This window comes from Acartia tonsa, chromosome 1 (genome assembly GCF_053477335.1).
Source record: "Acartia tonsa isolate MP-2025a chromosome 1, ASM5347733v1, whole genome shotgun sequence".
NCBI lineage: Eukaryota > Metazoa > Arthropoda > Copepoda > Calanoida > Acartiidae > Acartia > Acartia tonsa.
In genome coordinates this window covers 43,380,569-43,491,678 of record NC_137260.1, presented here as the reverse complement: position 1 = coordinate 43,491,678, position 111,110 = coordinate 43,380,569, and the positions used below count along the sequence as shown (strand labels likewise).

General features: G+C 33.1%; 1 protein-coding gene across 1 annotated transcript; it reads right to left on the bottom strand.

Annotated features, from left to right (window-relative positions):
• Nucleotides 1–5,922: 5,922 nt before the first annotated feature.
• Dora (zinc finger SWIM domain-containing dorado) lies at nt 5,923–110,658 on the bottom strand. The gene is made up of 8 exons (XM_080171175.1): nt 110,633–110,658; nt 109,257–109,633; nt 37,560–37,653; nt 22,847–22,988; nt 22,326–22,426; nt 21,827–22,004; nt 16,699–16,849; nt 5,923–11,441 (listed from the first exon to the last, which is right to left on the bottom strand). Exons 1-8 carry the CDS (start codon nt 110,656–110,658, stop codon nt 8,983–8,985), a joined length of 3,528 nt encoding a protein of 1,175 aa, XP_080027301.1. The 3' UTR covers nt 5,923–8,982.
• Between the last annotated feature and the right edge of the window lie 452 nt (nt 110,659–111,110).

Sequence of the window (111,110 nt, the reverse complement as noted above, 5' to 3'; positions counted from 1 at the left end):
TTTAACCCACGAGAATAAAAACTTTGAACTTAATTTTATTATTTCACAAATAAAAAAATATGGGTTCATATATACCATTAGAATCAGAAAAATATTACGAATCCATTGTAAGCAAAATTGAAAAAAAAAGTTTACAATATAGTATATAAACTACAATAAAAGGAATTATATGAAAATATCATATTATGTTGTACAGGCAACGTCTTAATTCTTCAATTGAGTATAAAAATGGGAAGGGGGTAAAGAGGGGGTAAAAAAGGGAAGACAATAGTGTTGTCTGAACAAAAAAAATAATTGGCCATTTCTGTAATTTTTTAATTTTTTAATTTTTTTCAATTTTGCTTACAATGGATTCGTAATATTTTTCTGATTCTAATGGTATATATGAACCCATGTTTTTTATGTCTGTTTGAGAAAATATTTAGGTCTAAAGTTTTTATTATACCGAGGTTAAAAAAATAGATTTTTTCAATAATTACTCAACAGAATTTTAAAAGTAAGGTGTCAAATTAAAGATCTTACTATTTTTGTTCTTACTGACCATTTTCTTCTTTTATTTTGTTGCGTTTTAGTACCTTAAAACCGACTTAATTATTTTTTTTAAAAACTTAAATTACTTAAAAAATAAGAGGTCTACAAAAAAACCGATTGCATATTTGAATTCTATGAAAAATTTTACATCTACTACTTACTAAAAGCACCGGCTAGCTATAAAAAAAAAAGTTGATACAACTTCTTTGTAACTTTTATAGTGCTTAAAAGAAAAATTTAAAATTGTGAAAATAAATTAATGTACATCTGCAAAGATGATAAACAAAATTATCCCTTTTGTAGAATTAGATATTCGTTGAAATGCTTGGATACTCAATTAATGAACCAAACAATTAAAATTAATAAAAGTCCCCATTGAAAAGCCAACGAATAAGAAAACGTTACTATAAAACTTTGGGGACCAGTGTAAAAAAAAACAAGGTCACCTCCCTCCTTGGGCTCTATTTGTTAGATTTATTTTGCTGGTACCAAAGGGGCAGAACTTTTCTACTTTTGAATAAAATATTACTGCAAAAAGTGCAAGGCGTTGTGACGTGATAAACTCACTAATTACGCGTAGAAATAATGATTCCCTAGCTATCTCAATCAATCTTGGCCTCTCATGTTTCACCTATTATATCCCAAAGTGAACAAAATTAATTCTAAAAATTTGAGTAAAATGTTCAAAAACACAGTTGAAACTATCCTCAAAATCTAACCCAAAATTTTAATTTTGATAGACATTGTGTCCATTTTATTTTATTATTTATTGACATCAATTTACATGTATTGTATTTTCCATCTCTTTATCTTTCTTAACGAAGTTCTATTTATATATACTAGCGGCTACGCCCCTAGAGGCCTCTAGTGGCACTTTAAATGTTTTTGTTTGTTAAATTTAATTTTTTATGTTCGATACCACCTTATTTGACGTTGAAGTCTCCTCTAAGGGGGGGATTTTTTTGTTTTTGGGGGGGTTAGGGGTGTCCCACCCCTCAAGAAAATATCTTAAAACCACCACAGGTTCAGTAGGTATAATCCCTGAAGAGTAGAGCCCAATCAGTTCAGCGGTTACCGAGATCTTAAGCTTCAGACGGACAGACAGACGGACAGACGGACAGACGGACAGACAGACATCGTTCTACTTTATATTATAGATATCTTTGAATAAATATCTTAATGTGAAACTTGTGTTAGTTTTTGTAATAGACAAAGTAGATCTATAATCTAGATGGTTCATCTGACCCCAAAAATTTTTTTACCAGCGACGAAAATTTTCGATTTAATAATTTCTCGAAAGCTTGCTCTACTCCTATAAATTCATCTTTCATAGCTGACTTACTAACATGTATTGTCATATGCTTAACATTACACGAGCGGAGAAATTTTTACACAAAGCCTCATCCTAAGTAATGCAACTATTTTAAATTTATAGCTGACTCATTATTAGAATGAAATGAAAGAAATTCCACCCTTCATCGCTTGATTGGGTTTAAAATGCCGCGGTCATGCGTTATATTGGAAGGGTGACGCAAATTTCAGTTTTCGCCGTTTGATTTACTATTTATCTCTTTAAGATAAAAGCGATACTTGCTAGATTATCTAATTCGCTATAATATAAAGATAATTTTTTCTCAAATCGCCAAATCTGGGGTCTGAAATTTGCGTCACTCTTTCAACCTGTAAGTGGGGAATAGAATAAGGGATGGGGTAGAACCGGTTATCATAATGTTTTATCTTCTTGACTTTAAAGGGACTGTGAACGTAAATTTTTCTAATCTTAATATCAAATCTTAACATTATCTCATTCATAATATCTCACAGATAGAGCAAAACGCGCTTTTGTTTGCTTAAAAAACGGCTTTTTCCGACGATTTTTATAAGGTAAAGGGAAAGGAAGAAATTTTCCGTATTATATAAAATGTGCATTAAATTGTTTTTTTCTCCCATTATAGCTAAAATTAAACTTTTTCACATAGTTCTTGACTTTTCCTAACGGTTAAGCTGACTTTTAACATAATCCTTGCTTTAAACCAATGTATAGTTACTTAGAAATTGATAAAATAAGCAATATTTTTTATTGAAAACCAAATACAATAACAAAGTTAGAAACAGGTTTTTTTATTAGTATCCGATTAACTTTAGATGGCCCATCTCTCACCCACCTTTAATTACAAATTTGTAAATAATAAAGACGCAATATTTCTTTATAAACAGTCTGATAAAAGTGTAAACTAATTATCCAAAGTGGGTTATTTATTGTCCAACACAATAAAAAAGGATATTATTATTTTAAATAACCTATGAGATTCAACCCTTTGTAGACAGTGAGGTATTTTTTGTCAATAATACGAATTTAAAATAGGTCTTTATTACCTAATTACTACGTTATAAAAAAACTAATTGGCAATTTTATATCATAAAATAAATCCTTAACAGTAAGTAAAATGTTTCAACTATATATGACAAGTTAAATATCCCTACAAACATTATAAGAAACAAAAATGTTCAGATTTTCCCTGTTTTTTCCTTTTTCCCTCCCAAAATACCGTAAAATCAAGGCATTATTCCTGGATATTTTTGTTAATAGGACGTTTTTGGTTGATCAGTATAGTGAAATGTGCTTAGAAAATGTGAAGATTTGATAATCAGATGAGAAATTTTTACGTTCACACTCCCTTTAAGTAAAACTCTATCCGTCGCTTATGACCAATGACCGGGTTGTTCTTCCATTTTATTCCTATTGGCTAAATTAGTGTTTCTATATTATCTCTACTAGCGACTTCGCCTCTAGCCTCTTGGGGCTTTGCCCGAAAAAGTAATTAATAAAAAATGTAGTACATGTGGTGCAGCATCAAATTGTTGGTATCATCTGTACCAAAAAAAAAGTTGATGGGGATTTTTTTTTTTGGGTGGCGGGTTGGGTAGATATACCACACTTTTCTGGGATCTTGCTGAGTCAAGTATCAACTGTTGGGAATATCAAAGGATGACTCCATGCAAAATTTGAGCCGGATCCGGCCAAAACCGGCCGTGAATTTTATGAAAAACCGGTTTTTTCCGGTTTTTAGGGGGTATCTGTAAATCGATTCAGCTGGAGCAAAACCGGTTAGAGGTACAAAAAATTTTACTTCACATGAAATTTAGCCAATGCAATTGCCTACAAAAATGTACTTCATCATCAACTTGATTGGACAACTCTTTCCCCTCCTAAATGTCCATTAAAACCTCGGAAACGGCAAAAATCGCCAAAAATCACGCCTTCGGCGGCAAATAACGGCTAAACGGTCAGCCGGAGGCGAATGAAACATAAATAAAGAAATGTCTGCCTCAAAAAGTTGTTCAACATCAAAGAGATGCTTGAAGTCTCTAAAACGACTCCTTCCCCTCCTTTAAGGGGAAAAACTGAAAAAACGTGATTTTCAAAAGTATGCCCACTTCGTGGGTGTGGGGGGCACTGAACCCGTCACCCCAGGGTCACCAAATATAAAGTCTAGGCGGCCCACAATGCTGAATTTTCACCAAGTGAAAGTCTTGTGTCATTATCTCTTATGAGAAAAAAGTTATTAATTAATTAAAATTTCAAATTGTGATTTTTTGATGGATTTCTTTGATGAAATGACAGGCCGGTCAATTTTTAGGCCATTTTTTGCGGTTTTTGGGCCGTCACGCCCAAACGGTTTGAGATAATCTCACGGGACCTTTTGCCCAACCTAAGTCTGGTTATTTGTGAGGTCTAGGAAAAAAAACAGACTTACGCAAAAGATTATAATTATAATCTTTACACAGAAAAATGGCACGAGGTGAGGGTTTGAGGGGGCAAAATGAGCCGACCAGCGATTTTTGACGGCACGCAGCGACGTCGTGCTTCATCCAATCCGGGATTTTTTTTTTCTTAGACCTTACAAATAACCAGGCTTAGGTCGGGCAAAAGGTCCCGTGAGATTATCTCAAACCGTATGGGCGTGACGGCCCAAAAACCGCAAAAAATGGCCTAAAAATTGACCAGCCTGTCATTTCATCAAAGAAATCCATCAAAAAATCACAATTTAAAATTTTAATTAATTAATAACTTTTTTCTCATAAAAGATAATGACACAAGACTTTCACTTGGTGAAAATTCAGCATTGTGGGCCGCCTAGACTTTATATTTGGTGACCCTGGGGTGACGGGTTCAGTGCCCCCCACACCCACGAAGTGGGCATACTTTTGAAAATCACGTTTTTTCAGTTTTTCCCCTTAAAGGAGGGGAAGGAGTCGTTTTAGAGACTTCAAGCATCTCTTTGATGTTGAACAACTTTTTGAGGCAGACATTTCTTTATTTATGTTTCATTCGCCTCCGGCTGACCGTTTAGCCGTTATTTGCCGCCGAAGGCGTGATTTTTGGCGATTTTTGCCGTTTCCGAGGTTTTAATGGACATTTAGGAGGGGAAAGAGTTGTCCAATCAAGTTGATGATGAAGTACATTTTTGTAGGCAATTGCATTGGCTAAATTTCATGTGAAGTAAAATTTTTTGTACCTCTAACCGGTTTTGCTCCAGCTGAATCGATTTACAGATACCCCCTAAAAACCGGAAAAAAACCGGTTTTTCATAAAATTCACGGCCGGTTTTGGCCGGATCCGGCTCAAATTTTGCATGGAGTCATCCTTTGATATTCCCAACAGTTGATACTTGACTCAGCAAGATCCCAGAAAAGTGTGATATATCTAGGGTTGGGGTGTCCCACCCTCCAAGAAAATAGCATAAAACCACCACAGGACCAGTAGGTATATTCCCTGAAGAGTAGAATCCAATCGGTTCAGTGGTTACCGAGATCTTAAGGGACAGACAGACATCATTCTACTTTGTATTATAGATTATTTTGGTGATCATTTGATTCGATTGCTCAAAATATGTCAAATATAGGTGGCAACAAAGTAGGCATTTTGTGAAATTTCAGTATTATTCTATCCTTATTAAAAGTAACAGGATATCTGTGCCGTAGGACCTCACTAACCTCCGAGCTGACAACAACGAAGCTTTACTAGAAATGTGTTTCTTAATTTATCGTTTAAAAACCGGAATTTAAAAAGTAACAAAGATTTTTTTGAGTTTGTATGTATGTAGCGACGTATATGATATGATACTTCTTTACAGATAAGTTTTCGATAGGTCTTTAACTGTATTGAGGGGAGGTTAAATATCTTCACCCTCCAAGAAGAAAAATACAATCTCATCACTAATTTTTTAGTAAGTGGATGCGAATTAGGTGCTTACAAATCCTGTAAAGCATTATAGACAAATCTGACATTTAAAGAATCCGCACAAATCACGTTTCTCCTAGCCGTAAAGACTGACAGACAACGCCTGCTATAGAGTAGCTTCGCTACTACATAAAAGAAGATAATACTTTCGTTCAATTGTTTATTTTTAACTAATTGACATAAAGATGAAAAAATGAACATAATCTGTTTCTACATAATGAACTGGAAAAAGTTTCAATAATATTAACACATAGTTACTTTAATAGTCCTAAGTATACATAATAATAATAACATAACACAAAATATAATAAATTCTAACTGAATGAAAATATACGAAAAACGATGCAATGAAAAACTAAATAAAGAGAGAGAGAACTAACAAAAAATAACAAAACTATTATTCAATGTTAAAGCAATTTTTATGTGAAAATTGTTGAAAAATAATGCTTTTTTTGCTTTTAACAATTGAGTTTGTTTTGTATTAACTAAAAGTGAAGCTGTATGTATTAACTAATGTATTTAAAAATTTATGTCTTGCCGCTTAGCAAAACTACATAGATTTTTATATTTTTAATAACACTTATTAATTGGCTTGTAATGTGACTATTATGAAAATGCTTTTTTTGAAGAAAATAATTTTTGTGTGAATTATGATTTTTAAAATTTATCCTGCTATTCTTTTTCTATAAAGACAAATTGACAATCATTATGAACTGAGTTAAACAATAATTGGGTCTAGAAACAAACTACAATGAAAATTAAAGCAACACCATTAATATGAAGCTCAAAAATATTATACTATTTTTGTCTAATTTAAATCAAACAAACTTACAACTATATTAATATGGCCAGTTTTTGGGAAAGATAAGTATGATCACTTCAAATCTGCATAGATGGATTAAAAAGGCATAAAATCAAATAAAAACTTTAGTTTTTCAATGCCAATTTGGTAATTTTTAAATGAAAGGCCAGGTAATGTACATAAAAAAAAATTTTCTCTAACAAAAAGATTGAAAAGAAAGGTTTTGTCAAGCTTAAATGTTTTTTTTTGTGTAAAAATAAAACAAAGTGTTGGAAAAGTAAAACAAAAGAGTTCATTTAAGTAATTTAGAAACATTTCCATTAAAAGAAATTCAAATTAAAGGGATATAAGAAGCTTTGCTTGATAGCAATGAAAGCTTTTAATTTTCTAATTACTGCCTTAATGTAAAAACTTCATTCTTCAAGGTGTTCTCTTGTTTTAAAACCTACACAAAGTATAATTTTCTATTAATTTTTGTAATTACTAATAAATATATCAAAACAAATAAGATAAACTAGAAAAAAAACCTAAAATATTTTTTTAAAAAGCCTAATAATAATGATATTATGGTAACTAAAGTAATGAAAAAAAATACTACATTTCAGAATCATTTCTAGAAAAAACTTGCCTTAATTTTTGGTCATACAGATAACAAATAATACTAAAAAATGAAAATATTAAAAAAAATTACATTATTTTACATGATATTACAATAAGTTGATGGCTGATGAGCTTGTAACATATACATAATGAATTGTCATGAAAAGTGAGACCTAGGTTTACATTCCTAACTGCATCAACTTGGCACGCTGTGCTCCACGGTTGAAGAAAGTTGAAAGGTGTCAGCTATACATAACGAAAACAACATTCTCCTAGGGTGTAGAATCGTGATCTATTAACACGATTCTTCCCCAAAAATATAATATAAGGCTTTCCTTTCGGATAAGTGACATATTCAACTTTTAACATTTAGTAGCACACCGTGTTGAAACATGAATACCATTTATTTACATCACATTATAACAATGAAAACATAAAATTTTAAACTTTTCAAATAGCTGCAAATGAAATAAAATCGCATAGGACAAAACTTAAAGCTCTTGTAAAATAAAGTAACATATTACATTAAATATGATTAATTTAAGTATAAAATTTTATATTTTCATTAGGTATTTACTTTACATAATCATTACCTATAAATAACTAAATGTGTCAAAATTTTCGGGGTTTTAAAATAAAATTAGATACCTACATAAATGTGACTGGTTTTGACTGGAAGATGGTTGTTAAAAGATTTGTTTTTAGCTGCAGCCTAATTTAACTTACTCTATAAAAAATGTATTCTTATGTTTGAAATTTTTATTACAATTCTTTATAGGTATTTAAAGTCACCTGTTTTCGATAATTTATGAAATATAGATGGAACTTTTAATTTAAAATAAACTTCATTAAATAAAAACGTTATTTATAGCATCGTATTATAGACACCTTTACGCGGATATTAAAATGAATTTTTGACATTAAAACCAGATTTGTTAATAAAACTGGTATTCATTTTATGATTTTTATTTTGATATTCGTAGAAAATTGTCTATAATACGATGCTATACATGATTGTTCAGTATGACTGAAAACCGGTTCCAATACTTTGGATAATAATCGGTTTTGAAGCCATTCCTACTGTAATAAAAACTCCAAGTATGAATATACATTTTTTACAATGTAAATTTTTAATATTGTGATAAATAAAACTGTTGACAAACTGAGAAAAGGAGGAATACTATTACTGAGGTGTTTTGTTCTTTTTCTTCAACAATGTTGTTTGTATATTATATACATGATGATAATAATAAAATACTTGAGATTGGAAATCTGCTTTGTGTAGAGTTAATTAAAAACAGTCTGAGGTTTCTCTTCTGAGATCTGTACAATAAGCAAATTAATAGGAAAGGAGTGGGGCAGGTTTTTGGCCATTTTCAGACCTTTATTATATATTAAAAGCGTTGCATTATGGATTTTTGGATTATTGTGTAAAGGTGAAGGCACAATTTTAAGCTGAAATAGTATATCAACACAAAGCTTTCGCTTTTAGATTACAAAGGAAAGGAATAAGGTTTGTGTGTATTATTGTAAATAACTGACTTAACTGTCTATTAATATTATAATTAAACAAAAAAACTAACGTTATCACATTCAAATTGATCAGATTTTTTTACATATATCAAGCACGGACGTTTTCTTTCTCTACTCGTCAGTGATTTTGACCGTTTTGATCAATAACAGTCCTAATAATAGCTGTATATTTTTCTATGGTAGTATGTCACACTTAAATATACAGCAAATGTCCATTTTCATAACTAGATATGCTTTAAAGAAAAGAATATTAACCAGCAAAAAACAACTTTTAACCAAACCTATCCTTGACCAGAGCAATCAACTTCTTTTTGCCCTTGTAGGTCGTCTTGATATTCTCGATCAGCTGTTGGAATTGGATGTGGCCGTCGGCCGCAAGTAAAAAGGTTTCCCGCGCCTTCAGGAGGAAATCTATGAACTCAGCATAGTGCCGGGGCGAGATTGAGGTAAGTCTGGAGTGGGTGGTGGTCACAAAGGCGGCCAAGGCACTCTCCAGCAGCTGGCGCAGTGGGGACCGGTCGTAGGACAACGGCCGGGATGGTTTTGATTTGCCGGGCGCCGACATGGAACACCGTCGCAGGATGTCGGACAAAACGGTGGCACATTTCACGTTTTCAACAACTAAGGGCAACAAGCCCGACAGTTCTGTCTTGCCCAGCGAGTGTGCCAAGGCACATGCCCAATGGATGTCGGTGATTGCTGGATGCGTGTCTTGGTTGTAGGTGAGACTGACGTTCTTCATGGCAAGGATGGCGAGCTTGTGGGCGCGGTGCGGGTACCCACGATGCTCCATGTACCTGGCTATGGTAAATAACTGGGATGAGGTCATTCCATTGGCTGCAGCGTCTGTGACAATTTGGTAGGCTGTCTCAAAGGCAATCGGGTCTGTTTCACACAGGGTAAGGGCATTTAAAGCACAGTTAGGTGGATCTTCATGGGCGCACTGCAAGGCTAGCGTTCTGGCACAGTTAGACAGCTCCTCTTGCTTTCTATAGTCGAGATTCAGTCTGACAACAGTGGCGTGAGACATAAGGCTGGTGGCCACGGGACCTGTGGCTTCGGTGGGTGTAAATAGCTGGCTCCACATGGTCATAATGGACAGCAGAGCCTCGAGGCCGACTTCAATGGCACAGGTGACCAACCAACGAACCATCTCGCGTCTGCGCCAGTTCATGGTGCTCTTGGTCAGGCGCATGACTTGCAGACCAAGCTGGAAGGCAACATTGAGCAGGCCATGATGGCGTTGTCCCTCTGGAGGCACGGCGTATCTGAAGGCGTCCTGTGCAAGCTTGAACAGATGTGAGGATGAATGCACGTGACGTTGGACAGACTCCATAATGCCGGTCAACTGGTTGGGGTTGTCTTTGGCTGCTATGATAAGCGTTGACGCAAGGGAGCATTGCTGGTTCTCAATATGGCCGAGTGTGAACCAGCGCGGGAATCTGCTCATAACCATCACCGCGGCATTGCGCTCTTTGTCCTCTGGGTCCTTATTGTCGTCTAGGATGGGCAGACGCAGGGCTTTCTTGCCCAAGGTGAACGCGAGATCAGGGGCGTGCGGTAATATGGCCAAGAACATAAATTTTGAGAAGGCGTGTACAGGCGATGATTCTGGATGAATGCCACAGCCCAGGGAGGAGGACGGACCCATTTCCAGGAGTAGCTCCGCTTGTTTGCATAATACTGATATGAGGGTGGGGTCTAGTTGTAGTTCACTTAATCTTTGGATAATTCTCTCCTCCTGACGTATCACTTTTTCCTGGCTGTAGAGCCCGGCCGGCATGATGCTCTGCTGGCCCATGCCGAGGACGGCCGCCTCCACGGCCAGACTGAGGTAGGTTTCGTCACGGTCCTTGGTCCCCGACACACGGATGTGACGGTAGCGCAGGGGGTGGGGTGGTACTGCTCCTTCTTCGGGGACATTGTCGTCTAAATGGAAGCCCATACGACCTCTGTCTTCTGGGATTAAGGAAGCCTCTGCTAAAGCTTCGAACAATGCTCCTATAGGATCCATCGGGTGGCCAATCCAACCTTCCCAGGAAGCATAGCCAGGCCGTCGGGAAACGCCAGATTTTGTACAATTTTTCAGAATTTTGTGGCACTGTTTTCTCCAATGGGCAATGGCTAGTTGCTGATTACGCTTCATTGTTCTCACTATGGAAACAGCCAGGCGCAGAGCTTCTGCATGATAGCCATGAGATCTTAAAGCGTCGACACGGGCACAAGCAGTTGGTACGTGTTCATGCCACAAAAAGTTATCAATGTCATTTTCATCCGCCGACTTTTCTCCCGACTTTTCGCCTTTGTCAGCCTTCTCTCTGTCCGCCTTCTTGATATAATATTCCGCGCTGCTGCGGCCCCGGATGATTTTCTTCAGATGTGGATCTTGCCAGGACATTTGTAGCGCGTCTAATGCCTTGTGGAACACGGTGCGCGGCTTCCTCCGACTGCTCTGGCTGCCAGCAGCCGTCGGGTCGGGGCCGAGAATGGCCGGCCGCGACGAAGAACACGAGGGAGAGCAGTTGTTTGAAGGAGGCGAGTTTTCTGTCGCATCGTCTTCACTATTGTTGCTGAGACCGGAGACATGGCGGCGGCGGACGGTCGGCTTGTGATCCGGGTCCTCCAGCGGACACACGTCCACCTTGGTCCACTTGGTCAACATCTCCTTCCAGGCTTTCCTCTCTTGGGAACCGGCCATCGGGTTCAACACAACACACACCCACAGAGCACCTGAAAAGAAAATCTAGGGTGAATCACTAAAAATATAAATTTTCGTCACAAGACAAACATAAAAATATTCAGCCAACAAACAAATATATTATTAAGATCCTTAAGGCGTACTAGACTAAAATTTCAAGAAGGAAAATTTGAATACTTATGTAAGCAATGGATGTATTAATAATTGGATGTTACACCAGATTTTCATGTTCTATAATAAAGCGAAACTCGCAGCGGACTAAAGTAAGGATACCCCCATCAACCCCTTTACCCATCACCTCCCCTTTTACTGGATAAATTATTGAGTAACATTTTAGCAACATAAATTGACGACAATTTTCCCCTGTCATAATTTCCATGTATATTCTACATCCATAATGTAGTTAACAAAAAAGCAAAAAATGTTACAAGTGGATTTAAATTGTAAAATTTGATTCTACTTCTCAATGCTTAAATTTTTATTCTACTTAAAAACAAGATTTAAAAGAAATTGATGTTATATTTTTAATTTCGTTCATTTACAAAATAAAGTATTTTTTACTTTATTTAGGTACTGAATCAAAAAATATTTCTATGGATGTTTTTTTAGCGAGAAATATTTTTTACTGCTATATCCCTAACCCTGTGTAGAACCTGTTGAGTAAATGAACTTGTTGACTTGCTTCAACAAAGTCAGAGAGGGAGATGACATTGGACTGTAAATTACACTGGTACCCAAAGTTTTGTTATAACACATTTCTTATTCGTTCACTTAAAAACTTTGAAGACAAAAAATAGAACTAATTTTAATCGGTGATTGGGGGGTAATTTTGTTAATTATCAATCGTCCATTGCCTTATCTCTAAAGAACAAGCAAAACATTATAAACATTATAGTTATTATTTCATTTTGAGGAAGGGGGAGTTCTTTCACATCACCTTTGTCAATATTGATCCTATAATATTTTAAACTAGCGGCTTCGCCCTTAGCCTCTAGGGGCTTGGGCCCCAAGAGGTTTGATCAAACCAAATTTTTGTATTTTAGATTTAAAATAAGAATATAAAAAAAATAATCTTTAGGGGGGGGGGGATTTTTTTTTGGGGGGGAGGGGGAGTAGTCCACCCCACTATTTTAATTTTATTTTTAAAAAGAAAAAAAAATTTTGGGAGGAATTTTCATTTTTTAGGGGGGTTGGGGGTGTCCCACCCCCCAAGAAAATAGTTATAAACCTTCCCGGGACCTATGCGAAGCTACCCTGTAAAGTAGAACCCGATCGGTTCAGCGGTTAGCGAGATCCTTCGCTACAAACAAACATACAGACAAATAGACATACAGACATCGTTCTAATTTGTATTATAGATAAGATTTTTATAGGGTGTATTTCATTGAGAAAAAAGCTATTTTGCCTCTTGTAATAAAAGAGCAGATTCATTCACAATAAAAATTCTAAGAAATGATTTTGTTTTGTGAGAACCTATCCATATGAAAGACAAATTTACTAAAAATAATTCAAGTATAGTTTTGTAAAATTATTTAAAATACTAAAAATCACTCTTAGCACCACTTTAAAAAGATACATTTACAATTTCAAATTTTTAAAGTTAAATTATGTAAAATGGTATCCGGGAAATTTTAAAACAATCAAAAATTTAAGATTTAGATTACAATTAAGGGGGGGGGGGCGTAATGACATTTATTCGTAATCCGTGAGCAAAATGGTCTTAAAATTTAGCTAGACCCTTCAAACTTGGTATATAAGCCTAGTCCTATAGGTATTACATCTAAATGGCAAAAAAATCCAAAATTTTTTATTTTAAGGTTAGGTTAGGTAAGAAAAACCCTGCGGAAATGGGGTTTTTAGGCTTTTTTTGGTCTATTTTGATGTGGAAACTTACCTTAAATTGTTTTTTCTTAGGTTTTTAACTTAAATACACTGTATCTATTCATATGGACTTTAATTAAGATGATTCAGCAAGTCGGGGACCGACCCCAGGGGGCTAAGTGGGTGGCCCGCAGGGGTTAAGTGCCTTTTTCCCAATACATATGTTGTGATACATCTAATTATAGGTTTTTTAGGTCAAGGAACTCAAATTCAGAGCTAATATAAGCATTAGATTAATCTGAAGCTAGCCCCATCGGGCTAGGTTGGTGGCCCGCAGGGGTTAAGTTCATTTTTTCCAATATATATCTTGTTATATATCAGAATATAGGTTTTTTAAGTCAAGAAACTCAAATTCTGAGCGAAAATTAACATTAGACTAACCTGAAGCTAACCCCCCCGGGCTAGGTTGGTTTTCTGCAGGGCTTAAGAGCATTTACATAACCTAACCTATAAACTTACTTATATTTTTACATGTTTTTTCTTGAATAAAATTTGTCTATTAATGAGGACTTTTTTTAAGATAATGCAGCAAGTTGGGAACCGACCCCAGCGGGTTAGGTTGGTGGCCCGCAGGGGTTAAGTGCATTTTTCCCAATATATATGTTGTGATACATCTAATTATAAGTTTTTTAGGTCAGTTAACTCAAATTTAGAGCTAGAATTAGCATAAGACTAATCTGAAGCTAGCCCCAGCGGGCTAGGTCGGTGGCCCGCAGGGGTTAAATGCATTATTTTCCAATATATATCTTGTTACATATATCAAAATATAGGTTTTTAAGGTCAAGAAACTCAAATTCAGAGCTAAAATAAGCATAAGTCTTACCTGAAGCTAACCCCCGCAGGCTAGGTAGATCTTCTGCAGGGCTTAAGTGCATTTTACCTAACCTAACCTAGAAACTTACTTATTTTTTGGTTTTTTCCTTGAATGAACTGTGTCTATGAATGAGGACTCCTTGGGTCAGCCTCCTGTATGAAGAATCTTTTAAATGATGGCTTTAGGACTGAACACTGTGTATCTAAGTAAAACCTAGCCCGCCTGGGTCAGTCCCCGACTTTCTAGATCATCTTAAATAATGTTCTCATGAACAGTTTATTCAATTAAAAATCTTCAAAAAAGTAAGATTCTAGGTTAGGTTTGGTAAAATGCATTTAAGGCTTGCAGGCAATCCACCTAGCCCGCAGGGGCTAGCTTCAGATTAGTCTGATTCAATTACTAGCTCTAAATTTGAATTTCTGGACCTAAAAAACCTGTAATTTTATGTATGACAGCACATACTTTTTAAATATGCACTTAACCCCTGCGGGCCACCCACCTAGCCTGATGGGGTCAGTCCCCGACTTGCTTGATCATCTTAAATAATGTTCTCATAAATAGACACAGTTTATTCCAGAAAAAAAACCCTAAAAAAACAAGTAAGGTTCCAGGTTAGGTTAGGTAAAATGCACTTAAGACTTGCAGGCAACCCACCTAGTAGCCCGCTGGGGCTAGCTTCAGATTAGTCTGATACTTTTATTAGCTGTAAATTTGAGTTTCTTGACCTAAAAAACCTATAATTTGATGTATTATAACACATACTTTTTTTAAAAAATGCATTTAACCCCTACGGGCCACCCACCTAGCCCGCTGAGGTCAGTCTTCGACTTGCTTGAACATCTGAAATAAGATCCTCATGAATGGACAGTTTATATGAGAAACAAAACCTAAAAAAATTATATTAAATGTAAGTTTCTAGGTTAGGTTAGGTAAAATGCACTTAAGCCCTGTTGGCAACCCACCTAGCCCGCTGGGGTTAGCTTCAGATTAGTCTAATGCTTATTTCAGCTCTGAATTTGAGTTCTTTGACCTAAAAAAAACCTATAATTGGATGTATCTCAACAAAAATATTGGGAAAATGCACTTAACCCCTGCAGGCCAACCACCTAGCCCGCTGGGGTTAGCTTCAGATTATTCTAATGCTTAGTTTAGCTCTGAATTTGAGTTCTTCTAAAAAACCTGCTATATTTTGATATATCACAAGATGTATTTTGGAAAATAATGCACTTAACCCCTGCAGGCCACCGACCTAGCCCGCTGGGGCTAACTTCAGATTAGTCGGTCCTCGACTTGCTGGATCATTTTAAATAAAGTCTTATTAATAGATACAGTTTATTAAAGAAAAAAACCTGTAAAAATATAAGTAAGTTTCTAGGTTAGGTTAGGTAAATGCTCTTAAGCCCTGCAGAAAACCAACCGAGCCCGGGGGGGTTAGCATCAGGTTAGTCTAATGGTAATTTTCGCTCAGAATTTGAGTTTCTTGACCTAAAAAACCTATATTTTTATATATAACAAGATATATATTGGAAAAAATGCACTTAACCCCTGCGGGCCACCAACCTAGCCCGCTGGGGTCGGTTCCCGACTTGCTGGATTATCTTAGATAAAGTCATCATTAATAGACAAAAATTATAAAAAAAAACATGTTAAAATATAAATAAGTTTCTAGGTTAGGTTAGGTAAATGCTCTTAAGCCCTGCAGAAAACCAACCTAGTCCGGGGGGTTAGCTTCAGGTTAGTCTAATGCTAATTTTCGCTTAGAATTTGAGTTTCTTAACCTAAAAAACCTATATTTTGATACATAACATGATATATATTGGAAAAAATGCACTTAACCCCTGCGGGCCACCAACCTAGCCCGCTGGGGCTAGCTTCAGATTAGTCTAAAGCTTATTTTAGTTTTAAATTTGAGTTCCTTGACCTAAAAAACCTATAATTAGATGTATCACAACATATGTATTGGGAAAAAGGCACTTAACCCCTGCGGGCCACCCACCTAGCCCCCTGGGGTCGGTCCCCGACTTGCTGAATCATCTTAAATAAAGTCCATATGAATAGATACAGCGTATTTAAGTTAAAACCCTAAGAAAAAACAATTTAAGTTAAGTGTCCACATCAAAATAGACCAAAAATAGCCTAAAAACCCCATTTCCGCAGGGTTTTTCATACCTAACCTAACCTTAAAATAAAAAATTTTAGATTTTTTTGCCATTTAGATGTAATACCTATAGGACTAGGCTTATATACCAAGTTTGAAGGGTCTAGCTAAATTTTAAGACCATTTTGCTCACGGATTACGAATAAATGTCATTACGCCCCCCCCCCTTTCTTAAAATACTTTAAAAGTTTTGATGTAAAAAGAAACAGTAAACTGTTATCTAATAAAAATAGGAAGATATTAGATCGTATTATCGACAGCTTTCCGAGGATATTAAAATGAAAAATTATAAGATTATTTATGATTTTTATTTTGATATTCGTGAAAAATTGTCTGTAAGACGGTGCTATACATTATTTTTCAGTAAAATTTAAAAACTGGTTCTAATCCAACGGGTAATAATCGGTTTCGAAGCCATATTGGAAAGTGAGCTTACCTAATTGATCCCATAGCTGCCTGCACTTGTCTGTCATGGGAGTGCCCTGCGAGTGCCAGAGGACCAGGCGGGGGTCTGCCAGGAACTGCTCGGTCATCAGGGCCAACATCCGGGACCCGTTGCTGTCCTGCGCCCGTAGCATCTCTCTCACCTGAATAATAATAGCTTTGATTAAAGAAGGATTGGCGGTTACTATAAACAAGCGTATTTTTTATGCTCATTTAAGGTTAGGTTTAGTAAAGGTTAAGAGATCCCCGCAAGTTTAATACTCCCCGCAGAAGGTAGAATTTTTTTTTTTGAGGGTTCAGTGTTTCATAAATAGGTTTGAGTGAAAGCGCCAAAAGTTTTCTATTAGTCTGTACATCAATAAGGCAGGGATAAAAAGTATACCAATTGAAATTATTGATATGAAAGAGTTGTCTGGTTGATATCAAACTAGGCTTCATTTTTTTTATAAACGAAGAAATTTAGGCATCTTTTAAAAAAATATAAAATACCTATCATTTTCATAATTGGATATCAAAATTAATCCTTCTTAAATGATTTTTTTGTGAGAATCTAATTGCTTTATCTATAATTTTTGGCAGAATATCTATGTATTGTGTATATTAGTAAGAATTTTTATTGTGCTTTAAATGTAAGCTTGTCATGAATCTTAAGGCTATTGACCACACTCCCCTATTGATGAAGCCCCTAGAGACTATGGGCGTAGCCTCTAATTTCCTAAGAAAGGAAAGGTATAGAAATGTGTAGTACTAAGCACTCTTGTTGTAAGACAAAATACTTGATAAGCATTGCAAACATAACATTATTTACCCATAACAAACACACACACACGCACACACACATATATACACACACACATATATACACACACTCACACACAAATGTCAGTCAGTAGAGTAGAGTAGAGAGGTGTTTAGTGAGTCAAATCAACCCCTCGCAAATTTCTCTCCCATTTATCTGATTATATCTTTGTGTTAGGGGGTTGGGGAGACTAGGGAGGAGATACGGTGGAGTGCAGATAAGTATATTGGGGGGAGGGGGGTATCTTTAAATTACTATTCCTCTCCACGTCCCTTTTGTGTCTTTCACCCCAGTCCCCTACTTGATCCCTACCTCCCCCCCAATTTACAATCCCCCCCAATTTCCCTTAAACACACCCTTATAAGCCCATTGAGTTCAGACTAAGATCAATATGGACGGAAGACTTACACACACACACACTTCACCCATGCCGGCTCCGTCACCCTCTATCGGAGAAAAAAATCGCGCACAGAATATCGAAGAAATAACGGAGAGTTTCAAACACGGAGAGTGGGGGGGGGATTTTCAACACTAAAATTGTGTGAAAAGGGGGGGGGTGGATGTTTGAAGTTGTAAAGTATCAGGATGTAGATAGATTAAACAATGTTCAGAGAAGAACATTTAGCAGGGATTAGGGGATAAGATAATGCGTTAATCTTTGCAAAAATTAGTAAAATTCTGCTTTTATAAGCTGGGGGAAATGGGGGAAGCAAGAGCTGTTGAAAATTATCTCATGTTGTCTTCACCCTGAATATTTTCCCCACTCTCCAATCTTTCCCGTTCTATAGTTTATGTGCATTTTTGCCAACTTTCAATTTTACACTCTGTGTAATATGTGTGTGTGTGTGTTGGTCTGTCTGTGTGTAAGAATCCTATGGCCCAATGGATAAATGAGACTAAGAGAGAGATGAGAGAGAAAAGTTTATAAGAAGGGAATATTATATAGGAGCAAGATTTGTTCAATATTTTATTCAATAAAAATAACCATTTCAATTTAAACTTAATCAATAGGAGTATTTCAGAGTTTAATTCAATTGTTAGAAACAATGAAAACTGAGGTATTTTGAAATGAAAAAGAAATATCTTAAAATGAAATATCATCAAACTAAATTGGAGAACTCAATCGGCTGTATAGGTTAAATTGAAAATGTAAATTGCTAATATACACAAAATTTCATAAAGACAGACACAAATACATCTTACTATTTTGTCAGATAGATTATTAGATATCCACTTACTGCATAGAAGAAGAAAAAATCATCATAGGCGGAAACGTTACAAAAGATATAAAATAAAAGATGACATGAACTTATTCAAAAAAAGATTTAAGTAATATGAAATTCATTGAATTTAATAGGTCAAATCCTTAAAGAAATATAAAAACTAACGTCTATTATACTTAGAACTTAAACTTTGTACGTATATCATATTATTTTATAGAGAAAATAAGGATGACAACATCCATAAGTAGCAAAGCACTAAAAAAACATGAATGAAAAAACGAACAAAGTGTCTTTTGTAGCATTACCAACAGATCAACTTAATCATACTCACTAGTATAAGGAATCCTCACAAAAATTTCAGTTGACTATCTTAGATAGAAGCCGAGAAAATCATGTTTCACCAAATATATTCGAGAAAGACAAACAGACGGACATTTTAAATGAGAAACATAGAGTCGTTTCTCTACTAAAAAAAATCTTTGAAAAGGATCTTATACTGCTTCTAAATGGTATCGAGACAAAAGCTTTATTATGTCAGAAGTTAAAGAAATATTTTTATTCACTACTAATATATTTTATAGGCAGTTAATGAGATCTTCAACATTTGAAATGAAGACAGAAAGAGAGAGATCTTTCAATAATACAAAAATCTCATAATATAAAAAAGTAACAGAATATTTATCAGTCTAATCAACTGAACTATACCGAAAGATCTTCCTAACTGGAAGGTTTTATATCATTTTTGTAGGGTAAAACCCCTAAAAAAGAATAAAAAATACAACAAAAAAAAAAGAAAATTAAATAAAAGAAGGGGATGTGTAAGAGGATCCAAATCAAATAATTGTTTTATACGACTTTCAGAAAGAAAGTAGTGTCATCTCGGGGTAAAGGAAACTTTAATATGAAAATAAAAATATAAATGATATCTATAATATAAAGTAGAACCATGTCTGTCTATCCGTCTGTCTAAAGCTTAAGATCTCGGTAACCACTGAACCGAATTGGTTCTTTTCTTCAGTGCATATACTGGTCCTTTGGTGGTTATAGGCTATTTTCTTGGGGGGGGGGGGGGGGTTCTCAGAAATTACTTTCATTGAAATATATTGTACTAGCAGATTCGCCCCTAGCCTCTAGGGCCTTCGCCTTAAGGTTGCAGTGGGGGTTCTCCCACTCCCGCATCTTTGATTTAGTTTAGAAAAAGAACCCCTCCCCCCAAAGAAATTTATATCATTTAACTTCTAATAAATGACATAACACTTTTGTTATTTTCTTATTATAAGATTTATTTATTTTTCAGTTACCTATTCTTACATCTGCAGCATATGAGTATGTTTATTTGTTCCTAGGACATATGTGGTTTTCACAAGACATACAATTCTTTACTTCTAAGGACTTCATACTTTTTACTTACATCTTAAAGTTACTACGGTAAAAATTAGGTCTTTCTTTACACTTTTTACCCTTTCGTGGTAGGAAGAGAGGAATGTAGATTAATTCAAGAGCAATTACCCTATCCATCCATAAAAAAAAGTTAGCTTTAGCCTTTTAATAACTACTCTTTTTAAAAAGTAAATAAAACCATATCCTTGAATTGGACCTTTGAAGAAAATAGCAAATGTAGTATATTTTTCTTTTCTTCTAACTGACAAGCCATCCAATATAATTTTGAATGTTGGTGAAATAACAAGGAGAACTATGTCATAAGTAGCACAGTACAAGTTTGCATAAAAAACAGTCAAAAAGCAGTCCTTCTACCTATTAATGTTATTGTATGCTTCATTATGCCATATAGTTGTGAGAATCTACAATTTAAACTTTCAGCCGCGCATCTTATACAGTAGCAAAGTAAATAGCATTTTATGTAACATCCTTGTATGTACATACAGACATTGAATATAGTTATAGAGTAGCGTTGCTGCCAAATAATGTTATTGATGTGGAGTTAGAGAGAAAGAGGCGCATAAGAAAACAATATCTTTGTTTGTGTAAAGCTAGATATAACAGGGATGTATACAACCATTAAATCACAGCAAAAGTATAATAAGGAAGGGATGGGTACTACTAGAATAAATGTAGGGGAGGTTGGCTACAGGGTTATTATAGACCAGTAAGACTATATTTCTTACATAAACAATTTTGTTCCAAAGTTATTTTTAATGAGAAAAATAATACAAACGTTCGGCCACATTGAATTATTGAGTAGCTGCGCCATTGACGACAAGGCTGAGCCAGCACGGGATCTAATTTCTTGTTTTTTTTTCAGGGATCATAAGGGATAAGAAAATGGGTGATAAATTCATAACTGATGACAAAACTACCACTTATTATTGGTTAAAAAGTTTTGACAAATATAGTTAGAAACACCCAATAAAATAAGTACAGTTTTATGAGCCAACAAATAAGATAACGTGGATATAAAACTTTGGGTACTAGTGTAATTTCCAGTCCATTGTCCCCTCCCTTCCTGGATTTCAACATCAATAATGTTGAAAACAATAAAAAAAAATTCGGATGAAAATATCATCCTACTGTCAAATCTTAGAATAATATAGACAGGAAGCTGAAAAATGTGTTCGACATGAATTTTTTTCATATTATTCCGTGGACATTTTGAAATATTCTAGAAAGCTAAAAATTCATTCTAAAAATAGCCTATAGGTAAAAATAGTCAAAATTAACCTATAGCTTTTTAGTTTAAGGCTATCAAGGGCAAAATAAGCTACTCTACCTAAAGCTTTCTATGAGCACTGAGCAGAGAGTCCATAGAAAAGTTGTAAAAGTAACTTTTTCATTATTTCAAATTGGTTAAATGGAATTGGAAGTATAAATGTAAGTATAAAGACAAAATGGAATTATTTTTTGCACAAAATATCTATATACTTTTTTGCAAGAATTGTAAGTAAATCATCAAAATTGATGTTTACGTTATATACCTAGCTCATTTAATTTTTATGCAATGCCAGATATTTCATCAACAATGACAAAATTACCAGATAACAGTTTCATAACATACTTTAGTTTAGACTGTCTGTTTTGAACTTTTCCTCCAATAATTTTAATCTCCGTGTGCACTGCACAAACAACATTAAACCTCTTACCTTGGCAAACATTTGTGTGAGATGCTTGGAGGCGGAGTAGTATCCACCCTGCTCCAGGTACGCCTTCACTTGGTCCTGCACCTGGGCCTCGTCCAGGTGCCACGTGTTCTCCTCCTCCGCATCCTGGCCCGCCGTTGGGTCCGGGGCTCCAGGTATTTGGTTGATGGCTGAAGATTTCCTGGAAAATATGTTTAAATATAAAATGCAGGCGTGTTTTGTAGGACCAGATTGTTACATGAATTTATTAAGGATTTAAATCTATTTATATCATGTAATGTTGATGAAAACATATAAACCCCCTTCCCCCTTAAAATTATTTCTACTAACGGAAAAATTGGTTTGAAACAAAAGTAAGTGCCTTTTAGACCTGATATTCATTCATACTTACAGGATAAATAAGATGTCAAATGCCTAATACCTAATATTTTTATAACAAATTGGATTCATTTGGAGAATGCGCAAAACTATTCTGTAATCAAATTTGTCTGTTTGTTGTTACCTAAGAATTTCATCTGATAGTTTCTGTGCAGTTGGTAGAACTTCTGTGTGGTGGGAAGAGATCAAGTATTGGACAAACTTCTGCAACTGCTCACGGTTCATCTAAAAAAACATTCATTAGCAGAAGTTATGGTTTCAGCCCCTTGAAGTCTATCTAAGTTTGATTATTTAAATGGAACATCTGGCATACATATAGATATTAGATAAAAGATTACCAAACCTATTGTTTAATTATTTTAACCAGGGATTTTAATGGTAAAGTCAACAGCCGATAAATTGATATAAATCCCCAATGATAATAAACAAATTCACCTTTTTTATAATAATATCCCTACAATAAAATTATTTGTTTAAAAGTTTGAAACCCAGTAATCAATTTTCAAGGATCCAAATTTTTCATGGCAACAATTATAATAAAACTTTGGGAACTATTGTAATATACAGTTTATTGCCCTATCCCTCCCTGTTGTTATTTCCACATATTTCAATCCTGACACAAATCCCTAATAATATTAATTTTACCTGTAATAAAGTTTCTGAGATGGGTACCCTCACTGGAACCTTGTCTGTATTCCTTATTCTATAGACAGTGAGGGCAACCACGTGCTGGCACCAGAATATATCCCGAGAGTTGCAGCTACACGTCACAGAGGTAATTTTACATCTGAAAAAAAACATTATATTAGTTTGTGATTGAGTTACAATATCTGCCAAATTATTAAAAAGGCGGTTTCCCTTAAAGTGACTTCTGTGGCACAAAATCCACCCACTTTATTTATAAATGAATTAAAAATAAGGTGAGTGGGTGAGATATTTTTTTGTTTGGTGGTTTATTACTTTGGGTCAACTTAGGTTTGGTTAATTTGAGTACTGGATAGCCCCGCAATTTATTTTAAAATTAGGGGGGAGGGGGTGAGTGCTCTCTAGGCGCTTTAAGAGAAACTTTAAGATGACTAATACATCTGTATAATAAAACTTAATTGTTCCAATAAATTAATAGAAAAATGACTCATAATAATAGGTAGAATATGTTGTATTTTCTCTAATAATCTATTCTAAGTAACTTAATTTAACACATTTATCCCAAAGTAAAAAATCACATTGCTATAACTAAAGTATAGGCTATAAAAAGCTGTGATAATACTGTCCTACTTAAGAATTTAGCACCTCAGGACAAAGTTTCTTATCATAGAGCAAAAAATTTGAGCTCTTCGCCTTGACAAACAATTTTGCAAACATTATCTGCTGAACAAGAATGAAATATATTTAAATCTGGCGCAGCCACATAATTACAAGTGCCTACGTCCCCCCTACATGGACAATTCTAATATGTATTAGGTAACCAGTTAAAAGGATTCAAAATATAAGAAACTAAAAGCATAAAAAAATCACAAAACTAGTTGTCTGAATAAATAATATCTTTAATTAAAAAACTAGTCCAATTAGTTACATCTGATACAACAAGTGAAGTTTTATCATTTTATGTTCCTATTATATTGAAACAAGGATGACAACATCCATAAGTAGCGAAGCACAAAAAATCGTAGATGGGAATACGTACAGGTAGATTTAAAAGGTTTTTAGTAAAATCAAGAATAGATTTATTGGATAAAATAAATATGAAACCTTGTTTTATTTTGTATGATGACGATGGTCAAAGTAAATTATATTAAAGATGCTCATAACAATGGGAAAAATTATTTTGATACTGATATCCCATAAAAGTTTGAAAATTGGATCAAAATAAACAAAGATCTTGGGAAATATGTAAAACATATAAAAATAGCCAAAAACCTGATAAAAGGCAGTCTGGCCGCCATGGTTGTTTTCTTAAAACGACAAAAAATTTAATTTTTAAATCCTTAAAAACTTTAAAAATTTGGAAAATCGGACCATATACACTGAAGATATGGAAAAAAGTGTTAAATATATTTATAAATAGCCTAAAACCTGCCAAAAAGGCAGTCTGGCCGTCATGGTATTTCCTTTAAAGACGGGAAATTTAATTTTGATATCTACAACTGAAAAAATTTTGAAAATCGGACTATAAACACTGAAGATATGGAGAAAAATGGTAAAAATATAAAAAAAACAGCCTAAAACCTGCTGAAAAGGCAGTCTGGCCGTCATGTTTGTCTTCTTTAAAAGACGGGAAATTAAATTTTGATATCTATAACTAAAAAAAAATTTTGAAAATCGGACCATACACTGAAGATATGGAGAAAAATGTGAAAAATATAAAAATAGCCTAAAACCTGCTAAAAAGGCAGTCTGGCCTTCATGATTGTTTCTTTAAACGACAGGAAATCTAATTTTGATATCTGTAACTGAAAATTTTTTGAAAATCGGACCATAAACACTGAAGATATGGAGAAAAATGTGAAAAATATAAAAATAGCCTAAAACCTGCTAAAAATCGGTCCGACCGCAAATGATGTTTTAAAGTCAATTGTGCTCCTTAATAATGGGAATGTTGTCGAAAAATTTCAGCATTCTATCTTTTATAGGAGCTGAGTAAATCCCATTTCCCCCATAGCGTTACGGACTGACTGACGGACGGACGGACGGACAAAGTGAATTATAGAGTAGCTTTGCTACTAAAAAGTGAATTATAGAGTAGCTTCGCTACTAAAAAAGGTGTTCAGATTGTTCACAGCAAAATTAGGTCGACAGACCTTGATTTTTTACGCCTTTTTATAGTTAATTATAGCATTGTATTATAGACAGCTTCACGCGGATATTAAAATGAAAAATTATAAGATTAAAACCAGTTTTGACTAAAATATTCATGGAAAATTGTCTGTAATACGATGCTTTAATTGATTTTTCATTGATCGGTCTGGAAGCCATACTGGAAAATATTACCTATTACACATCGATTATTAAAAATTGTGCATAATTTTCTTATAGAAGAGCTGTAAATATTATGAAGTTTATAAAAATTGTTGTGAATATTTTCACAGATGTTTGCTACAGACTTGTTTCTTACAATACATTTTTATATGCAAGCAACATTAGTTTTTTTTCTGCATTTTTAGTAGCGTGGCTACTTTATAAATAGGGGTTTTCCGTAGGTTATAACCATGTTCAAGACTGCCTAGGGTAGAAAAGCTGTATAAATTGATATTGTAAGATTATGTAACATCTACTTTTAGATTTAAAGTTATTGTCAATTGGTAAAGTTATTCTATATAAGGTCTTAAGGTCCTTAAAAGCCTGCCTTAATCTATGACAATTTAAAGTGGTGTTCTCATTTTCAGAATGGTGCCATCCTTGTTTCCATTTTTATGCGGTTTAAGGTGATATACAACAACAAAAATTTGCATTTTTTGGTAATTATGTAGGTATCTGCTTTTCACAACTTTGAAAAAAATTCTAGATTGTTACCCTAAAAAGGTTGGAAGTTTAACAAATTGAGATAGATGAATGGTTTTAACAATACTTGGATCTTACATCATATTATAAAGTTCTCTAATAAAGTGAAACTCGTAGCAGGCTAAAATAGCAAAACCCCTAATCCACATTCTTCACCCCCTCCTACTGGATGAATGAACTGACCAATAAATGATGTCCATGTTAGCAAGCTAAACTGACGACGTATAATCTTGTATACTCTACATCCATTGATAAATGAATATTACATAATCTTTATCTAAATAATGCACAAGTGGGAGAATTTTGACTAAACAAGGACAATTATGTCCAACAGTAGTAGGGCATAAACATTGTTTTGTAAGATAACAACAGTAAACCAAAATAAAGTAATTCTATTTTGACTAAACATAGACAACAACAAACTAGCATTATGTTATAATTGAAAGAAGACAGTGAACCGATATATTGTAATATATGTATAAAATCTTATTAAAGGAACGGATCTAGTGCAGTTCACGGTGAAATGTTCCTGGAATCCTTTAAAGTTCATTGATTTTTGTACATAATCGATACCAGGAACCTTTTAACGTGAAATGCACTAGAACCAATAAAACTTCTGAATGACTAATTGACGAACATACCCTAATTATAAAATACCTTCGCTGCGAAAAAACGTGAATTTTTTTTAACACAGGAAACATTGAATTATTTAGACATTTGTAAATTATTTTGGGTGTGTTCATTTTCTCTATACATATTGATGTTTTTTTTTTCAAGTGGCGAACATATTCTATAACTCAAATTGTCTGTACGTCTGTTTGTATTTGGGAGAAAATGTGATTTATACAGCTACTATGTAAGATAGACTTATGATTTTTTTATGAAGATATCTTTTAAATTTTTATCTGTCTTTATCTTATTACTAGCGGCTTCGCCCCTAGCCTCTAGGGGCTTTGCCCCAAGAGGTGATCAAAAAAAAATTTAGGCGAAATTCGTAAAAGGACCAAGGAAACCTTCTGCATAAAAAAAGGAGCTAGGAAATCTTCTGCAAAAATAAAAGGAGCTAGGAAATCTTCTGCAAGAATAAAAGGAGCTAGGAAATCTTCTGCAAAAAAAAAGGACTAAGGAAATCTTCTGCAAAAAAAAAAAAAAAAATTGGGGGGGGGGGAATTTTCATTTTTTGGGGGGTTGGGGGTGTCCCACCCCCCAAGAAAATAGCTTAAAACCACCACAGGACCAATTGGTAGATACCCTGAAGAGTAGAATCCGATAGGTTCAGAGGTTACCGAGATCTTAAGGGACGGACGGACAGACGGACAGACATCAAGCTACTTTGTATTATAGATATAAAGTAAAGGTTTTTGTCTGACGCTTCATGAACATGAGGCGGTTTTAGGCTATCTTTCTGCCCCCTTTTTACTTACACCTTTGAATACAGAGCCCAAATATGCTAAGAGCGCAACCACTAGCTAAGTACATTTGCCTAATAATTAGATACAATTCAATCTGTTATTACCTGCTCTGCTACTTTTGTAGTTGATACTCCTTGTTGCAGTATGTACTTATGAATATATTTTCTTTAGTTTATTGAAATTGGACTGTAAAGAAAAAATTCTGTTTAGAGAATGTAAAACATCTATTTCAATATTGTAATTTTTGGCAGGGAGGACATTGGTACCAAAAGTTTGATATGCACGCATTCTCATTATCCGGCTTAAAACATTGGGTACAAAACTTAATTGGTTCAATCTATAGAAGGGGTATTTTCGTTTATCATTATTGAGGATGCACTGCACATTAATATAGCATCCATTGACTTTTCCCTTACGATCCCTGATTTTTTTGCCTTATATTTTTACTTTAAACTAGAATTACCTAATTCATGCCACGAAGCACAGAATCATTGTTTTTAGAACAACCAAACAGACGGACAGACATACAAAGAAGAATGGATGTTCAAATTCATTGATATGTGGAGTTTTCACAAGAATACACAGGGATCTTGACACTGGACTTGTGGATTAAAATTATTGGTTTGGACACTTCAAGTTTGAAACCAAACCAAACTTTATAGCTAGAGGACAATTAAATATTATTAGATAGATGGACGTTGAATATTTGAAGATATAGAGTAGTTTCGCTACTAAAAACTGCTGTACTAAATTTAGGGGAGGGGCTTAGATAAACATTCTGGTATTTTTCAACATACAAAAAAAAGTTATTAAGCCACTACAGACTGGCGAAACTTGTATTTCTAGAAAACTAATATCTTTCTAAAAAAAAGCTACACGTCTTATACAAAGCGTATGATGATAAAAATCTAGTATGCCCACTTTTAAATTAGCAAGAAATGTGTTTTAAAGGCTACATAAATTATTAGTAGGGCAGCTACTCTATAAATAGTATATGATTGTCTACTTTCTTTTAGCTCACAGATACTATTAGCAACAAATTTAGATTTTGAAACCTCCATTGAAAATTCAATTAAGTGGTGGCGTGCACAGCAATTTTCTAGGGGGTATGAACCTAGAGAGGTATATAAAATAGAAAATTCTTCCCAATTTGTCTGAAAGGGTGTTGACCTTCTCCTACCCCCCTCCATATTTAGCGATCTTTTTAAAATCTTGCTGCTCTACTTATGGACATAACTATCTAAGTTGTACTTATTTCTAGTTATAATTAACTAACTTAAAACATAAAGAGTTAAATAGAAAAGAAACAAGGATGACAACATCCATAAAAGCGAAGCACTGAAACGGTAGGACAAACGGACATTAACACCTGTATAGTGTCTGAACTGAATAATCAGAATATAAAAGTATAAGAGTCGACGCAAAATTGTATGTAAATTTGTTGAAAAACTGCTTGATACAGGATAATGTTTATGGACATACTTACATTTTTAGGACTTGATTATAGAGTTGCTTCGCTTATAATATTGTTCTTTGTTGTCACAGGAATCAACATACCAAAAATCAGATCAAACGGATAATTAGTTCACATAAAAATTTGCTTTTAAAAAAGTAGAAAAATCAACATGTTTAAAATGGACGTACGGACATTCTGGTAATGATTATAGAGTTGCTACGCTTTCTAAATCGTACCTAACTACTACAGGAATCATCATGCAAAGTTTGAAATCGATAGGACAATTTTAACATGCCTAAATTAACGAATAAAAGCTATCTATCTCGGACGGACGGACGGACGGACGTACGGACGGACGGACGGACCGACCCTAATTATAGAAAAGCTTCGCTTTTAAAAAATATTTTTTTGTACAAGAAATTGCGAGGGGTGCAAGGATATAAATAGATAAATTGTCCACATGAATATACTTTTCTATTGGACATTACTTAATCTTTTAGAAACCTATCCTTGAATTCCTGATTTGTACTCAGTTTACTTTAATGTATAATCTTTTAAAGAAACCTATAAACATTAAATTTTCTTGCTTGCTACAAATATTAATGATAATTTGAAAAGTAATGCGTTGAATTGAAACATAAATCATTTAACTGCTCTGCAATATCCCTCAAACTGAACGTGGTTTATAAACATTTCTGAAAATTGTTGGGGGGGGGGGGGGGGGGGGAGGTTAACATCATCCTAAGAATAGAAATATAGAACTGCCTTCCCCTTTTATCCATTTTATGCAGACTTACCCCTTGCAAAAACCCTGGGCACACCAATGTATTTAATGCTTTTTTGGATTAGGTTAGATTTGACAAGAGTCGGGACCCCAGAAATGGAAAATAAGTTGGAAGGGGGGTTTTCTGTGGTCAACATACCGTTTCTGGGGAAATGCCAACTGCTTTAGCAATAATTTCTAGGATATCATATTTCTAGACAATGGAAGCTTCATTACAGTTCAAAAATTAAATATTCATCAAAATATTTAACAAGGATAATTTGTGTATCCAGTTACGCAACAATAACTAGGAAAAAATATATATCAGATTCGTCATAAATTGATGTATATGACCAATGATGTTGATCAAAATTACCTCTTCTTTAGATTAACATTATTCGTTAAAAACGTTTGGACGCTGATATAGTTTATGAATCAACCAATCAAAATAAAAGTAGAAAATATGATTATAATACTTTAAGTACTAGTGTAATTAATGGTCCATTTCTTTAAAACGTTAAATTTAGATTTAGCCAAACTATTGAAAACGTCAATGTACATATTTAATTTGCTAATTTGCCATCCAAATTTAAAAGGGGAAAATAAAATAAAACCTTTTAGTTTCGAAATGGCAAAATATCCAAAGGGGGGGGGCGAAAGTGACACTTTTTGAAACCAAAACTAAAAGTCAACAAAGGAACTCAACTAAAAAAAGAGTTACAGGTCTGAGATTTTGCATGGCAGTTGCTTTATAGGGGTACAATATGGAACTGTGAAGAAACGGCGGCACAACCGCCGAAAACCGCCGTTTCCCGCCGAATTTTTTTTTTGCCTTTTCTCGGCGGTTTTCGGCGGTTGCGCCGCCGTTTCTTCACAGTTCCATATTGTACCCCTTTAAAGCAACTGCCATGCAAAATGTCAGACCTGTAACTCTTTTTTTTAGTTGAGTTCCTTTAACTTTTAGTTTTGGTTTCAAAAAGTGTCACTTTCGCCCCCCCCCCCTTTCAACCCAATGAAAATATTTTTAATCAATTAGAACCAAATATAAAATTCAGAAAATATTCCGAAAACAATCAAAAACTCCAAATTCATCATAAAAATTTTCATTTGATAACAGCCAGCAGTTTATATTAATTGGTTATATGTAAAACAAAAAAGCAAAGCTCCTTAATAAACACTGGAAACTGACCCAAAGCATCTAGGAGCTCTGCTTAAAAGGGGAAAGCATAAGAATAGCCTTATACCATTTAATGACTTAAAACTATAAATCAAATAGCCCATAACCATATCGGGACTTTATGTAAAGCCATCATAATATTAATCGGTTCAGAAGTTATCGAAATCTTAAGCTACATAGAACGTACATATCTTCTTGGTTGCAATTATAGAATAGTTTCACCCCACAATCAATGGTTTTAATACTATACGACTATTCCTTCATTCCCAAATAGTCCATAGGAGTGAATGTACATCGGTTTTGTGACACACAAACAGTTATTGTAGAGAAGTTTCGCTTTTAATATTATTTATCTATTTGTTAAGTATATAAATATGTAGATAAGGCTACATACCATAATACCACCACCACTAACCCAAAAACAAAATTATAAATTCATGGAAAAGTTATCCTGCCTGGCTGCCACAGGCTGACCAGTAGAGATTTCTAGAGGGCTCGAAACACATCAATTTAAGCACCTGTTCCTAAGTTTTAATTTAAAGGGGGTGTGGGTGGTGTTACTTTTTTAGCTTTACACCTACTTTGGCTGGTTAAGAGGGCTGTAAAGTTAAACCCTTATCAATAGGGATGTAGAGGGTAAACGCCTAATAGGTGGATAGACACACCTTTGCACGCCTCTGAAAACCACAAAAAATACGCAGTATGACTACAGATTTTTTGTTGTAAATTCTGAATTATTTAAAAATGATATATCTAAATGTGTCTTAAGATTTTTATTGTTGTAATAAAATGTATTTTATTGTAATTATTAAAATAACTTTTCTATTGTACATAGACATTTCAACCCCTGCACAAAGGATCGTCATTCTATGTATATCAACTCTATAATCATTAAAGTGTATACATATATAAGTGAATCTATCTACTCTATACCTAGCTAGCTATGTTTAATGTTTATGATAGTTATGGAATGTTTATTGCTAGCCTAAATTATTTCATTTTTAACTATCCATACGAAAGTAGATTGGATAAATATACTAAAAGCAATTTATTTTGCACTGCTTTTCCTTAGCAAAAAATTCCGTTTGACATTTATACACAAATATATAAAAAAGGAAAAATGGTTGTAAGTTGATCTAATTCCTATTGTCCCTTCCCTCCCTGACATTTTGTGTTCTTTTTAGGCATTTGCCTATTCCTTTTTTCAAGATTAAGTCATATATAATAATTTTAATCTGTGTTAAAAATATAACGAGAAAGGTGTTTAAAATAGCTTATAAACATAAAAATGTTGTTCCCCTTCTTAATATTAAATCTTTTAATATGATAAAACTTGTGTAGAAGTTACAGCTCTTATAATTTATTTACTATAATATCAAGTTTTGTTTATTAATAAGAATTATATCAAATATTTATCTGAAAAGTGACTCAACAAACTGAAAACTACGTATTAATAATTCATTTATTTATTTGTTTTTAAGGTTTTAACTTTATTAATAATTTTTTTTTTTTTTGGGGGGGGGAGTTGGGGTTCCAAAAGAAAATAGCTTAAAACCAACGAAACCATATACATATATTCCATGAGAAGCAAAACCTTGTCGATCCAGTGGTTACTGAGATCTTAAACTTCGAACTACTTTGTATTATAGATAGGTATAGTTTTATTTCAAAATAGTTTTCCCAAAATGTATATGCATAAGAATACCTATGGTCTATTGAAAATAATATATTGAATCTGTTTTGAAAATATGGTAATTATAATGGTTCAACTATGTATATGCGTCCAAATCTACCCTTTATATCTTTTGGCGGAATTTTGGGGGATTAATTTCAAAACAATCACAATACAATAACAAGCCATTTTCAGTCTAAAACGTAGTGAACTTCTATAATTTTTATGACGTCAGAAACCGCAATGTGTGTACGTTAGCTCAGGTCAATTGTTTACTCATTTCATAGATCTAGATAACCCTTACTTAAATTATATACCCCCTCCCCAACTCCCCTTTACCACGAAACCAAAATTATTTACCCCCACCCCCCTTGTGGAATCTCTGCATGAAGCATCTAAGTATTATTCACCTTTATTCAGGGAGGGAAGGGATAAATTGAGAGAAAAAATTGAACAATATCAAAACATTTAAATAGAAGTGTTCAGCGTTTTCCTGTTGGCTTTTTGCTGTTATCATATCAATATAAGCCTTAAGTCACAATATCATTATTAGAATATCGTTTTAACAAATACTAGTTAATAATATTTTTGTTAATAGTTGGCCTTTATATCGATAAAAATGTTAAGAAAAATTCGCTTATATTAAGTCAACGAAAAATATCAGTCCTAGCCATTTAGAAGTCGAAATAATGTCCAAAATTAAAACAAATGAAAAATCTACAAACCCTACATCTCTGATTTTATGATAATTGTTATGATTTGCTTTATCAATAATAATAACTTTTGTTGCAATACAACTAGACACCTAAGGATTAGAAATTTATATTATACAAAAATTTTAAAATTGTAAAATCAATTAAAATAATTATGAATTATAACATTTATTTAACCTAAATTGTGGATTAATAAGGTAAATATTAGCTGTGAATATTTCATAATTTTTAAACAATAATTTTTGTTATCACTATAACACTAACATTAATTTTCAAAAGCAAAACTTTTCTACGCTGTAAAATAATATATAGGTATTGTTATTTCGTTTGTCCATTAAGATCTTGTTAACGACTGAACCGATCGAGTCCTCAATTTAGGGACGGTTTTCTATCCTTGGAATGGTTTTAGGACATTAATATCCCTTATATTACCCCTTACAATACATTTATGAATGTTGTCATCCTTGTTTTAGAGAAAACTTATGCAACTTTCATTTTTATGAATTAATTTTTTAATATGACTTCGTTTCAACGGTCTAATTCCTTAATTCATGATATTAAGAATTTAAGATGTGTAGCATCTCTATAGGTAAACAAAATCAGTAATCCCTCTAAAAATGATTTATGAATGAATTCAAAGAATAGAAAGCCTATAAAACCAGGGATAAAACAATGGACGAAAATTTTTTTTTGCCTACCAATTAGTAATTATAACGTTGGTTGGTTATAAATACGGGGGGATGAAAGAAATGTATATTAATTTAATCCTCCATTTTCCTATCCAATCCCCCTGTCATAAAACCAATTGCCGGGCGCCGCAAAGAAAGGATGGAAAGGTGTGATGAAGCCACTAAATGTGGTATCTTGTCTTGTGTGTGTGTGTGTATGTGGATGCAATTTTCAAACCAACCTGACCCATGACCCCAGACCTAGCAAATTTCTTTTAATGCAAAAAAAATGTTTGACAAGGCAATTTCCTAGCACACATTCAACCAAAGTCTAACTGAGAAATTTTTATTTCCCATAGAAAATTAATTCTAGTATGGAAGTAATAGGATGTGTGTCTGTCTGTATGTTTTTCTTAAATTTTTGCCTACTAAGGACAACTTTAGTTAACCTTTTAAGTGAAGCTATTTATAGGCCCATTGAATGTTAATAAATATTTTTGATGGAGGATAACTCCACTACCCAAAGAGAACTTCCCCCCCCCCCCTTAAAAAAATAAAACCGAACTTAATTTTTTATTTTGAAAACTAAAACTCAAAGTGGATGGTGTTCTCCCCAACCCCTTCCTCCAAGAAGGTCTCTAGGAGCGTAGCCGCTAGTTTAAATATTTTATTGAAACTTTCAGTAGGTCATAGGCAAGTTTTAGTCTCATTGAGAGGGATTACCCATTTCCCCTTTAAAGTGTTCCTCATTTTAAAATCAAACTTACATGAAGTGAATCGATTTTCAAAAATGTAACGTCATTTTTTACGGAAGCCCCATAAAAAAAATGTTTTCATAATTTGAAAAGAATGAATAGAAATAAAAGAAATCTTTTCCCCTTAACATATATATTCAACTAAAATTATATGAAAGCAAAATTGTTTTAAAATTCCCTCCCAGCAAAAAAGTAGCATCTAGCAAAAAAGCTTAGGCAAGCATTATTAGATCTAAAAGAGACAGAATAATTATTATCCTGTTGATTTTTGGCTACACTTTTTGTTATTATTTTTAACAGCTTCTCTTATTTCTAAACAACCACCCCCCCCTCCCTTCCCCTCCTAAATTTTTAATCTTTTAACTGTCCAGATCCTCCCCCCCCCCCCCTCCTTTATGAAAACCCAATTAGTTCCCATGGAGAGAATTGCCCCCCTAACTGAAGTTACTTTTATATGAATGGTGGTGCTTTATAATAATTTTTTTCAGTAGATCCTGTATAACTAAAGGATGTAAAAATGTCCATCTGTATGGACTAAAATTTGAGTACTATGTAAGATGGGTGTCTGTCTTTTCTTCTATTTACTTTAATCTGGACATTTTAAAATGGACGGTAACCCATTTTATATTCCTAATTACAGAAGAAACAAAATTATTGGTTAAAAAGTTTTGACCTTGCAGGTTTAATAGAACCAATTATAAAAAAAGTTTTAAAGGAAACAAATGTAAGAACTTAATTAAGAAACTTTGGAAACAATGTTAATTTTAAATCCTAAGCTTATTTTTTCATATTTTTAAGCACCCCTCCACCCCCATAAGTAAAAAAACAAAGCTGCAACGAGGTGGGAATGGGAAAATAATTTAGAAAAGTAAGGGGAGAGGGGGGGAGTCTTTAAATTCCCACGCTTTAAATATAAATCTCACAAAGAAAAATTTTAGGCAGCTCATTGCAATATACAATAAGGTAACTTAATTTGGGACTATTTATAAAAAAAATTCGCAGCATTGCACAACAAGACATGTTTAAAGCTATTAAAAGTAAGAGGAAGTAAAAAAAAAGTAATATTAGATCAACCGAAAAAAAAGTATTGTTAATAATTTTTGATAAATTGTTGAAAACATGTTTTTTATCCATTTTGTTATTAATTGTAACATGTAAAATTGTAATTAACATGGAAGCAAGTAGACTCATGTATGGATCCATTAATTCAGTACGTTTTTTATATTATTTTTATCATTAAAGTTGAATATTTGGGTTGGTTGTCAAAGTTCGTTAGATAATTCTACGATGTTTCGCCCTCTAAAACAGCCCAAAACAATTTTTTTTTGTTTTTAAGCAACTTTGCTTTTTTGGAATCATATCGTCCTAGAAATGCCCCAAATTTGATAAAACTCTAGTATGAAGCACACATCAGCTGTTCAATGCTTTTAAAGTTAAAAAAGCCTTTTCAGAAAAATCCTCCACCCCCTCCCCCCTTTTTCCCAATTATACACATTCAACACATTGGTTACTGCCAGGGGAAGGGATGCGTGTTCTTGTACATAGATTATTGGTTGAACAGGGCAGCCAAATTTTTAGGTAAATTCTTGTCCAAAATTAACATTAAGCATAGGTAGGTAAAAGAAGAAATAAAAAAAATCAACTTATTACACCTTAATAACTATCATATATTCCGATATATATTCATCAAGTACCCAATGTTTTGTAAGGGTTAATTTTGTTTCTAATTAATGGGGTTATGAAAATTATCATCCATTGTCTTATACCTTGAAATCCCTGGTAGTATAGAAGTTTTGAAGTAAATTTTTTTTGTTGTCATATTGTCAACGTAAAATCTAGCAAAGAAGCTCTTGTAATTGTAGGTTGATAACATGCCAGAAGACATTACTTTTATTTAACGCATAAAAAACTTCCATATGCCAATTTTAAAAACATTTAATCTTTGTTATTCCTAAGACATAATATACCATGTTCTACGTACTATTTTTCAGAAAACTTATCTATGTTTAAAGCATAAGAAATAAGGGGATTGAGGAAGGGAAAATTTCGGCGGGGGTGTGTGTGTAGTATTTTAAACTCAAACGCGGGAAAATATAAAAACAGCTGTTGAATAGAATTATTTCATGTTGCTTCAATACATGGATTTAGATTGCCCCAATTAATGAAGTTCTATACAATTTTATCTTTATGCCGACAAAATTTAAGGGCTCTAGAAAGTCTTATTCATAAAGCAAAGCTTTTCGACAATGAGGTATTACTTTTTATGAAGGGTTGATTTTGTGATTTACTACGTTTTTTCAACACATTGATTAAATGCTTGGAATAAAAAAAAAACTATTTCGTCTAATATTCCTCATAGAACTTAAATCATATTTATATCTTCTATGAATTTCCCTTGGATTTCTCTTAAGTAGGTATTATTATTTAAGGAGGTACTAAGGCTTCGCTTTAACAAATAATGTCTTGCTTGTAATGTAAATGTCCTTGCCTACACCTTTAATAGCCCCCTTATAAATAATACAACCAACCCTAAAGGGGTTAAGGGTACTTCAACTAATGTAACCCCAAGGTCTTAAGATATTTGTTAAATTATTATATTAACAACATGTTATAAGTTTACAGCAGAATAATAGTTATTTAGAATCGTATTATAGACAGCTTTCCGCGAATATTAATATAAAAAAAAATGAGATTAAAACGAATTTGGTTAGTCACGAGGGGCCACAGGCCCGGGCGGACAAAACTGGTAATAAGGGGGGGGGCGAAAGTGACACTTTTTGAAACCAAAACTAAGAGTCAACAAAGGAACTCGACTAAAAAAAGGGTTACAGGTCTGAGATTTTGCATGGCAGTTGCTTTATAGGGGTACAATATGGAACTGTGAAGAAATGGCGGCGCAACCGCCGAAAACCGCCGTTTCCCGCCGTAATTTTTGTTGCCTTTTCTCGGCGGTTTTCGGCGGTTGCGCCGCCGTTTCTTCACAGTTCCATATTGTACCCCTATAAAGCAACTGCCATGCAAAATGTCAGACCTGTAACTCTTTTTTTAGTTGAGTTCCTTTGACTTTTAGTTTTGGTTTCAAAAAGTGTCACTTTCGCCCCCCCCCTTTATGATTTTATTTGAATATTCGTAAAAAAATTGTCTTTTATGATATTTTAATATGGCTGAGAACTTAACCGATTCTAATCCAACGAATATTATTCGGTTTCGAAGCCATACTGGAAAAATATTGATGGTGACTTACCTATCAAAACTGACGGACACCTTGTATTGTGTCTCAGGTTCGACAGTTGTCTGGGTTGACCGGCCAGGAACAACCTCGCCAGACAGGTGAAAACCTGAAATAAGAAAAAATAATTAAAGTGAGTTTGGACAATATTCGTTTTATTTTTAGATTCAAGCATTGGAACGGTAATTGGAATGGTTTTGCCTATTTTTCTGCCCTTTAGAGTATATATTCCCTAGATGCTAGGGGCTCATTCACTAGTAAATCAAAAAACTAGTTTAGGAGATTACAAATAGCATAAATTCTAAAATAAAATTTCATAACCAACTCTACCAAACCATTTTAAAAAACGAAATATTGAGTCACGGGAAGAAAATGTAATGTGTTGTTAAAAAATTTATTTTGTTGTATTTGTTTACCGACAGAGAGAAGCGTAGCATGCCCTACAGGCTTGTGGTCAAACTAAGTAAATATTTTATTACGCTCAGGGATAAACAGTTAAGTATAAAACAGTAACAATTGTGTTCTTTAAATAGATATAGAATATACGTGGATATTGTGACAAAAATTGTCGTCAATTATAATAATAATAATTAAGGTTGCTATCATTGACATCATTTATTGGTCAGCTCGTCGCATCAAGTAGGAGGGGAGGTTATGGGGAAAGAGTGTACATGGGAAATATCGTTATATTAGCCTGCTGGAAGGACAATTTTACTAGAGTATCGAAAATTGGTACAATTATCTGTCGCTGTATCCAAGAATAGGCATGAGATATCTTAAGTGTTGCGGCTTTAGTAGAAGAATTAAATATTACATATATCTATCCTGTATCCATGAATAGGCATGAGATATCTTAAGTTTTGCGGCTTTAGCAGAGGAATTAAATATTACATATACCTATTCTGTATCCATGAATAGGCATGAGATATCTTAAGTTTTGTGGCTTTAGACATTTCATCAATATATACAGGGAAGAAGGGATGCAGTTCATTCAAAAACGATTAGGTACTTGTTCACTAATTCAAAAATATTAATATTTTTTTTGCAACTAATGTTTAAAGTGAAAACTCAAGTTCTATATTTTCAGGGAGGTAGAAAAAACAACTATAAATTGCAGTCAATAAAAGTCTACAGCTATTTTTCTTCTTATAATATTTACCAGCTACTACAGGATTTTCAAAAAGAATTGAGAAAGATTAATTTCCCAACCATAGCACTATCCCTTTATCCCTGATATATTTACCCAGGTAATTGGATAATTCTGGTAGGATGGAAAAGAATTGAGTCAGATTAATTTATCACCTGTTGCACTATCCCTTTATCCCTGATATTTTTACCCAAGTAACTGGATAGTTCTAGTAGTATGGAAAAGTGCATAGTAGCTTATTATTGTCAACACATTGAGTTGCACATGTGCTCCCAAGAAAGGCACATCTTATTTTGAAGTGTGTAATTAGATCTATGTCAAAGTATATAATGATCTAATAGCTCCTAACATAGTATATTTTCAATATTGCATAACCCTCATCTAACTAAGTGATACAAATAAAAATAGTGCAACCAAGCATTTGACCATCAATGCATAGATAAAAGACAATTTTCTATATTTTTTCATCATATTTTATAATATTATTAAAAATTATCCTCAGCAAGAATGTTTAATAAGATCACAAGAAATATTCTTGAAAAAAATAATATGTCTAATGATGTTGACATAGAGTCACTAACTACAGAGTCTAAAGATACCAAAACTGCCCCTAAAAATGACTCTATCAAATCAGTAAGAGCAAGTCTCCAAGAAGCTCTGAAGGTAATATCTTTACTCCAAGACAGAATTACTGCCCTAGAAAAGGTCAACAACAACACATCTACAGATAAGTGTTCTACTTGTCACTCAGACATAAAAAGAATAAAAGATATCCTAGGTATCAACGACGCCCCCAAACCCAACTGCACACTCAACTCTCACAATTCTGAACCAGAACTTGCTAAGATCCACAAAGCCAGACACATTGTGAACATAGGTGACCTCATTCATGTCGACAAAATCACGTGGAAATATGGAGGAAGCCACAGTGAACAGATTATGGCATTGTTTGGTAATAGCCAGGCTATAGTGAAAATATATCAATTAAAGCCTAAAGTTGTGAATGGGAAATCCCTTTATCCAGTGAATATATACTTCAGTTCTGAAGTTGCAAGTGATAAAGCTATCTCAATACTGAAATCTGTTTGTGACAAGGCTGGTAAGAGAATGCCAACTGTTCAATACGCCCTAACAGGCTTCCCAACACTACAGAAACGTGTCAGAGATGTTTCTTCTATTCTCAGCTTGGCAAAACAGAACAAAGAAATTACTGCCTATTCTATTATGAATTTCTCTATGGCAAAAGACAAATCCATAATCCCACTATATTTTGTTAAAGTTACTGAGAATGGACCATGGAGCAAGTATATAGAGAGTCGAACTATCAACCCAGACAGCGCAAGCAACGGACATATATTTCAGGAAAGCACTAACACAGAGGAAGCGCAGATCCACATTCAAACATTGACTGGAAAGATTATGGAACACATTCAGTCATTAGACCGCACAAACACTTCTATCAACCCTAAAAGGAACATCCAACAGAAAACTAACAAACACAACACTCCCTCAGATTCTGTGGACGGCATCAACAATTATCAAAACTCTAACCCTTTTATCAACAGTACTCATCAAAGTAAACGCGGACGCTCTTCCTCTTCTAGCCCATTTCTCCATGCCACAAAAAAACAGTTTTACAATATTCCCTCCAACGATCATCACAATACCTCCCCCTTTCTATACTCTCCACCACAGCAAACCCACATCTCCACATCCCCCCCTCCCCTCCAACAATTATATCCTATCACAAGCGTTCCTACAGTAACACAGCACCCCAGTCTAGCACCAGTCCACCTACACACTGGCATAGCCCCGCAGGGATACAACCACAGCAACTTCCAGACACACCAACAAACCTACAACCAACAGCAAAATCCAGGCCTAACTTATAATAGCTACAATGTGTAATATGATGATTTAAAATGTAGAATATGTTTTTACATAAGTTGCATTTTTAGGAGAATCTTTCATTGATTTGCCTTTAAATTTTTGGCTGTTGTCCAAAGCCAATTCTCATATTTAAAGGGGGGAGGCGAATGTGCCACTTTTTGAAACCAAAAGTAAACATGCATGATCTCAGCCCATAAAAGAGTTATAACTCTAAAATTCGGCACAGCAGTTGCTTTTTTGGAGAACAATATGGAACTGTGAAGAAATGGAAGCGGACCCGCCGCTCCCGCCGCAAACCGCCGAATTTTTTTTTGCCTTTTTTCGCCGAATTTATTTTAATTGTCTATTATGACGAGAAAAGGCAAAAGAATTCGGCGGGAGACGGCGGGAGCGGCGGTTTCGCCGCCGTTTCTTCACAGTTCCATATTATTCAAATCAAAAGCAACTGCTGTGCAGAATTTTAGAGCTGTAACTCTTTTATGGACTGAGATCATGCACGTTTTACTTTTGGTTTCAAAAAGTGGCACATCCGCCTCCCCCCTTTGGACTAAGAATTTCAAAAGTTTGGCTTTTGATTCCCTTTTTTATAGGAACACTCATTGTTTGTTTCTTCCCCCCCCCCCCTTCTTCTTATTATTATATAGTTATATTATTAGTTTTAAGTTAAGATTAGAATGCAATTTGACTCCTCTTTTAACATAAGATTTGTTAACTGTCGTGGTCTAGGGCTCCTCTCAAGTAACAGCAAAAGGCATAGACTAAATAGGATTTCACACAAAATCAAAGAACTGGAATACTCCAATAATGGCATACCTTCCTTATATGCTCTCTTAGAAACAAAATTAAAACCTAGCAAAAATACCCCAAATCTCCCAAATAATTGTAGTTACATCGGGGAAACGTCAGGAGGAAAAGGAGGGATACTATTATATTCTCATAATAGCTTGGAAACTGAAAATTTTAAAGTAATTTCATCAAAACATGCATGTTACATTAGACTGAAGATAAAAGAAAAATATATTGAGAACATTATAGTGTATCTCCCATGCGACATATTGGAGTGTTTTACTGTTCTTTCTGAAATCGAAAAATTCATTGTAAACAATAATATAAGCAATTTTTGCATATATGGTGATTTCAATATATCATTTGATTCACCTCACCATTCTTGTAAAGCTAAGCGGTTACAAAAATTTCTAAGCAAATTTAACTTGTTTGATCTAGCAGACAAATTAGGCAGTAATCATGCATATACTTGGTCCACTATTCGAAATAAAAAATTACATACTAGCAATATAGATCATTTTTTTGTCAATTTCGATGGTTTTACTTCCATAAGATTTGAGCACAATAGCTTTAGTGACCACATGCATGCGACAGTTAGCTTTAAAAAACCATATGTATATACATCTCCTAAATGGAAAAATTATTTATTTCGAAATAAGGACTTTACCTCTATGCTAGAAAAAAAAGCTACTGAATTTTTGTTCGATTACGCAGATCCCGGCATTTTGTTAAAGTCTAAAGAATTTTATGTTGAAAACCCAACTTGCTTAGATAATGAAATGTCATTTAATAGCCTCGAGTATAAAGATACAACTGCTTTTTTTAAACTTCTGACGCATCTTAAAAATGAACATGATCGTTTTTTCTCTAAATATAAACTGAAAAATTTTCATAAAACACAAGAATTTAACAAGCAAGTTAACATGTTGTATGAAAATTTAAGTAGATTTAATTCCAGAGATACATTAAATCAAATCCAAAATCTAGTAAAAACCCAACAAGATTATTTCAAAGGTCTAGTTTTTACACAAGCGGAATTTAAATATATGCAAAGATTAAAAGTTGATGGGGCAAACAATAGCTATACATTTAAACATATACCAAATCTTAAGAAGCAGAATTACAAATTAAAAATTGATGGTAATACAGTAACATGTCCCCATAAACTAGCAAATATATTTGCAGAAAATCATGCCAAAATTGTGTCCCCTGAAAACATCCCCCCCTCTGAATTAAAGGGTTTACTAGAGGACTATGATTTGACATTAGATGAAATATTTCCGCAAATTAAAAGTCTTACTTCTCCTTATTCTACATCTATTGAGTTTAAGAATATAATTAAGTCTATGAAAAACTGTTCTGCCCCAGGAATTACTTCAGAAACAAAAATTCTATTTGAGTTCTTAATTAATATTTTTCCAAATTTTATAACAAGAGCTTTGAATAACTTATACAATATCGAAATTGATCAAAGCCCCTTTAAATTCATAAAAGATAGAAATATAATTTTCATTGCCAAGAAAAATAGTGACCTTTTGTCACCTGACGACTATCGTGGCATAGCGTTATTGGAAACTGTGTATAAAATTCTGTCTAAGGCACTGAATAAAAAACTTAATGTCCATCTTCATAAAATTATTCATAGTCAACAATTTGGCTTTGTTCCTAACAGAACAATGTCCAATGCATCAATTAACATTACAGCCGCCATAAACCACATTGTTAAAAAGAAGGACAATGCTCAAATCATTGCACTTGATTGGTCACGTGCCTTTGACACAATTTTACCCTCAGTTATTGACTCAATCTTATTGCATATATTTCCCAATGGTAGTTTTGCAAAAACGTTTAATCAACTTACAAATAACGGTAGATTTAGAGTAGCTATAAAAGGAACATTCTCCAAATTCTACAAGTTAAAAAGGGGGTCAGCTCAAGGTGACCCACCCAGTGGAAGTAAATTTATAATTACAAACCATATATTTATAAGATGCTTAATCAGCGAAAAATTAAAGCATATTTTCTATAAGATTGGAAAGAAACATACCAAACCTAAAAGTTTTGCTGATGATTCTATTTTAATTTCTCAATTGAAGACAAATAAGGATGTTAATGATTTAAAACAGTTATTGCACAAACTTGAGAAAGGTATCGGGCTTCATATAAACTTTAGTAAGACAAAAATTTTAACCCATGGCACCTTCCCCCCCGATCTTGCTTCTATAGGGAAAATTGTCGACAAACTTAAACATCTTGGAATTTACCTCTCCTTTAATCAAAATTTAGCAAGAATTCATACTTATGATGAATTATGTAGTAAACTTGAAAAAAAAGCAAAGTCAATTCCTCTAAAAAGCAGTTATAATTTGATTAAAAGACGCAATCTTTGTAGCCATTTATTATCAGCCTGTGCTTACCATGTATACAGAATTTATCCCCCTGACGAGAAATATTGTAAATCAATTTGGAAAATTATTTCAAAGTTTTTATGGTCTAGTAGAAATCCTGATGGAAAAATATCATACAGATATAAAATTTCACAAAATCGTATAGAACAAGATTTCACTCAGGGTGGTTTGAACTTTCTAAAACCTGACACCCAAGCATTTTCAATATGGTTAAATAGTTTTATGAATTGTCTAAGATTTTCTTCCCAACATAATGATACTACCATTAGCTTAATTTTAGAACATAAACATCTAAACATTCAAGCAATGTTACCTACATTTAGTTATAAAACAATAATTGAGCATCAAAATTTCTTTAAGAGTCTTTATCCATGTGCAGGTGGTAATTATTTTCATAAGCTAAGTGAGTTTTTTTATGATTTAGAACATGAACCATCCACGTTTTTCCAATCCCCCATTATTTCATCCAATTTTGCTAATATTTCAACACCTTTTAATAAACACGATGAAAATATATTACTTAAAACTAAGAAGCTAACCATCGCTTCCATATTTGAAACAAGAAAAATTGATGAAAATGTATTGTTTTTGCCATGCATAAAATCTGATCTATCGAATATAATTAGAGATGTTTCTTTAATAAATAAATTGAGTAAACTAGTAGAGTCAACAAAAACAGCTTTTCCTAGAGATTGTGTGTTTAGCATGAAGAGAGCAAAGCAACTTTTGATTCCAATTGGAACAGTTTTTTTAAAGAACAAATCTGTATTTTCTCTCCATTTTAAACTAATTCATAGAAATAAAAACTCATGTGAGCTACCTGCACTAAAAACTAGAGTGAGTGATAAGTTATATATTCCAGACAAAGAAATGCTTTCTATGTCGTTAAAAAAAATATTTAGCATGCCAATTATTTTATATTATAAAAATTTTATCCTTGAACAAATGAACAGAACATTAAATAGTAAAAATAAACTATATAAATTTAAATTAACTGATTCAAATTTATGTTCAAAATGTAATATAATAAGTTCAACAGAACATGCCCTCTATTTCTGTGTGTTTCCTACCTATTTTATACATAAACTTGCATTATTTCTAGATTATGTTCTAAATGATAGTAAGCCAGAATTCATCTTTTTAAAAGAAAACTTTTACTTATACAATATGTTTTATGAAGGCTTTTCAAACGATTTCTATCTACAATTATCCCATTTAATTTTAGTTGCAAAAGATAGATCTTTAAAAATAAGCATAGAGGACGATTTCATTAAGTGGGATGACAACAATTTCTATGCACACTCTATTCTTTTATCTCAATTTACTTGTAAACTCCTTCATAATGCTGGCTTGAATAACAATATAATATATGATTTTATTAATTTCATATCAAACTAAGCCTAACATACACATTGTTTCTTTTATTCGTTCTATGTGGATCGATTTATGTCTTAATTTTATCTTTTTATTATTATTATGTTTTAACTATGTTTGTATATTATTTCGTATTGGAATAAATATTTAAATGTTAAATGTCAACACATTAGAAAACAGGTAAATAAGGCAAGGAAAAAAGCTGTTAAAATAAAAATATTTCTTCTAGTTGTTTTATCTTCACTCACCCCTTTCATACAAGGTAATTGAGGGATAATACAAAGGACGATAAATTAATGTACCGTTGAAATGTAAATAAACAAAGTTACCCTTTTTGTGTATTGAAACTATAGGTTGAAGAAAAGTTTGGACACTGCTAGCAACTCATTAAGATTTAATAGAAGTAACCTATGTTTTTAAGCCAACGATTAAAAAAACATATGATATTCAATGTACCCTCTGACTATATAGGAGCTTGAAACCTAAAGGAAGATTCCTTTACACACCAACAAAGATAGCCTAGATTCACCCCTGCCGCCTAAAAAGCACAGACCCACAAACATATTCAAACTTTTTTCCAGAAATCCGAAACAATTTAGCTTGATAATACTTTGTACTCTTATCTTTATAATAATTTTGTGGACATGATTAAGGAAAGAAAAGACAAGACTACCTCAAATATTATCTACACTAGTGCATTTAAGGAGTTGTACAATATGTACGTTGATGAAAAAGTACAAAAAGTACAAATTCTTAAGTCGTATGCCACGAATAGCCAAAAGAGAGACAATTAAAACGAGTTATGGAGTACATATATCTTCTTAAAACATAGACAAAGTGGGATAAAAGGCTTAAATGCTTAATGGCAAGGGAAATGAAGGGAAAGTACATTTTCTCAACATAAATATAGTCAGACCAAGGGTCACCTTCTTGAACAAATACACACACACACACACATATTAGGTAAACCAAAATTAGACGTGAAATTGATGTACAATCATCAATGAAAATTTCTATAATCATTTAAGTAAAAATATTGTGAATCATACATAAATAACAAAGCAGTTGCATAAATGAATCTTTGATGCGTTTTTTATTAGTTTTTTTATGAGTTTAATTTAATTTAGGCCAGGTTAGTTTATATTTGGTACTGGGTAGCCCCTTAAGGTGTAGGAAGAGAAAAAAAAACTACCACCCTCCCTTTTCTACAATTAATCTATAAGAATAAGGGGTGGGGGTTTCTGGGCACGACAGTAACATTGCATGAAGCATTCTACAATGAATTCATATAACTGAGCTATTAAAGCATTGGGGAAAAAAATTGGTTGGCACTAAAGATTTAGTTTTAAGGCCTCCATATACACTGATTTTCACTCCGCAGTAATAGTAATAATATTAGTGTTGTTATACATAGAGTAGCTTTATTAAAATTAAGGGCTATAAAAAATAGGTATTAGAAAATAAAGGCACATCCAAAAAGGGCATTTTCCGATATTTTTTTACTTCTTAAGATTATGTTAGGTTATAGGTAATGGGTAGCCCGCTAGATTAAGACACTGCGGGTATAGGTCCCGCAAGGTGAGGGCTCAACATGCACTTTATGTGGAAGTACCATTTTACTATTTCTACTTCGGTAATCTAATCCAAGCAAAATATCTTAAATCCATTCTTAGAGAGAGTTGGTCGAAGCACAGATATTATATGGTTGAACCATAACCATCATAAGTTTGGGTCTATGGTCTTTCACAGGTTGTATAACAGTAATAAAACAGTAAAAGTGAGTTACAAAACCAACTGTGATTGCGCAATCAGAAAGAACCTCAAACCCGGCCAATAATTTCTTACCCCCAAACCAGAGAAGCGCTGTCATTGGTTGAGAGACATGAACAAAAATGTTTTATCTTGTCTCTGGTTGGCCATACAGGGGTCACCCTTGCAAAAATATTGCACAAATTTAGGACAGGTAAATCATGTCAAATTATTCTGACAAAATGTTTTGTTTTTCTGCCTGTTTGTGTACAATATCATATTATTACTGTAGTTCGGTTATTTTGACAGAAAGGGGAAAAATTGTTTTTATTTAGATGTATTATCCTACCCTTTTTGACGCTATACATATTTTTGGGCATAATTAGAAACTTTTAAACCTCACATCAGCTCCTTCTTTACTAAAAAGAAAATCATATTTTAAGCATTTTGCATATTCCTTTATTCTATAATTTTATTTGACGATCCTCATACCATACTCTACTCTATACTGGCTTCTTCATACAGAGAAAGTGATAACAGATCTTTGGGCAACATCTTTTAATTCATATAAGGACCAAATACTCCCCCAGTCTTACTATAAAGAGGTTAGTTTTGTTTACAGGTGGCCTCTAGGAGCGTAGCCGCTAGTGGATATTTATCGCATCGTCCATACCCTTAAAATTCATGTGTTCCCCCCTTACCTATTTCTTCAGATTTTTGATGTAATGGGATGATGGGGGTTGGTATGGTCCAATTGCAAAATAAGGAATCCTACGGATCTTTGCATTTGATTTCATACAAATTTCCTACACGACATTTAATCCACAATTTTTATCAGATTCATTCTTCCATAAAATCAAAACATTTTGCAGCTATACAGTTTTTTAAAAGAAGTTGTATCAACTTTTTTTTTTATAGCTAGCCGGTTCTTTTAGTAAGTAGTAGATGTAAAATTTTTCATAGAATTCAAATATGCAATCGGTTTTTTTGTAGACCTCTTATTTTATAAGTAATTTAAGTTTTTTAAAAAAATAATTAAGTCGGTTTTAAGGTACTAAAACGCAACAAAATAAAAGAAGAAAATGGTCAGTAAGAACAAAAATAGTAAGATCTTTAATTTGACACCTTACTTTTAAAATTCTGTTGAGTAATTATTGAAAAAATCTATTTTTTTAACCTCGGTATAATAAAAACTTTAGACCTAAATATTTTCTCAAACAGACATAAAAAACATGGGTTCATATATACCATTAGAATCAGAAAAATATTACGAATCCATTGTAAGCAAAATTGAAAAAAATTAAAAAATTAAAAAATTACAGAAATGGCCAATTATTTTTTTTGTTCAGACAACACTATTGTTTTCCCTTTTTTACCCCCTCTTTACCCCCTCTTTACCCCCTCTTTACCCCCTTCCCATTTTTATACTCAATTGAAGAATTAAGACGTTGCCTGTACAACATAATATGATATTTTCATATAATTCCTTTTATTGTAGTTTATATACTATATTGTAAACTTTTTTTTTCAATTTTGCTTACAATGGATTCGTAATATTTTTCTGATTCTAATGGTATATATGAACCCATATTTTTTTATTTGTGAAATAATAAAATTAAGTTCAAAGTTTTTATTCTCGTGGGTTTAAAAAAATCGATTTTTTCAATAATTACCTAACAGAATTGAAAAAGTAAGGTGTCAAATTAAAGATCTTACTATTTTTGTTCATAATGACCATTTTCTTTCTTTTTTTTGTTGCATTTTAGTACCTTAAAATCGACTTAATTTTTTTTTTTTAAAACTTAAATTACTTAAAAAATAAGAGGTCTACAAAAAAACCGATTGCATATCTGAATTCTATGAAAAATTTTACATCTACTACTTACTAAAAGAACCGGCTAGCTATAAAAAAAATAGTTGATACACCTTCTTTAAAAAAAAAACTATAAAGTACAGAGGCCAATATTTAAAGAATAATAGTATTGCCTCAAGGAACGGAGGAGACATTGGACTGGAAATTATACTGATACACAAATTTAATAAACACGTTATCTTATTCGCTTACTTTTCTATTCCTCTGCTAAAACTTAATGGTTATTTACACTACCAGTGTCTAAATTTTCCAACCAATAACCTTAATCTTAACTTTGCTTATTGGAAATGAAAATTAAGGGGGGGGGGAAGTTCTGACACTTTCGCGTAAACGGTGAGTATAGGCTTTATCTTTGGACTGAGAGGATAGGTTATTAGGGATAAAATCATTCTTATGTGATGAATTTCCCCCAGATTTAAGATTTTTTGGATAGGCCTCCAGGTTCCGGAGCTCCAGGCCTCCAGGTGGTCTCTGGACAGGTAAAAAAATAAAAATTTCTTATTTGAACAGTTAGAGGTAAGTTTATTAAACAACATAAGCTTCTTTTTATATATTATTTATATATTTGAAGAAAAAATTACAATCGGCCTCCAGGTTCAGGTGCTGCAGGCCTCCAGGTGGCCTCTGGACAGGTAAAAAATCAAAATTTCTTATTTGAACAGTTAGAGGTAAGTTTATAAAACAACATAAGCTTCTTTTTATATATTATTCACAAATTTGAAGAAAAAATTACAATCGGCCTCCAGGTTCAGGTGCTGCAGGCCTCCAGGTGGCCTCTGGACAGGTAAAAAATCAAAATTTTTTATTTAAACAGTTAGAGGTAAGTTTATTAAACAACATAAGCTTCTTTATATATATTATTCATATATTTGAAGAAGAAATTACAATCGGCCTCCAGGTTCAGGTGCTGCAGGCCTCCAGGTGGCCTCTGGACAGGTAAAAAATCAAAATTTCTTATTTGAACAGTTAGAGGTAAGTTTATAAAACAACATAAGCTTCTTTTTATATATTATTCACATATTTGAAGAAAAAATTACAATCGGCCTCCAGGTTCAGGTGCTGCAGGCCTCCAGGTGGCGTCTGGACAGGTAAAAAATCTAAATTTCTTATTTGAACAGTTAGAGGTAAGTTTATAAAACAACATAAGCTTCTTTTTATATATTATTCATATATTTGAAGAAAAAATTACAATCGGCCTCCAGGTTCAGGTGCTGCAGGCCTCCAGGTGGCCTCTGGACAGGTAAAAAATCTAAATATCTTATTTGAACAGTTAGAGGTAAGTTTATAAAACAACATAAGCTTCTTTATATATATTATTCATATATTTGAAGAAAAAATTACAATCGGCCTCCAGGTTCAGGTGCTGCAGGCCTCCAGGTGGCCTCTGGACAGGTAAAAAATCAAAATTTCTTATTTGAACAGTTAGAGGTAAGTTTATAAAACAACATAAGCTTCTTTATATATATTATTCATATATTTGAAGAAAAAATTACAATCGGCCTCCAGGTTCAGGTGCTGCAGGCCTCCAGGTGGCCTCTGGACAGGTAAAAAATCTAAATTTCTTATTTGAACAGTTAGAGGTAAGTTTATAAAACAACATAAGCTTCTTTTTATATATTTTTACATATCTAAAGAAAAAATTACAATTGGCCTCCAGGTTCAGGTGCTGCAGGCCTCCAGGTGGCCTCTGGACAGCTAAAATTTTTTTTTAAAAATCTTATTTAACAGTTAGAGGTCAAGTTTACTTAAAAAACAAAATGAGCTTATTTTTAGATGCTTTAAAGATATTTGAAGAATAATTTACAATTAGCTTCCAGGTTTAGGTGATGCAGGCCTCCAAGTGTACTCTGGACAGGTAAAATATCAATATTTCTTATTACAACAGATATATAAAAAAAAATTAGTTATTTATATATTTGAAGACAATATTACAAATGGCCTTTAAAATAATATTATAATAAGTACAATTTTAAATTACAATTGGCCTCCAGGCTCAGGAGCTTCGGGCTTTGAACAGGTAAAAATAAAAAAAAGAGAATATCATTAACTCCTACAATTTAAACCTTTGAAGTCTCAATGTGTAGGACCTAATAATATTATATGTTGGCGTTATCCTCTTAAATTTTTTTTTCAATTTTGAAAATTTTGCTATCCCCCAACTAAACTATAAAACCTGGTAGCGGCACTTTTTTACAATTAGGTTTGGTTAGATTATAGGCTAGTGGGCTGAGTACCCGTGGCTAGGCAGGCCAGAAGGCCGAGAGACGCGGCCAGGTTCTATTGTACTCAAAATTTTAAATTGAAGAAAAATAAATCATAAGAGGATAATACCTATATGTTTAATTTCAGATAATCTAGGATGGGGTGCAAATTTTTTTTTTACATAATTTTCATATAAACATTTACTGGCAGTTTAGACTACTTAACAAGATCTGAAATAATGGACACATCATTAATAGATTCATCTTCTAGGCAAGTAGTTTTTAATTTTTATAATTTTTATTGGAGGCCAATTGTAATTTTTTCTTCAGATTTATGAATAATATATAAAAAGAAGCTTATGTTGTTTTATAAACTTACCTCTAACTGTTCAAATAAGAAATTTTGATTTTTTACCTGTCCAGAGGCCACCTGGAGGCCTGCAGCACCTGAACCTGGAGGCCGATTGTAATTTTTTCTTCAAATATATGAATAATATATATAAAGAAGCTTATGTTGTTTTATAAACTTACCTCTAACTGTTCAAATAAGAAATTTTGATTTTTTACCTGTCCAGAGGCCACCTGGAGGCCTGCAGCACCTGAACCTGGAGGCCGATTGTAATTTTTTCTTCAAATATATGAATAATATATATAAAGAAGCTTATGTTGTTTTATAAACTTACCTCTAACTGTTCAAATAAGAAATTTTGATTTTTTACCTGTCCAGAGGCCACCTGGAGGCCTGCAGCACCTGAACCTGGAGGCCGATTGTAATTTTTTCTTCAAATATATGAATAATATATAAAAAGAAGCTTATGTTGTTTTATAAACTTACCTCTAACTGTTCAAATAAGAAATTTAGATTTTTTACCTGTCCAGAGGCCACCTGGAGGCCTGCAGCACCTGAACCTGGAGGCCGATTGTAAATTTTTCTTCAAATATGTGAATAATATATAAAAAGAAGCTTATGTTGTTTTATAAACTTACCTCTAACTGTTCAAATAAGAAATTTTGATTTTTTACCTGTCCAGAGGCCACCTGGAGGCCTGCAGCACCTGAACCTGGAGGCCGATTGTAATTTTTTCTTCAAATTTGTGAATAATATATAAAAAGAAGCTTATGTTGTTTTATAAACTTACCTCTAACTGTTCAAATAAGAAATTTTGATTTTTTACCTGTCCAGAGGCCACCTGGAGGCCTGCAGCACCTGAACCTGGAGGCCGATTGTAATTTTTTCTTCAAATATATAAATAATATATAAAAAGAAGCTTATGTTGTTTAATAAACTTACCTCTAACTGTTCAAATAAGAAATTTTTTATTTTTTTACCTGTCCAGAGACCACCTGGAGGCCTGGAGCTCCGGAACCTGGAGGCCTATCCAAAAAATCTTAAATCTGGGGGAAATTCATCATATAAGAATGATTTTATCCCTAATAACCTATCCTCTCAGTCCAAAGATAAAGCCTATACTCACCGTTTACGCGAAAGTGTCAGAACTTCCCCCCCCCTTTATCGTTCTTTGTTTACTAAATAATAATATATTAAAAGAAAAAAAAATATGTTTATGTATAAATATTTGTTTTATACATTTATATAAAAGTATAATTGAGCTACTTTGAACTATTAAAAATATGACCTTTTTAAAAACTATGCTGAAAGGATAAAATTCTAAAAACGTAACCTTTTCTATGATGCTTTAAAATATATTTCACGTTAAGCAGTTACCATTATTAATAAAATGAAATAATAAAAATGTTATAATACACTCTGGAGAGATAGTAGGTTTGAAAATATTTCTTTTAAAGCAAAAAATTTTGTCTTTGTCCTATTGTACATGTATTTCAGTGGGAATTACAGCTGTTAGTATCACTTTTTTAAAGTAAATAAAAATCTGGTGCAACATCCAAGTAATAATATGTCGATTATAACAAATATTAAACTATAAAACTGATGAATCATGTGGCAATTACTTAATCAAACAACTATCATTATTACTAATTTAGCAGGAGACTAGGTCATTACTACGTTTTTATAAGTAAACTTTAATACAAGAAAAGCAAGAACAATTTTATCCATAAGTATCGCAGCAACAAGAAATAAACTGAACAGTCAAGTATTATTAAATAGGAGAGTAAGCAAAAAGGGAATCACAATGGAGATTTTTTTGGCAGGTATTGTAAATAAATCCCAGCTCATAACAAAGGCATTGGACAGCTTATTAATTTTTCAACTTTCTTTGAATTGTAAACACAAAGTAATTGAGAAGCTACGCTACTTATAAATAACAAAAAAATTCTTTGTTTTGTTATGATTTATTTTACATATACTATCTATCATTATTCTCAACTTTTTTTTGGTTATTTATGTACAAACATAAGAAATTAAGTAGTGCAGCTACTCTGTAACAAAGACTGTCTCTATGATTGTCAAATATGACCGTAGTTTCATATTTTATTAGTGAATTGAATTTAAGAAGATATAATACGCTTGTAATTGATAGTACCTTCCAAAAATAACCTATTTTTTCTTAATTGACAAAATTTTCTTTATTTCATACAGAATTAAATTTTTTAAGTATCAAACAAATGTATAGATATTTTGCACATAAAAACTGGTTTTATATGATAATTTGATTTAAATTCTAACTAAACCCAAAAAATTTGTGTTTTTATTTAAAGTTTTTACTCTCTCTGACTCTCTGCTAGTGGAGTATAAAAACATTTCTTATGGAGTAGTAGAAATGGATATAGAAAAAACGTGGATATTATGACAGGGGAAAATTGTCGTCAATTTAGCTTGCTAACTTGGACATCATTTATTGATCAGTTTGTTCATCCAGTTGCAAGGGATGAAAAGAGGTAAAGGAGTGGATATTATTATTTAAGCCCTCTGCGAGTTTTAGTACACATGAAAATCTGGTGTTACATCCAAGTAATAATATATCCATTGAAGTAGAGTTGTTTTTGTTAATTTCATATCTAGAATAAATATTGACAAAAGGGCTGGACGGACTATGTACATTACAAGTACATGGAGGGTACACAGTCACACGGACAGCAGTAAAGATTCTTATTAAAAGATTAAAGGATGGGTATAGCAGCCAATCTATTTAACTATTTTATAGGACGTTATATTTATTTTGTTGTGTTTATGAATTCGTTAACATTATTTTAAAAAGTTTTATAGTCCTTAACTATCTTGTATTTTGATGGCCATCGAGTCTGGGGGCGCTTCCGCTATTTTCTAAAAATTACCTTATATCATTCTTTTTAAAATTTAGAGTAATTAATTCTATCCTAAAATATTAAGGGAACAAAACCTTTTAGTATGAGGTTATATCAATAATAATGCTTTCTTTTATAAAAATCAATGACTACTATATAGATTTATTTAATAGGTATTTCATAAGTTGCACCAGATTTCCATGAACTCTTAATTTCTCGCAGCTGGCTAGAATAACGATACACCTCATCCACCCCTTTACCCTATCACTTCCCCTTCTAAAAGATGAACGAACTGACCAATAAATTATGTCCACGTTAGCAACCTAATGTGACGACAAACTTTTCCCTGTCAATATATCCACGTCTATTCTATATGCATTTTTTAAAAAGATTTTTCAGACATTAGAACAGGAAATTAATAAATCAATCTTCTACCAATAGTCTATTTTTTAAGCTTAAAGCTGAAATTTATAAATTCCAATTAAGTTTTTTTTTTCATAACAAAACTAAAAAAACACTTGAAAAAGATCTGTAACACCTAATTAATTCTCCAGATGAAAAAAGTATCTACACTTAGAAGTGATGATATATAGCATACAATAATAATCATCATAATAAAATATGTGTATTCATTTCTTTTAGAACTAAGGAAAAAATAAATAACCAAAAGTTTTAGAAAGTCAGGAAAATCAACTTTTCCATCGTCCAAACAATTCAGATTAATGCAAAATCATTATAAAGAAAAATAGTTGTTCTCATTTGTTCTCTAATAAAGTGAAACTTGCAGCGGGCTACAATAAAGATGTCTCTCCAACCCCCTTTACCCTATACCCTCCCCTACTACTTAATGAATGAACTGACCAATACACGAGTTCCATGTTAGCAAAATAAATTGACGTTATTTTTTAATAATATCCACGTAAACCCATTATTGTCAAATGTTTATCCGTTTATCCCTGGTAAATATAAGGCAGCAAACTGACTTTTCCGCTTACTGACTTTACTTTTGTCGTCTCCTCACATTTACACAAACAATATTAGGGATGGGGGGACAACTATTCTGTAATTTTAATCTGTTTCAATCACTTGATATTAGTGTTTATTAAAGTTCTAAAAAACATTGATATAATAGCTTTCATCCATAAATTTTTATTTTTAGGTAAAATCAAGGTTAAAGAAGGGATATTGGTACATATTCGTCAGTTCAGGTGTCTTTTAGGTTATACATACCTTCTATGTCCAAACTTTTCTGACAATAATTATAATCTATTAAAATGGTATTCATGATTAGGATGGTACATCAATTCATCATCCATTGTCTTTATCTTATGATCCCTGGGTAAAACAAAAACATTGCATGATTTAAATTTCAGAATATCTGTCCCTGCACACATATCTTTCTCTTCATTTATGCTGAAGACAAAGCAAAATGAAAATTAGTTTATATGTGCTTGTGTGTGTGTGTGTGTGTGTGTGTGTGTGTGTGTGTGTGTGTGTGTATGTGTAAGTGTATGTGTGAGCAAAGAAGAAAAAAAACCATCTCATGTCATTCACACATGAAGGAAGATCATCTCACCAACTTTTATGCTAAAAACTTTCTTTTCCTTTCTATCTCGACAAAAAAATATGATTTTGATAACAAGAATGATTTTTGACAAAGATTAAGAAATAAATGACAAATCAATCAATAAAAAAGGAGTAATTAAATCTAATAAAGTTTAAATTATTCTGTCAATCAAAATCCAGAGATACTTTTTCTCCATTTATAACAGAATAAATATGCAGCAGGAAAACAATACATTTTAGCATTAATGTTATAATAACGATTGTTTCTATAGTCATTTGCTTTTGAGTTTGTTCAGAAAAAGGTAGCAAAACCCTTTATTAATCAAAGGTATAGTCATTAAAATTACATTTCCAATTCCTTTTTTTAATGAATCCTTGTTATATAATTTTTTAGCAGAAATATAACTTGTATTGTGTCATAATAGGTTTTGTTTTGATTATTTAGAAGAAAGCCTCTGATACATAACATAATAAAGGCCTTTGTCAGCCAATATACAGGGAGGTGGGGGAGTCAACAATAGCAGTAAAATTAATATACTTCCCTTCCTTCATCCAAATGTTTACAATACCCCAAGCATTGTATGGGGAAGATGTGATTTATCACCCATTGTCCACTCCCTCCATCCCTGTATCCTGTATCCAATTGAACATTTCTATTGTGGCACAATAAATTATTTATCCTCTCTGTCATTACAAACTTAATGACAGAGACTAAAATTCAGGGTTCTTAAGGGATAAGACAATGGATCTATACCCAATGATGATAAACAAAGTTACCACTTTAGTATAATAGACACTTAGTCAGAACCAATCAATTAAAATTCAATAAAATTACCCCAAAATTAAATTCAACTTAGTTATAAATTTTTTGTTACCCGTGTAAATCAGAGTTTAATGTCCCCTCCCTCCCTGCTTAAAATGACGGCAGCCCCGTAAATGATATAAAAATATTTGTTTAAAGCCACATAAACTGCCAAATTACCCGTTGGAAATGAATCTTAAACTATAAAGAATCCCACGAAGAGATCAGAAATTATCTTCATTTTCCTCAGGGCTGGTCCTTAACCCCAGGACCCCCCCTCCTTCCCCCATGAAATTTAAAAACCGCAGCAGCTATTCAATATCTTTAGTGATACACACACACACACACACACACACACACACACACACACACACACACACACACACACATACACACTCACACACGTACTTCAATAAAGACCATAATGATTGCCTTCTAGCCCATCATCTACTATACTTTATATATCATCCTCTAGCTATGCCATACCATAAAACTATCCGATTCCTCTCTCAACCATTATTTCCCCCTTTTTAAAAGCGAAGCTTTTCTATAATTAGGGTCGGTCCGTCCGTCCGTACGTCCGTCCGTCCGTACGTCCGTCCGTACGTCCGTCCGTCCGTCACGGATAGCTTTTTTCGTTAATTTAGACATGTTAGAATTGTCTTATCGATTTCAAATTTTGCATGGTGATTCCTTTAGTAGTTAGGTACGATTTAGAAAGCGTAGCAACTCTATAATCATTACCAAAATGTCCGTACGTCCATTTTAAACATGTTGAATTTTTTACTTTTTTAAATAGCTTTTTTCGTTAATTTAGGCATGTTAGAATTGTCCTATCAATTTTAAATTTTGCATGGTGATTCCTGTAATAGTTAGGTACGAGTTAGAAAGCGTAGCAACTCTATAATCATTACCAGAATGTCCGTACGTCCATTTTAAACATGTTGATTTTTTTTACATTTTTAACAACAAATTTGTATATGACCTAATTATCCGATTGGTCTGATTTTTGGTATACTGATTCCTGGGACAATAAAGTACAATATGATAAGCGAAGCAACTCTATAATCAAGTCCTAAAAATGTAAGTATGTCCATAATTATTATCCTGTATCAAGCAGTTTTTCAACAAATTTACTTACAATTTTGCTTTGACTCTTATACATTCGCATTCTGATTATTCAGTTCTGACATTATACAAGTGTTAATGTCCGTTTGTCCTACCGTTTCAGAGCTTCGCTTTTATGGATGTTGTCATCCTTGTTATATATATATGTGTGTACTGTGCGTTTGTCCGTCCGTGCGGTGTTCGGGCGGCGAGTGCTTAGTCAATTCTAAGATCTGTGACTTTCTGTGTGTGTGCTAACGCGCGTACAAAGAGCGGTTCAGTTCAACGCACCCCACAAAATATTCTTGAAAACCAACCATAAAAAAAGTCGGACAATAATGATTATATAGGGGGAAGATAAAAGGGATGGGGGGGGGGACTAAAAATGGTTGAAAAATGTCCGATCAAAGGGGGGCATTTGCATATCTTTAGCCTTAACCCAATCAATAAATTTAAATTTACTCAATGTTTAGGGGTTTTGTTAAGTAGATTTAGGGCAATCAGCTTAATTTAGATTTTTTCTGTACACAATTTATGTATCTAAAGAAAATGTTCTAAAATATCATGCAGAGCTAAGGGTTTCAAATAGATGAGCTCAATTGAAAAGGAGAGATGAAACCTAAAAGAGATGGAGAGAAAAGTCTTTCTTAGCCGACAAATGGAGTTCAAAATGTCAACAAAATTCCTTTTCAGACACGACTAAATCCTCCCCCCCCCCCCCCCTCAACCCTTTAATTTAAATAGAAAGGGATGAAAGGATAGAAGGGGCACACACACACACACATACACACACACACACACACACACACACACACACACAGCAAGATTACTTTTTTCCAGAGTGTGAATAGGACTTGATTTTGTTCTGCGAAATAGTTTTCTCTCTCCTCCTCCCTCCTATTTCTGCACCAAACATTTTCATTTGAAATAAGTGTGTCTCTGTGCTCAGGGAGGGAGGGGACAAAGGGCTGTTTATTACACTAGTCCCCAAAGTTTTATTAAAACAGTGGCTCAACAACTTTGGGGACTTATTGAATTTTGATTGATTTTTTACGTTTCAACCATTAATTGTCATCTACATACGGAATAACTTTGTGTATAATCATTGAGGATGTACTTCGAATTCATCGGCCATTGTCTTATCCATTTTGATACCTGGTATGTACTGGCTGTCCAACATGAAATTTAGTTTTTTTTAGAAAAATGTCATTCAAGTACAATGCACATAGGGGCAACAAGGGGCAACAATTCACCACCCCCAAATCAAGTTTTAAACATTCTATGAGTATTATCATACCCAATGTACATCAGATTTCAAAGGAATCGTGAAAATACGCTTTTTAAGTAAGCATTCTAATGCATGGAAGTCAAGAAATGCAAAAATTTTCTTACAGAAAAAGGCATACTTTTTGTGTTTCACCACCAATTTTAAAAGTATTATAAAATCTCTTAGAATTAACGTAATTAGACAAAATAACTTCTGATGAGTCATGCATTACATATATTTTGACAGTATTAAAGAAAGAAACACAAATTGAAGAAATTAGTCTTAAATAATTCTAGTTGAAGTCAAGATTTTAGTTTTTATATGTTTGTTTTTCAATCAACATTTAAGAAGACAGTTAAAGGAAACATGTTTTCGCCGGGTGTCGCCGGCTAAAAAAACGATATTTGATTACCCAAAGACATATTTTAATCGCCAGTACTGGTTTCATTTACCCCCCCGCGCCCCCGTAGGGGTTTTTAGCCCGTTTTCTGAACGTGGGTGCACGAAAAGCTTGTAAGAAAAGGCGTTTAAATGCGCTTTTAAAGTCAAAACGTAAGATATAATTCAAATAAATAAAAGACACAAAAACATAGACATATTGGGAAATATTTATTCTGACTTAGAATTAAAGTTAATAATAAATATTTACATAAATAAATATATTGCACTAAATGATGGGGAGGAGGGGGGGGGGGCTAAACCTAAATCTAAACCTCTTTATGTTTGATGTTTTAATGTAACTAAATAATCGTTTCTATAGATTATTACAAATATCAGGGATCTAAAGGGATAAGACAAAGGTCAATAAATTGTTGTACATCCCCAATGATAATACACAAAATTACCCCTTGTGTAGATTAAAGTTAGTAGTTAAAACGTTTGAACACACAACTATAAAACTTTGGGGACTAGTGTTATAAACAGCCCAATGTCCCCTACCTCACTGCGGAAAGGTAAAGTTAATATGCAAATAACGTGAGGTTCTTATAATCATTCTAAATTGGAATTAGCAAGTAGTCTTCTGTCTGTCTATTGGTAATGCTTTGTTTTTAAATTATGTAGTTACAGGGTATTCATGTTTAAAGTCAGCAGTTTTATTTAGAAAGGGAGGGGACTGTTAATTACACTAGTCCCCAAACTTCAAAGTTTTATAATAACGTTTTTATATTTGTTAGCATAAGAACTTCAGGAAATTAAATTGATTTTTTATTGGTTGGTTCATTAAGATGAGTGTCAAAACTTTTCAACCACTAATTGTCATCTACAGACAAATAATTTTGTAATATATTTTATTAAATATGTATCAATATTGGGGATGTACATATTAAATGGGTTATTGTTTTGTTCCTTAGATCCCTAGGTGTTAATATATAATACAAAGTAGCTTGATGTCTGTTTGTCTGTCCGCCCATCCCTTAAGATCTCGCTAACCACTAAACTGATTGAATTCTACTCTTCAGGGAATATATCTACTGGTCCTGTGGTTGTTTAAAGATCTTTTTCAAAAATAAAAATCCCCCTAAATTTTTTCATATTTCTATAATTAGGGTCAGTCCGTCCGTACGTCTGGTACAGTTAGCTCTTTTACTTAACTTAAACAGGCTAGAATTGTCCTATCGATCTCAAACTTTTCATGCTGATTTCTACAACAGTTAGGTACGACTTAGAAAGCACAGCAACTCTATAATCGTTACCAGAAAGTCCGTACATCCATTTATAACAAGCTGATTTTTACTTTTTTGACAACAAATAATAATTTTGAATGTAAAAAATATCCTATTCATCTGATTTTTTGAATACTGATTCCTATTTCAATAATGTCTATTGTTATAAGCGAAGCATCTCTATAATCAAGTCCTAAAAACGTCAGTATGTCCTTAAACAGTAACATGTATTTAATCAGTTTTAATTACAATTTTGTATAGACATGCATTAATATTCAGTTCTGACACTTCACAAGTGTTAATGTTCGTTTTTCCTTCCATTTCAGAGCTTCGCTTCTTTCATGGATGTTGTCATCCTTGTTTAATTACCTCTTGGGGCAAATCCCCTAGAGGCTAGGGACGAAGCCGCTAATGTAAATATAAACAGTAAACAAGAATCATAATATCATTATAAATATAGATATTAGTTAATAAAAATTTATGTTAATCATGCCCACATTTATAATGGATTTATTAAACATAAAAATAAAGTGAAACTTGTAGCTTGCTAAAATAAGGATCCCCATCCACCCCCATTTACACCATCCCCTCCTCTCCTACTGAAATGAATTCCATGACCCCAAATTTGACACTTTGAACACTAAAATCGGACTACAATTAACCTAGTTACACTTGTAAGTGTCCAAAAAGCTAGTGATAGGGTAGCTGCGCTACTAAAAAATTCTCATATTGCTCTGATAACCAAAACCCCTAATAAGACATTTTAAACACGAAATTCAAGATAGTTGATGGATAGATAGATGGATAGATAGAAGGATAGGTATATGAATAGATATATGGATAGATAGATGGATAAGTAAATGGATAGACAGATGGATAGATGGATGGATAGATAGAGGGATAGATTGATGGATTGATAAATTGATAGTTGATGGATAAAGAGATGAATAGTTGATGGATAGATAGATGGATCGATATATAGATGGATAGAGAGATGGATAGAGAGATGGATAGAGAGATGGATAGATAGATGGATAGATAGATGGATAGATAGATGGATAGATAGATGGATAGATAGATGGATAGATAGATGGATAGATAGATGGATAGATAGATGGATAGATAGATGGATAGATAGATGGATAGATAGATGGATAGATAGATGGATAGATAGATGGATAGATAGATGGATAGACAGATGGATAGACAGATGGATAGATAGATGGATAGATAGATGGATAGATAGATGGATAGATAGATGGATAGATAGATGGATAGATAGATGGATAGATAGATGGATAGATAGATGGATAGATAGATGGATAGATAGATGGATAGATAGATGGATAGATAGATGGATAGATAGATGGATAGATAGATGGATAGATAGATGGATAGATAGATGGATAGTTAGATGAATAGATATATGGATAGATAGATGGATAGATTGATGGATAGATATATGGATAGGGTAAGGGGGGGCTATTTTCGGGAGGGGTTAATCTGGTAATTTTCTATCTACCTTCATAAAATGACCTTTATCTCCATGTTCCTTTCAAATGACAGAAAAAAACATAAAAGCAAATTTGTTTGTTGTTAAATTACCTACAAAAAAGTATCAAATGAAATTTTTGTGAGATGAATTTTAAGGGTACTAAATAATTAAATCCCCTTTTTGGTTGATTTGCCCCAATGTGCAATGGCTGAAATTAGGAAAAAATTAAATATCATTTCAGAGCAAATTTTAACATGAAAAACAATTTGAAAACTACTCTTTTAGAGGCATTTAAATAAATAATGAAATTGTTAAAAAAAAACAATAAGTGAAGCTAAAAACATCGGCTACACATAAAATTGGTATTGTCTTGCCCTCTCTTTCAAGATATGAATCAAAGTTTTTGCGAGTTGTATATTTTAGCAATGATAAAAATAAGTACATGTAGAATTTAGATTGTTCAATTAGCGTGAATAAAACCTTTGTATATGTACATATTTATGTACAAATCTTCATTATAAAGCATAACAAAGCAAACAACACTTTAGAGAACAGCAAAAAGAAAGCATAATAGATGTAAAAATTATCGTAAGAACTTTTAAACCCCCTTTTTCAATGCCTATCTTCTCCTTGTTTATATATGCAAAAGGTGTATGTTGTATATGTTGCCGTGTAATGCGCTTTTTTGCCGCAAAATATTGTACGCGGCATGAGAGCATGAAGCTGCTATAGCTAGCGCGCCATATTTCACAAGAAAGACAAAAGATTCTGTAAGCATGACGACACTGCCATCATCCCATATAGCTTTAACAATAGTGATACATCCATAATACAACACAGAAATTTTTAAAAACAACAAGGACATTTATGGACAAAGCTCACACACTAAAGATAAACAAGAACAAATACATAACAGGATTTCAGACAAAAATGAGGTTGATGTTAGATTGTCTGACTAAAGTGATCTTTCAAATGGCTGGACTAATTGGATCTGTCTATCATGTCCTTGATCCTCGGTATGTTTTAAGAGTAAAGACAACCCGTAGCCCAAAATCCACCCATATCCCATAAAATTAATGTTTATTTAATCTAAATTAAACTGTAAGGACAGCCAGATTATAAATGTGCTTCGCACCCATAAAAGGATAAATCTGGCCAACCCTCCTCATCCTATTTTATTTTGTTACCTTGTAAAAATAAATATAAAAGCTCTGAAATGTTTCCCTTTGGTTTTTATGTTCCTTTAAACTACATATTGTCCATTTTTGTGTTGGGCTTTGTCTGTCCGTCTGTCCACCCTTTTTAAGAGAGGTTTTATGTGTGTGTATGTATAACAGCCCACCACCCCAAGGTCAGATGTGATCTTGTTTGGTAAGCTAAAAAGTTGCGCCAAAAAAAAGTTCACCCTCTCCCTCTTCAACATTCCCTTTAAAATCAGCTGTTCGGTTCATCGACTGTCAATAATAGTTTTTTTAAGCGCGTCTACTGTACATTTTAGGTCTGTACATACAGCGATCTAAAAGATTCATGTAAAAGTAAAGAATAATCTAGGAAGTATATCAAATCAATAATAAACGTTATAACATGCTAATTCCTAAGATTATTAGACATCATGGAACATGGTGCATATTAAAAACCAATAAACGTTGGATTCTACAAAATTTTCTATATTAAAGAAAAGCACAGCAACTCTATAAATGTCAATGTATGTCTGTTGTTTCTTTGTACAGTTTTTAATCTTTCTTTAATGACTCCTGGCATCCTTGTTTTATCATATAACACCCAGTGGGTGTTAAAAAAAGGTAAAAGGATAGAGATAGAGAAAAGAAGGTAAAATGAGAGAGAGGGAGGGGAGGGTGGAGAGCCGCCCTTTTGGCAATCTTATTAACTGATAAATCCACTTTTTGTTTTTGTTCAATATGGGTGACATGACTAGAGAACTAGGGATATGAGTTCAATCAATCAATGGATGTAATATATACCTGGATATTATGACAGTGGAAAAATTGTCATTAATTTAGATTGCTTGCATGGACATCATTCATTGGTCAGTAGAAGGGAAGAGGATGGGATAAAAAGATGGAAAGAATCGTAGAACAATTAATAATCTGGTGTAAGATCCAAGTGATAATAAATCCATTAAATGAGTATAATCTATCAAACACACACACAGACAGAAAAAAAATAATGAAGAACAAAATTTTTAATTTTTCCATTGATTTGAGCGATAAAGACTTCCGTTAGAGGTAACAACTTCCTCTCATGATACCGGCGCCTTTTTTCTTTTTTCTTGTTGTTGGGTTAACTTTCAAAGATTGAATTCATTTGGTTTTTGTGTGGTAATTGTTAGGTTTTTTGAAATTTTCATTCATTGTTTTATACCTACAGACTTATCAAGCGAAAAAATAAGCTAAGAACTGGCCAAATCAAGAAAAATTATCCTCTTAAATTGTATGAACTCGTCGGTTCAGCCTTTTCAGAGATTTTAATAGGCAAACTTAAACAACATTGAAATATAAAGGAGTACGAAAATTGTTACAAAAAATACTTATTGAACTTTAAGAGAAAAAATTTCCACAAAAACACTTACCTGAAAAAAAGTGTACTTTTTTAAACATTCAATTTTCTGATTAATCAAATAGCTATGCAACCACTAATATTGACGGTTTCTAAAAATATTTTATTACATGTAAAAAAAAGCTTATTAAAGCATTAAACTTACTGTGAAGTCTTAGTATCTATGACTATAGAACCGATGTTATATGTGAATAAAAAGATTGCATGCCTTTATGTTTATCTATGTATCATCATTTACCATTGTCATAGAGCCATGCAAACTTTTTAAATTATTGATTTTAGTAACTTTTATTGTACATATATACATAGAGACGTTATTGATTCAACATTCAAGTTCTAAGCACAGTAACTTCTATAGAACAAAGGTATAAGTGTAAAAATTAAATGAATACTTATAAAGGAGTCTAGGCCACAACGAATCATACTAAAGGCTTATAAATAATACAATCTCCAACTACATGTATGTCCAGTGTTTGATATTTAATGTAGTGCCTTGACCCATGAACAGGCACAACTCATTACCATGTAGTGACGTTACAGTGTCAAAGACACTTGAAAGTAACTATTGGAATAAGAACAACAGTATCTAAATTTATAAAGTTGTTTGTTTTATATTTTAGTCATTTTAGTCATTAGAATAAGATAGATTTAGAGCCAATGAACTTAAGATATAAAATTATGGTTATTCTCTTTCTTGTTTGGGTCTACATATATTTAGATAAAAACCATAATTAGCAAAATCTAAAAGCAGAACACATATCTTGGAATATGTATAGACTGTCAAATTATTCAGGGATAAAGGAACCTAATATGATAATTTAATTTTATTGAAAAGGAAGATATAAAATGCCTAGGACCAAACAATAGAAGATAAATTGATGTCAATTACCAAATATGTTTAACAAAATTACCCCTTTTGTAGATTAAAATTATTAGTTAAAAAAGTTTGGAAATCAATATTTAATATAAGAACCCAAAGTTTTGAGAGATTGTGTTTATAAAACTTTGGGCTCAAGTTCAATTTACATCCAAAATTAGCTATTAGAAATGCCATTTGTCTTTTCCCGAATACCTGCAAATGAATAGCAGTAGAGATATGGAAGGAATCATTCTGTAAATTATAATCAACTTTCGGCAGATTTTTGAGGTTGCTACTTTATCAGTTTACAGTAGAATTCCAACCTTACAAAGCTTGCTATTGTGATGTTACACTAATGTAATTCATCTATTTTAGGAATGCCGTTATGAAATGTATAACTTGGCATGCAGAAATGTTAATTTGCGGTGATTATTGTTTGTTTGTGTGTTTATCTAGCATCACAATTCTGGAAAATAATTCCTAAAATTGAAAAATAAACTATGATATTGCAATAAAACTATCATAATTCAATTAAATGTATTTACTCAAATTGGCGAAAAATTATTGCAATGGCGTTGTACTTCTGCGGGGCTACCCAGTACCCAATATAACCTAACCTAACCAGACATTGTAATAAATCGTCACACTATCCATCCCCCAATACATCTTTTGTGATTTTTATTTTAGTAAGCTATGTGTAATGAATGCATCATAAATAGATTAAATAAGTACTTTAAATATATGGATTGTAGTTCAATGATTCATTTATTAAACGCCTGTTTACTGAAGTAAATAAATAAAACATGCTGCTTCTATAATAAGGATGAATTTAAGTAAAGAGGGCTAGGACTTTTAATTAGAAGCTAAGTTTAATCTAAAATGAAAAAAAAAGGGTTTCTTGAGAAATCTATACAAGATTTAAGAAATTTTAAGATTTTTTCCTCTTCACCTATTCCTAAATCCCTATAACTCAGACATTCTTTTTAAGTACACTATAACCGGGAAAAAAAGGGTTTGCTTAAAGCAGGGATACGCAGCCGCTTTTAGCTCCAGTTTTTACATCAAGCCGCAGATATAACAACGTAGCGGTAGCCGCCTGTAAAACACTCTGCTGACTAATCGGCAGCCCCAGCCAAGCATTCTATTCTTCAATAATCCGCAGCTTACACCGTAAACTTTGGCGGCCGACGATCCCTACTTTAAAGCTGCTAGAGATAAAGCACAACAAATCTGGGTAAATGTAAAAAGTTTGTAGCTTAATGGGGGCTGAATGGTCATAGTTTAGACTCAAACTATGGTCGTTTACAACATAAATTGACCATACATTTACTTTCACCCATATCCTCCCTACATTTCGGTTTTAATATCCAAGCCCATGCTATTCTATAATTAGGGTGTGTTCGTTATTACTTAATCTATAATACAAAGTAGCTTGATGTCTGTCTGTCCGTCCGTCTGAAGCTTAAGATCTCGGTAACCACAGAACCGATCGGATTCTACTCTTCAGGGAATATACCTACTGGTCCTGTGGTGGTTTTAGGCTATTTTTTTGAGGGGTGGGACACTATATAAATGTAAAACCCAGTTTAAAACCAAGTTGCCCTAGTGAACATTAATATTGATTGTGGAAAAGTTTAGACACTCTTATAAGAATCATCCTATAACCCCAAAGTTTATAAGCCAACGAATGGCAAAACGTGTTTATATTGTTTTCGCCATCCCAACGTAATATTAATTCTTTCATTTCATGTATTTACTTGTTTTTCCCTTTAATTACGAAAAATAAATAAATGTAGCTTCCTCTTTATTATTTATGGATGTTATCATCCTTGTTATGTTAGAAAATGTTTACTTAAATAAACAAATGAAGATTTAATCTGAAAAGTATGTACATGAGTACAATGGCATTTAGTACATGTATGTACTGCTTATCAACAAAAAATGTACCCTCAATAAATAAGTACCTAATTGAAGTACAATAAAATCATTGTAAAGCACTTATTAATGTTAAGTGTTTAGGGAAAGCAAAGAAGAATTTTAAACATGTTTATATCACAGGAGTTCGATTTTATTTAGGCATATGAAGAGATAAGACAATTGCTGATAAATTGATATTCAACCCATATCATAACAAACACTAGCATTCTGTAGATTGAAAAGATTTGACACTGGAGGTTTGTACAACCCAATCAAGATTAAGTTTATTTGAAGAATTGTAAAAAAGATTTGCTTCTTTTAAGACAAATGCTTTACATATATGCACCTTATAGCAAGCATATAAAATATAATGTATTTTTCAAAAATCAAATTCATCCTTTTTATTGAGAAACCTAATTTGAAGCCATTCTATTAGGCTTTTATTCCACCGAATATGCTCGCGCATTTTTTCTCTTTTTGGATTTTCTGCTTAAGTTACAATATCCAATTAGCTTGAAATCAAGATGGGATGTAAGCCCCTCCCCCTCCTCGCAAAAGTTATATACAATATATTTCTTATTTTTATGGTATGTTTAGTTGGTCAAATTTAATTTTTGAAGGTGGATAGGCTTTTTGGAAAACTCTGAACATAAATAATGTTGGGTTACCAAAGCCCCCATTAAAAGAAATGGGATAATAGCAGAATGGGGGGGGGGGGACTTGAATGGGGTTACCAAGTAATATTCTTGTAAAGTGCACCGAGATAGTTTGAAATGATAAAATGATAGCTTGTGTGCTGAGCAATGTATATGCATTTTTTTTTGTCTGCCATCAGTTTTATAAGCGCAGCTTCTCTAAACTTAATACAAAAAAACAAAGATTTTATTAATAGGATTTCTATAGGGTAAATATGATTTATTTTGCTGCTATACTAGATAAATTTTGTGAATATTCCCCTGACTCTTGTAATAGTTTGTAAGTACGTTTATAACTTTATACAATGTCTGTTAAATTTTTTCTGCTTGTGAATGCAATTATTCTAGTATGTCTATAAAAGGAATTTTCCAAGAAAACCTTTGTGTATTTTTGCATGTATGTAGTTAGTTTACAATTCTAAATAGGTAATATGCAGGTTTAGAAAGAACGAATTTAAAACTATAAGAAAGCAGGGAGGGAGGGGAAATTGGACCGTAAATTATACTGATCCCCAAAGTTTTATAAACAAGTTATATTATTTGTAGACTTAAAAACTGTGGGTACTTGATTGGGCAGTACAAACTATACTAAAAGTGTATTAACATCTCCACCAATAGTTGGGGTGAAATTCATTTTATCATCTATTTTCCTATCTCTTCAGATCCCTGATTTTAAAAAAGTTTTAGGCTATTTTATACTAGTAAGGTTTAATAAACAGAAAATGTCATTCTACAAAAGCTTAAGTCTAGGTACTCATTTGTTTTTCAAAATATTTTCTTCCATATCTTGTTAGGTTATTATTATTATTATACATTTATGACTATACATATTTTTGCCAGGCTAACTATATCCATTTTAAGCACGATTTATATATCACACAAAAAACAAGGGGACCAAAATAAAGGGGAAAGGGTTGGGTATCATTAGTCACGGAGGGAGGGGGCAATGGCGGTTTATATAATATTAATCTACAATCTTTCTTCCTCCTAATATAATTTAACTAACAGGTGCAGAGTTTTACACATAAATATAAGGGAGAGGATAAATTTATCTTTCATTGTCCTATCCCTTTACACATGATTTTTAAATATGAACTGAACGCGTGAGAAAAGATTTTTAAATAGGTATGCTTTCTTTCTTTTTTCATTAGATATAAAAAGTATGATGAGTTGAAAATGTCGGACCAAGGAAAGAAAACGAACTAGCGGGTTTCGTCGTATATTCACAGTAGCATGTGAAAGGTTATTCAAGGTTAGGTTAGGTAAATGTTAATGATTGCTCCGCAGGGTTAGAGCCACCCCACAAAGGCTAGAAATAAGAGAAAAGCTATTGTGAAAATACGACGAAACCCGCTACTTCGATTTCTTTGCATGATACAAAAAGTCTTCTAGAATATAATAAACCAATAGAGAATTGGGCTTAAAAAAATATATAAAAGTACAAGACATTTAAATCTGCTTTTCATTTTTCATCGGGAGTAGGATTATTTTTTGCACACATTTAAATAATTTTTTTTCTTCTCTGAAACACTTTGAATCATTTAAACAAATGAAAAATTATTTTTTTCATACTTTTAAGGCTTGTAAACCAGTTGGAACGATTATAAAATCAAACATTGTTGTTTTGTTGTTATTTATATAATAGGTACCAGTCAGAAGAAAAAGTAGAAAAGTATAATTGTCAGGAATAAATACATAAATATACAACTTTAAATTAAAATTATGTTTTAACAGGGATACAAATAAGTATGTATTGTACATATGTTGTTATTTTATGTTAGTATTGTCTACCATTAAACCCTTTTATTTTATAAAGTAGTAAATTTTGTAAAAATGCCCAGTTACTTTATCACTTGGAATAAGAAAAGTAAGAGGGTAAGATGTTTTATCACCTTAAAATGGTAAGATAAAATTGTTTAATATTTCTATTCCTAATTCCCTGACGTTAAGAAGTACATCGATAATGCTAAGCCCTATATATTATCTTTTAAGACTAGTTTACTGACTCCTCTTTCCATGGAGTAAGAAGGTATGGTAGATAGGAAATTTTATTGACTTAGTTACCTAAGCTACATCCCTGATAGTGAGAAAGGTAGGTACCTAGGTAATGCGAAGCCCCATCTAATCTTTACTTTTTGCATGAACTTGCAATTTAAATATTTCTTATTCATTATGCCGAGTAGTTAGACAAGCACAACAAGCACAACAAAATATAATACAGCAATATCCAGAGAGGAAGGGGACAATGAACAATAAATTTACTGGTCCTCAAAGTTTTATCTTTAATTGGTTGGCTTTATTTGAAGCTTGCTCGGTTGGTCCACACAAGCAGTGTCCAAGGGTTTCAACCAAGAGTCCTAATCTACAGAAAAGGTAATTTTATTTATCATAACTGGAAATGTACATCACTTTTCGTCAATTGTCTTATCCCTTTGGAATCCTAGCAGTATCCATCCAATGACCAGAAGAGCACGAAATACCTCTTCCAAATATATTTCCTTGGGTTGGGTTAGATTTTGTAAGTATTAGGAAGGGGGGGGGGTTTCTATGTGGTCCACTATTCGTTAAGAGGGAACACACCAAATATTCAGTTCAGTCGCGTCTCTCTTTTGGACTGTGGAGTCCAGAGAATACGGCCACCCTGCTCCTCCATGAATTCCTTTTTGTGGCAAGTGCTTCAGCTTCTCCCCATGTTAATTTCAAATTAAAGAGGTCCTTTTCAGTGCTCCGCCTCCAGGTCATTTTTGGTTGTCCCCGTTTACGTTTACCAGTGGTGGGGTTCCATTTTAAGCACTTTTTTGGAAACCTATTTTGTTCCATTCTGAGCACATGTCCTAGCCATCTTAGTCTTTTAAATTTCACTTCTGCTTCAATACTATTGCACTTGGTCTTAGCATACAGCTCAATGTTTGATATTTTGTTTGGCCAGAATATTTTGCAAATTCTTCTTAGGCAGCTATTGTGAAATGCATTAAGTTGATTTGTTTCAGTTTTCACAGTTCTCCAGCATTCAGCTCCATAAAGAAGAACTGATTTTACATTACTGTTGTAAAGTCTGATTTTTGTTTTCAGAGCAAGTTTCTTTGAATTCCAAACGTTGTGTAGACTGTTGAAAGCAACCCTAGCCTTATCAATCCTGGTTTTAATATCAGCTTTTGAGCCATTTTCACTGCTGATAACACTCCCCAAATAGGTGAATTTGTTGCTTTGTTTCAATTGTTCACCATTTATTGTTATAGTTTGATCAGGGTTTGTAGGTATATTTATAATTTCAGTCTTCTTGACATTAACAAAGAGCCCGACTTGTCCTGCGTATTTGACTAGTCTATCTGTCTTAGCTTGTAGATGTTTAATTGTTTCTGAAATCAGTGCCAGATCATCAGCAAAGTCCAGATCTTCTAGGTGTCCTAGTATGCCCAGCTGGAGACCACGTTTTTTGTCCTCTGTGGTTTTCTTCATCACCCAGTCAATGACCAATATAAATAGAATAGGTGATAAAATGCATCCCTGTCTAACTCCAGTGCTTATTTTAAAGAAATCAGATGTCTTATTGTTTCCAACTGAAACACAAGCTTGGAAGTTGTCATAAAATTTAGTTATCATAATTATCATCTTTTCAGGTATACCATAACTTCTTAGTATTTTCCAGAGTGTTTGTCTGTGTATGGAGTCAAAGGCCTTAGAGAAATCAACAAAATTTACATGGAGTGGCTTGTTAAATTCAACACATTGTTCAATAACTGTCCTAAGGGTGAAAATTTGGTCAACACAGCCTCTTCCAGCACGGAACCCAGCTTGTTCTTCTCTTAGTTTATTGTCAATTTTCTCATCAATTCTGTTTAAAATAACTTTACATAGGACCTTGCTTGGGATAGAAAGCAGCATAATTCCTCTCCAATTATCACAATTGTTCAAATCTCCCTTCTTAGGTAGTTTTATGATTATACCTTTAGACCAGTCAGTTGGTATCTTTTCTTGTCTCCAAATTTTATCAAAGAGATCAGTCAGAGTCCTAGCAGAAAGATCTATGTCTGCCTTAAGCATTTCAGCAGTTATCAAGTCAGGTCCAGGTGCTTTGTCGTTCTTTAGACTATGTATAGCAGCTTTAACTTCTTGAATAGTTGGTGGTCTTGTGTCTATGTCTATTTCATGTCCTGGTTCTGGTTCAGCAGTAATTTCAGGTTCAGGTCTGTTCAACACTTCTTCAAAATGCGATTTCCACCTTTCAGCAACTTCTTTTTCTGTAGTGAGTAATTTACCATCTTTAGCCTTGATAGTTTCACCACTCTTTTTGTTATATTTGCCACTTAATTGCTTGGTTATGTTGTATACTGTTTTCATGTTACCGAAGTCAGCTGCTCTCTGGGCCTTTTCAGCCAGATTGTCAATGTAATCTCTCTTGTCTTTCCTTGTGCACTTTTTGACTTCTTTGTCTTTAGCAGTATATTCAGCTCTTAAATTGCCCATGTCAGCCAAATGTTGAGCATTATGAATTTTGTTTTTAAGATTCTTTCTCTCTTCTATTTTGTTCCATGTTTCTTCAGAGATCCAGTCCTTTTTCTCTGGTTTCTTGTGTCCTAGGATTTCCTTAGCAGTAGATTGAAAGTTTTCTTTAATTGAAGTCCAAGTGATCTCAGTCTCGTCATTTAGGTCCTCTAAGACTTGAAATCTATTTCTGAGTTTTAAGACAAATTCATTCTTTATCACTGGGTCCTTTAATCTTGAAGAATCATATTGTCTGCCAATCTCACTCTTTTTATCATGGCCAGTACGCTTCAGCTTTAATTTAATCTTACTGACAACTAGTTCATGGTCACTGAATATGTCGGCTCCTCTATAGCTCCTACAGTCTTGCATTGATTTGACCCATTTTCTATTGATCATAATATGGTCAATCATGTTTCTTGTTTGTCCATCAGGTGTTGTCCAGGTATATTTGTGAATGTTTTTGTGTTGGAATAATGTACCTCCTACGACCATATCATTATTTAAACAAAATTCAAGTAAAAGTTCTCCATTTTCATTTCTTGTACCTATGCCAAAGTGTCCCATTGCATTTTCCACTCCAGTCCTGTCAGTTCCTACTTTGGCATTCATATCTCCAAGAACTAGACACATGTCATGTTTGGGTACTGAGTTTCTGATTGATTGCAGTTGATCATAAAACTCTTGTTTTACTTCTTCACTTTTGTCATTTGTTGGGGCATAGCATTGGATAAGGGTCAACTTGCAGTGCCTTGATTGGAATCTAGCCTTAATTATTCTGTCTGATATAGGTTTCCAGTCTATTAGTGAGTTGACATGTCGTTTTTTGGATAATTATAGCAACCCCATACATAACACACCAAATATACTTTCAAACAAATAACAATAAGCTTTGATAAGAACTTGATTATTTTTAACCTGCTTACTTATTGAAGTATTTTGATGATATAAAACATAAACGGTTCCAAATTAAATAGTGAAAAAATTCTTCTTTTTAAATAAACTAAATAACTAGAGCATTAATTTTGAAATACATTATTTTAGCTTTACAAGTTAAAACTTTGTAAATTACTTTATTAACGACTCTGTAAGCATTAATCAATTTTGTGCATTACTTATTTACTTATTGTCATGAAGAAAGACTTGTATTAATGACAAGTAGAATAATAGAATACTTGTTTCAAAGCAAATAGTGTTAGGATAGGAATAATAATAATAATAAAAGAAAACAGGTGCGATGCGGGTTTAGGACCAGGTATAAGGTATAACCAACAAGTGAAATAAATCTAAAATAATATTTGGGGGGCAAATGGAGAGGTCGTTAATTTTACGATGTGTTGCCCCCCAACGACAGCTGAAAACCACGTATAAGTTTCGTGATTTTTTTCGAATTAATTTCGTTATTGGTATATGCTGGGTTAGGACCCTTATTGTCATGATTAAACTGTAATTTACACTAGTATCCAAAGTTCTATAAACTTGCTCAATTATTCGTTAGCTCATAAACTTTTGTTAATTTTATTAAATCTTGTTATGATGGTTAAAATTGTAGTGTCCCAACTTTTCTACAAATAATTTTAATTCTACAGAGGTTTTTATTTTGTTTATCACCATTTTGAGGATATATTGTCCATTGTCTTAAGGATCTCGGACTGGAATGTATATAGAATTTGAGGGTTAACTTAAAACTCAGAATTGGATATTATTAGTCCCTATCTGTGGCTCAATTTAACTGTCTTGCTTTCTCACTCTAAATTCCACTTTGTGAATTATTATAAAAACAATTCTGCCTTTGTTATTGCGCTAAATGCAAGCACCACAACCCTTTCTTCATAGTCCTCCTTTTTATCAGGAGTCAGAGGGGGAGAGATAACTTTTCTAAGGATTTTTTATTTGATTGAATAAAACAATAAGATACAATTATTGTAAAATAAATATTTCACGGTTTCCCTCAAAGTTTCTAATCGAGCACAGAACCTTCCCCTCATTTTTTGAAAAAAAAGTTAAAAGGTAAGGTTAGGTTATAATGGTAGGGACCCCCGCAAGGCAAGGGTAAGGTAAAATAAATATTAGGCATTTTAAAGGAAAGCATCGAAGAAATATATACTTACAATTACCCTATCCCTTGATCCCTGCTATTTATATAGTTCTAGCCTTTAGTAAAATCAACAATAAATATTTATGTTTGGAAATTAGTCTTACTCAACTTTTTAGGTTTTTTCTTTCCTTTTTTTGTTATTTTAGCTCATTAATTTGATTTGTACATAAAGACAAAGGAAAGGTAAAAAATGGCATATAGGACATATTTTATTTCATAGCTGAATTATTAAGTAGTTCTGCTTGTAATATTGTTGTAAAAACAAAGAACATACCTAAAATAACATATATTCATCATAATTTTATTAAGGATAGCTTAACGGAAGATATATACATGTTAATTGAATAATACAGGGAAAGAGAAATGGACGAAAACTTTTATGTGTTAGCTGTTAGAGTCTATAAGCAATGGTTAATAGAATTTTTAGAATTATCCTAGCCCTTCCTACAAATCATTACCGCCTCCCTTATTTTTAAAAATAAGTGGGGGGGGGGGGGGGCTGACAGTTCTTAAACAGATACTTTATGGGAAAGCGCAAAATCACAAAATCTTGAATGCTAACAATCCCAACAACAAAAAATAAGAATACAAGAAATTCAGCTTCAGTTTTTGGCAAATAATAGATTAGCAACCAGTCCAACATAAGAATACCATGAAATACGAGTTCACTATTCTTGTCATTTTTTATATACCCACTCCCCTTTATATCTATACTCTTTGTATATTCCTTCCCTTTTTTAATCAATACCTACTCTTTGCATCTTCCTACCCCTTTTAAGAGTTTAGTGTTACTACTAACCTAGTCCCTAAACACACCTCTTCTTAGTTACAATAACAAGCAGTAGGTACTACAAAATTATTGAATTTTTTTTTACAAATAAAGCTTTTCATTCTTATTTAAATCACATTTTTAAAACTATAAAGTAATAATATTCTTAAAACAGTTTTAACACCTAGAACAACAGTTTTGTTTTAAATTTCAAAGGGGGGGGGGGGGCGAAAGTGACACTTTTTGAAACCAAAACTAAAAGTCAAAGGAACTCAACTAAAAAAAGAGTTACAGGTCTGATATTTTGCATGGCAGTTGCTTTAAAGGGGTACAATATGGAACTGTGAAGAAACGGCGGCGCAACCGCCGAAAACCGCCGAGAAAAGGCAACAAAAATTACGGCGGGAAACGGCGGTTTTCGGCGGTTGCGCCGCCGTTTCTTCACAGTTCCATATTGTACCCCTATAAAGCAACTGCCATGCAAAATATCAGACCTGTAACCCTTTTTTTAGTTGAGTTCCTTTGTTGACTCTTAGTTTTGGTTTCAAAAAGTGTCACTTTCGCCCCCCCCCCTTTTGTAGTACCCCCTCCAGTTCCTATATATTCTTGGTGTCTTTTTATGTGTCGTGCGCCCCAGAAGAGTTTGTGTGTGCTGTGCCTACGTGCGTGCGCACAAAGAGTTCAATACACTCATTTCGCGCTTCACACACACACACACAGAAAAATCTACCCCCTTTTAGCAGAAGTAATGAAGGGCTGTCTTCTGTTCTTCTTGACTACACACACACACACACACACACCCACAGAAAGTCATCCATCGAGGGATCTTCATTCCCCTTACCCCGTCCATCCCTTTAATCTAATATTTTCTCGACTTTTTTAATGGCCGAAAACCCGGCACACAACGAGAGAAGGGAGGAGGAGGGGAAATAAGAATTTTTTGCGAAATATTTATCTGTGTTTCATCTTCGCAAAACACATTTGCATGCGAAGAGAGCTTTTATTCGCAAGATTATAGTCACAAAAATGGAGGGAGATGTGTATCCCGAAATCATAAAATATTTCCGCATGTAAAAAAATCATTATTAGGTAGTCTTTTTCTGTACTTAATGTGCAATAGAATGCTGTAACAGAAAATAATATGTTTTGTATTTTGTAAATATTTTTTTAGTTTTTAAGATATTTTTCGCTGTCTCTTAATCAGAGCTAGATTATTTTCTAAATAAGAAAGAGAAAAAAATTATTAGTATTTAAAAAGATATTTTAAATAAATGAGAATATCGAGAATATTGAATTAAATTAAACTTTAATTCTGGCTTATCTGTGTAAATCTCTACTATAGAGATGAAAGACTAATTTAAAGATTGAAGCTTTTGTAATGTTTTCGATGTTATTTCCCCTCGGGGGCTTTATTTCAAGTATAATAGGGATAAGGTAAGGTTAGGTTGAGTATTGGTAAGTGCTGTCTACTGAATTGAAATTGCAAAGGATAACTAAAAATAAGTGGCCATCACTGACATATTATCGATATACCCTTATTTCAAAGGCAATTAACTAATAAAGGATTTTGTGCCTTATTTCTTTTTAATATGAATGTTACCTTTCATCCCTGGTTTAATATTTAAGGGGGGGGGGGAAGTTCTGACACTTTCGCGTAAACGGTGAGTATAGGCTTTATCTTTGGACTGAGAGGATAGGTTATTAGGGATAAAATCATTCTTATATGATGAATTTCCCCCAGATTTAAGATTTTTTGGATAGGCCTCCAGGTTCCGGAGCTCCAGGCCTCCAGGTGGTCTCTGGACAGGTAAAAAAATAAAAAATTTCTTATTTGAACAGTTAGAGGTAAGTTTATTAAACATCATAAGCTTCTTTTTATATATTATTCATATATTTGAAGAAAAAATTACAATCGGCCTCCAGGTTCAGGTGCTGCAGGCCTCCAGGTGGCCTCTGGACAGGTAAAAAATCAAAATTTCTTATTTGAACAGTTAGAGGTAAGTTTATAAAACAACATAAGCTTCTTTTTATATATTATTCATATATTTGAAGAAAAAATTACAATCGGCCTCCAGGTTCAGGTGCTGCAGGCCTCCAGGTGGCCTCTGGACAGGTAAAAAATCAAAATTTCTTATTTGAACAGTTAGAGGTAAGTTTATTAAACAACATAAGCTTCTTTTTATATATTATTCACATATTTGAAAAAAAATTACAATCGGCCTCCAGGTTTAGGTGCTGCAGGCCTCCAGGTGGCCTCTGGACAGGTAAAAAATCAAAATTTCTTATTTGAACAGTTAGAGGTAAGTTTATTAAACATCATAAGCTTATTTTTATATATTATTCAAATATTTGAAGAAAAAATTACAATCGGCCTCCAGGTTCAGGTGCTGCAGGCCTCCAGGTGGCCTCTGGACAGGTAAAAAATCTAAATTTCTTATTTGAACAGTTAGAGGTAAGTTTATTAAACAACATAAGCTTCTTTTTATATATTATTCATATATTTGAGGAAAAAATTACAATCGGCCTCCAGGTTCAGGTGCTGCAGGCCTCCAGGTGGCCTCTGGACAGGTAAAAAATCTAAATTTCTTATTTGAACAGTTAGAGGTAAGTTTATAAAACAACATAAGCTTCTTTTTATATATTATTCACATATTTGAAGAAAAAATTACAATCGGCCGCCAGGCTCAGGTGCTGCAGGCCTCCAAGTGGCCTCTGGACAGGTAAAAAATCTAAATTTCCTATTTGAACAGTTAGAGGTAAGTTTATTAAACAACATAAGCTTCTTTTTATATCTTTTTCATATATTTGAAGAAAAAATTACAATCGGCCGCCAGGTTCAAGTGCTGCAGGCCTCCAGGTGGCCTCTGGACAGGTTAAAAATCTAAATTTCTTATTTGAACAGTTAGAGGTAAGTTTATAAAACAACATAAGCTTCTTTTTATATATTATTCATATATTTGAAGAAAAAATTACAATCGGCCTCCAGGTTCAGGTGCTGCAGGCCTCCAGGTGGCCTCTGGACAGGTAAAAAATCTAAATTTCTTATTTGAACAGTTAGAGGTAAGTTTATAAAACAACATAAGCTTCTTTTTATATATTATTCATATATTTGAAGAAAAAATTACAATCGGCCTCCAGGTTCAGGTGCTGCAGGCCTCCAGGTGGAGCTGTAATTAATAACTGATGATAGTTTTACCTATTATTAAAATTGTTAATGACATTTGAAATTAATTTTATGTTTGTTTTTATTTAACTTCTAACTCTTAAGGTAAACTTTTATTTTCGAATACATGGCCTGATTCCCAATGGTCATTACAATAAAATATGGATGGTAGTTTAAATTTTTGGTTTCAATGAGGTAAGTAGACAATATAATAAAAATATGAGTTTATTTTCAATTAGGTATTAAGGTAAATATTTTTAAGTTTATACCTGGAATACATAAATAACATTTGAAAATATGCTTACTTTGTTTTACAAGTATACCTCTATCTGTTCAAATAAGAAATATTGATTTTTTACATGTCCAGAGACAACCTGGAGGCCTGCAGCACCCAAACCTGGAGACTGATAGTAAGTTTTTCTTTAAATATTTAAATAATATATAAAAAGAAGCTTATGTTGTTTTATAAACTTACCTCTAACTGTTCAAATAAGAAATTTTGATTTTTTACCTGTCCAGAGGCCACCTTGAGGCCTGCAGCACCTGAACCTGGAGGCCAATTGTAATTTTTTCTTCAGATTTATGAATAATATATAAAAAGAAGCTTATGTTGTTTTATAAACTTACCTCTAACTGTTCAAATAAGAAATTTTGATTTTTTACCTGCCCAGAAGCCACCTTGAGGCCTGCAGCACCTGAACCTGGAGGCCGATTGTAATTTTTTCTTCAAATATATGAATAATATAAAAAAAGAACCTCATGGTGTTTTATAAACTTACCTCTAACTGTTCAAATAAGAAATTTTGATTTTTTACCTGTCCAGAGGCCACCTGGAGGCCTGCAGCACCTAAACCTGGAGGCCGATTGTAATTTTTTCTTCAGATATATGAATAATATATTAAAAGAAGCTTATGTTGTTTTATAAACTTACCTCTAACTGTTCAAATAAGAAATTTTGATTTTTTACCTGTCCAGAAGCCACCTGGAGGCCTGCAGCACCTGAACCTGGAGGCCGATTGTAATTTTTTTTCAAATATGTGAATAATATATAAAAAGAAGCTTATGTTGTTTAATAAACTTACCTCTAACTGTTCAAATAAGAAATTTTGATTTTTTACCTGTCCAGAGGCCACTTGGAGGCCTGCAGCACCTGAACCTGGCGGCCGATTGTAATTTTTTCTTCAAATATATGAATAATATATAAAAAGAAGCTTATGTTGTTTAATAAACTTACCTCTAACTGTTCAAATAAGAAATTTTGATTTTTTACCTGTCCAGAGGCCACCTGGAGGCCTGCAGCACCTGAACCTGGAGGCCGATTGTAATTTTTTCTTCAAATATATGAATAATATATAAAAAGAAGCTTATGATGTTTAATAAACTTACCTCTAACTGTTCAAATAAGAAATTTTGATTTTTTACCTGTCCAGAAGCCACCTGGAGGCCTGCAGCACCTGAACCTGGAGGCCGATTGTAATTTTTTCTTCAAATATGTGAATAATATATAAAAAGAAGCTTATGTTGTTTAATAAACTTACCTCTAACTGTTCAAATAAGAAATTTTGATTTTTTACCTGTCCAGAGGCCACCTGGAGGCCTGCAGCACCTGAACCTGGAGGCCGATTGTAATTTTTTCTTCAAATATATGAATAATATATAAAAAGAAGCTTATGATGTTTTATAAACTTACCTCTAACTGTTCAAATAAGAAATTTTTTATTTTTTTACCTGTCCAGAGACCACCTGGAGGCCTGGAGCTCCGGAACCTGGAGGCCTATCCAAAAAATCTTAAATCTGGGGGAAATTCATCATATAAGAATGATTTTATCCCTAATAACCTATCCTCTCAGTCCAAAGATAAAGCCTATACTCACCGTTTACGCGAAAGTGTCAGAACTTCCCCCCCCCTTAATCAAAGCGGATTGTAGACTAACCCCCTAGAGGTTTTAATGAAATATGTTATTTCATTGATTAGTTCAAATCTTCTTACAAATGACGTACAAACCAAATTCCAAACTCTAATAGTACTGATTAAGTAGCTATGCTGCTAAAACTGCTATATAGCATCGATTTGGCTTGGATTTTGATTTATTTTAGTACATTCAAACTTTGGTTGGTTCGAATACTTGGCTAGATACGTTAAAAGCAATTATTTTAATAAGTAAGTGTTTTAGTCTAAACGGTCATAACGGATAGCACTGATCAAAAAGTTTTAAAAAGTACCCAAAGTTTTACAGCCAATAAATAAACAGAGAGATCATATCAATAAACCTTTGGTACCTTAAATACAACAACCCTGTAGATCTTATTGTAAAAACTTAATCATAAATTGATGAGGAATAATATCATAAGCATCGCATCTCTATAATCAATGTCTTACTAAATTCAAGTAGTTCTAAATATTTCATTTAAAAAATAAATCCTAACTGAAGTTAAAATTGGAATGGGCCAACTTAGAAATGGTTCTATAGCTATAGATATATAGAAACACAGTAGAATTTCAACCACATAGACCCTTTAAATAAGCTGTGATTGAACTGTAATTTATTGACTGCAGACCTGGTACATAGTGTGTCCTACTCAGATCATGCCAAATTATCACATCCAAATCTATATATATCCAAAAATCATATTATAGCCAGGGATCTCAATGGATAAGACAATGGACGATGATTCAATACATACCCAATGATTATAAAGAAAATTACCCATCCTGTAGATAAAGGTTTAAAAGCTTGGACACTACTAGTTGGAATCAACCAGTTGATATTCAATACTAAATATCTATGTAAAGTTTTTGAGCCGACGAATATGATAACGATATTATTGGTCAAAAGCCTTTAATTGGGAGGTGGTAATGTTAATTAATTTAATCTACAACCGTTTCTTCAAACAATTCATGAATTAACACAAACTAACATAATATAAATAAATTAAAACTTCTAAATATTTATCTTGCTTCATAAAGCGACCAGACTAAAGGATGTAGAATATACGTGGATATTATGACAGGGGAAAATTGTTGTCAATTTAGCTTGCTAACTTTTAACTCGTTTATTGATCAGTTCGTTCATCAAGTAGGAGGAGAGGGGATGGGGTAAAGGAAGTGGGCAATCGTTATTTTAGCCCGCTGCAAGTTTCACTTTACTTAAAAACATGAAAATCTGGTGCAACATCCAGTAATAATATATCCATTACCAGAGTAATTATCACCCCCATCTGTAACAGGTCAACAGGAAATAATAAAAACAGAGAAATTATAATTAACATTGTCGCCGGATATAAGGGGGCTGAACATATTTATACACACACACACAGACATATAAGAGAGCATTATAGAGTGATTGAAGCCCATTTAGATAGTAAAACACTTCCTTTTTTCATTTTTAAAAAAAAATTCTGTTTATAATGTATTGAAAGTTCTAAGGCATCAACTAAGCATTCATAAAATGTAGAATTTAATCAAGATTAAGTAGAAGATAATTTAACAAACAAACAGACCTCATAATCATTAAATCTATAGACAGACACTTTATCTGATGTATATTATCATAATTGCATTAGCATAATCTATTTTCCAGTGTGGCTTCGAAACCGATCAATATCTGCTGGATTGGAACAGATTCTCAGCCACGCTAAAAAATCATGTATCGCATCGTATTACAGAAAATTTTCCATGAATATTAAAATATAAATCATAAACTAATTTAAATCTTTTCATTTTATATCCTCGGAAAGCTCTCTATAATAGGTACAAAACGATAAATAACTATTCTAAATTATCATTTTCATACTCCCCAAGATAAAATGATACATAACCATTATATGATTCAAATGTAATGAAATCTAATGGTTTGTAGCTATTATACAAATTAGAAAGTAACAGGATATCTCTATGTAGCAAAAAAACCGCGCTGGACCGAAACGGTTCTCCTTTACAGTAAAGCTGCTTATAGATCCAGGGTCCAGGGATGATGTATATCAATTTTAGATGAAGGTATTAGCTTTCAAGTGAAATCGCCCATGGAAAAATATGCTCTACATTTATATAGATTCAATTTTCTATCCATTAATCCAAAATTTAACCCTGTGCTACCCATTAACAAACCTAGCTAACCTACCCATCTATACTTGCTTGTCCTGGCCTTATCTATCTAATGTCCTTCATAGATAAGGGATTGTGCATCCAAAAAAATACATTTCTCAAGTCAAAATAAACATATATGTATGTAGGTATACATATGATTATGGTATTTAGGGCTCTGTATTGTACCAAATATTGTAAAAAAATACATTTGCTATATTTGAAATCCTTATTTTTTCAAAAAAAATCAAAAAGTTTTTCTTAAATGTGCCATACCTGAATTCCAGAGTATGTATACATTATATGTTGGCCACACAAACAAATGCAAACCCACTAATACACATACATATATGGTGCATTATTTGCCAAATGTACCACTTTTCTGCACTGCCTCTCCGATTTTGTTAATACTCTATATTTTGGTCCGTTGGGTCATTCAAGGATGCTGGATGGCCAAAAAAAAGTTTCAGAGTCCCTGGATGTCTAGATATCTAGCTATCTATGAAGGTAGGTAACAAAAATGTAAAAAACACCCATTTTTTCACAATTTTAAAAATTATTTTTTTCATCAATCTTACATCCAATCTATACATTTTATACACCAAAATGATTGTTTATTCATGTAAAAAGCGCACATAATGCTATTTTGGCCAAAACTCTAATTTTATAGGGTGTCCAACAAAAAGTGTATTTTGGATATCTAGCGTAATACCCAAAATACCTGTCCGAAAAAAATCATTTTTTTTTGCTTAAATCCTGTGTTTTATCTGTGTGCATATGTGGTTTATAACGGTTCGGACCACCCGGGACTATAAGGTTGTCAAATTTCACTTTGGGACACCCTGTAAATGTGATTTTTGCGTCTGTAGAGCTAAAACTTGGTCCAAATTTGCTATTTTTTTCAAATTACTCTAATATGTGTCTTAGTATGTTTGGCCATAGTGTTTTCTGACCAGATCAATATTTTCATATTTTTTGGACACCCTGTATTTTCAAAAAAAGAGAAAAAATTTTTTTGGTTTTTTTTTTATTTTTTTTTCTATTTTTAAGTTACTTAAAACTGTCATATAGATACAGATTTTGACTAATAACAATAATATTTGCCTATTTTACAATTTTTTACACTTTTGGGACACCCTGTGCATGTTTTTGAAAAATGATGGTTTTTGCCCATTTTTGAGGGGAAGGAGTCGTTTTAGGGCCATAGACTATTTCTTCATTTTTGTAGAACTTTTCAAGACACATCATATGTTATTTATGCAGAAACCGCAAAAACCGAACCGTTTTGCCGTTATTCAGCGCCAAAGGCGGATTTTTTTTACGTTTTTGCCGTTCCGGAGGTTGTAATGGGCATTTGTGGTAAGAAAACGTTGATTTATCACAATCCCTCCTAAATACTTTTATTTAGGTAATTTAATTTACTAAATTTCATATTAAGTAAAATTTTTTGTGCAGCTAACTGTTTTTCATCGAGATGGATTTCAATTGTTAAAACAAGAAAATGAAGTGAATATAACATAAATAATTGCTATAACATAAGTGATAAAAGAAACATAAATCATGTGCATTTGAAATTCCTTTTGACAAAATTCAGTTGGATATACAAAAAAATTTACTTCACATGAAATTTAGTAAATTAAAATGCCTAAATAAAAGTATTTCAAAGTTATCTTGATAAATCAAGGTCTTCTTACCACAAATGCCCATTAGAACCTCGGGAACGGCAAAAAACGTAAAAAATTCTGCCTTTGGCGCTGAATAACGGCAAAACTGTTCGGTTTTTGCGGTTTTTGCATAGATAACAAATGATGTGTCTTGAAAAGTTCTACAAAAATGAAGAAATAGTCTATGGCCCTAAAACGACTCCTTCCCCCAAAAAATGGGCAAAAACCATCATTTTTCAAAAACATGCACAGGGTGTCCCAAAAGTGTAAAAAATTGTAAAATAGGCAAATATTATTGTTATTAGTCAAAATCTGTATCTATATGACAGTTTTAAGTAACTTAAAAATAGAAAAGAAATTTAAAAAAAAACAAAAAAAATTTTTCTCTTTTTTTGAAAATACAGGGTGTCCAAAAAATATGAAAATATTGATCTGGTCAGAAAACACTATGGCCAAACATACTAAGACACATATTAGAGTAATTTGAAAAAAATAGCCAATTTGAACCAAGTTTTAGCTCTACAGACGCAAAAATCACATTTACAGGGTGTCCCAAAGTGAAATTTGACAACCTTATAGTCCCGGGTGGTCCGAACCGTTATAAACCACATATGCACACAGATAAAACACAGGATTTAAGCAAAAAAAAATGATTTTTTTCGGACAGGTATTTTGGGTATTACACTAGATATCCAAAATACACTTTTTGTTGGACACCCTATAAAATTAGAGTTTTGGCCAAAATAGCTTTATGTGCGCTTTTTACATGAATAAACGATCATTTTGGTGTATAAAATGTATAGATTGGATGTAAGATTGATGAAAAAATTAATTTTTAAAATTGTGAAAAAATGGGTGTTTTTTACATTTTTGTTACCTACCTTCATAGATAGCTAGATATCTAGACATCCAGGGACTCTGAAACTTTTTTTTGGCCATCCAGCATCCTTGAATGACCCAACGGACCAAAATATAGAGTATTAACAAAATCGGAGAGGTAGTGCAGAAAAGTGGTACATTTGGCAAATAATGCACCATATGCATGTATGTGTTGTCAGGGATTAAGGCATACTACAATAGATTAAATATTCTATAAGGTGAAAGAAAGAACTGAAGTACAAAAAATAAATGTTATTTATATTGGATTTAATAATCCTAGGAATCTTAAGAGACAAGACAATGGACAATAAATTTATGTACTTTCTCAATGATGATTAACAAATCTTTGTTTAAGTTTAAGCCAACCAATCAAGATTTTATAAAAGTAACTAAGGTTTTTATCCAACGAATAAGATAACATGGTTGAAAAAGTTTGAGTACCAGTGGAATTTACAGTTCTATGTCTCCAACGTCTTTTATGGAAAAAAATAATTCTATACTACTGATTCTCCTGAACAAATTTAGAAACCTTTGTTTTACATATCCATCAAACTCGTGATTTGTATATGAATATTATGTACATAGATATTGGACACCAAAGCTACTATATACCTTTACAGAGCATAAGGGTAGATTTGGATTAGATTGTTACATTCATAACTAACCATTTGCATCGCAGCCACTGAAAGTGATTCCTAAACAAGTTAGGTACGAGAAAGCGTAACAACTCTATAATTTAATTATTACCAGAAAGGAAGTATGTCCATTTAAGGCATGACGATTTCTAGGACATTATACATAAATTTTTACGAGGTGTAGTTGTCCTATCACCATGATTTCAGAAATAGTGATTCCTAAGACTTTTAAACACTATGCAAGCAGCCTTACATTCAAGTCTAAAAACTTTTGTAAAATGTGCAGTCACTCTAAAATTTCCCTTAACAAATCCTTTTCTGAAAATTATTATTGTTTTTTTTAGAGTGCTATGTGGGTAGGCCAGAAAAACAAGAAGAGCGTTTAAAGTTTATCTGATCCTATTTGTTACAGAGTTGAAATATGGTAACATTACTTTATCATCCCAAAACTCACCAGGGATCATCAGGGAAAAGACATTACACGAAGAATTAATGTACATCCCCTAGAATAATAAACTAAATTACCCCTTAAATTATTAGTTAAAAATGTTGGACACTATATGTTTAGAAACAGTCAATCAAAATTCAAATAAAGTATCCAAAGATTTGAGTCAACGAATAAGATAGGTTGGTTATAAAACTTTGGGTACTAGTGTTATTTACAGTCTAATGTCACCTCCCTCCCTACTATAACAAAGAACAATTGTCTTGGTTAACTCAGGGAGGGAGGGAAAATTAGATAAGAAAATGGTCGCCAATTTTTTATACAAATGATCTCTCATATAATGTCTTTACTATTAATTCATGATTGGGTTGTACAAACTTAAATTACAGGGTCCAAACTTTTGGGTAATTTTGTTATTCATAATTGGGGGTTTACATCAAATCATCCATTGTCTTATACCTTAAGTTATATCTTATGTTAACCTTAATAAATATTCATCACTACAATACTTTGGTTTGTTTATTTTATAAGATTTAAGTATGAAAACCTTGGGAAAGTTTTGAATTGTGAAGGAAAGAAGTATGATCTTGAATAAGTCTGCTGTACTATCACATCAGCAAGTGTTACCACAATTATTACTACAGCTACAAAACATCTCTTTTACTTCAATATATCGCATTCATTTCATTGGCTATTGGCAAATATATAACTTTTGGCATTTATGAAATTTTTGCGGATATAATAAAACACCATAAGTTTCCGACTATACTCTCTTTGAATAACAAGCATAAAAACATCAAATAGCACAAATACACAAAAAAATGTTGATTTAAGCAAAGAATTATGGAGGAGCTTGTCTAATTTTTGTAGTTTATTCGCCATTAAATCAATTAAGATTTGTAAAATCATCTGTTTTAAAAACTCTTATAGTTCGTAAAAAGTTCAAATCTACAGGAAGGATCCTTCTATAATAAAAATGCCAGCTACAATGTAGGAACGTACGACAACCCTAAATCTACAGAAAATCTTCGTGTAAAATAAGCCTTGAGTTTATTCTGATTTAAAGTTATGAAAACTAGAATAATAGTTATGCTGCTTCTTCTTCTATTCAAAAACAGGCTGACACCAGGAGTAAGGGAATGAGTTCTAAGTTATTATATTTTGGATAATTTATTTTTAAACATGTCTTTGTAACCTTTACATTGGGAATAAATTTTCTTCCAAAAAATATTTAACATCACTCCTTTAATCCCTGAAAATTATGGAGGGGGGGGGGGGGGGGGTATGTGGGCACTGTGTATACAGAATTCTGAGCTTCCTTTGGTGTTTATGTTTTCCACTTGCCAAACTAATGATGGCATACAGAGTTAAGTTCCAACACAGGGTGTCCTCCGAATTTAAGGCAAGGTGTCCTAAAACTTTTGTGATAAAAAATCCTATTTCTAAAATTTTGTCAAAAAATACAGTGTACAATGTACATCAAAAATGGTTAAAAAAGGTTGACCCAAAATATATTTGAAAATACTTGTATCTTTTTGGGACACCCTGTGTATATCTGCTAGGATTGTATCTCCAACCATTTGAGTTGAAAGTTGGATCCAAACACTTATATTATATCTGGATTCAATACAAGCAAGGACCATTATATCCATAAATGTCGCAGCATCAAGAAACAGATAAAATGTAAATATAAAAAAGAACATTTTAGAAAGAAAAAAACGATAAACTGTAATACAGAAATTAAGCAATACTAAAGAGGGATGTACTTTGTAGAGAAAAAAAGGTAGATAGTACTATAGACACATAAATTAAAGGACAAACCAAGACAAACGTACAGACAAACAAACTAAAATATAGAGTGGCTGCGCTACAAACAAGGACAAACAACAACATTATCTCAAGCCAAAACAAAATAACTTGTATTGTCATAAGTTTGGATATCTTCCATCCAACTATGCCATCCAGATTATTTACTTTAAGGCTTATTTGTTGTATCTTCAATTTCAATCTATTACATAAAGTTATTCTGACTCATAATATCTTACTTTTTAGGGGAAATTTTAAAGTGTTTTTAGGTGGTTTAATGCTTTCATTTAAAAAATTTTCAGTTGATAAATATGTACTTTGGCAAAAGTGCATAAAAAAACTCATTAGTATTTTGTTGAAATTAACAAATACATACAACAAGTTATCTGTTAAGGCACTCCTCTCAACATGCTTAAACAAGTAAACATGATAAGACAATGGAGATGACAAATCAATATACATTCCCAAAAATTATATACCATTTCACTCAACTAAATGAACCAACCAATTTACAATAAAGTACCTAAAGTTATTCAGCTGACGATAAATATTACAGTTATAAAATGTTGGGTACCAGTGTAATTTACAGTCCAATGTTCCATCCCTCCCTGGTAAACATAGTTTTTTAAGTTAATTAGTCACTGTGCAAGGTTGAGCTGATTTACACTGAAATTCTACGGTTATTGAGGTTATAGATCAAGTTAGAAACCGGTCTAAATGAGGGAAATGAGATAGAACTGGTGTATAGCATAGTATAATCATAGAAAACACCTGCTCTTAGCTGCATGCATTACCCCTTTTTATTTCAATATATTATACCTATCCAACCCTTTTTATCTGTCCTATTTTAAATCATCATGAATATATACATAAATCAGGGAGGGAAAAGACAATGGCATTCAAATCCAACTACATCCCTTTCTTCCACTAATGGATTATTTTTTACTTGGATCTTACACCAGATTAGCAAGATAAAACTTGTAGCTGGATAAATAACGATCTCTCCACTCCACCCTCTTCTTATCCCATCCCCTTCCCTCCTACTGGATTAACAAATTGACAAATAAATAACAGGGAAAATAGCAAACGAAATTGACAATTTTTCCCCTGTCATAAATATCAACGTATTTTCTACATCTATTCTTCCACCAATTAAACAGAAATCTAATAATAATTTCTTGAGAAGATAATATTATCAAATGCCATATCCCTGTATCCCTGATGCTAATAGATACAGGTATATATTTCATTAAATATTCCCTATCCTCCCTTTTTTTAGCTACAGGTTCCATCGTATCAGGTGTAATGTATTTCATATGTCAGGGATAAAGGCATAAATAAAAACAAAAAATATTGCAGATATACAACAGTGGTGGTAGGGGGGGGGGGGGTAGTGCCAGTTTTGAAACGAAACAAGTACTATTAATCTCGGCTCTCGGCTAGGAAAGGTTATTTATCGCATCGTACTATATACAGCTTTTCCCGGATATTAAAATAAAAAATTATAAGATTAAAACTGGTTTCAACTTTAGGATTTTTTTATTTTAATTGTCATTGTCTATAATACGATGCTATACATATTTTTTAGAGCCGGTTATAATGCAGTGGATATTTATCGGTTTCGAGGCCATACTGGAAAAAAGAGTTACAGCACTTAAAAAACAAAAATTTATATATTTTTATATTTTGCCAACCCTTTCCACATGGTTCTTCTAATACACGTATATATTTTTATCATAAAAATCCAATTTGCCCGATGACTGCTCAATTATTGAGCTAGATTGCCTACTTAAAAAGGATACCTTATCATAACATTATTCTAGTATTGAAAATTAAACATTGAAAAAATCATTCCAGTTTAGTTCCAAAGTTTAAAAAATCATAGAGAGAGAGGGGGACAATAGGATGTTCCTAGTCCCTAAAGTTTTATAATAACATTTTCTTATTCGTTGGCTTAACAACTTTGTGGACCTATAATAAATTTGTTTCAGTTGGTTAATTAAGTTGAATGTTTAAACGTTTCAACCACCAATTTTACACTACAGAAGTAGTAATTTTGTATATAATCAAATCATAGGGGATGTACATCAATTTAACGGCTATTGTCTTATCCCTTTAGAACCCTGAAAAAAATCCAAAGTATAATTATAGTACATACTACTCACTAAAAGATAAAACTTAAATTTTCAAACGGATTAAGAAGTTGGTAATAAGGGTTTTAGAGTTCTAAATAAATTATGTTTTTCACTGGCACTTGTCAAAGGGGACGTGAAGAGTATCTTCACTAAAAAAAATATGCTAGAAAGCTTAATTAGAATTTATTTATAAAAACTGCAAACTCTGATAAAATAGTATAAAACCATAAGAATCTATTGTAGAATCCCATATCATGCCAGCAAAGAAAAAATACCCCCCCCCCCCTCTTCACTTTCAAAAAACCCACGATGGGCTCGCATAAACTAAAGTAAACCTAACCTAAACTCAACTAAGCACAGTCATAGAGTTTGTTTATTTAAATAACATTTACCATTAATACAAGGAAGGGTGGGGGGTTACAAGCGCCCCAATTGAAGGATAAGAGTTATTGGGTGAAATATAAATTTTGCAACGGTAATCAATATTGATATAATATTGATATAATATTGATATAATATTGATTCTTCAATGCAAAATCCAACCATTTCTCTCTCTTTCTTTCACCTACCATCTATTTTCCTTAGGTTTTCATTAAAAATATTGATATATTAAAGTAAAACAATAGAGGGGACATGAGCTATATATAACTGCCCGCGGGAGCCCTGTCCCGATTTTGTATTGGTTCTCTATGTCGGAAATATGAACACAGTAATTTTCTATCAGACGAAAGGGTCTCTATCACTTAGGCAATGTAGTTGTCTGGATTATACATCTATACTTATAGTACATTTTTCATTGATACATATTTGAAATTTTTTTTAGGTCAAGCCATTAATAACTATAAATATCAGGTTAGGTTACTTCGTCACTAGCATCTAGGGAGTTGCTCTGTATTCGAAGGTAGGGGATAAGTGCAGAAAAATAGCCAAAACAATTCCAGAATTCATGAATACAAAAGCCTACCAGGAATTAATATGAAGATTCCCATAAAATTAAGAATGAAATCTCTTTAGTTGTTGGCGAAATCTTAACGGATTTGAGGCCTAAATTAATGGTTTTATGGAAAAAATTGGGGGGGGACAAGCTAAACTTAATTTGAATAAACATTGCCCTTCTAGCAAAAACACAAGGACATAGACCATTAAAAAGAAAAACTTGAATGGTTTCAGGCTACTTTTCTGTTATACTTCGAATTCCCCTAAAGGATAAAGAGCGAAGCAACTAGTATTCAATAAAAAATTCTAATATACTTAAAAATATATAACTGTTATTTGTTATTGGCGGATTTTTATTCTGATAAATTGGAATTAAAAATGTCCCAACGCCTGCAAAAGACAACTAACATGGGCCTGAGTTTAAGTATCGGGGCTAGATGCTAGTACCTAAATTAGATGTAATCATTATCAGAACTTTGTGCCCAAGGCTGCCTGGAGTACAACCAAAGTGGACGCTAGATTTAAGATTCTTCTTTAAAACTATGTTTATGTTTATACTTTTTCTTTAATAATAAATTGACTAGCAGCTGCACCCTAGCACCTAGTCCTAGGGGCTCTATTTCGAAAGAGTGGGAATGGACAGAAAAATAGCCTAAAACCACTCAAAGTCTCAAATCTAAAAATAAAATAGCCTAAAACAATTCTATGTGAATCTTCAGGCCTCTAGGGGCGACGCCACAAGTATAAATGAGGACAAGCATATTAAAGTTATCCAAGCAAAAAGAATAGGATGATTAAGAACAGAATATTGCAAGATATATGCCAAAATAATTCATCATACAATCTTTTTATACTTTGTTTTCATAAGTATGGCTAATTTAAAGTACATTTATTTGCTGTATATGTATCTAAACTAACTCTTTTAAATCCTTTATATGGTTGTGTTTATGTAAAAAGGAATAGAAAACTTTATATAATAAACAAATAGTAAAATTTTGACTAGGAGTAATAACCATCTTACCAAAATGTAAAGAAAAACAGTTAACTATTTACAATAAAAAATGTACCTATATTTTTGTGGTGTTAAAAAAAAGTGGACATGAAATTATTGTTAGATAAAATAATCTAGCTTGTAGTCGATTAAAAATTAAGGTAAAAATGGTTCAGTTAATATCTCGCCCGAAAGCTGAAATAGTATAAATTAAATTGAAGCTATTATCACCCTTCCAGCCATTCTGATGCATAACTTTGTTAGCCTGTTCCATTATTTTCATAACTTATCCCTCCCCTTGTAAGTGCAAAGTATCCTAAATTAATTGAATAATTATGCAATAAACCAGAGAACCCCTATGCCAAATACTATACAAAATATCATAGGTAAAAATCATTGATTTTTTTACTAAACTTCTAAGAAAATAGGCATAGATATTTTATGATAATATCTGCAATTTATGCCAAATATTATATAAAATACTATTTAGAAAACGCTTGATTATAAACATAATATATTTATTGTCAAAACTTGTTGATTTTCTGTATAAATTATTATTAGAGCTTCAGAATTGGATGAAATTATGGACAAAACAATGGACGGTATATGGATGTGGGTCCTTCCTATAAAATGTCCAATAACATAATACTTTATAACATATTTTACAACATTTAAGTGCTTAACCCTGGGTTTAAAATGATATTTTTGTGTTGGCAAGGCATAGTATGACAATGTACGCTTAAAGATACACAAAATAAACACAAACATTTTGTGTACATACACACACAAAATCACCACCACCCACCCGTCCACACACACAAACCCAACACACATGCTACACACGAACACACACACACTGAAAAGCATAAAATAATCATTTACTCATTCCCAAAACAAACAGCCATTATGCTTTTTTTATAAACTATATATTATTTTTTTAAATGCCTATTTTCATATTATAACTTAACATACCAAAAGATGTATTTTTGGCTTTACTTAGAGCTTTTTAGAAACCAAAATATAAGCCGGGAAAGATAGTATGTAATAGTTCTCCCCTGTGATAAGTATTAAATCAAGATCATTTTTATACTGATTTTTTAACATGGGCCTTGTATGGAAAGGGGTAGTAGCACGAAATGCATTTAAACTTGAATTTAGTGAACTGCATATTATTTGCTGTTAAATGGTTTAGACTACATTTATACAGCATATATTTGAAAGAATTTAAATTTTTTTTACCATGTACTTTAAAAAATATCAAGACTTAAAAATCGTATTCGCGTGCTATTTGCAATTCACATACTTAGCTAGCTTATTTTCGCAAAAACAGCAGGACGAATAATTTAGTAATGTCTAGTTGTTTGTTATTTATTGTAACTAGCGGTTACGCCCCTAGAATCCTCTAGGGGCACTTAGGGGTGGAGGGGGAAAAGTCGACATCATCCCATTTTAAATTTGAGTTTCAAAAGAGTAAAAACTATTTTGGAGGGAGGAGGGGGGTGAAGATACCCTCCCCAAAAATAGTTTAAAACCTTCCCAGGACCTATAAGAAGCTTTATTGTAAAGGAGAACCATATCGATTTAGCGGTTAGCGAGATCCTTCGGGACAGACAAAAAACGCTTACTACTTTATATATTAGGATACAAAATTATATATGTTTGATGGTAAACTTGTAACTTATGCTTGAAATCAGTTTTCTGAAATGCACTTCATGCAACTATCACGTTTAATATAGGAATTGAACCAAATATATATGAATACATTGAATACACAGTCCATAGAAATACAGCTCTGGAAAATGAAAATCTTGATCAAAATAAGCTTACCTGAAAATAATAATAATTCATTAGTTTATATTCTACTATGAGTACAAATAAGGTAAAAAGAAGGCAATTAATTAGGCAAAAAAAGGAAATGATTGGTAGATTATTTCAACATACAAAATTAAAGGACAAAAAATCGTCACATTTGAGCAAAGTTCGTGTTCTTAAAACCAATTAAAAACTTAAGCTTTTTTCTCAATGAATTTTTTGTAGTAGCAAAGTTGCTACAAATACCTTATATGTTGGTCATTATGAAACAAGTGTCTAATATATTTTTATAGGGATATAATGATCGTATAAATGCCATATTCTTATTACAGAATCCTTAAAAAAAAAAAAAAAGGATACATCTTTACAATCATAAGGTTATATTTTTACAAGAAATAAAAAAAAAATATACCTATACATATTTACAGAGAGTTATGGTTGGACAGTCAGACGGAAAGAGTTTTGGGAATCGTCACAAAAAAAATATTTTCTCAGTAGTTGCACAAACATGCGGTCAATGTGAGTTAAAGAGTAGCTAAGATCCCAAAAGAAAAGGTTAATTAGAGTGGACTTTATAATTGAATTCATGGTACATCATCACTGGACCTGAACCCCTTATATTCTATTATACACCAGGTTGCTCCATCAATTCCAAGACCTCAGCCCCATATCACGACTAGTTCATGCTAGGATGCCTTTATATCAAGTCTATTATAGGAAGCAGATTAAGGCCGTTTCTATAAATAACCAGCCATTGTTAAATCACAGTACAAAATTAGAATAATAACACCATGTATATATTGTGATTTCGGGTACTATAACAGTTCTAGAAACTATTTTTCGATTCCATTGTATGGTTCACCCCTCCTCTTAGCTCTCGCTGGAAAATGTATTCTAATTGATACTGGGAATATGTGAGAGGTTGGTTTCTCAAAACTGTTCAGGTCAACTGAGATCCAGGGAGGGAGAGGACATTGGGATGTTTATTATAATATTAAATTATATATATCAAAGTTTTATAATACCGTTTTATTATTCATTGGCTTAAAAACTTTGAAGACTTTTATTGAATTTTGGTTAGTGGAGTGTCCAAACGTTTTAACCACTAATTGTAATCCAAAGAAAGAGTAATTTTGTGTATCATTCTTGGGGATGTACATAAAATTATCAGCCCTTGCCTTATCCCTTTAGATCCCTGTAGGTTGGTTTCTAAAAAGTGTTCAGGTCAACTGAGCTCCCAGCTGCTGGCAGGCAGGCAGTAATGGATAGTTCACTGGAATAGGATGTGAAAAGGTCAATAGGTTGGTGCTCGATTGTAAGTACAAATCTCATGTACATTTATACAATTTCAGGAACCTTTTTAAATTAAATCATACAATTTAATGTTTGTGAAAAGTTCAATAATATTGCAATCTTGCCACGTTAATCTTAAAATATTAAGGAAAGTGAAGTACTTTAATATTTAATAATTTTATAGATACAACTTATCCTTATTAAGAAAAATTTTGTACTTTACAAATAACGACACAAAAATGTAAATAGTATTAGTGCCATTTTGATAGGTTAGCTTTATCGAGAAATATCATGTTAAAAGTTAATAGCATTAGATAGAAAATCAAACAAAGAATAAATGTTTCATTGTCGGCAACTTTTCTGTCAGTAAATTTCAAAAACACCATAAAATAAGGCAGGTTTTATTTGTCTGTTTGAAAAGATCTCGCTAACCACGGGACTACTTGAGTTCTTTATTGTAGGGAAGCTTCATATTGCTCCCGGGTTGGTTTTAGGCTATTTTTCTGCCTCATTTTCCCCCCTACGAATACAGAGTCTCTAGGTGCTAAGCCATTATTATATAGAAAGTTAGGGGCAGTATATTCTTTCTTTAAATAAATAACCAATATGAAGTAAAAGCTACAAAATAGTAAAGTATTTTTTTTTTTCATCTTTAATTTAGCAGTGCAATAAAACTATACTAATAGAAAATGATACTTTCCTAAAAATTCCTTCTCTAAAAGTACATCATACATACTTAAAAGATAGAATTCTGTGTAGAGTATCTGTCTTTATCAGTAGGAAGGGGTGTAGAACTTCAACAAAAATATTTAAAAATAGACATATAAAGATTTAAATATGTAAAATAATATACATATAAGCTGGATCAAAATAAAAGAAGATTTTACTCTTTTAGGGCGAAAAAGTACGACTTTTAATAAGTTTTTTTTCTTCATATTTTCATAAATGCCTTTCTCTACTTTTATTGTTTAATACTTTGTTGTACACCCCTAAATATAATATAAATCCTAGAACGCCATACAGAAAAAAAAAACAATGAAAGCGGCTCCGAATTTTTAACACATCCATGCCAAATAAGTCAGGGAGGAGGGGTGGAACAATGGAGGTTTATTTTATCTACTTCCCTTAAGTTTCCCTTACAAACCACAGAAGACAAAAATTTGACATAAAACCTAGTGGGGGATCAATTATTCATCCACTGTCCTATCCCTTTATTCCTGCAAACACTATAATAAAAGACACAACTTAAACTTTTTTTTAGCGTCGTCGAAACGGGGGGATTTATAAATAGAAAGTTGATTTTTGGCGCTGCGCTGTTTAAAATACAAATTACATTGGCATGACAAATATAAAAAGGGTCCCAAAACTCCCCACACAAAAAGAAATGGTACTTTCGGCTGCCAGTTTAGAGATATTTATGGATATGAACTAGCTTTTTATACCCGACAGAAAACTGGCATATTAATTCATATTTACTTTCAAAACTGAATTAATCACTTGATTTTTTATCCTTATATTTAAGAAACAGGATGTCAGGATGTTTGTCTGTGTGTAGCTTAAAATCTCGCTAACCGCTGAACCGATATGGTTCTACTTTACAGTGAAGCTTCTCATAGGTCCATGAAAGGTTTATAATTAATCCCTTATTTTTTTCCTTTGAAATTAGAATCCTTGAAATAAGTAGAAATAAATATTTGATGACAAACTGAAATACTGGCAGGACGTGTATCTGGATGGAAGCAGGCAGGCTGGCAGACCCGGGCACCAGCAAATTCCAGGTATATCTTCTCTCTCTAGAAGATACTTGGAATTATATTTTCAGCTCTGAAACTCAGCTATGTGTTGAGTATGGTAAATTTTTGTAATCAAAATTCCGCAAAAAAATATTGTTTTAATATATTTATAAAATCAATATTAAAAGTTTAATTTTGTCTTTCTAATTGATACTTGAAAACAAAATTTATTTTTAATACCTACTGCATAGATTGCATTAAACAATAATATTTTAACTTAAATAAAATCAAAGCCATGTTTAAAATAAAACCTGCGATAATTAAATCCAATACGCATAAGCGTGCGGAAGGTGTTATAAATAGGTGCCCCCCCCCCCCCTAAATTAGGAAATGGTTGCACATACATAATGCTTCAAAACCTCTCAACGAAACCCTATACACGCCTCTGCACTGTAGCGAAGTATTTATTAAAGCAAAGGTAATAACGTACATACCAAAATAATTCTATAGAGTAGTTGCGCTACTTAAATCATCGAAATATAGGACAAAATTTATGTTATTAGGCCCCAAGTTAAGTATTGAATAATAAACAAAGAAAATATAAATATTATTCTAAAGTCAACTAGAAATGAAAACAGAAAATTATACTGAAAAACAAATTATTTAAAAAGATAAATATATTTAGAAATAAAGTTGAATTTGGAGGTATAATGTTGACATATCTGTATTTATTTGCGTTTTGACAAAGGGTTATATAACTCTATATCTTTATCGCAAGGACCTTGTGCCGACTCTCAATTGGGTCTTTGAAAATCAACCAATTATAACGGAAATATTAACACAGGCAACTAGCTGAAAACAATTTGCTAGCAGACGAAAAGGTTAATGAAAAAGAGGGGAGGTAGTTATCTGTATTAACAGATCTGTTAATACCAGAAATTTCAATCTACCAAGAAGTAATAATGTGTATCCCTATTTAAAGCTAGCAGAGGGGGGGAAGGGAGTAGATAGATAGACAAATCATAACTTTCCAAGCAAAACATAAAAACAAAACTTTATCATGATTTAAAAATATTCTATAAACATTATACTATGCGTAACTGATAGTGATAGTTAAATCAACCAATACGGTTATCTCACCCCTTAACAAACCCGTTATAAAACCATATTATTACCCCATTAAAATCCAAACCCCTACCCCCCTCCCTCCCCCAAATATTTGACAAGCATACTCAAGTAAAGTAAGGCTGGGTAAAGGCATTTATTATTTTTGCTTTTACCTGTGATTAACTTTAACTATCATATCCAAGGCTTAGGGGCAATTGTTGCTGGTTTTTTTTATTTTTAAAAGCGACGCTTTTCTATAATTAGGGTAGGTCCGTCAACAAATTTACTTACAATTTTGCTCCGATTCTTATACATTTATATTCTGATTATTCAGTTCTGACACTATATAAGTGTTAATGTCCGTTTGTCCCACCGTTTCAGTGCTTCGCTTTTAATAAAAAATAAAATAAAAAATTTTTAAAATACATATTTCCATAAGGTGTTTTGCACAGAATTAAAGCAATGTACTACTTAAAAAAACATTCTTTCATTTTTAACATAAAACTTTGGGAACTTTTTAAAATCTTGTTTTAAACATTTCATCCAATGACTTCAATCTAAAGAAGGGATAATTTAGTTTGTCATGATTGGGAATATCTATCTATTTTCCATTGTCTTATCCCTGCTTTAAATAGTCTAATGGTTCCATCGGGATTCCTCCCACACGGGATTCCTCCCACTGAATTCCTCCCACGGGATTCCTCCCAAACGGGATACCTCCCACACGGAATTCCTCCCACACGGGATACCTCCCACGGGATTCCTCCCACACGGGATCCCTCCCACAAGATTCCTCCCAAACGGGATACCTCCCACGGTATTCCTCCCACACGGGATCCCTCCCACGGAATTCCTCCCACTCGGGATACCTCCCACGGTATTCCTCCCACACGGGATCCCTCCCACGGGATTCCTCCCACACGGGATACCTCCCACGGAATTCCTCCCACACGGGATACCTCCCACGGGATTCCTCCCAAACGGGATACCTCCCACGGTATTCCTCCCACACGGGATCCCTCCCACTGAATTCCTACAACTCAGGATACCTCCCACAGTATTCCTCCCACACGGGATACCTCCCACAGGATTCCTCCAACACGGGATACCTCCCACGGAATTCCTCCCACATGGGATCCCTCCCACAGGATTCCTCCCAAACAGGATACCTCCCACAGTATTTCTCCCACACGGGTTCCCTCCCATGGTATTCCTCCCACACGGAACTCCTCCTACAAATGTTCAATTTTTTCCAATTTTCAATTTTTCAGGGTGGGGTGTCCTTCCACACCCCTGTAAAAAAAATTTTCAAATTTTTTTTTTTCATTTTAAAATTTTTTGGGGGGGGGTGACCTTCCACACCCCCCCAAAAAATTTTTTTTCACATTTTTTTTTTCATTTTAAGATTTTTGGGGGTGGGATAACCTTCCACACCCCCCTAAAAAAAATTTTTTTTTAAATTTTTTTTTTTTATTTTAAGATTTCGGGGGGGGGGGTGACCTTCCACACCCCCCAAAAAAAATTTTTTTTGACATTTTTTTTTTCATTGAAAGATTTTTGGGGGTGGGATAACCTTCCACACCCCCCTAAAAAAAATTTTTTTAAATTTTTTTTTTTCATTTTAAAATTTCGGGGGGGGGGGGTGACCTTCCACACCCCCCAAAAAATTTTTTCTCAAATTTTTTTTGTTCATTTTAAGATTTTTGGGGGTGGATAACCTTCCACACCCCCCTAAAAAATTTTTTTTTTTAATTTTTTTTTTCCATTTTCAATTTTGTTGAGGGTGGGGTGACCTCCAACACCCCCAAAAAAATTTTTATTCAATTTTTTTGATTATTTTTAAATTTTTGGGGGTGGGGTGACATTCCACATCCCCCTAAAAATTTTGTTCTTTCATTTTTAAATTTTTGGGGTTGGGGTGACCTCCCACACCTCCATAAATTTTTTTTTCAAATTTTTTTTTTTTATTTTCAATTTTGTTGAGGGTGGGGTGACCTCCCACACCCCCAAAAAAAATTTTTTTTTTCAAATTTTTTTTTCATTTTAAAATTTTTTGGGGTAGGCTGACCTTCCACAACCCCCTAAAAATTTTTTTTTCCTCCATTTTAAATTTTAAACTTTTCAGGGGGATGGGGTAACCTCCCACATTCCCCTGAAAAATTTTTCAATTTTCATATTTTTTGCCATTTAAAATTTTTTTTTATTATTTGAAAAAAAAAAGTTAAGGGGGTGTTGGAGGTCACCCTACCCCAAAAAATTTTAAATCCAGAAAAGAAAAAAAAATTTGAAAAAATAATTTTTAGGGTGGTGTGGAAGGTCACTTTACCCCGAAAATAAAAAAAATAAAAAATTGAAAAAAATTTTTTAAGGAAGTGCGGGAGGTCACTTCAACCCCAAAAATTTGAAAATAACAGAAAAAGAAATTTTTAGGGGGGTGTGGAAGGTCACCCCAACCCCGAAAATTTAAAAATGAAAAGAAAAAAAAATTTAAATAAAATTTTGTTTGGGGGTGTAGGAGGCTACCCCACCCTCAACAAAATTGAAAATGGAAAAAAAAAAAAAATTGAAAATTTTTTTTTAGAGGGGTGTGGAAGGTCATCTCACACCCTAAAATCTTAAAATAAAAAAAAAAATTTGAAAAAAAATTTTTAAGGAGGTGTGGGAGGTCACCTCAACCCCAAAAATTTGAAAATGAAAAAAAAAAATTTTTTTTTTACGGGGGTGTGGAAGGTCACCCCACCCTGAAAAATAGAAAATGGGAAAAAATTGAAACATCTATAGAAGGAGTCCCTTGTGGGAGGAATAACATGGGAGGGAACCCATGTGGGAGGAATACCGTGGGAGGTATCCTGTTTGGGAGGAATCCTGTGTGGAAGGTCACCCCACCCCCAAAAATTAAAAAAAAAAAAAAAAAATTGAATAAAATTTTTTTTGGGGGTGTTGGAGGTCACCCCACCCCCAACAAAATTGAAAATGAAAAAAAAAATTTGAAAAAAATTTTTTTTAGGGGGTTGTGGAAGGTTATCCCACCCCCAGAAATCTTTAAATGAAAAAAAAAATTTGAAAAAAAATTTTTTTGGGGGGTGTGAATGTCACCCCCACCCCCGAAAATTTTAAAATGAAAAAAAAAAAATTGGAAAAAAAAATATTTTTAGGGGGGTGTGGAAGGTTATCCCACCCCCAAAAATCTTAAAATGAAAAAAAAAATTGGAAAAAAAATTTTTGGGGGGGTGTGGAAGGTCACCCCCACCTCCCCGAAAATTTTAAAATGAAAAAAAAAAATTTTTCAAATTTTTTTGTACGGGGGTGTGGAAGGACATCCCACCCTGAAAAATTGAAAATTGGAAAAAATTCCGTGGGAGGTATCCCGTGTGGGAGGAATCCCGTGGGAGGTATCCCGTGTGGGAGGAATACCGTGGGAGGTATCCCGTGTGGGAGGAATTCCGTGGGAGGGATCCCGTGTGGGAGGAATACCGTGGGAGGTATCCCGTTTGGAAGGAATCCCGTGGGAGGGATCCCGTGTGGGAGGAATACCGTGGGAGGGATCCCGTGTGGGAGGAATACCGTGGGAGGTATCCCGTGTGGGAGGAATTCCGTGGGAGGGATCCCGTGTGGGAGGAATACCGTGGGAGGTATCCCGTTTGGGAGGAATCCCGTGGGAGGGATCCCGTGTGGGAGGAATTCCGTGGGAGGGATCCCGTGTGGGAGGAATACCGTGGGAGGTATCCCGTTTGGGAGGAATCCCGTGGGAGGGATCCCGTGTGGGAGGAATACCGTGGGAGGTATCCCGTTTGGGAGGAATCCCGTGGGAGGGATCCCGGTTGGGAGGAATCCCGTGTGGGAGGAGTCCCGTGTGGGAGGAATACCGTGGGAGGGATCCCGTTGGGAGGAATCCAGTGGGAGGAATCCCGTGGGGAGGAATCCCGTGACTACCAGTCTAATAGATATTGATAGATAGACGGAAGTACGGATTAACACGCAGACTGACCCTAATCATAGAGTAGCAACTCTATTAACAATGTTGTAAGTTAGGCAAGCAGAAATATATTTGCAGTGATTACGACCTATTCAAACATAATCAAATTAAAAAGTTTCTTACAAAGGGAAAAAGAGACAGAGGGAAAGAATAAGATGATAGAAAGAGGGAAAGGGAAATAATGGATATGAAAATCACGGATTTTATTTCAGAAATGGTGTATATGGACATTCTGTTAACGATTATAATGTTTATACGCTTTCTACCTAAATATACAGGATTTATTATGCCAGGTTTGTAATCGATAGAACAATCATAATCGATAAGAGCCATCCGTAACGGACGAACCGACCGTAATTATAGAAAAGATCCTCTTTTTAAAAAGAACATATTTGAAATACCTATTAACTTTCTAAGTTAAAATTGTTTTCATTGTCTTACCCCTTTATTCCCGAACAAAGATAAAATAGGAAAAGGAAGTTCAATTCTCCGTTAGAGGGCAAAATTAAGGGAAGAAGAATAAGGGTGGGAGGGGAGATCTATCTCCTCAAAGCTCCGCTTACCTCTCAATTTCACTATACACATATACCTATGGGACAGTTAACGGTGGGGGGGGGATTTAACTTGTCTCCGGGGCACCATATTCTCAATTATTTAAAGGGCGGAGAAGACACAACCCCCACCCCCTATTATCCCACTTCCCCCCTTACCTCTCGGAGAGATGACGGAGGTGTCAATGGGCACAAATTGGCAGAGAAAGAGAAGAGGGGTAGGGGGAATAAAGGGTGGTTAATTGACAAGAGTTGGGGGTGGGGAAAATTGACAGAATGATAAAATGAGTATAATACAAACCCTAATGGAGAAATGCATACTATAAAACAAAAACTTCATTAGATTCAAATTGTTCGTCCTAAATTAGATTATTTTCAATAAATAATGAAAATGACTCTTGTTTGGTAATTTTCACTGTGCATGATGATGAATTGCGCCTATTTATGAGCCTGTCCCTACATAACATAACTTATACTAAAACAGGCAATGCAAACATCTCGGATGCGCATATTCCTATTTTTAGGGAAGCCTACTCAGTGCCACACTAAACATCTAGTGTTAGTCATGCAAATTAAATTTTATAAATATTATGAAAAATTGTAAAGTACACCTGGTACTAAGCAGTAGCTTGGTGTACTATTGTATGTACTGCTTCGTAAGACGGAGCGTAATCTGTCACTGAATAAATGTTTTTTATGTTTTTTTATGTTTCAATGTTTTTTAATGGCAATAAGTAAATTATTCTTGTAAACCTTTCTCTGTCCATGAACATAAGGGTGTAAGAGAAAGGGGGGGGGGAGATAAACTTGTTCATTTAAGTAGAAAAGGAAAATTGTGCCCCTGCAAGGGCCGGGGGGAATCAAAATTAAATCCGAAAGGGACGAAAAACTAAAGAGGTAGTTTCACGAAAGGCATTTGAACTTAATTTAGTGAACCGCATATTTTTTGCTAGTTAATGGGTTAAACTATATTTATATGGCATATATTTGAAGGAATTTCAATTTTCTACCACGTAGTTTTGAAAATATCACGACTTGAAAATCGTCTTTTTGTGATATATGCAATTTAAAAAGACGATTTTCAAGTCTTAATATTTTAAAAACTACGTGGTAGAAAATTGAAATTCTTTCAAATATATACCATATAGATGTAGTTTAACCAATTAACCAGGAAAAAATATGCGGTTCACTAAATAAAGTCCAAATGCCTTTCTTGAAACTACCCCTTTAAATATATATCCTAACGTAAACAAGGACGTGCAACACAAAAAAAAATATAAAAAAAAAACCAGCAAAGTTTAAATCATAATAAACCATTTTCCAATCGACGTATAATTTAAAAAAAAAATATTTTTCTGAATAATTTTCTTTTAGTTGAATATACATAAATACACATGTTTGAGCTTAAAAAGGGAGGGGTGGTGTGTGTCCCAATTTTGATTTTATATAGATGGGGAAGGGAAATTGTCATGAATTAAAGATTGAGCAAGAGGGAGGGGGGGAACTTGAGGTGCAACTAATAAATAAATACTTACTATAGGAGATTCTATATACAATCCAGGGATCTAAAGGGATAAGACAATATGAAAGATAAATGTACATCTACGATGACAATAACCAAAATTACCCCTTCTGTAGATTAAACTCATAGGTTAATAATTTTTTACACTTTTAGCTTAGAACCAACCAATTTAAATTCAATAAAAGTAACCAAAGTATCATTGTCATAAAACTTTGGGTACCAGTATAATTTACAGTCCAATGCCCCCTCCCTTCCTGATTAAATCATAGGCATATTCGAGATATCTAGAGTTGGGGGAATAAAATATTTTATTTGAACTCGATTACTAGATTTATTTTTAATTCATAACATCAATAAATTAATCTAAAATAAGATCAATATCATTTCTAATACTGAATTAATGCGATTTCATAGCTTTATGTATAATGTTCTATAATTAATAAAAATAACAAAAAAGAGCTTAGAGTAGTCTTAATAGTGAATATCTAAAAAATTAAAATCATAATTAGGAAAAAATATGTTGCTTTATTGTATAACTAACAGCTGTGCCCCCAGCATTTAGGCTGTGATCTTATAATACGAAGGTGAATGGATGGTCAGGAAAAAAAGCCTAAAATCATCTCAATACTCAATTCAAACTATCCCGGGAATATTTAAAGCTTTCCTGATTTCGAGAACTATAAAGGATCTGTAGATCTGGAAATCTAAACCTACAGACAAAAAAACATTGTTGTTTTATATAATAGGATAATTCAAATATCCCATAGGAATAAAAATGCTGTTTTTGATAGCTGTTGGAATATGAAAAGATTATTATAGTGAAAATTATACTGAAAAACGCATCTAAAACTAATCATAATTTCCCCATACCAAAACGATCTTCCTTTAAACTTTAATCACAAATATAAATGGTGGCTTTCATGATTATTTCTAAAGTTTTCTTATTTGTGATGTTACTGTGCAGTTTCTGAACAGAGTAGCTTGATTTTGAGCTGTTTTACTATAGGAATAGATTGGTTCTGGAACTGATTTTCATTGTACAACGAGTCCAAACTAATAATCAGTAATCCTATCACGTACACCTCCTTACCATCATACACACACACACACACAAACACACACAAATTGTGTGTGTATATTATCCTATATAATATCTGTGTGTACTTATTAGTGATGGGAATCCGGATCCGGAATCCGAATCCGGAATCCGGAATCCGCCCAATTTTCGGCCAATTTTGGAATCCGAATCCGGATCCGGAATCCGTTTTTTATAGCGGATTCCGGATTCTAAATTGGTAGGCTAAAATTACCGTCTTTTTTCTTACAACTCCCTCTGTTTGAAGGCAAAGATAAAAAAAAAATTTCTACATAACAAATTTTAATAATTACTAATGTGATGTAAATGTTTTAGTTATGCTGGAAGTCAACACTTTAAACAAATCAAGGCTTCAACCAAGTAACATAGTGATAAATTAACGAAAAAAGCTATCCCTCTGTGACGGACGGCCTTTTAAAATTCTGCTAGAATCCGGAATCCGAATCCGGAATCCGCCAAAAATAAGAATCCGGAATCCGCAAGAATCCGTCACTTTTTTTGACGGATTCCTTCAGAATCCGGAATCCGAATCCGGCCCAAAAATTCGACGGATTCCCATCCCTAGTACTTATGCTCTATGATGAGTAGCAAGAAAAAAGGAAATGTAAAAACAAAAAAAAGAATACTTTCTCCCCCAAAAATGAGATATATCTAGGAACTAGTGATAAGATAATGGACGATAAATTGATGTACACCCCATTACGATACACAAAATTGACTTTTGTAGATTAAAAACTATGTAAATTAATGAAAAAGTTTGTACACTGCCAGTTTGTATAAACCAATATTGAAATAGAGAACTCAAAGTTTTTAGCCGAAAAATGATATAATCAAACTTTGGGTACCCATTGATATCAATAATAAGTATGCCTCCCCCTATGTCCCTGGCATAGCCACCCTTTGTTAAAATCTAATTTTCTGCCCACTTTGCCTTTCTCTCATTTTCTCTCTATTTTATAGTGTTGGCTCTCTATAGTCTAAGCTTACTATGGACGAAAAATGAAAGCAACAAGATTTGTACGGTATAATAATTGTACTTTTCATAAAAATTCAATTTTAGAGGATTTTGTGTAGTGTATTCCATGCATTTTTCATTTAGAAAAGACGTTTAGTGTACAAAATAAGCAGTTTTCTCAATAATCTTTTTAATTCTAATAAATATGCTGTACACATATAATAAATGAGTTTTAGAGACTATGCTAAAGGGGTATATAATGTGTATATTGTACTATTTGCTCTACACATATTTCATACACATACGATACCAAATTATTTCCCTACTGGTGTCTTTTCCCTGCAGAACATTTGTGCTATAAATGTATGGTAATGGATATATTATTACACCAGATTTTCATGTTCTCTAATTAAGTGAAACACGCAGCGGGCCAAACGATATTCCCCTTTCACCTTCTTTACCTTATCCTCTCCCCTTTAAGTGGATGAACGAACTGACCAATAAATGAGTTCCATATTAGCAAGCTAAACTGACGACAATTTCCCCCCTGTCATAATATCCATGTATACTCTACATCCATTTGTATGGTATGCATAGACAAAAATATGTTTAATGTTGGACAATATGTCGACGTGAATAGCAATCAAATGAACATGTAAATGTCTGAAATTAAGACTTTTATTGACTTTAAGAAGTCGACACATTATTTCTTGGTTTGACAGAATAAATAAAATTAAATTGAAAATTAGGTAAAAGATGTTTTAAAACTAAGATTGTAACTTTACATTATCTACAGGAAGAGTTACAAAAAGAACATTCTTGTAATGTTTCTAAAACAGACTTTGAAAATATTCAAAGGGATAGAAAACAGAAAGCTTTTTTGGCATTCTTTCTTATCTTTCCCTCCCAATAAGACCTTCTTTTTGGATGGGGAAATATACCTAAGAATAACATGTATTAAAGCTGAAGTAAAAGACATAATTCAACCGAGGAATCTATCGAAAGTACCCAAAGTCAAGTAAGTGAATAAGAAAACGTTAATTTACTAGTGTCATTAACAGTCCTATCTCCCCCATTTGTTATATTCTACATTATGAAACATACCTAGATTAATTGCAGATAAAAAATGTCCTTGCATTTTAAAAGTACTTTATGCTGCTATGAAAAACTTTACTTCCTCGTATAATAAATAAAACGGATTTTGGGTTCAAAAAATATACCTACACGAAATAAAACCGAATCAAAACACAAATAAAACATTGAAACCGCATAAATATAAAACAAGCAAAGTTTAAACAAGTATGAAGACATCCATATAAGCGAAGATTAATTAATCACTATAGCTGGAAATATGAATTGAAAGGAATTCTAAGTTATGACTAACCAATACAGTAATCCCTGTGGAGGGATTGGAATCAATAGGACAATTCTAACAGACCCTAAATGTACAGAAGATTTGCTTATAAAAACACCAAAGCAAAGCCACCGCATAGAGAGCACACACATAATAATAATTTGATTGATAATTAAGTTTCATCAACCAAATAACTAGTTGTGGACACAATCACAAATATTTTCAACACACGATCCTGGATTTTTCATGAAAAAAAAAATATAACATTAACCATTTTAAGGCTGGAAATTAATTAAAACATGGATAAACGGCTACTTAAAAATGCAAAGCCTATAAATACATCCTATACAACTGCAAAAATAAACGTCATAAATCCTAGATTCAACAAGAAATGGGTTTCAAAAATTTCTTTTCAATACTAAATGATTACATGCGGGATGTTTTATTTAATTATTTGCATATAAACCAACACTACAACACACACTAAACCTTCAAGTACCGTTAGCTTTTTTTTTGTAAGTAGCGCAACTGCTCTATAAATTGAGTATGTCCGTACGTAGGTACGTATCAGCAAATGATAAGAATGACTGGTTCTCATACTTAAAAATACTCTAATAATTCTGTAAAGACTTGCTCACACAGACACACACCCTTAATTACAACAGCTTTGCTAGAGTTAAAACTATGTATGCAATTGTGTTACTGCTGTATTATGATTTATTGTTATTTTTTATCCAGCGCTACTTATGGATATAATTGTCCTATAATTTAAACACGTAATTTTGATATTATTAATGGTAACCAATGATTATATGTTTCTGTCAAACCATATTTAGGACTATTGATGTGTGATATTGTTTATAATATATTACTAGATTTGCAGGAGAGAGGGACATTGGGCTGTTTTATTACACTGGTCCCCAAACATTTTCTTATTCGTTGGCTAAATAACTTTGGGGACTATACCTATATTTAATTTTGATTGGTTGATTCGTGAAATAGAGTGTAGAAACGTTTCAACTACTAATTCTAATCTACATAAGGGGTAATTTTGTGTATCATCATTTGGGGATGTACATTACTTTATCGGTCATTGGCTTATCCCTTTAGTTCCCTGCTAGATATGCCTATATTAATTTAGCATTGTTAAAAACTATTGCTCTAAAAAGTGTACTTTTTTCAATAAATTATGAAATTAAAAAGGGGGTACGAAGTATGTCTGTATGTCTTTCTGTCCTTTTTATAGAAGCTTTATTTAACTCACATAAGAAAATCAAACCCCTTCCCCGTTAATAGTCTAGCGGGTGTAGCCACTAGTATAAAATAACTTGCTCATTATATCAATCTTAAACTATTTGACCTATTATAGAAACCTCAATCTTTTTATCTCTAAAATAGAGTTTTTACTTTGAGAGCAGAAATAAAAACTTATTGGTTTACGTGTATACTAACAAAAACTAATATAAGAAAAGAATGATTTTATTCATTTATTTAGAGACTATATCTGCCTATAATTAACGCAAGAAGGGAGTAAGACTTCACCCAAGCCCCCTCAAACAGATATAACTCCAAAGAGTTATAAGGTAATTGTTGAGCCTCTATTAAAACAAATTGTACTTACCAACTTGAAGCACGTTAGCGACGGCGCCCTGCTCGAGGAGACGCAGCCCCTGGCAGAACGGCGAGTTCTGGTACTCCAGCGGATTGGCCAGGCTGCCGCAGGGCGAGGAATACATCCGGATATCACGTTCGTCCCGCGGAAAGGCCCAGAAGACCAGCCGCTCCTGCACGGGCTCGGGTATCCGCGGATACCGCTCCTCTATCCGCTGGAAGGGCAGGGTTTTGGCGACAAATTTGGCGGCGATGTCGAGAAGGCTTGGCGCCGACCGACGCACCGGCTCCCGCCGCCCATGGTGATAGTGGTCCTTGTGATGGTGGTGGCCGCGGGATCTGTGCGAGCAGTGACGCTTGCTTTCGCGTCTGTGGGGGGTTAAGAATCTTTACTTGAGTAATTTACAAATATGCTTTAATAGTTGGATGTTTGTGTATCTGACTGATTTCACTTAAGATCCAAATAAGGCTGTGTCTTAATAAGGTGTAATTCAAAGATAGGTGTAGTTTTTTTGCTATTTCTCCGTAAAACAATGCCAAACAAAATTATGAGACATTTAATGGCAAGGCAATAAAAATATTGCAAAAATTAGACAACAAATGATTTTTTTGAAAATTTAATTTCCTCTCAGCCTACAAAGCAGAACATGTAAAAATTAAAGAGGTTTATGATTAGAGAGGGATAGGAAATGGAATTTATAATAATCTTAATTAAACCAATTATAAAAATAAATAGATTTAATTCAAAGATACATGTTTTTTTTTTATTTTAGCAAAGGATCGTCTGGACAAAGTCTTAAAATTAAGAAAAAGATGCAGGCGTGGAAGATAAATCAACAACAAACAATATTTTTTTAGTCAATCTTATTTATTATTGTGATAAAACGCATCATTTCACTGTATGTACTGAACTTTTTTTTATAGAATGTATTTCAATCGTTTAACTGTTGTTTTTGATGTTTACAAAAGTTTATTTATTCTTTGGAAACCCTATCCCTATGCGCCGTGATAAAAATCTCACTATGACACCGGAAACATAAAAAGAACATCCCCTATGGCCGGCCCACCCTCTACTTCAGGGAAAGGGGGATAGGTCAATCAAAGATAAATTTATCACCCCATAAAGGCTTTAAAAATTTATTTCCAGTATGGCTTCGAAACCGATTAATATCCGCTGGATTACAACCAGTTCTCAGCCACTGGAAATTTATGTAAGGCATCGTATTACAGACAATTTTCCACATATATCAAAATATATATAATAAGATTAATACCAGTTTAGTTAACCTGGGCCTTTGGCCCTCTGGCTCTGGCAAAGCGATGCGAAAAATGACTATTATGTATTTCTTTCTTAGTGAAACAACTATCAATTTATCTTCAACTTACCTATATCTAAATCCCTGGTTTATCATATAGGTCTGTGTGCTTTATGTTTTAAATCAGGGGTCTTAGAATGTCTGTCTGTACGTCCTATAAATAGCTGCTTAATACTAGGAGTAGTATTTCACGGGGAGGGAGGGGACATTGGACCTTAAATACACCGGTACCCAATGTTCAGTTAACCAGTTTCTTTATTAGTAGTAGCTTTAGAACATAAGTGTCTAAACATCTCTGATATTTCATCTATAAAGAGACTTCTATGTCCGCAATTTTTTTTTATAGAATATACCCCTCTGATGTAAAAGGAAAAATATTCCTACAATTTGATGTGTCCTATGTTTGTTTTAAGACCATAATATAATTCAAAACAATGTTAGGAATATGCAAATAAGGTCATTGGTATAGCAGAAACTTTAGGGAATTACCGTCCGACCGACCAATAACTACAATTGGAGCATATTTTCACTAGAAGTTGCGCCACTAT

Coding starts and splice junctions, on each gene's coding strand:
- Dora (XM_080171175.1), bottom strand. CDS start 110,658: ATGATAAACCAGGGATTTAGATATAG. Junction 22,005..22,325: donor CTATCAGATGAAATTCTTAG/GTAACAACAAAC, acceptor CATATTTTCCAG/GAAATCTTCAGCCATCAACC. Junction 16,850..21,826: donor TCACACAAATGTTTGCCAAG/GTAAGAGGTTTA, acceptor ATTATTATTCAG/GTGAGAGAGATGCTACGGGC.